Source organism: Cricetulus griseus, chromosome X, assembly GCF_003668045.3.
Source record: "Cricetulus griseus strain 17A/GY chromosome X, alternate assembly CriGri-PICRH-1.0, whole genome shotgun sequence".
Lineage (NCBI taxonomy): Eukaryota > Metazoa > Chordata > Mammalia > Rodentia > Cricetidae > Cricetulus > Cricetulus griseus.
In genome coordinates, this window is record NC_048604.1 from 28,250,738 (window position 1) to 28,394,916 (window position 144,179).

The 144,179-nt window shown below is 40.6% G+C and overlaps 1 pseudogene; it reads right to left on the minus strand.

The window, feature by feature from the left end:
* Window positions 1-47,501: 47,501 nt before the first annotated feature.
* LOC113837814 lies at window positions 47,502-107,371 on the minus strand (annotated as a pseudogene).
* Between the last annotated feature and the right edge of the window lie 36,808 nt (window positions 107,372-144,179).

Consider the following 144,179-nt stretch of genomic DNA (forward strand, 5'->3'; position numbering starts at 1 on the left):
GCTAGGTTTTGGGCATATAATATATAGAATCAGTTACTGGTTTGTTCTTTCTTTGTTTTTACTTTTAAAATAGAATGCCTATCCTTTGCCTTCCTCATTATTCATTTGTGAAATATGTATCTTTGATTTCATAGGCTCACAACCAGAGGGGAATTGCTCCAGAAAGTATGGAGTCTTAAATCTTACACAGATTAAAATTAGATTTGTTTTGCACTTTGGCTGGCTGCTGAATCCAGCTTAAGTTTTGGAGGTACATTAATGGAATAAATGAATTTTATATGTGAGGAGGAAATGGGTTTGGAAAATCTAGGATCTGTATGTTATGGGTCTTTTTGCATTTATTTGTTATGTTGTGAAATGGGTTTTGCCACAGTGTTATGAAGATCAAAGGACAATTTTCAGGAGTCGGCTTTCTCTGTGTAGGTTCTGTGGTGCAATCTTTGGTAAGGAGAAATGAATCCACCTATCTATCATGTAAGAGATGGAAGTCAAAGGGGCAATTATAGTCATATTAAGCACTGGAAACATTTTTGCTGAACTATTTTTCATACAGCATCATAACAATCATGTTAAATAAAACAAAGACTATTTCATCACTAGATTTTGTTCAGAAGATTCATTCCTACCAATCATATCACCCTATATTGACTTCCTTGGAAATGAGTGAGTTTCCTTCTGTCTATGAAGGAAACAAGCCTTTCTTAGGATCAATATGCTTCGGTAATGCTTACAGAAGAGAATTTGTGTTGAATCCTTTCCCCTGGCTCTGCCTTGGATGGTACCCATTAACGTCTGATATGATTATATAGGGTGAAAAGATATAATGTTTACATCATGGAGGAAACAGAAACTGAAATTGTGAGACCGTATCATCCAATGATTGCTTTGAGTAAATGAAGACAACTCTTGTACCTATTCTGAAGTGGATTTTTTATTAAAGTGCAGAAAAACAGTGATTAGCTTTAAGGTCAGTAATAGTAAACTGTAGTCCCAGGCTACAAAAGTTGCTGAAATAGTGTCATAACTTGTAGAGTTTATGAGCACACCAGATTATCCTAAGGGCTTGCAACTTTCCTGGAAAAGCAATCACTGTTTTACTGTTCATAGGATTTCCCCCATCCCTTCTCTTTCAACATGAAATGATGGAATTTTGCTATCAGTATCTTAACTCCTACTTGCTGGGAATAGGCAGAAGACACAGAAATCCAGGGATGGAGCCACCTAGAGTTGTCCATATTAACTGATCTTACTGAGTGAACAATGATATATATGCTATATAATCTGTGTATCCTTTACCAAATACTGTCACAGTCTATGAGGAGAACTTAGAGTTAAATGGCAATGATTAAGGAGAGCTCAGATGTTGCCTCAATAAATTTGCTTGCAAATCATATTGTTTTTAAATGACAAATGAATTTTGAGGTTTCACTCTCAATGGATTGCCTACTTTTCCAGTTGATTTTTCTCTTGGGTATCATATCTAAACTTGGAGTCAGACCACATGCTTCAATTTCTGGCTTTCCTATTAACAACTTGTGATATTTTAGACAAGTTATGTTACCTTCCAGAGCCTTGGGTTCTCTAGTGATAAAATGAGCACCATGATAACATCTACCTTTAGCAGTATGTGATGTTTAGATGCAATAATATTATAAATATCTATAAGACTTTGGCCCATTATAGCCATTTACTGTGTGTAAATTTAAAAAGTAATGATTTTTTTTCAAGAGAAGGGATTTATCAATATGGATGGATCGCCACTGTTGATAGTATCTAGGAACCCTTGCTTTCTCCATTTCTGAACTCATAGTGAAATATAGAGCTAGAGTGGTGCTCACCTTTATAGATTTCATATTAATATGTAGGTTGTAACAAAATGTGTGGGTCATATTTATTATGTTATCCAATTGTAGGTAATAATTTCAGAAACCTTAAACCAGGGAAAACAAATTGAAAATGCAGCTAATATGAAAGCATCACTTTTCCTCCTCATTTTAGTGGGTTTGGGGTCACTTGTGAAAATACACATTATAGACTGATATGTCTACACATACATATGTCTGTGTCTTAAAATTCAAGATGTCCTATGGGGAAATACTTATATTTATGTACTACTATTTACTAATTTTATCCTGAAAAACATATTCATTATAGCTTTAATGTATAAAAGTATGAGTACTTTGACTTTTTATTATTTTCTAAATTAGATCACCGCTTTTATATTTGCCAATAATTAGAAGATACTTTATCTTAAATTTCTAGAAAATAGATATTTTTATTTCAATTTTGTTTGTGAAATTGTTGCTGAATTAAATTTTCTTTATCTACATATTAAAAGTACATATTAATGGAGTTCAATGTGATATTTAACACATGCATAAAGTGTGAGGGACACAAATCCAGTCTCCATTTTTCTAACCCCCCACTCCTCCAATTCCCTACTCAACATCTAGTAACCACTACTTGGCTTTCATGTTGAATTTCATACCTTCTACATGTGAGAAAGAAGATGCAGTTCTTGTGTTTCTGAGTCTTGCTTGTTTCTGTCAAGTTCTGTACATTTTGGTAAAATAACAAATTTCACTCTTTAATGACTGAATAATAGCCCTTTGTTTATACACACCATATTTTTATTCATTCATTTTTTGTTGTTGTTTTTCAAGACAGGATTTCTCTGTATTGTTTTGGAGCCTGTCCTGGAACTCTCTCTGTAGACCAGGCTGGCTTCGAACTCACAGAGATCTGCCTGCCTGTCTCTGCCTCCCAAGTGCTGGGACTAAAGGCGTGTGCCACCAATGCCCGGCTCTATTCATTCAATTATTGATGGGCACCCTCATAGTTAGCTTTAACTGTCAGCTTGACACAGGAAAAGTCACCAAAAGAGGGAGTCTCCATTGTGAGACTTCCCAGGTCAGATTGGCCTGTGGACATGTCTGTAAGTGGTTGTCTTGACTGTTGATGGAGAAGGGTCCAGTTCACTGTGGGTAGCATCTTCTCTGGGCAAGGGTTCCTGAGCTAATTTAGCATGAGCCTGAGTGATCCTGCATTACCGCTATGGTTTCTACTTCAAATTCCTGATTGAGTGCCTGCCTTAAGTTCCTACGTGGTGGACTGTGACCTAGAAGTATAAGCTAAATAAACCTTTTCCTTTCCTCCTCTAAGATGTTTTGGTCAGAATGTTCTATCACAGCAGCATATAAAACTAGAACAGGCAACTAGGGTAATTCTATATCTTAGCTATTGTGAATAGTTGCACGATAACCAAGATTATGAAGGTATTACTTTGCACTGACTTCCTGTGACTATCAAGTGGGATAGCAAGATTGTATGGTAGATTTATCTCCAGTTTTTCTAGGCACCTCCATATTGTTGCACATGTCTACTCATTTAAATCCTGGGTATAAAAGTTTATTTTTCTCTACATTCTCTTTGGCATTTCTTATTTTATTTCTTTATCAGAGTCATTTCAACAGGGTTGCATGTTAACTTACTGTGGTTTTGATTTTTATTCCCTGATGTCTAATTATATTGCACATTTTTTATTTATTTGTAGGTCATTTATGTTTCTTTTAATAAGTGCCTTTTTAGGTCATTTGTCTACATTTAATTGGATGACTTGATTTTGTCAATTTTTAAAAATTCTATACAGTCAGTTAGATGAATAGAGGGAAAACTTTTATATTTTGGGGGTGTCTCTTCATTTCCATTATTATTTCTTTGGCATTACAGAAGACTTTTACCTTGATTTTAATAACATCTGCCAATTTTTGTTATTGTATCCTGTGCATTGGAGGTCATATCCAAAAAGTAACTTCCTGTCCCTAAACTTTTTTATAGTGGTTTCAGAGTTTCAGATCTTACATTAAGATCTTTGCTCCATTTTGAGTTGGGTTTTAGAAAGGCTGAAACATAGTAATTAACGATAACTATGTTTTAAAGGTTGGAGTAGGAGTGCTGGTACAGATGAAACTGCATGTTTTATCCAGGTACTGTGGTGTATTCCATTATTCCCAGCTACTTAGGAGGCTGAAGCAGGAGAACTACTTGAAACCATAAATTATAGGCTCGCCTAGACAACAAAGCCAAAAAGGATTTTTAAAAGAAGCATGGCAAAGGACACATGGGATCAGCTATATTCTCCAGGGAAGAAGCTGGGTCAATCAGAAGAGCAGTTATCTGAGGAGGTGAATGATACTCTAACTTTAATACCAAAGTAAAGCAGGAAATTGAAAAAAAGTCTCCTCATCAAGGAAACTCCTCTTTGCTACAGATAGAGACCATTACAAAAAAATCACAATCAATCAAAATGCAGAGCTGTGGAGCCCAGTCACAACTGATACATATACAATACAACTCCTGGACCAAAGGCTTTGATCATTTTGGGAAAGGGGGTGAAAAGATCATGAATCAGAAGAATAGAGGTTTGCTATGAGATTGTGTCTCCTGGTAATAACAGAAACTACATCTATAAAGTCTCACCAACATGACTACCTAAACATGAGCTGAACAAGGACAACAACCATAGATCTGCTAACATGGATGGGGTACAGCCCAGGGGGCATCAACCCTACTCATAAAAACATACAAGCAACTCAAGAATGCTGAGAGCTGGAAAAACAGTCTTCTACAGGGAAGAGCACACCAGTCGGTTATCCAATAACAAGTGGTCAGCCTTGCAAACATACATACAAGTAACATACAGACTGAACATATGGTACTTATGCATTTAGGGGTGTGTGTCTGTCTGTCTGTCTGTCTCTCTCTCTCTCTCTCTCTCTCTCTCTCTCTCTGTGTGTGTGTGTGTGTGTGTGTGTGTGCGCGCGCGCGCGCGTGTGCGCGCGTGTGTAACAGTTTAACAAAAATTAATGAAAAGAACAGACCATGAATTTGAAAGGGAGCAAGAAAGGTTGTATGGGAGGTTTTGGAGGGAAGAAAGGGAATGGGATAACAATGGCATTATATTATAATCTCAAAAACTAAAAGAAATAAATTTTCAAAAGCATTTTCAAAAGTCAAGTGAGTCCCACACAGCAAGTAGGACCAACCAAATGAAAATCAAAACCAAGAACTCAGGTTAAGCCTAAAGGGTAAAACAAGACAAGCCATGTGGTGCAGCCATATGGTAGGCTTTCATCAGCTGGCTTTCTGTTCTGGGTGGATCAAGACAAATGTGGCTGAGAAAAATAAGAAAGAACGGGGCTGAGGTGGGTTGGGAAAGGACCAAGAAGACACTCATTTACCATAAACTATGAAAATGCTGAAAGGACTAATTTTAAATAAAAAACTCTTGACAAAATGGCTTTAACATTTTTTAAAGGCAGAAGCAAAAGTGCAGAGTCTATCCAGGAGCAATCAGCTCAGTTTGAGGAGCTCCCTGTTTGTTCCCTGTGAGATGAAGCCCAAACAGCAGGCAAGCCAAAAGGAGCCAGAGCTTAGGACAAATTGGCTCATAAAATTTGCACTCTACTTTCAGTAACAGGGAAAGAGAGAGGGGGAAGGAAGGAAGGAAGGAAGGAAGGAAGGAAGGAAGGAAGGAAGGAAGGAAGGAAGGAAGGAAGGAAGAGAGAAAAAAAGAGGGAGGGAGGGTGTTACGATAAATCTTTCTGCCAAAAGCTGCCCAAGCCCTACCGCCACATGGGTGGTCTCCGCCAGCCACCTGAGTTCTGCACCCCACATGGATGGACAAAATAATACAGAGACTTCTATTATGTACAAATGCTGCTTGACCAATGACTAGGATTTCTCATCTGCTAGCTCAGTCTTAATCATCATACATCTATATATTGTATAAGATTTATCTTATTGGACACCTTCCATTGGTGTCCTCCCTTGCTGGTGGATCACATCGCGCCGCTGGAGGAAAAGAGGAGGGGGAAAGGGGGCCACTTCCTGTTTCTCCTTGCTTAAATATGAGTCTCCTTGTTATGTCACTTCTAAGGGAAATATAGAGGTGGGCAGACAAAAGGTGCCAGGTAACATGGGGAAAGGGAGAAGAGACTCCAGAGAACCATCTCTTTGAAGCACTAGACTTGACAGCAGCAGCTACGAGATGCCATTTTTAAAAGACTCCTGCTGAGACTGTCTGTGAATCACAATACAGTGAAATGCAGAGGAAGCATCATGGGAATATATGCTGAAAATGGGCCAGCAGAGTGCCTCCAGTATGCAGGGAAGAAGATGAATCAGAAACATGCAATATTCAGTCAGATGGAACCTTGATTGGAACCAGAATCCGCTGGGGTACATAGACTCTGGTTGCATCCAAATGGTACATGGGCTATTAGGAAAAATAAGATAGGGCCAGAGCCTGTGACCCAACACCACAAATCATTGCCCTGGGCAGAGTCTGAACATGCACACCCAGATGTGTGAGGAGCATCTGTGACTCATGAAGAATGGCCTCTGCCTGTACCAGCATCTGTAACCCCACCTCCCAAAGGTCACCCTGCAGCAAAGAGCAGCATTTGCAGCTTGACATCAAGGAAGAACTGCCCAAATGGCGGCTAACATCCAAAACCTAACTTCTGCAATTCCCAGCAGCAAATAGGCCAGTTTATATTCATACTCTATACTCACATCCAATTCCCTTCTCTTCATATTTATTCTTCCCTTATTTAATAACCAATGTCAAGTTAGCAGGGCAGCTATGACCTGCTCAGAGATATGTAGTTTGCAAAAAATTGATGCACCTAGAAATAATTATGTTAAGTGGGTTAAGCACATCTCAGGCAACTATATGCTCTCTCATTAATGGCCCCTAGATTTTATTAAAAATGCATAAATTTGTGTGTATACATGACATGATGGAAGAAGGGAAACTGTCTATGGGACCGACAAAGAGCTATTTTAAAAAGGGAAAGGGTGGGAAAAACACACATGGCATGAAGGAGGAATGTTAAGAGGGTGGGGGTGATAAAGGGCTGGGAAGGTAAGTATAGAGAAAAATCTAGTAAAGGGCACTTCAGTCAAGAACACACTAATAATGTTGAATGCATTGTACGCTAGGTTAAACTTTTAAAAAATAAAATAAAATCGTGGGCAAGAATAAAGGAGATAACAAAATACCTGTTTGTTAAAGAGAAACTTCACTCCTCCCATCAATTGGGATAGTAGTAAGGGTGCCCTGAAGGCAAGAGCCCACTGAACAAAGTCTACAATTTGTGACAGTGTAAATTGATTTGAAATAAATAAGCCTGAACTAAGAACACCACAGGAAGTAGAAGGGTTCCCTGCTGGAAAACAAATGCCTAGGAAAGTTAGTTTGCAGATCCAGAGACCAGAGCAGAGACCACTACAGCTGTGGTGTGAGGGGCCCATCTGATGCTAGCAGCAGAACTTCTGAGAGTCGTCCACATGGTTTGACAAGCATGAAAACTACAGGTGTGAGGGTGTCATGGAATCTTGCTCTACATTCTGAGAACTGCTGAAGCAAGGCAATGTGTTACGGTAAGGTTGGAGGACCTGGAAAGTAGCCCTGAGAGGCCACTTTATGAAGTGATGCAGGTGAAGCCTACGTATGTAGGATATGTCGGGACTACAGGACGTCTGTCAGGAAAAGAAGCTGTGGACGCAGTGTGGAACTAGGCCAAGAAAAAGACTCTGTGTGCTTCAGGAAGCGAAGCTAGATGAGGAGGGCTAACAGAACCTTTCAGAACCCACATGATTCCATGATGAGCTTCCAATGCCAGACATGTAGCTGCAAGAGTGGCTGTTTGCTCCCTAAGAGATACACACAGGGTCCCCTGAAGAAAGGGAAAGGGATAAGATCTCCTGAGAAAATTGGGAGCACAGGGTAGGGGGAGTTAGGAGATAGAGAAGGGGAGATGGGGGGAGGACATCAGGGAGCAGGAAGATTGAGTGGGGAGAGATAGAGGAGAGCAAGAAAAGAGATACCATAATAGAGGGAGACTTTATAGGTTTAAAGAGAAATCAGGCACTAGGGAAATGTCCAGAGATCCACAAGGATAACACCAACTCACAATCTAAGCAACAGTGGAGAGGCTACCTTAAATGCCCCTCCTCAATAATGAGACTGATGACTGACTTAATTGCCATCCTAGAGCCTTCATCCAGTAGCTGATAGAAGCAGAAGCAGAGGCCCACAGCTAAACATGAACTGAACTCCTGGAATCCAGTTGTAGAGAGGGAGGAATGATGAGCAAAGGGGTCAAGACCAGGCTGAGGAAACCCACAGAAGCAGCTGACCTGAACAAGGGGGAGCTCATGGACCCCAGACTGATAGCTGGGAAAACAGCATGGGACTGATCCAGACCCCCTGAAGGAGGAAGTCAGTTTGGAGGTCTGGACAATCTATGGCACCACTGGAAGTGGATCAGTATTTACCCCTAGTACACAAATGGACTTTGGGAGCCCTCTCCACACAGATGGGTACTCTCTCAGCCTGGACACATGGATGAGGGCCTAGGCCCTGCTCCAAATGATATGACAGACTTTGGTGATTCCCATGGAAGGCCTCACCTTCCCTGAGGAGCAGAAGGGGATGGGAAAGGGGTTGGTAGGGGATAGTGGAGGGAGATGGAACTGGGATTGATATGTAAAATAAGATTGTTCCTAATTTAAACAAAAAAATATAGAGAAAAAGACAGATTTGCTATTTGCCCTCCTGGGTTTCATTCTTGCATTGACATTATCTTCCCTTGCTATGCCCCCATTTGTACCCATTGGAAAAGTAGTCTTTATTCTGTGACATTGATAATTAGAGTATCTAACCTTTTTTATTATACAGTTAGAGAATGCCTGCGTCCCAAAAGAGACTCTACACCACTATAAAACACATACACAAGACAGGCATCCATTTCAATGGTTGTTCATGAGGCAGATGATGTTATTTCCAAACAAAAAGAGCAAAGCAAAGAATTCATAGCTTCATCTGCTCCAGAGATTCATGACTCTATTCAAAACTCCAGAAATTTGATACCCTGGAGAAGTACATGCACACATGTATGCACACATTCTAAAATCCCAGCACTCAGGAGGTAGAGGCAGGCAGATCTCTATGAGTTCAAGGCCAGTCTGTTCTACAAAGCTACACATAGAAACCCTGTCTCAACACACACACACACACACACACACACACACACACACACACACACACACACACACACAATCAATCAAAATGTAGAGTTGTGTAGCCCAGTCCTAACTGCTACATCTACAAAATATTCCCACACCTAAGGCTCAGGGAACAATGAGGAAGAAGAAGCAGGAAGATTGTAAGAACCAGTAGATTTCTAAGATTGTTTCTCCTAGGAATGTCAGAAGCTACACCCATAAAGTCTCAAGAGTGTGACTTCCCAAACACGAACTGAATGAGGACAACAGCAATAGACATGCCAGAGTAGATGGGGAAAAGCCCACGAGGCTTCAGCACTGCACAAAGAACTACAGGCAATAGAGGAATGCTGGTAGCAAGAGAAATAGTCTTTCCCTGGAAAAAGCAGATCAATGGTTTATCCAATACCAAATGACCAGGCCTGAAAACACACCCACAGGTAACATTAAACAGACTGAGAAACTTAGATATGGAAACAGATGTGTATATACATATATTCATACAATGCTGAACAATGAAAAACGAGACCATGAATTTGAAAGTGAGCAAGGAGGGGTATAGGGGAAGGTTTGAAGGGAGAAAAGGGAAGTGAAAAATGTTAATAAGTAAATTTTTTAAATTGGAAAAAGTGTATTTAAAAATTAACATTTAAAAGCTTTAATTAAAATTTTAAACATTTAAAAATTTTTAAAACACTTTTTTTAATCTATTAAAGATTAGAAAGACTTTTTATCTTGGACCTAATATATTTTGCATTATGAAATACCCATGAGCCAATAGGGACAAGGGGTGGCAATAAAGACTTAAAAGGATGTCTTTGGATGTTAAGTTGATATGGGATAGAATTCTGGTGATTAAAATTGACTGTCAGTTTGACAGGATTTAGAATCACCATGGAAATAAACCTTTTGGCATTCTTGTGAGATATTTTCTCGATTGGATTAATTGGGGTTGGAAAATTCACCCTAAATATGGGTGACACCATTCTGTAGGTTGTAATTCAAGATCACAGGCTCCAAAAGAGAAATGTGGACATCACTATAGCCACATACAGTCTGTCCTGCCTACAAAATATGCTATGGCAATGACAGCACAGAACTTGTGGGAGTAGCCAACCAATGTCTGGTTTGACTTAAGGCTTACTCTGCAAGAGGGAACCCACACCCAACACTACTTGGGTAACAAGGAAACAGAGACTCTAGTGTCTAACTATAGCCCAGAGACCAATAGTAAAACTGAACACAACTAGTCAAAAAAATCAATGAAATGATTCCTAATGATATTTTGCTATACTCATAGATCAGTACCTTACTTAGTCATCATCAGAGAGTCTTCCTCCAGGAGCAGATGGGAATAGATGCAGAGAACCACAGCCAGACATTAAACAGAGAAAGAGTCTATGTGTTGGAGGTCTCCATCAAATCCCTCCCCTCAGAGCTCAGGAAATATCTCAGAAGAGGAGGTGGAAAGAGCATAAGAGCCAGAGGAGACACCAAGAGAACAAAGCCCTCTGAATTCATTGAGCAAGGTGTATATGAGCTCAAAGAGACAGAAGCAGCAAGCACAGGGCTTACATGGTTCTATGTATATATTATAGCTATTAGCTTAGCATTTTTATAGGATTCCTGACTATGAGAACAAGTGAGTCTCTGACACTTTTGCCTGCCCTTGGGAATCTTTTCCTCGTGTTTGGTTGCTGTGTCCAACTTATTATATTCCATTTTGTCAAAAAATAGAAAAATATGAAAAATAACAAAACTGATGTCCAATAGAGTATACTTTCTGAAATTAAATGATTTTCAACAAAATAAAATTTGAATACTTGTGTACTCAGTACACAATCTATAATGAGCACATAGTAAATACTGGAAGTTCTTGTTCTCACAATACAGTTTTAATTTATTTTAGTTTGAGCATCTTTCCATATGTTTATAAGTCATAAATCTACATGTTTGAAAATAATTTGCATTTATGACTTATCTCTTCATGGTTTTTGTGCATTTCTCTATTGGCCTAAGTTTACTGATTTGTATGTGTGAAACATTATTTTTGCAACTCTCTTTGGCTTCTTTGTTTTATCAACCTGTTGTTCAAAAAATATGCATTATTTTTATAAAGAAAAAGAATGTAAATACAGATGTTTCTTAGAAAAATGTTTGTGGTGGCTTAATAGATGTTCTCTTTACCCTACTTATTCTTTGTGTGTGTGGACATGGGGATGTAATACAGAGGTTTGTCCATGCTAAGGTCTACCACTGAGCTACAGCCCCAGCTCTTATTTATGTTTTTAAATGCACCACGTCCTCTTCTAAACCTGCTACCATGTCAATGGTTGTTCAGGAAGCAGATGATGTATTTATCAAGAAAAAGAGAAAAGCAAATCATTCATAGCTTCATCTGGTTCAGAGATTCATGACTCTATCCAAAATTCCAGAGATTTGGTACCCTAGAGAGGTATATGCACACATGTACCCAACCACAAAGATGCACAGACACATCAACCACTTCCATGTTGTTTTCTTTACCTGCAGCTACATGATACCTTTCTTTAATGCCAGATATACTGCTAGAAATACTCTGGAGCAGGTTTCTAGCTACCAAGCTACCACCTTTGCAGTCCTTGCCACAGTAACTGATCAGTATCTCTCCTGAGCTTCCTCAACACTCTATATTCATTCTCTTTTAAAGCACTGACCAGAATTTGGGTATCATCCAAACCAGAATTTCTTACATTAGGGGGAGGATCTACAAGTTATGGACGTGTGTGTGTGTGTGTGTGTGTGTGTGTGTGTGTGTGTGTGTGTGTGTGTGTGCCTGTGTGTGCCTGTGTGTAAACGCAGGTCTTAATTGGTCCTTTGTGACATGGCCACATAGACTCCTGGTTGGGATCTTTTAGGCAAAGCTTAAGTTGTTTCCTCCTGGGATAGGGCTCCTCAATTTTCCTACTGAGCTTCAGTAGACACCACCAAGGATCCACTCTTCTCATTGGTTATCTTGTCCCCTCTTATCAAGCACCATTGCTGAGCTATTCGCTGCCAGGAGCCATGGCACAGGTAACCTTAGAACTGTAAAGAGACCTGGGCTGCTTCAGAGAATCTCTTGTATGAGTAACTCATTATATTGAGAGAATAGCTAACTTCAGTCCCAATCTACCTCTCCCCTTCCCCAAATGAATAGAGAGAGCCTGGGCAAACAGGAATAGCTGATAGCAAACATCCCACAGTCAGGCTTCTTCCTCCTGCAACCTCTTCATCTTACTAACAACCTGCTGTGTTTGCACCCCTCTGATTCCACCCCCCTGTTATCCTGCCTTATCTGCACCTGCACCCCCTGCTTGCCCTTCCTGACATCCTGTCTACCTTCAAGGACTCACTACCAGATCAAAGGCTTCTCTCTGAGGAAATCTCACACACCAGGCAAATAACCTCTCCCCGCCCCACCAAGTCCTTCCCGCTTCACCTGCTATATAAGATCTCTTAAATTTTTACAGCTTGATCAGAAATCCTGTCTTGCTATGGTCCTTGTGTCTCTTGTCCCTATTCATTCCACATCCTTTGGGATTCAGGTTCATGTTGCAGCCCTGCTGGCTGGGGCAATTCTCCAGACATCTAACTCAACCCAATTGCACCCTGGTGGAGAGATTTATTGTCATATCTTCTACAAATGAACAAAACCAGACCCACGATCTTGTAACTCAAAATAAATAAATATCATGATTCAAATGATTTTTCTGGAAAGAAATGGGGCAAGCTTTGCCAGCTATGTTGTCTACACCATTAGTCAGTCATGTGTGGCTACTGAGGATTTAAAATATTGCTAGTCTGGATGTAGAGCTTAGCACCATCTTCCTTTGAATTCCTGTGCCATAAGAGTGAAGCGAGTGCAGAGGCTGGAGCACTACAGAGGAAAGATGGTGCAGAGGTCCAAGTAAACTAGTTTGTACACCCATGGAGGCTGCTGAAGCAGAAATAAGAAATGTGTAATACTGGGACACTGGTAGAGGTTCTTGGACTGTATGTTACAGTCAATAATTCATCTCAGTGATCTGGAGCTTCACCACCATCTGATTGCCAAGACCTCCCTCTGAGGAAACTGCCTCTCATGCAACCAAAACAGTCCCTGTTGGCCCTCTGCCTTGGACCTGTGGTATTCTGGACTAGTTCTGTTCTCAGTTGTGGCCAAGTGTAACCCATGCACAATAAATCATCTCTTTTGCTGCCTCAGCTGATGAATGGAACATAAATAAACAAGTAAATATTGCCAATTGGATTTGAGTAAATGTGTCAAGATGATGTAGCATAACACACTGTCAATTTAATACTGTAAACATAATAAGATCCTAAGTAGAATAAAACACAGTATTAGAACTTTGCCAATAGTTCTTTTATTCCTTAGGATACCAGAAGGAAGAATTACATTTCTACATATGAATTGAATTAGATAACTACTGTACAGTCTTCCTCTAGTAAATAGTTTTGAAGGAAATTTTATAGGTGGTCCAGCCTTTCCGGTAGCTACATGATGTTACTAAGAACATGTGGAGATTTTGACTTGGTCCTATAAATAGCATTATCACATTTCCTGGGATTTCTTAGCTTCTACACAAGACATACTGAATCAGCCACTCTTGCAATAGGATTAAATTTAGGGTTAGGATTATGGAAGGGCAAATCACTTTTCTCTGGGGAGGTAGCCACTGATACCCATGATGCCCATCTAAAGTTATTATACTCATTTGCATATGGTCAATACTAAGTGGCTTCAGCAGGTTATTAATAATAGCAATTTACAAGAAACATAAAATTAGGAGGTAGGCTGGGTCCTAAAAGGGGTTAAAGTGAGGTGGTAAGTAGTGGATAATATCAAAGTTCATTGTATACATGTGTGAAATTTACAAAGAATTAAGAAAATATTATTTTTAGAAAAATAGAACTTTGTTAACTGCAGAGTAAAGTAAGCCAAGATAGTTTATGGAACCTCTAACAGGGGAGCCAGTCTTTAACCCTAGAGCACAAATGGACTTTGGGAGCCCATTTCCTATGGAGGGATACTATTGCAGCCCAGATACAGCAAGGAGGGCCTGGGCCCTCCCCGAAACAATATGACAGACTTTAAAGGTCCTTGGTGGAGGGCCTCACTATCCCTGGGGAGGAGTTTGGAGATGGGTTGGGGGGTTGGTGGGGAACATGGGAGGATGGGAGGGTGAGGGAATGGAGGGGATGGATATGTAAATATGAGTAGGAATTAAATAATTTAAATAAAAAATATAAAAAAGAATTAATGGAGAATTTTCAGAGTTAGATTCAGCCAATAGAGGATCACTGTGGAAAGAAAGAGACAGGAGGGGAAGAACCTGATTGATGAGGATTGTCTTCATAGAGAACATCTATTTAAATGAACTGTGCACTGTGGGAATAAAAAGAGAACAAACTCCAGTCAAATGAAAATCTGCCTTTTAGTCTCATTCCCCACCCTGCAGCAGACCACTTGCAGGAGTCTGCCTTCCCTCTCTGCCTCCATTTCCTGGGAACTTGTTCCTTTTCATGCCTATTTGTATTCTAATAAGGAAGAGAAAGAAGGGGTGTGGATTTGAGTTTCTGGGAAAGCAGGGAGGCCTGGAGAGGAATTGGGGGTAGAAACCATGATCAGAATATACTGTATGAAAACAATCTGTTTTCAATTTTAAAAAGGAAGTAGTACTGGCAAACAAAAGAAACGCTGGCATTACTGAAATGCAAATCCAAGCAATCACAAAATAATGGACATTTCATAGAGAAACTGGGAAGTCCTTCATGTGTTTGGCTACATATTACATGAGCAGCAGTAGCAGGAGCCATTGGTTTTCTGAGCCATTCTACTAAGAATATGAAGGTGTAATTAAATCTTCAAGGCTGCATTTCTAGGACAGTAGGCCCACATTAACAGAGGTCACTATTATTTTTTCTTTCTAGGAAAAATGGACTCTCTATATAGCATATATTATACATACACGTATATGCATACAACAGCTCTCCCTTACCAAATGCTGGCCTTGAGGGTGGAATGAGGGGGCGGGCATGGGTAAGAAGACTTCACTGACTTCTAGTCAACCTGGGTGAAACTTCAGGGACGATTGCACTTTGGAAAACAAGCCACTTGAGGAGCAGGCTGCAGTCTGGGAGTTGTTGGTAGAGGTGGTGACACCAAAGAAAAAGACTACAGCAGGATGGGAAGGGAGGGGTCACAATGTGCTCGACGACTGCCCCTCCCCTCAGAGTGAACAGCACTCCCATACTGGCTGGCTTCTTCCTTTTATCCATTTTTAACCTTCCTGCTTCCTTGATGTTGCAAGTAGGTGTGGCAATGGAGAGATAGGGGCTCCCTATCCTAGTGACGGTGGGAGGTTGCAGCTCTAGGAATGAGAGTGGGTGAGCATGGTTTCCGTCACTGAGACCTCCATGGGGCAAAAAGTTCACTTCTTGGTTTTTGTGTTACAGTTTGCTAGTGAAATCAATGTTCAAATACTGCCTTTTAAATTATATCTGTCACATAGCACTACATTGTACCTGTGCAAGTGTAAAAACACATTACATGGGACATTGGAGAGATGGCTTGGCAATTAAGAGCGCTGGCTGTTCTTCTAGGGAACTAGGTTCAATTCCTAGAACCCACATGGAGGTTTGAAACAGTCTATTACTATAACTGCAGTTCCTTGGGAATCTGACATCCCCTCTGGCCTCCAGAGGTTCTGCACACATGTGGGGCACAGACATATATACAATCAAAGCACCCATATAATAAAATAATAAAATATAAATTTAAAAATAAAAATACACTGTATGAAATTATCAAACAATAAAAAACAATTAAAAATTATTCTGGGCCGAAGAGATGGTCCAGTGGTTAAGAGCACTGGCTGCTCTTCCACAGGTCCTGAGCTCAATTCCCAGCAACCATATAGTGGCTCACAACCATCCATAATGAGATCTGATGCCCTCTTCTGGTCTATAGGCAGACATACAGGCAGAACACTGTATACATAACAAATCTTTAAAAAATGAATTCTAGCCGGGCATTGGTGGCTCACACCTTTAGTCCCAACACTCGGGAGGCAGAGGCAGGTGGATCTCTGTAAGTTCGAGACCAGCCTGGTCTACAAAAGCTAGTTCCAGGACAGGCTCCAAAGCCACAGAGAAACCCTGTCTCGGAAACCACCACCCCCCAAAAAATGAATTCTAACAGCTGACCCGAAGAAGGGGAAGCTCATGGACCCCAGACTAATGGCTGAGAAGCCAGTATGTGACTGATCCAGACCCCCTAAACATGGGTGTCAATGAGGAGGCCTCTGCAATCTATGGGGTCTCAGGTAGTAGATCAGTATTTATCCCTGGCGTACGAGTGGACTTTGGGAGCCCATTCCACATAGAGGGATATTCTCTCAGCCTAGATACACGGGGGAGGGCCTAGGCCCTGCTCCAAATGATATGACAGACTTTGAAGATCGCCCATGGAAGGCCTCACTCTCCCTGGGGAGATATCTCCCTGGGGATAGGGGGTTGGAGGGATTGGGGGATGGGGAGGAGGGGAGGTAGAGGGAGCTGGGATTGGCATGTGAAGCAAGCTTGTTTCTAAATTAAATTTTAAAAAGGAAAAAATGAATTTTAAAGATTTTCTTGCCCTCATTTCTAAAGTCTTCCAAATTTCCCTCACAAAACACTTTCAAGGAAGAGGATAACATGAAGAAATGACCCCACTTCTCAGACAGAAATTTATGATAGTCAGACTTTTGTCTCTATGAAAAACACTCTAAAAGAAACCATATAAATATGGAAAGAATATATTCTCCATTGTGGTTTTAAGGGGCTCAATCTAGGAGACATGGCTTCATGTTTCTGGGTTCATTGTAACACAGGTCACAGTGATGGTAACAGCAAGGGACATAAGTTTGACTCTTGGGACACAGGAGGCAGACAGAAAAACAAGAGAGTCACCAGGGGCAAGACACCTACTGGAACCCATTGGCTTCCTTTCCTCCAGCATGGTCCCATATCAGAAAAATTCCACACTCTTCTAAAATAACACCTCTAGCTGAGGACAAGTGTATAAAATGTGGGCCTATGAGATACATTTCATATTCAAATCATAACATTGTTTTGATGATCTATTTTAGTCAGAAAGCTTATAAAGTAGAGACTGATGAGGGAAAAGGGAGAAGAGCCAGTCTATGTGAAGTTTTCTGCCCTACATCTGGAGCCAGAGCAGAAGCAACTGAAGACTAATACTTGTTCTAATTAGTAAGCTCGCTATGTGATGACAGATACAACTCTTACCATCTGCAGAACATTGAGTTTTGATGGACTCCTAGATGCTTAAATAGCTAGATATGTACAATTGAAGGCACATTTACATGGACAACTATCTAAGGTCATGATGGTACTGGGGCAAAAGTCAAACACTGAGGGACTAACTATTCAGAGACTGGCACTAAGCCCAGGAAATATTCTGCCTAGTATGGAAGTACTCACTGTACCCATGCTTCCAATAAGTTGACGGGAGGCATGTGCAAAGACAGACCAATTGCAATAGTCATGTTTTCTGTTGCTATGAAAGGTACACAAGAGAAACAATTTCAAGGGAGAAGAGATTTAGTTTGGCTCACAGTTTCAGGGTTTTCAGTGCACAGTCGGCCGGCTGAGGGAGAACATCATAACCATAAAGAGCATATGTAGGTGAGTTGCTCAACTCATTACATCTGGGAAGATGAGGTGGATAACAGGGAAGAGGCCTGGGTAAAGATGGACCTTCAAAAGCCTAACTTCTGTATCCCACTCACTCCAGTATGGTTCTACTTTCCACAGCTCCATCACCTCCCAAACGGCCATTCACTTTTACTACCATCACTAAATGAAACTGTTGAGTAGGTATGAGACCTCATGGTTTAATTGTCTCTGAAATGACCTACAGTGTTACAAACAGAGGTGTACCGTGGGAAGTAGATGAAGTCCCAAGTCAATGTGGATTGTTAACATGAGCATGGTCATGTCAAGGATCCCAATGCCTCAAATTCATGAGAATGCCAAGGCCTTCCTTGGATCGGGCTCAGGAAAATAGCAAGGCCTTCACCTGGGAGAGCATGGGTGTTGACAGGACATGTGGAAAGTATCAACCACAGCTTCCTCCTGCATGACTACTGCCTGATGCTTTTCCCTACAGAGATTAGATATAACCTATCTCCTCTTTCAGCTGCATATAATAAACACACCGAGTTTCGTGCATCTCCAAAACACCCAGTCTACGCAAGGCTGACTTGTCTCTATGTGTGTCTGTCCTTTCTTCATTCCCCAGTCAGATAAAATCCCAAAGCCATGCAGGTTGTGGCAGCATTACTTACTAATCTCTTAAGCATTGCTCCATTCATTTCAGCTGACAGTTAACAGAACCTCTACAGTTCTGTATAAGAGTTCTCTGTGATATTAGCAGCCAAAATTTAATTCACTGGGAGGGGCTTGTCATCAATGATATGTTGGAGGTCAGTGTGTAGTATGCTGATTAGCTGGCTGGTTTTTGCAAGACTTGAAACATCAACAATGTGTGAACCATTTCACTAGGCTCATCATACCTAAAAGATCATCCTTAGGCCAAAACATGTAGAACTTGCTATTAGAAATATTCATTTAGTCAATAGAATTAACAATTTCTCAGCCACTCCAAGGAATTTGAGGTTTTTTATTTTTTGAATTTATTCATTTAGTGTGTATATGTGTGCATATGTGCATTGCTCTATGGGAAGGATATTTGTGTACCATCAGCACAGCTGTGGAGGTAAGAGGGGAAATTGCTGTTCTCTCCTTCAGTCATGTGGGTTTCAGGCCATGATTTCTTTTTTCATTTTAAAAGTACATTGTCTGAAGAGAAATACCTTATGAGTCTAAAATTTTGACTCTGTATTATAGCCCTACAAGGAACACAAAATGGAGGTAATGGATATATATAAATAGACAAGACCTACGCATATACCATTGAAATACCATTTCTGTAAACTTATTTCAGGTCCATGTGGTTCTGTTAAGATTTCTCAAACACTTCCCTGGAGACACAGTGATAAATGTCTCAAATTAGAGAATGGGCTGGATATTCCCTATAAGGACTCTAGGCTTTCAAAGGAGCTAAATGAGGTCTATATATATAACTGTAATTCAGGAGAACCAGAGGCAAGGTTGGTAGTATGGAACAGACATAGGAAAAAAGGCTTTCTTGGAGATGTGTTTTGAACTACGCTGTAAAGCAGAGCTTTGGGCACATTGTCTATCAGCCTGCCCTGCCATCACTGGCATTAAGTAGAAATCCCTTATAATACTGTAGCCTTAGGATCTTCCCTTTTCCTACACTGTTACTCATCATAGATTTGCAAATAAACAAGTACTAACTAGACCACTACTACCGAACACATTTCCCTGACAAAATCTCAGTGTCACTATTTCCTAACTTGAAAAAATCAAGAGTTTTGAATAAAATAAAGAACCATCATGGTCTGCCGGCCTGATCCCTACCAAGGTGAGTGTACCCTCAGCTCCTGTCCTATACCTACCCAACTTTCCATTCACCCAGGATCTCTCTGGGCCTGCGCCTGCTTAGAGTGGTCCAGCCCAGACAGGGAGGAGCTCCCTGAGTCTGGAAACACCTCACTCTTCCTTACCCCTCCTCCGCCGCTGGCCTGAACCCACAGCTATTTCTGTGGGTTTCTCCAGCCTGGTCTTTACCCCTTTGTTCATCACTCCTCCCTCTCTGCAACTGGATTCCAGGAGTTCAGTTCAGTGCTTAGCTGTGAGTATCTGCTTCTGCTTCCATCATCTACTGGATGAAGGCTCTAGGATGGCATATAAGTCAGTCATCAATCTCATTATAAGGGGTGTGTGCATTTAAGGCAGCCTCTCCTCTGTTGCTTAGATTGTTAGTTGGTGTCATCATTGTAGATCTAAAGACATTTCCCTAGCACCCGATTTCTTTTTAAACCTATAATGGCTCTCTGTATTATGGTATCTCTTATCTTGCTCTCCTCTATTCTACCCCCAACTCAAACTTCCTGCTCCCTGATGTCCTCCTCACCCCTTCTCTTCTCCCCTTCTCATTCTCCTAGCTCCCTCTCCCCTCCCCCATGCTCCCAATTTGCTCAGGAGATCTTGTCCCTTTCCCATTCTCTAGGGGATCATGTATGTCTCTCTTAGGGTCTTCCTTGTTTCCTAGATTCTCTGGCAGTGTGGATTGTAGGCTGATAATCCTTTTCTCTATGTCTAAAATCCATATATGAGTGAGTACATACCATGTTTGTCTTTTTGTGACTGGGTTACCTCACTCAGGATGGTTTCTTCTACTGCTATCCAATTGCCTGCAAATTGCAAGATTCCATTGGTTTTTCCCACTGAGTAGTACTCCATTGTGTAAATGTACCACATTTTCTCTATCCATTCTTCAGTTAAGGGGCATCTAGGTTGCTTCCAGGTTCTGGCTATTACAAATAATGCTGCTATGAACATAGTTAAACAGATGTCCTTGTTATATGAATATGCATCTTTGGGTATATGCTTAAGAGTGGGATTGCTCGCCGGGCATTGGTGGTGCACGCCTTTAATCCCAGCACTCGGGAGGCAGAGGCAGACGGATCTCTGTGAGTTCGAGACCAGCCTGGTCTACAAGAGCTAGTTCCAGGACAGCCTCCAAAGCTACAGAGAAACCCTGTCTCGAAAAACCAAAAAAAAAAAAAAAAAAAAGAAAAAGAAAAAAGAAAAAAGAGTGGGATTGCTGGATCTTGTGGTAGACTGATTCCCAGTTTCCTGAGGAATCTCCATACTGATTTCTAAAGTGGCTGTACAAGTTGGTACTCCCACCAATAGTGGAGGAGTGTTTCCCTTTCTCCACATCCTCTCCAGCATAAACTGTCGTTGGTGTTTTTTATTTTAGCCATTCTGGCAGGAGTAAGATGGTATCTCAGAGTTGTTTTGATTTGCATTTCCCTGATGGCTAAGGATGTTGAATACTTTCTTAAGTGTCTATCAGCCAAGGCAACAAAATTATTATATCAAAGAGACACCTGAACCCTGAAGTTAACTGAAGTACCATTTGCAAAAGTCCAATTACAGCATCAGCCAAAGTGTTTATCAAAGGATGAATTGGAAAAATGTAAATGTACAAAATATAATACTGTGCAGCCTTTAAAATGAAAGAAAAATCTTGTGACAACAGCATGGGTGGATGTAGAGAACCAAGGGCTAATTGAAACAATCCAGGAATTAAAGACATGATCTCTGGGTTCTAACTTGTATATGGAATCTAGAGAAAGTGATCTCTAAAACAGAAGGTACATTTTTTCAGCCATTATATAAATCAGTTTTCCAACTCCTTAGGAAAATGGGAATCAATGTACTTCAAGACCCAGCTATCCCATGCTTGGGCATATACCCAAAGAATGCTTCATCCTACCACAGATACACTTGCTCAACCGAGTCCATTGATGCTCTGTTCATAACAGTCAGAAATTGAAAACATCATAGATGTCCCTCAACAGAAGAATGGGTAAAGAAAATGTACTATTTTTACACAATAGAATATTACTCAGCCATTAAAAATGGCATTACGAAATGTGCAGGCAATTGGATGGCACTAGAAAAAACTCATCCTGAGTGAGGTACCTCGGGACACCTAGAAAGACGAATGTAGTATATATTCACTTATATATGGATGTCAGCTGGTAATTCATGCACAAGCAAGCTATAATCTATATAACTACAGGTGTTAGGTAGGGAGTAAGGGACTAGGAGGGAGGGATCTCTCAGAAGGGGAAATAAAATAGGTAGATATGGATAGATGGGGAGCTGGAACAGGAGGATCAAGTGAGAAAGGAGAAGGGAGGGAGAAGTCAGAGAGGAAATATGGGGAGAGAACATTAAAAGTAAGGGCTATTTGAGGGTATAGAAACCTAATATAAAAAATAAAAAAGAATAAAAAGAAACCTAATATAGTATAATCTTCCTAAAATATACACATATATAAAGGTGATCTAAATGAAATTGCCAAATAATGGGGAAGATAAAGCCCCACCTGGCCATCTCTTAGTTGAGCTGGTGCCTACATAGACTTCTCCCCTACATGCCAGCATCTTAGATACAGGAAGGTACTCTGCACACCACCAGAAGAGAAATGGAAACACCAACCCAACCACAAACCCTTGGATCTACAATGGTGTCCTGCCTGCAAGATATGCTAGGGAATAGTGGCACAAAACTTGTTGGAGTAACCAAACAATATCTGATTTGCCTTAAGGCTCAATCCATGAAATGAAACCCATATCCAACACTGCTTAGGTGATCAAGAACCACCAGAGATTAGATAGCTCAGGGACCTAGGGGGAAATCAAATACTGCTGATATTTTATAAAAGTAGCAGTAAAATGACTTCTAATGATATTAGGTTATACTCATAGACCAGTGCCTTGTTCAGCCATCATCAGAGAAGCTTCCTCCTGCAGCAGATGGGAACAGTACAGAGACCCACAGCCAGACATTATACAGAGAGTTGAAAGACCTTGAAACACAGCTCTAAATGGAATATCTCCATCAAATCCCTCCTCAGAGCTGAAGGAACCCTTGGAGAATAGGAGGCAAAAACAGTGTAAGAACCAGCATAGATGGAGGACACCAAGAGAACAAGACCTTCTAAATCAACATATTCAAAGCTCATATGAACTCCTGAAGACTGAGGCAGCGTGCACAGGACCTGTATTGGTCTGCACCAGGTCTTCTGCATGTATTTTACGGCTTTAAGTTTAGTGTTTTTATGAGATTCCTTTTTATAATTATTATTATTGCCTTTTGGTATTTGAGTGTGTAGAAGAGATGGTCTCTAATTCTTGTGCCTTGAACTCTTTTTCTTCCACTTTTTGTTTTGTTTTGTTCAATTCCAATGTGATAGTTTTTGTTTTGTCTTGTATTGTATGGCATTGCATTGCATTTCATTGTGTTGTGTTGTATTATTATCCCTTAGAAGCCTGTTTGTTTTATAATGAGAAACAGAAAGGGAGCTGATCCAGATAGAAGGGGAGATAGGGAAGACCTAAGAGAAATAGAGAAACTGTAATCAGGATATATTATGTGAGAAAAAAAATCTATTCTCGGCCCAGCACAGGAAGATTTGGTGGACTTTGTGGAGCCCCTGTTGGGGACCCTACCCTGCCTGGGGAATGGTGGGTGGATGGGGTGGGGGGTAGGTTGGAGGTGGGGGAGGAGGGATGGGGGTGAGGGGAGGGAGAGGGAGAAGGGACTTACATGTGAAACAAGCCTTTCTCTAACTTGAATTAATAATAAAAAAATCTATTCTCAATAAAAGGGGGTAAGCAGAGGGTACATTTTTGTGTTTCTGGGGTTAAGGATGCCAGAAAATGGGAAGATTAAGGATGCCAGAAAATGGGAAGATGCTAGTCAAAGCCTATAAAAACTCCCTCACAGGTAGCATGAATTAGATCTTCAGGTGAACTGCATCGTTGTCACTGCAACTAGTAAAGGAATAAGGAACACTGCAGTGTCTGTCACTAAGAATCAATTTCAGATGTCTTTGTCACCAGAAATTAAATGTTTAAGAAAAGGAATATTTGGCCTTATTCATTCATTCAGTACTGTATCTAAAAATTATACCGTCACGTTGTAATACACAAATGCATACTACAGTTTGCAAATATTCAATTGCAGTCATACATACATGGTTTCAATGCAACAAACATCTGAATGAATGCAGAAGGGAAAATGGTGCTAAGAGACTGCAGATACTGCCCAACTCCCACCGTCCTCTCTCTTTTGCTGAAAGTCACCTTAACAAGAAAAGGAAATGTTCATTCCTTCCTCCGTCACAGTGCAAACAAGTGAAGGCTTTCATCTTCCCTCACAACCTGTGTTCATCATCCTAAACAAACACACAGCCCAGGTAGTTGCTTTACAGTGCAGCTGCAATACACTGTGTCAACATTACCCACACCCCAGAGATTTCTCCCATAAAGAGCTCTGGGGATCATTCTTCTCCCTCTCTTCAGAAACTTCCCTTTCTTATCTGGTGCTAAAATAATGCAGAGATGCTTCCCAAGGAAGAACAAAGACCATGATTGCAAGGAAGATTCGAGAATCCTAATAATCATGAATCTTACCTCAGGTATTGATTGAATAAATAACCCCAAGTGTAAAGGCTTCCTCGCCATTTATGCTTCCTCGGAGGCTTCAGGGGATGATGGTGATTTCTGTATTGATCAGTTAAACCACTAGTTCCCAGATCCTGCTTCACATTACAGTCCACCAGCGGACTTAAAATGCTTGGCTCCCACCCTTAGCCATTCGAATGGAATTGGCACAGGTCCACAGCAAATATTAGGAATTTAAAAAAAATTAGCTGTGATTCTATTATGCAACAAATTTTGGGAATTCCTGACATAAATGCTCCAAGTTATGTCTCTGTGTATATTTCCTTAATCATTCCTGCATTGTTCTAGACAGCCATATGCAGTTTGTGTGTGTGAAAATGTGCATGCATGTGTTTTTCTGGAAGATGTGTAGCTTCCTTTGATTTATGCTTAGCCTTACATCAACTTTCTATTCATTTGCATTTATTTTGTTATCAATTTTAATTATTATCCTACACATAACAAATCATAGCTAAACATGTCCTTGAGCAATTATCCATCCCAAGACATCTTTGCAAGACACAATTGCTCCCCTATGCCTGTGAAGTCCAATTTTAATTTTGTTTTCAGTGTTGTGCTCCTCTTTGAGGATGCAATTTTTTAGGCTTATTTATTTTATTTTAGGTTTTGTTACATGTATATATTTGTAACACATGCATGTCTGGTATCTGAGGAGACCAGAAGAAAATGTTAGATCTCCAGTAACTGGAGTTACCAATGGCTTATAATCCATTATTTGGGTGCTGAGAACTGAACTCTGAACTGTCCCCTGAAAATGCAACAAACCCTTTTTAGTTGCTAAACCATCTCTCCAGCCCTAAGGATATACTTTTTACAGACTACTTCAGGGGTATAAATACTACAGTGAAACCCTCTTTGTGTGAATTTTTCTAAGTCCCCACACATCTCAGAACATTTGTCTGCAGTCATGCAATATTATCATGAGCATGTCTTCCATACATCTGGCTTAGAGCAATGCTACTACTTTATGTAGGGTTATGGATGGGTATGTATCTTTTATCATTTTTTATTTGAATTACAAACAAGATTGAATTACATGACAATCCCAGTCCCCTTCTCCCTCCCTTCCTCCCCTACCACCCCCCCAACTAAAACCCTACCTATCACATATCCTTTCTTCTAATCTACACCTGAATCAACCTTTCTGCTCCCTCATGACCTCTGCATCCTTCCTCTTCTTCCCTTCTCATTCTCGTAGGGATGGATATATGTTTATGCAGTACAATGACTTTGTACTGATTTGTGTGAAGCCCTGGAATTGTGAAGGAAAGGGGATTCCAGAACTCATTTACTCTAGTCTATTGCTCCCTTTTGAGATGAGAAAGCCAAGGCCCAGAGAGATAAATTAGTTCAAGTACTAAGGTAATCAATAAGTTTCTGAAGTACTCAAATGAGAATGCATTCAAGTATGCTTGCCCCAGAACAACATTGTAATGGCTGCTGTTCTACTATTCTCAAGCACTGCTCAGAACAGCAGCATAGTGAAATGTCTAAGAATGTGGCCTTAAGAGGACTAATATTTTTCCTAACAGAGAGCAAGTCATCCTAGTGCCTTGGAATCTCTAAACATTTAAGTGAGGCTGTGTCTGTTGTTGTATACAGTATAGATAGGGTAGGAGAGTTCAACAGAAGGTTGTTTTTAAGGAATTCTAGTGGGGAAACCTCATCTTAAGATGAATCCAGGAAAAATGAGCTCTAGTTAGTAAGCATACCCTAAGTCACTAGAGGAACAACATGTGAAATCATCATTATCTCTTGTGTGTATATACATTCATCCTAGTAAAAACATAAAAGAATTGTATGGAAGAGCATGATGTTAGCAAGATCATAAAGCAAAACTTTCTAGAACTTGCTCCCTTTCAGGAACACCAGCTTAGACAGCCTTCTTAGAAAAAAAATACCTCTGCAATATCTTTTTTAAAAGTCAAGGTTAATGCTTTAAAAACCTGACTAGAGACGGAAATAATAGCAGTCACACTGAAGAAGTTGGGACAGATAACTCTGCAATGCATGTCACCCCTGTCTGAGTAATTATCTCACAGAAGGGATAGATAGCTCAACATATGGGAAAGACAGCAAAGTCTGCAGATAATTTAGCTGTAGATCCCAGCACCAGCCCTGCCCTGGCGAACTCCAAGGTAAAGTCTACTTCCATGGCCTTATGAACTAAGGCTTCACATCCACATAGCACTAAGTTCTCTACATGAACCTATGCTCAAGCTAGCTTCTTTGAATATAATTATTAGACACACCACCTACATACCCAGTTGATAGACCCACTTCAGTGGTACCCAATACCAGACTACCACAACTAAGTCAAATACCAGACACCTGTGGACTCAGGGAACCATTTGATCCATCTGATGACCAGGGGCCAAACCAGCCTGTGAGAGATTGATGCTGCCAGATAGTACATCCAGAATCTCTGGGCATGCTGCCTAAACCCATCTGTAAATACTGTTAGAGGTGGCCATGTCAAATAATCAGGAAATGATGAGCACACCAAAGGAACAAAATGAAGCACTGGTCCCTGACACTAACAAAGAAAAATATATAAAATGAAAAATTCAATATAATCTTCTTCATGAAGCCAGGAAGCTGCTGGAGAACACAGAAGGATAAAGAAGCAAAGTCAGCAAACAATCCATGCACAAAAAGTTCAAAATTGAAGGAGAAACCATAAAAAGAGAATGAGACAGAAACTCTAAAACTGAAGGACAAAGTGTCTGAAATGGAAAATGTCCTAAAGATTGTCAACACGAGAGTTAACTGAACAGTCATTCCTCATGAATACTGGCCATTTGAAATTATTCACAGGAACAAAAGGGGAGAAAGAATGAAAACTATTTCAGAAAGCACAGAATGAAAAAAGCATCACGCCAAGTAATATGCATCCTACAGGAATTACGAAATGAGCATTAAAGGAAAAGGAGACAGAAGACTAATTGAAAGAAATGGCAGAAAGAATTTCCAGAAAAATAGCCACCTCCACTCTAGACAAAGACCACCAAAAATAACTAATCTAAAACTATTGTTACTGATATATAATATCTAAGTAATTTTTAGGGATTTAATCAAATTTATTTTATGTGTATATATGTTTTGTTTGTATGTATGTATGTGAGCAACATTCACACAGTGCCCACAGAATCCAGAAGAGAGTGAGAATCGAGCCCAGGTCCTCTGAAAGAGCAATCACTGTTCTTAACAGCCAAGCCACTTCTACAGCCCTAAATTATTTTTTCAATGTTAAAAGACAAGAGTATTTTAAAATATCAATACAAACAATTTTTCTCCATTTTTAAATTTAAATTAGAAACAAGACTGTTTTACATGTCAATCCCAGTTCCCTCTCCCTCCCCTCCTCCCCTGCCCCCCCAACTAACACCCTACCTATCCCATACTCTTTTTGATCCCCAAGGAGGGTGAGGCCTTCCACAGGGGGTCTTCAGAGTCTGTCATATCCTTTGGGATAGGGCCTAGGCTGTCATATCCTTTGGGATAGGGCCTAGGCCTTCCCCCATGTGTCTAGGCTCAGGGAGTATCCCTCCATGTGGGATGGGCTCCAAAGTCTATTCCTATGCTAGGGATAAGTACTGATCTACTACCAGAGGCCCCATAGATTTCCAAGGCCTCCTCACTGACACCCATGTTCATGGGGTCTGGATCAGTCCCATGCTGGTTTCCCAGCTATCAGTCTGGGGACCAAAAGTTCCCCCTTGTTCGGGTCAGCTGTTTCTGTGGGTTTCACCAGCCTGGTCTGGACCACTTTTCTCATCACTCCTCCTTCTCTGCAACTGGATTCCAGTTCAGTTCAGTGTTTATCTGTGGGTGTCTGCATCTACTTCTATCAGCTGCTGGATAAAGGCTCTAGGATAGCATATAAGTTAGTCAGCAATCTCATTATCAGGGGAGAGCATTTAAGTAAGGTAGCCTCTCCTCTGTTGCTTACATTGTTAGTTGGTGTTATCCTTGTAGATCTCCGTACATTTCCCTAGTGCCTGATTTCTCTTTAAACCTATAATTTTAAGTGTATCCAACATCCATAAAAGCTATAAATTTTGAGCCAGGACTCGTGGTGCACACCTGCAATGCCAGCACTTGGGACATAGAGACAGGGAGATCAGGAGATCCAGGGCCAGTCTTCACTAAGGGTTGAGTGAGGGTAGCCTGGGCTAGATGAGGACCTACTATGAAAACAAGAAAGGTATAAACTCTGACATCAGTAGTGCAAAATTCAGAGAAAAAAGAAAAAAGAACATTAAAGTGTCTAATTATTATATGTGGTTAATATGTTATCATTTGTTTTAAATAAATTGTGATGAGACTATGGGCTTTTATACTCTCATGATAACCATATTAAAATTTTCTTGGTACACAGAAAATAAGGGGAATAGGCTACAACAGTAAACAATAATGGAACTTAGGAACTACAATCAGAAGACAATGAACAAATGGCAGCAAGTCCTTGTCTATAAATAATTACTTAAATGTAAATTGATTAAATCCCCAATCAGAAGATATAGAGGAGGACCAGCCAGCCAACTGAGTATGTAAAGGTGCTTGCTCCAAACCCAATAACCTCAGTTTTTTCCCCAGGAACCTACATGGTAGGAGTAGAAAACTGACTCCTCCAAATTGTAGTCTGAGCTCTGCATGCATGCATGCCCATACACATAAACACACACACACACACACACACACACACACACACACACACACACGTAATAAAGAAGAGCTTTAAGGTGTATAGAAACAGCAGTTTAAAAACAAATATTCACATATATGCTGTATATACAATAGCCTCACTTTAGCTTTAAGGATTGTTGAAGTTTTTCAAGGAAGGTTACATGTGAAGCATCTTCATATTTTTAAGTTTAAAATAGCAGGTTCCATTATGGTATTTTGATACATGTATATGTCACCGTACTTTGCTCATATTGCTCCCAATCGTGATATATATATATATATATATATATATATATATATATATATATGTCATTATATTTTGTTCTTGTCATACCCCCCATAGCCACTGCCACCACTCTCTATTCCCCTGTTCTCCTCTATGCTTTTGAAGTTCAAGGACCATTTTATTAGAGTTTGAGAAAACAACAGGCAGGCAAGCCATAAATCTTGGCAGTGACTGGAAGAAGGGAGATACAAAAGAAGGAAAAAAGAAACCCATGCCTTTTGAGTTAGGTCAGCAATGGAACTTGGCAAGCAACGATAGGATGGGGGGGCAGTTATATTCAGACAAAGCAGTGAGAAATTCAGTGCCTGAATTTATTGAGCTGGCTCCCTTTCTCCACGAAAAAAGTAACCCCCTTCTCCATTTACACCATGTCATTCACTACTCTCTCTCTTTTTATACTTTTTTCATTTAATTTGTTTGTTTATTTTTATTTTGAGACAAGATATATATATATATATATATATATATATATATATTATATATATATATCCCTAACAGGTCTAGAACTCACAGCAATCCTCCTGCCTTAGCCTCCCTAATGCCAGCACTACAAGCATAAGCTACTATTACTGTCTATGAATATATTATGAATATATTTGATGATGTCATACATCTACAGTCATCAATGAGAATTGCCACTGCAGTTCTCAACAGAAAATTTCCTGGCTGCTAAGTAGCTAGAAGTACCACTGCTGCAGATTTCAACATAAAAGCTGAAGACACACAAGAGACGGGCAGATGAGTAAAGACTGCTATGAACAGGGTACACAGAACAAGAGGGAAATCTCACATGCATGCCACTAAATCTGATTTAGTAACTAATGGTTCTATATTAGCATTTTTCTCCCATTTCAAAATGACATGCTTTAATTCTGGAGAACGTATCTGACTGATCTCTGCCTAGGGGCTTCTGCCATACAGTGTTCAAACAGTGAGTTTACAAATAATGGAGATGAAAACGTCATGGAGAAAATATTTAGCAAAACGCTAGGGGAAATACTTCTCTCAGAGCCTCACAAGGTAGAAATGAGGGAATTACCATACAGGCATTATCTTTGCAAGCAGAATGTCATCTATACATCCACCAGGTAAATATTTACTTTAAACCTCCTCTCTGCCAGTCACTGTGGCATAAAAGGATGGTAAGCCCTTACCCAAAAGGGTTGTGAAGCAGATACAAGTCAGATGACATTGAGTGCAGCATAATGAATGATCTGCTTGCTAACAAGGAAACTTGGGGTGCTATGCTCTAAAGAGAAGCTCCAAGAAGATTAGGGAGCCTGGATAGGGTTTTTAGAGGAGATTCGTGGACTACTTTGCTGAGTGCTAGAGATACACAAATACCTGAGACACTTGCTTCTATTCTGGGAACTCCAGGAGCTCACAGAAGACAAAAGAAAATGAGGCAATATACCCATCCAATAACTCAAGGTAGTAGAAAAAGCTGATCAAAGTGCATCGTGGGAGAATGAAGAAAGTAGCTGCAAATTCTGAATATTGCCCAGCCCCACTACTATGACTATGACAGAGTGAGTAGCTTCTCACGGCAATGTTCTACTGTGCCCAGGATAAAGACTATTGTCAAAGCTGGGGGCACATGCTTCTAATCCCAGCACGGGAGGCAGAGGCAAACAGATCTCTATGAGTTTGAGGCCTGCCTAGTCTACATAGTGAGTTCCGGGACAGCCAGAGCTATGTAAAGAGAACCTGCCTCAAAAAAAGTCTCTTTTTCAAGTCTTCATAGAGGCAAAGCTACTCATTACCAAAGAGAAACCACATTGACTTCTGAACACCTATTCATTTCAGTGTGAGCACTCTGATAAACGCTATTGGACCCCAAATACTTCTTCCCTTCCCTCCAAAGCTGAGCTATTTGCTTTTTATTTTAGAAGCTAAGTTTATAGTTAAGGGCTTGAAATAATTGATTAGTTCTGCTGGTATCTTACAGCTCACAGAAGAAAACAACTAAAAATGACTTACTATTTGTGTGAATAGGTTATAGCTCAGATATAGAGTACTTACCTAACTTGCATTGGGGTTCAGTTCCCAGCACTGCACAAACAGCAGCGAGTATCTACTGAGTGAGTCCTGAGAGAAAGCCAATTAGTGATGCCCTCCATTGCTCACAATTAAGAAGACTCGTGAATTTAGAATAAGCAAGCCACACATCCAGAGAGCATGAAAGAGTCTTTGAGATATCTAATGTATGTCAACTACTTAACTTGAGATATACTCAAATTAAGGAAAATGCTGAAGACCCAACAAGTGGTTGAGAGGAGTATTGGAACTGCAATCTGGGTTTCTAAGCTAGGCTAGGCAAATATAGAAATAGCAGTTCTCCCTGTAAGACTTATGAGAGCTTGTAAGATAAGACAAATTTCGAGTTGTAAGATCCAGCTGACCCACCTCCCCAACCACTGGAAATCCCCACTCCAATAGCAGCCCTGGAAAAAACACATCAGAGATCATTAAAGTAACTCCCTCACTACCCTCCACAGATGCATTAAAAACTACCACCACCTCTGACTTGGAGGGAAAGCAAAACAACAGAATTGGCTTGCTCTCTTTTTGAATCATCTTGTTTAGTTAAACAGAAATAAAATAAGTAAAGAATAAGACAGAACAAAAATTAAGAGAAGCAGCTCTACTCTAAGGTATGTACCTTATGAATGGGTCACACACCAGCAAATATACACTGATGGCATGATTTCTTTCTTATAGGATATAAATTAACAAGTGTTATTCTGAAGTGTCTCTCTGTATCTTTCTGTTTCTCTTGCTTTTCAAAAAACATAGGCTTTGTACACTGCTCAAGGTGGCCTTGAACTCATGCTCCCCTACCTCAGCTTCCCTGGTGCTGAGATTACAGGTGTGTGCCACCACACCTAGCTGCCAAGTGTTTCTTGTCTTTCAGAGGGCACAGAGCACACCATGGTATGGAAGTGGAAAGGCTGGTTCATCCTGGGTGGTGAGGAAGCCCTGTGGGGAGCAGACAGCATTGGGAGGGAATAAATGAAAGAGTGCAGAGATGAAATGTGACCTGATCCTCCTCCTGTGACCCTCAGCCAACCTTGGGGGGGTTGCCAAAAAGTGAAGACAATGAATGAGAAGAGAATTTCTGACATGAAAACTGAAGGCACAAGGCCATTGCGTACCAGTACATCTTCACTACGTCTTTGTAGTCCCTGAAACAAGAGGTCCCTGGATCTAAACACTTAATACTACCTTTCTAATGCAGGGGATGAGTAGTACCAAATTGAAATGATAAAGCTCTCAAAGAGACCTGAACAAATAGATTGTTTCAAACATGGCTTCAAAACCAACAATTATTACTAGTCAAACTGAAAGGGGGGAAAAGCCTTTTAAGCATTCTATTTCTGAACTGCTCTTATCTCAAAACCTGCTCATTCAAACAGAAGGGAATTACATGCCTCTTATTGATACCCTTGTCCTACTTCAAATTCAGCCAGGATCCAATAAGGAGAAAGATGAGAGAGTGGGGAGCAATGAGAAAATAATTTATCTCCACAAAACAAAAGCCTTACAGGGCCCTTTAAGAGCCAATTTACACAGATGCTTCCGGATTCCTTTTTACCGAGATCAGAGAAAGAGCAGTTTTGAAAGTGCTCAGTTAAATTGATTTGCAGCACACTAACCCAGACCCCAGAGACGCCAATTACCCATCACATCATAGCCTGGCCCTGTGGAAACCACACATCCACTTGAGATTAGTAGATGGTTTTCAGTCAAGTGTAATGATTAAGTCGAGGTCCTTCCTTCAAGAGAGATGGAGGATACCACGCTTCTCTCATTCTCTATGCATACTTCAGAAAGACAACTCTATTAGAAATGTGATACAGCAGCCTATGATAGTGAAAGTGAATGAAATTTTAGAGAAAGTCAATAAGTTGAAAGAATTCTTTTTTTCCCCTGGCTTACCTTATCCCAGTAAGGTAATCAAGCTAAAAATGGGAGACCACGCCATCTCTTCTACAGGCTAGAAGTTAATTGCTTTGGAGCACCGAGATAGGCCTCAGATAGACCGAGTACTTACGCCAGGAAAACATAAATTTTTAGAAACTATGAAAACTTCAAGCACTTTCAAGTGGTTTCAAGCACATTAGTCCTGCTTTACACAAAGCATAATAAATCCGGTGGATGGTAAAAATAATAATGTTGTTCATCCAAACAGCCGGAATGTGAATCATCCACTCTAGCAATCCAGATTGATTTAATGCCCTTTGGACAGTATGACTCAGTTCTTTCCTGGAGGACTAATGGATAATCAGCATCTCATTTAGGCCCCATTCACACTCCTCTTTGATTCTGCAAGAAGAAAACAAGCCGATGGTTTCTTGTGATCCAGTCTGCAATTATGACCTTAAGTGTGCATCCATGGAAAGACATTAACCATTACAGAAAACCCAGGGCTGGAAGCCCCTTCTTCCTTATGTTTATCAAATCTCTTTGGTAATTGATATTATCTAGAGGCAATAACAAAGAGGTCAGTGTGTGCCAGAGAAAATCAGAATGTTGGCATAGCTTGAGGAAAACAGTGTTATTGCTGCTTTTAAATAAAAACAACTCAGCATTTGAACATTCATCATATACTTAAGAATTTGGATTGGAAATCTACCTTATGTAATACAATATTTACCCTTAATGCAGATTTATTATTTTTTCAATAAATAAAAATCTATTTACATTCATATTTTAAAAACTCAAACTATATTCAAAATGCTGTTTAAAATGTTATCTCAGAATCGCACTGAAACAATTGGGAATCATTTGCAACTGACAAATCATTTAAAATTGAGGGTAAGTATTATATTTTAGAATAGTTTAAAGACTAGACAAATAAATAATTTTATATAAAACTAATAATTAAACTTTGAATGGATAAAAACCTTACTACTATAATAATAAGTGTTAAAACTGGCTGATTAGGTACATGGAGGTTCATTATACTTTTCTCTATTACCGTGAAAATTTGAACAGTTTCCATAAAAAATTTATTTTTAAGACTTTGCATAACAAAGGTATCTTTCTGGTCATCCCTGTAAATTATTACTTATTTGAAATTATCGTTATTATTATTAGAGCTTTGACTCTATTACAATTTTAGTATTAAAGCTCCTAGACCCCTGAACTTCTCAAACTCAGCCTACCTATATACCAGCTAGGGGCAAGGGTAATTGGGATCCTATGGAGCCAAAATTTGTTCTTCTACTAGTAAAAACACCAAGAGAGGGGGAGAGGAGAGACTATTGGAGCAGGAGACCAAGGGCTAGCTTTGAAAGCCAAAGCTGTTTTGATGGTGATACCTGCTGTTAGTTTCCCATTTCTAGACGGACCCATTATGGAAAGTGTCCTACATTCTCTCTCTTATTTCAGTTCTTTCAACCTGTGTCATAAGTAGGACACTACCTCCTGGCCAGCTAGATGGAGAATCCATGAGGAACTGTGGCTTTGGTCCACTATTTTACCATAATGAGGCTTTCAAATACCTTTCATAATTCTGGATTCCAAGTGTCTTGTATACTGGAGCAATTCTTAGTCAATCATGTTTCTCATTTGCCTTTGCAATCCACAGAACATCTTGGAGGACCTTGGAGTGGCTGGAGTTTAGCTACTCTTGTATCTGATTTTTTTTTTTTAAATAAGAGACTACTTTCAGGCAAGAAGTAAAGACCCCTGAAGAAGTAAACAACACTTCTTATGGTAAAGTATACCAAATTCAAGAATAAAAATGTTCTACAAGTGAATTCCACTTAAGTCATGTGGTACATTGGAGAAATTTTTTAGACATTTCTGAAATGTTTGCAAAATTGATTACATGAAATTAAAATGCTTCTGAAGAGCAAAGAAAGCATTCACCACTGGTTTTCAGTGATTTATCAGACAAAGGGTTAATATGCAACATAGAGAGAACTTTAAAATTAAACATAAATGCAAACCTTCCAATCAATAAATAGGATAATGAAGTAAATAGATCTCAAAAGAGGAAATAGAAACGGCTTTAAAAATCTGTCTTAATTGTTCAACATGCTTTTTTTCTCCATTTTTTATTTAAATTAGAAACAAAATTATTTTACATGTCAATCCTAGTTCCCTCTGCCTCCCCTCCTCCACTGCCCCCCCAACCAACACCCTACCTATCCCATACCCTTTCTGCTCCCCAGGGAGGGTGAGGCCTTCCATAGGGGGTCTTCAGAGTCTGTCATATCCTTTGGGATAGGGCCTAGGCCCACCCCCTTGTGTCTAGGCTCAGGGAGTATCCCTCTATGTGAAATGGGCTCCCAAAGTCTATTCCTATGCTAGGGATAAGCACTGATCTACTACAAAAGGCCCCATAGATTTCCAAGGTCTCACTGACACCAACGTTCATGGGGTCTGGATCAGTCCCATGCTGGTTTCCCAGCTATCAGTCTGGGAACCAAGAGCTCTCCCTTGATCAGGTCATCTATTTCTGTGGGTTTCACCTGCCTAGTCTGGACCCCTTTGCTCATCACTCCTCCTTCTCTGCAACTGGATTCCAGTTCAGTTCAGTGTTTGGCTGTGGGTGTCTGCTTCCTCTTCCACCAGCTGCTGGGTGAAGGCTATTGGGTGGCATATAAGTCAGTTATCAATCTCATTATCAGGGGATGGCATTTAAGGTAGCTTATCCTCTGTTGCTTAGATTGTTAGTTAGTGTCATCATTGTAGATCTCCAGACATTTCCCTAGTGCCAGATTTCTCTTTAAACCTATAATGGCTCCTTCTACTCTGGTGTCTCTTATCTTGCTCTCCTCTATTCTTCCCCTGACTCAACCTTCCTGCTCCCTCATGTCCTCCTCACCCCTCCTCTTCTCCCCTTCTCATTCTCCTAGCTCCCTCTCCCCTCCCCTCATGCTCAATAACCTTGGTACCCAAGCCACACAAAGACACAACTAAGAAAGAGAACTACAGACCAATATCACTCATGAACATTGATGCAAAAATACTCAATAATCAAATCCAAGAACACATCAGAGAAATCATCCACCATGATCAAGTAGGATTCATTCCAGGGATGCATGGATGGTTCAACATATGAAAATCCATCAATGTAATCCACCATATAAACAGACTGAGAAAGAAAAACCACATGATCATCTCACTAGATGCTAAAAAAGCCTTTGACAAAATTCAACATCCTTAAACATCAGAGAAATAGAAATAAAAATTGCTTTGATATTTAAACCCACCCCCACTGCCTCAGTCAGAACGGGTAACATCAAAAAAGCAGGTGTGAATATGGGAAAACAGGAACTCATAATACCACTGGTATGAGTGTGAACTGGTGTAACCATTACCCAAATCAGTGTAGATGTTCCTTAAAAAAACTAAAAATATACCATATGAGTCAGTCATGCCACTCATGAGTATATATACTCAAAAGTCTTTATATCAGCATACCACAAAGATACCTATATATCTACATTCAAACAGTTAGAAATGGAACCAGTCTAAATGTTCATCCACAGATAAATAAAAGAAATGGAGTGCAAATACACAAGGGAATTTCACTGAGTCACAAAGAAAAGGGAAATCATAACATTTACAGGACAATGAATGTAACTGGAGATCATTATGTTAAGCAGATAGCAAATAACAGAGTATGCTCTGTTTTCTCCCATATGTGGAATCAAGACTGTGGGGGGGGGAGGTAGGTAGGTAGGTAGGTAGGTAGATAGGTAGGTAGGTAGGTAGGTAGGTTGGTGATGAAACCAGAAAGGGCATCATGAGAAGGGAATAAAAGATTTTAAATGGGGAGGGAAATAGAATGTATGTGACACGAAAGCAGAAAGGGGTCTATTCAGCAGGAGGAAAGGGACCAACAAGAGGGAGACAAAGATAAAGGCAATGAATAGGAACAAAGTATATATAGAAATATTATAATGAACCCCACCACATGTTATGTTAACTTTAAAAATTAATTCAAAAACAAAAGGAAAGGAAAAAAGTTCAATCAACTGTTGTAGTTAACACTTGGAGCAACTAGATGATTCACAAATCTACTTTTATACTCATGGAGACAGTTAGACCTACAACTACCTAAACATTAGACTATAGGTTAGCTCATACAGATAAGTGTCAGAACATGCAGGGGGAAACTACAGGTACAAAGAAAAACATGAGCAACCATCTCAGGCAAGAGTTCTACCTTGACACCTTAGGATAGTTATGGTCTTGTCTTGTTTCATTTTTATTCTTATTCCCATTGAATGAATTTTCTTCCTTTTAAGCAAAGAGTAATCTAAAGGTGAAAGATGAATGGAACTGACTTTAAAGTTCATCAGGAAAATTGTATCAAAGGAAACCATAGGTATGAATTAGAACAAATTACTTCCAAGTCCATTTGTCAAGCATTTTTATTTTTAGATAATCAATACACTGCTGATTCAAAAACCTTACCGTTTGGCAGATGCTGTGGTAGACAGTGGGAAAATGATACTCTACAATTTTATAAAACACAGTAAGGAAGAATGATTACCTACACAAGACTCACTCTCACACACACACACACACACACACACACACACACGCACGCACGCACGCACGCACGCACGCACGCACGCACACACACACGCACGCACGCACGCACGCACGCACGCACGCACGCACGCACACACACACACACACACACACACACACAAAGAAAGAAAGGAACTAATGGTACTGTACAAGTGAGATGAGGATTAGAGAAGGTAATAGGGAGTGATTATGTTCACAATCCATTGTATATTTGTATGATGGTGCAAAGATTACATTTAAGGACTTTTTAAAATAAATTTAAACAAAGATTTAAAAAAATAAGATCACATGGCAACATAGTAGTAGATCCAGAATTTGAACTCCATTCTCCTGAAACCAGATCCAATTTTATTTTTAATTATACAGTACCCTAACATTCCAAGGCCAGGCATGGTGAGCCACCACATGGTTATGTTCTAGGATGAATTAAGTCAGGTGATTTTCATGGTCCCAAACAGTTTGCAGTTTATAAAACCTTATGAAGCTATATTATTATAATATATAAACTCTCCTCTATGTGTAGATAGTATACATCATTAAAGTTTTGTATTAACTATTCTTTTATTGATATCTAGAAAATATATTTTTCCACATGGACTGAATTCAGATCTTGTAGGCACCATATAATCTGTCTCTGTGTTCTGATATCAAAAAGACATGTTTAATAAGCAGAGACTTTAAAATAAATCCTTATGATTTTCTGAGTTTCATTGTTATATGTTGTAATGTCTCCCTTTTGTTTCTAATTTTATTAAATTTGGGTCTTCTATTTGCTTCTTTTGATTAATGTGGTAAAGTTTGTCAATCTTGTTTATCATTTCAAAGAACTAGGGAGGATCAGGAAGGAGTTGGGAGATAAGAAAGAGTATGTTCAAACTCTACTGTGTATCAAGTAACATACAGACTAAACAGATTATATTTAGGAATATGTATGGAAATACATATATGCATGCAATAACCATTAGTGAAAAAAGAGGCCATGAATCTGAAGGAGAATAGAGCATAGTATATGGGAGGGTTTGGAGAGAAGGAAGGGAAGGGAGAAATATTATAAGTATATTATATTATAATCTCAAGAAGTATTAGTAAAAATATATTGTATGAAAAATTGCGAAGAAAATAAAGAACTAGCACTTTGCATCATTCCTTCTTTGTATTGTTTTCATCTATATTTTATTAATATCATTCCAGATTTTAATTCTCTCTTCCTATCTACTATTTTTAGATGTTAGTTTGTTCTTATTTTTTCCAAGGTACATCGCTAAATTATTAATTTGAGATCTATCAATTTTTTATGCAGGCACTTTGTACCATAAAAGTACCTTTTAGAGCTGTCTTCATTGTGTCACACAGATTTTGGTATTTACTGTTTTCATTTTCATTGAATTCTAGGATTTTTTAATATTTCTTTCTTGATTTCTTCCTTAACCCAATTATCACTCTGAGATGTGTTGTTTAGTTTTCTTGAATTTGTGTATTTTCTGTGTTTTCCACTACTGTTGGTATCCACCTTTATTTCACTGTGGTCAAATAAAAATGCAGGATTATTTCAGTTTTCCTTTTATTGTTGATATTGTAAATTGAATAATTCAACCACACTCCAGGAGTTGCAGCTAATTTTAATTACCATCTAGTTGTCAATGTCAATCATTATAACTGATTTTTATTATTATTCCAAAATCAGCATTTTAACAGCCCATGTGGCCTTCCAAATCAAAAAAGGAAAAAGAATTCTCATAGCCCTTGATTCATGGGGAGAAAACACTGTGCAATAGTTTGATTAAACTGCAATTTGTAGAGGACATAGTCAAGCAGGACAATTGAAGTTATCTTTCCTGTTTGGCTGAGAAAAAGACACATCCAAAGAGGCTCATTAATTCAGTGATGAGCTCTAATATGATATCTGTCCTACTATATAGGCACAAAAGATGCATTCTGCCATTATCTACCCTATACACATAACAGTTACTCTTTCCAACTGAGCTTAGACACAAATTGATGCTCTTGAACACCAAATCAGGAATAATGAATATCAAGCAACCAGACGTGACATAACATTAAAATTCATTTTACTACCCCTGTTTTAGACTTTTCTTCATCTATATAATCTCCTCCATGTTCTAAATACTTCTCTTTGGAGCAACGAAAAGAAAATGCACATCACTGTCTCTTTTCTATATATTGGTAAAACTAGACCCAAAGAATGGATTGAATTTATCAAAAGCACTTGGTTGAAATTTGGTGCCATTCTGTCATTGATACAACAATAAAAAGTTGTTCTTGAACCAGAAAAAAGGGAACCAATTGTTTGTCTGAAAGGAGCCATCAGATAACTTATATCTGTTTCAGTTTTCTTTACCCTTCTACCGGCTAGAACAGCTGATCTGAGAAAGCACAAGAATGAAGACGAGCCATAGGTTTCTTCTTAGTAACTTCTAGTGCTTGTCTTAGGGTTTCTATGGCTGTGAAGATACACCATGATCATGGCAACTCGTATAAAGGAAAATCATTTAATTGGCTTACAGTTTCAGATGTTTAGTTCCATAATCATCATGGTATGACATGGTGACATGCAGGCAGGTTTGGTGCTGGAGCTGAGAGTCCTACTTCCTGATAGGCAGGCAACAGGAAGTGGACTGAGATGCTGGGCATGACTTGAGCATATATAAACCCTCAAAGCCTGCATTCACAGTGACACACTTCATCCAACAAGATCACACCTACTCCAACAAAGCCACAGCTCCTAATAGTGCCACTCTCTTTGGGGGCCATTTTTCTTTCAAAGTACCACAGTGCTCAATAGTTTTTCTTTTTTAAAATTTTTCCTATCTTTTATTTAAATTAGAAACAAGCTTCTTTTACATGTCAATCCCAGTTCCCTCTCCCTCTCCTCCTCCCCTGCCCCCCACCAACCCCCTATCCTTTCTGCTCCCCAGGGAGGGTGAGACCTTCCATGGGGATCTTAAAAGTCTGTCAGATCATTTGGAGCAGGGCCTACGCCCTCTCTCAATAGCTTTTCTACACCAAGAAGAATAGAGGTTGAATATGGAGGTAGCAATGAAATGTTACAAGCAGATTATTATATAAATATGAAAGAAAAATGATTAAAAAAATCCCTAAAATCTGACCCGCCAATACTCAAACCCCTGAACACTTATACTGCTTTATTTTTTTAAAAAAATGTTTTCCATGTTTGTCTTTTTGTGACTGAGTTACATCACTCAGGATGGTTTCTTCCATTTGCCTGCGAATTTCAAGATTCCATTGTTTTTTCCCGCTGAGTAGTACTCCATTGTATAAATGTACCACATTTTCTCTATCCATTCTTCAGTTGAGGGGCATCTAGGTTGCTTCCAGGTTCTGGCTATTACAAATAATGCTGCTATGAACATCTTTGAACAGTTGTTCTTATTGTATAAATGTGCATTCTTTGGGTATATACCCAAGAGAGGAATTGCTGAATCTTGAGGTAGACTGATTCCCATTTTCCTGAGAAACCGCCATACTTATTTCCAAAGTAGTTGTACAAGTTTGCACTCCCACCAGCAATGAAAGAGTGTTCCTCTTTCTCCACATCCACTCCAGCATAGACTGTCATTGGTGTTATTGATTTTAGCCATTGTGATAGGAGTAAGATGGTATCTCAGAGTTGTTTGAGTAGCATTTCCCTGATAGCTAAGGATGCTGAGCACTTTCTTTTGTGTCTTTCAGCCATTTTAGATTCCTCTGTTGAGAATTCTCTATTTAGTTCTGCACTCCACTTTTTAATTGCATTGTTTGGTGTTTTGGTGGCTAGCTTCTTGAGTTCACTGTGTATTTTGGTAATCAGCCCTCTATCAAATGTGGGGTTGGTGAAGATCTTTTCCCATTCTATGGGCTGGCATTTTGGATTACCAGTCTACAATCCACACTGCCAGAGGAGCTAGGAAACAAGGAAGACCCCAAGAGAAGATTGCATAGTTCCTCGAAGAAGGGGAGGGAGACAAGAACCCCTGACCAAAGTGGGAGCACGAAGAGTGGGGGGGAAGGAGGTGGAAAGAGAAGAAGGAGAGGGGAGAGAAGAACAAGGAGATTGAGACAGGGGAGAAATAGAGGAGGGCAAGAAAGGAGATGCCTTGATAGAGGGAGATTGTACAGGTTTGGCGAGAGGTCTGGCACAGAAGAAATGTTAGGGGATCCACAGGGATGATCGCAACTAAGAATCTAGGCAGTGGTGGATGCCCTTTGATGCCCTTCCCCTATAATGAGATTGGTGTCTACCTTGGTTACCATTCCTAGAGCCTTCATCCAGTAGCTGTTCAAAGCAGAAACAGGCACCCACAGCTAAGCACTGAACCATACTTCTGGAATCCAGTTGCAGAGAGGGGGAGGGATGAGCAAAGGAGCCAAGATGGTGCTGCAGAAACCCACAGAAACAGTTGATCTGACCTATTGAGAGTGTGGAGACCCTAGTCATAAAGCTGGGGGAACAGCATTGGACCAAACCAAGCTCTCTGAATGCTGGTGGAGCTAGGAAGCCAAGACAGTCTATGAGACCTCTAACAGTGGAGTCAGTGTTTATCCCTAGAGCACAAATGGACTTTGGGAGCTCATTCCCTATGGAGGGATACTATTGCAGCCCAGATACAGCAAGGAAGGCCTAAGCCCTCCCCCAAATGATATGACAGACTTTGAACATCCCTGGTAGAGGGCCTGACTATTCCTGGGGAGGAGTTGGGGAATGGTTTGGGAGGTGGTGGTGAACATGAGAGGATGGAATCAAGGGAATGGGAGGGTGGATGTGTAAATATGAGTTCTTCTAAAATAAAAATAAAAATAATAATAAAAAAGAGGAAAAAATGTTTTCTCAGCTACGTAGCCTGGTAGATGAATAGCATTCAAATTATGGCATAAATCATAGATACAGAAAAAGCCAAATATTAAATGCTAATTATTACACTAGAGGTGAGAATACTTGACCCCTACCTGGTTTAAAAGACTGTCTGAACTAAAGAAAATATTTACTAAAAGAGCCAGGACCAGCCCTATGCCACCTGACTCCCATTCTAGTACTCTTTCCACTTTAATTGAATCACTGCTTAATTGTATGCCTGGTTATCATACATATATAGCTCAAGTAACAAATCCATGAAGAAGTAACCTATTTAATAACATATGTAGCTCCTAAGTTATACCTCTAGGTTGAGGTTTAGATCTAAAACCTTCCGAGAAGTTTTAAGGCAGGCATGGTGGCACACACCTATATTCTCAGAACTTAGGATCTGAGGCATGAGGATCATGAATTTGAGGATACCCTGAACTATTTAGTGAGATCATTTCCCACAAAACATAAAGGGGAAGTAGTAAAATGGAAGCTAGACGTGGTGATATGAGCCTACAATTCCAGCACGAGTTGGTGGAGTAAGATACTCAAAAGTTCACGGTGAGTCTCGGCTGCATAGTGAATTTGAGGTCAGATTGGGCTACATGACATCTGATCTCAAAAAAAGGATGAAAAAGGAAGAGAGGAAGAAAGGGGGACAGATAGGAATAAGGGAGGAGAGAGAGAAAGAAAATAAAATTACAAGAAGACTCTAAGAAAGAAATAAGTCATTAAGAGTCCTAAAATCTTGGTTTCCACAAATTATATCATCTATATGTCTCAGTTTCTCTTTGTGAAGATTTCTGACAATATACAATAGTAACACAGCTTTTTGGTATCTCTAAGTACTTGAAATCATAAGGATACATTGACTCTTAATTCCCACTTTCCACACATTTACTTGGTTACTATGTTCTCTGAACTGGACTCATGGTGAACTAAGTACTTCTTACCACTTACTTGCCTATACTATTTTATCAAGCCCATGAACAACTGTCCCTACTACTAATCCCTCCTGACTCAAAATATTCTCAATACTGCCACCAGGGTAACATTTCAAAACCAACTTGGCTATGTCATGCTTGCTTCTGCTAAATCTATTTCCTATGTAATAAAGTTCAAACACTGTAAGATTCATAAAATTATCTACCTCTGGCTCTTGTGGCCTTCTTCATGCACAACTTAATCTCAGCCTACCCCTCTATGTACATGGTCCTCCAATATCTTATACATCTTGCCATCCTATAAACACACTACATTGTGTAATATTTCATTTTATGCATCCCCTTCCATCAACTTAATACCTTAAGATCCCTTAAAAATTAATTCAAATGTTACCTTCTCCATGATGTTTTCTATGCTTTCCATGAAAAGACTCATTTATACTTCTGCAACATCCTCATCATACAATTATCACAGTGCTTATGTTACTTGCGATGAAATAAACAGCATTGTCAGATTGTTTTTATACTGGGTTTCTTCAAAGATAGGTTGTATCTTTTCTATATTAGTATTCTAAACATACTGATCCACAAATGTTTGCTGAGAGGATGGCAAGATGGACCAATAGATAAAGGCAGTGCCTCCAGCCACACACACACACACACTGAATAAATAAATAATAAAAATTAAATATTTGATGACATTTGATAATAAATGAATGACTATACATGATCTCTGTGTAACATAATATATATGATCAACAAGTAGGTCCTGTACAGGCTTCTTTGATTCTCCTATTCTTCATTGGAAGCATTTATCTAAAGATTTAGAGAATTAGCCATCTGGAAGAAAAACATTGCTTTAACTGTAGCTTTCTTTGAGAGACGTCAACCACTTTGTGGATATGAGAAAAGAAAATTGATCATCAAAATCTACTTTTGAGTCTTTTCATAGCAATGAATCATTGCACCACTTCACTTCAGATTTTTATTTAAATTCCATGAACATATAACACATTTCCTAAAAGTTAGTTTATTTCCCTTTTATCTTATGTCCTATACAAACTTTATCCCCACACAAAAGGGATGATTTCCACTGCTCACATTTAAATAAACTGCTAAACCATTATGCAATGTACGCCAGAAGGCTGACAACAAAGTTAGACCTCCTTCAAGGTCATTCCCATACTCGCCAATATCTGGGAAAGTGCTGAGAGAAAAATAGGTAGATAACTCAATCTGTCATGTGGATCTACGGAGATTGTACAAATACCTCATTTCCATAACAACATTGTACTTGGTGTCCCAACATAATAAATGAATATGCTGTGACTGAAGACTAAACAGAGGCTAATGGTAAATGCATTAATTAGCGACCTGTTTACACTTCTCCTGGGAAGGACAGCCATTTGTTACAGCTTCTGTCATGCAAGAGTACTGACTGCAGTTGAGTTTTCACTCTGGGAATGCATATAAATTTCTAAGAGTCTCCCACATTATCATTTGCTGACAGGCATTAATGACACTAATGAAGGCAGAAAAGCTTGATTCAAACACACAAATGATTAGAGATGATAATAGATATGTGAACAGAGCCTTCATTAATGAATTTATTAATGATGCAGATATGAAAGCTAAAAGGGGGTGTCTAGACATGTATTTATAGCACATCCACCTCCTTCAATCAAAGATAATTCTTCTAGCTCTTTAATTTATACAGCCTTTAGTTACATATCTAAGAAAGCAGGATATCTATGTTCTAATAAATGAAATCCAGAGAAAAGAATAGTTCCAATCCTTTTAGGTTAATGACAATTATGAACAAGAATGGTATTGGAATCAAAAGATCAGCAGCTCTTCTCTTAGGAAATGTGTGATGATGAATGCAAATTAAAGAGTTTATTCATAACAGAAGGAGCATTTACTAATCATGTCCAAGTCTAGCTGAAATCTTCATATTTAGAAAAAATGAATGTATGATTATCAATTTGCTCCCTATATCATTGATGTACTAGGTTACCTCATTCTTGGCAAGTAGTCAGATTTTAGTATAGAAAATAGTATGGTTTGACAACACACTTTCATTCCCTTCTTTTGTTCTGATTAAATGTCCAAACCATTTTATTTCTGATCAAGAGAGGACAACAGAATGGCAGTGTTATATAGGATCATGCCTTATTTATCCACGTGTTCACACTCCCTAAAAAACTAGTTTGACCAACTTGTAGACGAGTTTTACTAAGGACCTAAATACAGAGTTCCAAAACAACTGGTTGCAGGAAACAATTTCAAAAAAGCAAATTAGTATGTTCAGTATAAGAAGCAACAAAAAAATTCAATACATGATTAATTCAGTCTTTACTGACTACTGAAAAAAGATTACTTCAAGCAAAATGCTCAGATAAGAGGGTCGTGAATGGGTAAAAACATAACTGTGAACAGCATATTAGTTCTGCTAGGTTACATTATTAAACTGTGGCTTCTTGTGATTAAATTATACATGTAACTATGTATCTTGAAGGCTAAAATAAACAAGGAGATCTCCACCATCTTTTCAACATTGTTTTAAAACTGTATAATGCCATTTATGAGCCCCAAAGTAAAGGCATAAAGATGGTATTTTAAGATAATGGTTGTTCATCTAGACCTCTCATGAATTCAGGATCTGTTTTAATAAGATTGTGGTTTGAATTATGGAAGAGGGAAAAATAACACTAAACACCTTTCAAATCATCATATTGAAATCTACCTACTACTTTAGAATATATATATATATATATATATATAATGAAGTTACCTTATAATGAGGTTGCAATGTCCCTACAAGATACCACAGGCGAACAAAAAAAAAAAATCCAGTAGCTTTTCACTTCGGAGGATATTGGCCAGGGAGGTACTGCAGACCCTCAAACATTACAGGCTACTGCCCATGCTATTGGTTGCCCTCCAGAACCCTGTTGCTGAAGACACCAAATACTTGAATCACAGAACATGGAATATCAAGCCGGTACTGACCTGGAAGCTTCATCCCTACTGGCTAGCTTTCATAGTACTACAGGTACCACATATACTACTAGAGGAGAAAAGTAATCATCAGTCTTACCCTGCTACAAATCCTGTAAGTTATGATAATTACTGACCTCGAAAGACATGACAACTGGTGCAATAATGGCATGAATGTAATAGAAGTAATGAACCACTTCCTTACTGGACTTAAGACTTATCGCTATAACCATAGATTAACACATTTCTCAATCTTCATCAGAGAAGCTTCTTGATAGTGGGTAACACAGAGACAACTGGTCAAAATACAGAGAAGAGGGGACTTTGGAATACACACTCTTAAATAGGACATGTATATCATCACATTCCCTCCTCCTAAAGTTCAAGGAAGATGAAGCAGAATGAGTATAAAAGACAGAAGTGGTAGATAACTGTTAAGGACATAACAAGGCAGCAATATGAACTCACAGTAGTTGTGATAGCATACTCAAGACCTGTGCAAGATCAAACCAGGCCAAATTCTAACATGGAGAATGGAAGTGGGCAAGAAGCCCCACCCCTATCCAAGGAGCTGTTGGCAATGGACAACTACTGGGAGATGGAGAGTCAGTTTCCTTTTTTGTCTTTAGATATTTTTATTTCTTCACTTTTTATTATTAAGAGTGATTGAAATAAAAATATAATTGAGTGCCATCATTATTGCCATTATGGAAATGGCTTTAAGAGAAAACAGATGAATATCATTGCTTCCCACTTTTCAAGTGGTAAATAGTTGCCATTGATAAAACAGACAAGCCCAGAGAGTCTTTCCAGAATGTTCAAGATATGGTGTATTATACAACATGCCTGCTCTTGGGGAAACACTTAAGACATAATTATGTGTACTTCTTGATCTTGTCATACAAGACAAGCACAAAGGCATCACCCATGCCCCTGAGAACATTGGACCATGCACTCTTAAAAAAAAGCCTTGCTTCCTTCATCATGGGCAATCTTCCTCCAGCAGTCAGTTGTGCCTGCATACATGATACCAATTCTTTGCATTCAGACTGCGTCATCATATGATGGCAAACTTTGTCAAGGGGATAGGAAGTCAGGCCAGCAACATCAGTGACAGACTGTGCAGTCATCCAGCTGATGAAGATATGGGTATTCTTGGGATCTGGAAGCATTCCCTTTGCGGTGTCATAGATACCAAAGTACATAGCTCAGTAGATGATAATGCCCTGTACTGACACATTAAAGCCTTGGTACAGGCCCCTAATCCCATCAGATTTGTAGATCTTAGCCAGGTAGTCACCAAGGTCTTTGAATTACCTTTCAGCTCCAGCTTTGCCCACATCAGCTGCCAGACAGGTACGGGCAAAATCAAGAGGGTACACAAAGCACAAGGATGTGGCCCCAGCGGCACCACCTGATGCCAGGTTCCCTGCAACGTAGCGCCAAAACTGGGTCCTCTTGTCCACACCACCCAAAAAGATCTTCTTGTATTTATCTTTGAAGGCAAAGTTGAGAGCAGTTTTCTTTAAGAGTTTGGCCCCTGATAAGTTCACCACACTCCAGGGGAAGGCTACACATCCAAGAGCATATGGGAAGCACAAATCAGACTCAGTGGATATTAATATAAGAAGACACAAAGTTGGATGAGTGGGAAGGGGAAGTTGATCTAAGAGGAGTTGTGAGAAGAATGAATATGATTAAAATACATCTGTTGTAGAATATTAATTTAAAATGTATTATGTTTGTTTATGCTGTGGTATATTTGTTTAATGATACAAAGATGTATTGCATTCTTTTATGATGTATATGTTTTAACTCTGTAAAGTTGAGTTACTTTGCCTGTCTAAAACACCTGATTTGTCTAAGAAAGAGCTGAACATCCAATAGCAAGACAGGAGAAAGTATAAGCAGGGCTAGCAGGCAGACAGAATAAATAGGAGAAATCTGGGAAGAAGAGATGTGGTATTGAGAAAGGAAGAGACAGCCACACAGCCAGACACAGAATAAGAAAGAAAGAAAGAGAGAAAGAAAGAAAGAAAGAAAGAAAGAAAGAAAGAAAGAAAGAAAGAAAGAAAGAAAAGATATACAGAAACAGAGAAAGGTAAGAGCTCAGAGGCAAAAGGTAGACTGGATAATTTAAGAAAAGCTGGCAAGAAAGAAGCCAAACTAAGGCCAGCATTCATAAGTAAAGTTAAGCCTCCATGTATTTATTTGGGAGTTGCATGGTGCCCCCCCCCAAAGAGTAAGAGCCAAAAAAAAGCCAACAACATGTACCATGTGAAATTCTCAAAGAACTAATAAAAATAAATGTTTAAAAGGGTAAAACACACAAAAGGCCTAACACAAGTTCTGAGCTGATCTCATGACTAAAATCCAGATGGTTTCTGCTGTACTTTGAATAGGAAATGTCCACCATATGCTCATGCCCTTGAACATTTGGTCTCTAGCTGTTGGCATTGTTGGGAAGGTTATAGAGTCTTCAGAAGGTGAAGCCTTGACGAAAGAAATACATAACTGAGGAAGTGTCTTCGGGTTTTATAACCTGGTCCCACTCATTATTCTCTTTCTCACTGCTTCCTGGGAGCAGATGCTAGCTTCTGGCTCATACTACCATGCATTCCCTGACTGTGCCCATGTCTTCCCCACTACTGTGGTTTGAATGAAAAACGTTCTTATAGACTCATGTATTTGAACATTTGATCCCAGTTGGTGAACTTTTCAGGGGAAGCTATGGAAATTTTAGGAAGCAGAGACTGAGTGTAAAAAGTACATCACTGGCAGATGAGTTTACAGCCTTATGCTCCCACAGGCATGCCTTCCCTGTCATTGTGGAATCTATCCCTCTGTAAAGTAAAATAAACCCTTTTTCTTCAAATTGCTTTTTGTTGTGGTATTCTATCACAGTAACAAAAAAGTAACTAATACACTTTCCATAACTGACTCTATCCCTCTGAAACTGTAAACTAAAATAAACCCTCCATTAAATTTTGGGGGATAAGAGTATTTATCACAACAACCAAAAGACAACCTAATACAGTTTCCTCCTGTTTCTCAGAAGATCTTTTAAATATATGATTTCATTCTACCATAATGTTGAATGCTTTATGATCACAAGCAGAGCATGGATAATTCTTAGACAGTTCTTATTGCCTTTGTGTTATAGATACTGAATTTCAATTTGTAGAATTTATATAATCTAAATTTGGGTTCTTTTTACTCATAGTCTTGTTATAGTTAGATCCAAACAGTCACAAGTTACCAGATGGCATCTAGAGTTCAGCTACAGTGGATCTTGGGCACAGAACCAAGAAATCTACTGCAGCAGACCACCAAGGCTACAGACTAAAGCAGATGACATACACAAAGGATAGTTAGGCACAACTCTGATTGCCCAGACTTTTGGCATCACATAGAAACAATCTGGTCCTATTTTCAAAATAATTCCCTGTAACTATGTAGCTAGTTGTTAATAAGACACTTCAATCCACACAGGCACACTAGAAATGTATCATTTATCAACATATACACTTCTTTATTAATATAAGATGCATTTATTAGATATCTATTATATATCAAGCATTATAATGGGTGTGAGGCATATCACAGTGAAAAGACAGGCATAGTTCCTCACATTGTAGGGTTTATTTTGTATCATGTAGGGTTAATACAGTGTAGATTTTGAGGAGTCTGCATTCCAATTAGCTAGTATAGAAATCCTGGTTCTTCTATTACTAGGTTTATAGCTATGGCAAATCACTTACCTTCTTTGAGTGTCTTAATTTCCTCATCTGAAAAGCTGAACTAAAACTAATTGACTCATTGAGTTAGCCCAAGAATTAAATGGGTTAATGAACATAATGAACTTAGAGCAATATCTTTTACACAGTAAGTACCATATAGTGAATGTTCTTGTTATCTATAGTCTATAGCATCTACTGACCATTCTGGAAATAACAGCCCGAAATCCATGAACTACTTTTTAAAAGATGCATCATGGCTTTTCTTATCATTCACAATGGGGATTCTCCCACCTCTGAGGTAAAGAGGCCATTGTAAATTTAAGATCTTCTGTCATTAAAATTCTAAAACAAATCTCTGCCATCAGTTGCCTCATCTGTAGATGCCATCTTACAACTAGTTAATCTGGTAGTACTGGTTAAAAGTACTAGATGTACTGGACATGTTGGTGCATGTTTATTAACCCACCAATGAGGCAGAGGCAGGAAAAGGATTGTAAGTTTAAGGCCAGCACATACTACATAGCAAGACCTTGTCAAAACAAAATAACCAAAGTTTAAATACTGGTTTAACCACATAATAGTTATGTGGAACAAGTTAATCAATGAAGAGTTTTATTTTAAAAACAATACAATTCACTGTGTGTCTTAAAGCACATTTATTTTTATTTATTCTACTCAAGATTTATGCTTTCTTAATATAAAAGTTTATATCACTCATCAACTTTATAAAGTTCTGTTATTATCTGTTACTTTATATCTAAAAGGGAGTTTATTTTTATAATATTTAAAGAGCTCACATAACTGTATTAAGTACTAAAATATAAATTAATGCCAAGGAACCTAATTAACAATGTCTAAAACAGGTTTCCTAAGAAGTTAAAACTAAGCCAATAAGTCATGAAGAAATGTTTAACATTACTAATTATTACAAAAATGCAAATCAAACCCACGGTGATATATAACCTCACTCACACTTAGGAGCTCACAGAAATTGAACCCACAACCAAGCCTTCAGGAGACCGACCTAGGCGCTCTGAATATATGTAACAGTTGTACAGCTTGGTCTTCTTGTCAAACTCCTAACAGGGGAACAAGAGGCTATCTCTGATTCTTTTGCCTATAGCTCGGTGGTAGACTCTTTGCCTAGCATGTATAAGAGTCCTGAGACAACTGTCATCTTCTCTGGCCCCTCCTTTCAGAATTAATTTTAACTTATGTTGAACCTTTTTTCTGATCCATGTCTCCTAAATTATCTTCCAGTTTCTTGAGCAGTGGCTGAAGCAAGATTTAGTATCAAGATTTAGGCTTTTTCCTGGCTCCGAGGGATATGACAGACTTTGAAGATCCCCCATGGAAGGTCTCACCCTCCCTGGGGAGCAGAAAGGGGATAGGTAGGGGGCCAGTGGGGGCCAGGGGAGGAGGGGAGGGAGAGGGAACGGGGATTGACATGTAAAACAAGCTTGTTTCTAATTTAAACAAAAAAATTTTAAAAGATTTAGGCTTTCAGTAACATTATTTACAAAAGCCAAGTCAATTGATATAAGCAAACAGACAATTTAGTCGAATAGTTTGCCTACTTTTAAAACTTGACTAGCCATATGACTATATACTGTCTTGATGTCCTAAAGGTGACCACAAAGAATAATATCCAGACAAGCATTTCCAAAGTTACCCTCGGGCCAAAGGCTGTACTTCATTTTGAAAAATGGCATGAAATTGCAAGTAAAACAGAGAGAGGTGCTTTTGGTAAGGATTACATGTCTCCCAAATTAGAAGTTAGAAATTATATGCTAAAACACTTAGAATTTCTGTCTTGTTGGCTCTCTATACAATGATATTATTTACAGTTAACTATTTGCTTTAAAAATATTTTGTAACTGTCAAATTTAATCCAAAGCCTTCATTTTAGCCCATACAAATATGCTGTCCTCCCAAAATGTGCCTCATTCTCCACACAATTTTGAAGCTATTCTAGAAATCAAGCACATAGCCATACAGTATTCCTAGTCTCCTTGGAAAATTGCAAGCTAATGGTGGGAAATAGGAAAGGACAAAGAGGAAAATACTTCTACCTAGCATCCAGTGCACGTTAGGCATGTTAACCTTTACTACATTCCTGCAAAAGGTGTTATTTATTTGTTCATCCATTCTCTAAAATGGTGTGGGTATATCCAAGGTCTTACCACTATCAAAAGAACAATTTCAGAATCATGTCTAAGTTCTAGAGCCTTTTCCACTAGATAGCACATTGCCAAATATTTAATTAAATCATGCAGATGAAGAGTAAATAAAGCACACTGACAAGAAACGCAGTATAGCATATGGTTGAATTTATGGAATTTATACTCAGACTGACCTGAGTTCAAACACCATCTGGGTGACTTTAGACAAGCTACTTAACTTTTCAGAGCCCCTTTCCTTATTTAACAATAGTTAAATAAAAAAAATGTACCTAAAGGACTTCACATAATGCTTTCTATAGTAAACAATAAATAGCAAGAATTATTATAACACTGATTTTCAAAGTTACTTTTTAAACCTAAAGCTATTCTTTTCCATTTTGGCATTCTAACGGGGAACATGTTTCCATCACAAAGACTGATGGCAAAATAAAAGGAAAATTCATTTCATGGCCTCTGCCAATTATTTTATACTACAAAAGTAAGAGACGTTGGAAAAGATAGACTAGTAAACATAAAAGATACTCTGGATGCAGAAAAGGAGGCCCTGGGCACTAAGGTAGAAAGCCAAATTATTCTCAATGACATGGCAAAACAAATGTTCATCAAGCCTGAGTTGGCATCTGGATAACATAAATAAGATTGTAGAAGTTCAAAGATGGAAAGGTAACATGGAAGGTCATCTGGGTTCCATCACTCTATTGATCACTGAGTGTCCTTCAGCTAATTTGGCTGCACAAGAGAAACTTCCTTCTGTTTGCACTGTCCCGTGGACATTGCTTTCAAACCATGCCAAATGATTGAGGCTCGTATTTCCTACCATCAAGGAGCAGGAAAAATCTGGGACTTCCTGCCAGAACTTCAATGCAAGCTATTCAGAAGGAGGTAGAACATCAAAGAGGGTTGTGTGGAGGAAATGTATTTGGGGTGTACTGGCTTCAATGTGCCCAGAGAACTGAGAAAGACAGATTTCTGTGAGTCTCCAAGCAAAGTCTTCCTTGGACAAAATGGGGGTGCTAGCTCCTGAATACAAGCATCAAGGTAGGCCCCAGTGTTCTTTGACTTCCACACAGAGAAAAATATCTAATGACCAAAGAGCTCTGCTTGAGTTGGTGAAAGCGTGTGAAGGTAGAACTGAGAAAAAAGGGTGTGTCTCAGTACAAATATAAACGTGACAAATTCATCTGCGTTGTGATGTTCATGTCTTGCTGGTGTAGGGTCCCTAGACTCTGGTGGTGTCATATTGGTTTTTCTGTTGCTGAATGTGTTTTTATATTGTCTTCTTTCTTTCGCTTCTTCCGGTGGGTGTAGAAGGAATCTCTTCCTCTCCTGGTAGATACGGGACCAAGGTTCCCTTCTGGTAGGTGCAAACAGATCCAATACTCAAATGTCTCTCCTCTTCCTAGTCCCGTGGATGGAGGTGGGACTGGTATGGGGCTTTGGCAGTCTCTGGGTGGGCTGGATCCAACCAAATGGGATCCACCACCATGAGCAGTCCTCTGGCCTCAGGTGTCCCCAATCAGGGCAGAGGAACCACCAGGATTCTGAGTCTTAAAGGCTAAGAATACTTAATCTCCCAACTGTAAACTGTTCAACTTAATAAATTAGTCAGAATCAAGTTTGGCTTCACATAGCAACAGCATTGTCTTAATAAGTAAGACTTCAGTTACACATTACAATCTTAAGACAGAATACCTTCTCAATGAACCCTCATTTCCCGCTCTTCAAGCTTTCCACTGGTCAGATTAGACCTACCTGCCCACATTATATAGGATAATCTGCTTTATATACATTCAGCTGATTGCAGTGCTTATTCACATTAATAAAATACCCTAACAGCAATAAATACCAAACTGTCATTTGATCAAAACATCCCATACTGTCTTACATGATTTTATATTAGCACATAAAATTGACCATCACAGGTACTGACACTTATAAAATAGGTGATGTGTCAAGTGAACTATTAGCTATGTGTCTCTTAAAAAGTGAACCACTTTTCCCCAGTCCCAAATGCCTATGCAGCCCTACCCTTAAACTGCTGGATAACCTCCGGGCCACTTACCTAAGTTTATAATTGTTATTGGAGATCATGGGATGCTCACAAGAAGAGCTTTGTCTAAAACCACACAAGGTAAAGGGCCCATGGGATGCTCACAAGAAGAGCTTTGTCTAAAACCACACAAGGTAAAGGGCCACAAACCTGACCAGATCTGCAGCTTCAAAGCTCCCTCCCAGTCCTTTCCCTCCTCTACAAGACTGCTCTAACCCTGCATCTTCAAATGGCAAGAAACCATAGCCCTCAATATGTCCCTTTATTCTCTACTAGGTTTCTTGAGGAACCAAAAATGGCCTTAAAGCTTGCTTACATTTATATCCATGATCAGTTAGTCTGTGTAAAGTTATATTCATTTAGAGAAAGTATCTGCTTTATTCTGCTCAGAAACTAGAAAATGAATTTTTTCTCAAGTTTATGAAAAAGAAATTTAACAATGCTTTCCTCTAATGAAATCATATCCTCAACCCTCCTAGGTTTAACATATAAATGCAAAGCTTCTGTGATTTTAAAGGTTCCCCCCAACCTATCTTGTCTCCTTATTCATCATACCCCCTTGGGGGCTCTTATGACAGCCTCTTAGAGTCCTTAGGGTTGTTCCAGAGTACAGTGCTAAAATCAAAATGCAGTGAAAAGAATTCTGCCTATCTAGCCAGCCAGGCATGGTCACACAGAAGAGAAGCAATATTGCATTTAGGTACAGGTTTAATTCTGAAAACTCTTAATCCTTTTATCTATGATCTCAAATGATAATACCTTTCTCAAATAATTATTGATGGGATTATATGTAATTCCATGTATTTAAGGTTCTATGGAAGATAGATACTGTTTACCACGAAAAGACTTCAGAAATCTAGGTTTATCTGAATGTAATACCATGTCCTTCGAGCTGGCCCCAATGACTAAGATTCTGTAACCACAGCATTTAAATTCCTAAACTGCTTAAGAGAGGAAGCTGTCCAGCTCAGCCACTTCCTCCTGATTTGTATGTCTGAAACAAAACTACATTAAGCTCAATAAGCTTGTCTGGGTTAGTTGATTTTCTGACGCATTCTTTTCCATCTGAAGAAACTGATCAGCCGAAAGAGGCTAAATAAATTGTGGAAAATGGATTACACAAACTTAAAGAGATGACTCCATGGTAGGACTTATCAGAACTATTACATAAAGAATGACTCTCCAAAAGGGCTTGGTGACATACAGCATCACAAACTCACTTAGCAACAGAACACTCTTTTAGTAGAGCCTCACTTTGTGGAACAGATGCAGAGCACAATTTGGCAAGTGTTGCTTCACAGAAATGCATAATACAGAGGAATTTTATTATTAACATTTATTAGAATGTTCTATAATTTCTGCCTCACTTATCCTTAATCCTAAAAGAGCCAGAAAGCTCTGCGGAATGCTTCACAGGGTACCATTAGAGAATTTCACAATGTCACATGACCTTCTGCTGAATTTTAATCAGCTGTAACCATACTAGACACATTTAAAACTGATGGGTTTTGATTAAAAATAGTGCATACAACTAGGCATGCTGGCACACATCACAGCATCCAGTAGGCTTCAGGCAGGAGGATTGTAAGTTTGAGTCCATCCTAAACTGCACAGTGTGAAATTGTCCAGAAAAGAGCATGTGATTGCAAAATATATTAGTCAAGAAGCAGGAAGATGGCACAGTGGGTGAAGTGCTTGCCATGGGATAATGGAGACCTAAGTCAGAGCCATGTGTGTTTATAGCCCCAGTTCTGGAGAGGCAGAGACAGGAGGATGCCTGGAGCTTGCTACCCTGCCAGTCTAGCTATATTGATGAGTTCCAGGTTCAGGGAAAGATCTCTTCTCAAAAATAATAAGGTAGAAAGTGATATGCAAAGCTATCTACATTGTCCTCTGTTCTCCATACACGGGGAGGGGAGAGGGGAGGCAGCTAAGAGCTTCTTGGCAAAGAATACAATGATGTCCTGATGTTTCTCATAAACTGTAATACCCAAGTGTGAAATGGATATAGCCATGGAGCTTCATTGGAAACAATGCCTGTATCTACATAAGTCACCTAAATGTCTAAATAATGTTTTGTGTCAACCAAAATCTAGGTATTTTCAACCTGGCCACATTAGAGATGTATAGAACTACACCTCATTTGCTCTTTTTTGAGACAGAGTCTCATTGTTATCCAGTTCAAGCTGCCTTCAGGGCCCTTGGATAAACCAATTGAGACCCACAACTATTCTTTCATTGGTTAATTTACCAAATATTTACCAAGACCCAACAATGTGTTGTATGTATTACTAAACATTAGTAATTGCCTTCATGGAACTTACATTTTAATGTGGAGAGCACATAAGCAACAAAATAACAGCATATAGAAAGAACTTGAAAGGCTGAGGCAGGCTAATTGTGGGTTTGAGACAAGCCTTGACAACCTAGGAAACTCAAAGCCACCATGAACTATATAGAATAATCTGTCTCAGAAACATAGACTTAAAAGCAACAGAGTACAGTGAGAACATATAAAAGGGGCACCTAACCCAGATTTGAAAGTAAGAGTAGATATTTCATTCTGAAAATGAATAAGGCTAAGGGAACAACAGAAGGAATGGTATTTTTAAGGCATTAAATAATTTGAGTATGACTTGAATATAGCCTCTTGTGATGGGGTGGAGGGTACAATAGACAATGGGAAAGGGTAGAAAGTGGCAATACTACAAAAATATTTGTTTTCTCAACTCAATCTGTTTCCATATGAGCTTTATTGAAAACATAAAGCCTCTCCTCTCCCTTCTTTTGGTAAACTATCCTTCCCCTTTTCTCAGATCTAAATGTGCTCCAAATAAATTATGCCTGCCGTCCTTTTTACATGATTCTACATACCAGCCAAAGTAATAGGTGAAGTGAATATAAGGATAGGGCCCACACTACTAGCCTGATACTTGTCACATGACTCAAGACAAATCAATCTAACCTCTTCTCCAAGTCTTCTTAAACTGGAGCTGCCCAAGAGGAACACCCTCCTTCCTGGGTAAGAGCATGTTAAGTACAGACCTAACAGGAGCCATGCTCACCACTCCAAAGAGAATCTTCCTCCGTATGAGAATGAAGCAGAGACAAAAAAGGCAGAGAAGATTAGGTAAGAGAAAGTTCTAACAAGTTTTAAGCCACCAGCTTTTAGTCTTGAAGGCAATATGAACACTGCCTGGATTCTTGTTCTTTCAAAGACCAGGTCATTTAATTCTTTCTCCAAGCCTGTGAGCTACCAGGTAGCCTTCCTACAAAGTCTCTTTAACGTGAGATAATTTTAAATGGACATTCACTAAATTCTTGCGTGTTTTTTACTTATCTCCTAGGAACTGCTTTTCTCAAAGAGCACATGAAACAGCCATTAATGTGGAGCTTATTTCAAACTTGCTCAAGACAGTTTCTCCAATTCATTTCTATAGATCTTTGCTCATTTGATGTCTTCTGAAGACTTTGAAATCAGTATCCAGAACAGAATCAGATTCCCATAGGATGAACCAAGCCTCTGAACATTGTGTCCCTCATTTATTCTCCTGGCAATAACTATTGAAGCATGGAAGCAATTAGCTATGTAAGGATGAAAAAATATAAAGTGGCCCTTTTAAGAAATTTTTCATGAGCTTACATCTCTTAAATTACCCTAGGCACTAAGTTAGTGTACAAGTTTGTAGCAGGAAGGTCACAGTGCAAAGGGCAGGAGAAATCCAGTAGGAGTCAACTATTGATTCACTCAACTTGCTAAAAACAGAACTCATTTTCTCTCCTAAAGTAACTCCCAGTCCTGAATCCTTTCCATTTTTCTTGTCATTCTGCCAGTCATCTAAACTTAAAATTGCAGGATTTGACACTAATTCCCTCTTAACTCTTATTGCCAGTAAAATCTGCTTCCTTCCCAGTTTTTCCCCTTGGATACTTTGTTTTCCATTTATTTTGTTCCATTATCACCACCTAAACTCATATGCAGGATCCACCATTTCCTCCAAAACAAATCTCTTTTATTTTAAAATATTTAATTGAAAAATATGTTAATATTATACAATGTGATTATTTGATAGGCATGTGAATTATATAATGATTATCACAACTGTCACTGCCTACACTATCTGGGAGTATGTTAGAGTCCCAGCAATTACTCATATAATAACTAAGTTTATACCCTTTGGTTTAACATCTCTCTGTCCTACCCACATCCCTGCCCCTATCACTACTGTTCTGTGGATTTTATGATTACTACTTTTTCAGACTCTACATGTAATGAAAATTATATAGTATCTGTCATTCTGTACTTGGCTTATTTCATTTATTATTTCATAATGTCCTCTAGTGTTCTCAAATGGCACGGTTTTCTTCTTTTTTTGGGGGGGGGGTTCTGAACAGCAGTGTATTTTATATAGATAACACATTTCTTTGTCCATCCATCCATGGAGGCTGTAAGATAATCACTAATGAGAAGACTGCACTAATGAGACCCATGCTGAGAGACAGTCCTTCAGATAATATCACAAGGGAAGATCTCAGCTATATGGGAAGTTGCTACTGTCAGCAGCATTTCCATACCACTGCTCTTGCTCTAGCAAATAGCACTACAATCAAACCAGAGGTGAAGATGTCCTCTTTGATATACTTATTTCCTTTGCCCTGTGCAATTGTTTTTTAAAAATTTTATTTATTTATTATGTATACAAAATTCTGCTTCCATGTATATCTGCACACCAGAAGAGAGCACCAGATCTCATAATGGATGGTTGTGAGCCACCATGTGGTTGCTGGGAATTGAACTCAGGACCTCTGGAAGAGCAGACAATGCTCTTAACCTCTGAGCCATCTCTCCTGCCCGCCCTGTGCAATTGTTAATGAGAACAAATCACCTGATAATTTTATTTTCAATTTTGATGGGCCTTTATACTGCTTTTCATAATGGCTTCGCCAATTAAAATTCCCTATCAACAATGTCATCTTGACTAACATTTATTGTGTTATTTTCTTCTTACACTTACCATCATAAAACATATAAGGTAGTATCTAAATATACAAAGAACACAAGAAGCTAGTCACCAAAACAACAAATAATCCAATTAAAAAGTAGGGTACAGAACTAAATAGACAATTCTCATTAGAGGAATCTAAAATGGCTGAAAGGTACTTAAGAAAGTGTTCAACATCCTTAGCCATCAGGGAAATGCAAATCAAAACAACTCTGAGATATCATCTTACACTGGCCAGAATGACTAAAATCAAAAACATCAATGACAGTCTGTGCTGGAGAGGATGTAGAGAAAGGGGAAGACTCCTCCACTGCTGGTGGGAGTACAAATTTGTACAACCATTTTGGAAATCAGTATGGCGATTCCTTAAGAAAAGGGGAATCAGTCTACAACAAGATCCAGCAATTCCACTCTTAGGCATATACCCAAAAGATTCACATTCATGCAACAAGGACATCTGTTCAACCATGTTCACAGCAGCATTATTTGTAATAGCCAGAACCTGGAAGCAACCTAGATGCCCCTCAACTGAAGAATGGATAGAAAAAAATGTGGTACATTGACACAATGGAGTACTACTCAGCGAGAAAAAAACAATGGAATCTTGAAATTCACAGGCAAACGGATGGAACTAGAAGAAACCATCCTGAGTGAGCTAACCTAGTCATAAAAAGACAAACATGGTATGTACTCACTCATATATGGATTTTAGACATAGAGCAAAGGATTATCAGCCTATAATCCACACCACCAGAGAAGCTAGGAAACCAGGAGGACCCTAAGAGAGACATGCATGGTCCCCAGGAAAAGGGGAAAGGGACAAGATCTGCTGACCTAATTGGGAGTCATAGGGGGGAGGAGAGAGGAAGTTAGGAGAAAGAGAAGGGGAGAGGAGGAATGTGGGAGCAGGAAGATTGAGTCGGGGGAAGAATCAAGGAGAGCAAGAAAAGAGATACCATGGGGAATGAAGAAACCAGCTCCCCATTTCGGCAGCCATAACAGCTGAACACGTGCTTGTCTGACCTTGCCTTAGTCAATAGGAGGTTAGACACCTGCCTCGTGGCAAGGAACCAATCAGAAGTTAGCTGCTGGTGCTATGCTTTACCGCTCTGGGTGTGCTTTACGGACAAGTGCACAGCAATGACACACAGAGCATAGCAACCACCCTGGGAGGGCCTATGGGCCATAACCACCAGTTGACCAATCAACACAGGGTAAACCCTCCAAGCCTGGGGCCACACCAATCCTGAGCCTCTATGTACTCCTAGGCACTCCCCTTACGCTGCCCTATAAGATCTCTATGCAGACGCTTCGAGCTGTCTTTCCTAGCCATCCGCCTTGGCAGGTGAATGAAAGACCCGAGCTAACTCGGGGTTAGCTCGTTAAACAACTATAATAAAGCCTCGTGCAGTTTGCATCAAAAAAAAAGAAAGAAAAGAGATACCATAATAGAGGGAGCCATTATAGGTTTAAAGAGAAATCTGGCACTAGGGAAACGTCCAGAGATCTACAAGGATGACACCAACTAACAATCTAAGCAATAGTGGAGAGACTACCTTAAATACCCTTCCCCAATAATGAGATTGAGGACTACCTTATATGCCAATCTAGAGCCTTCATCCAGTACCTGATGGAAGCAGAAGCAGATACCCACTGCTAAGCACTGAGCTAAACTCCTGGGATCCAGTTGGAGAGATGGAGGAGTGATGAGCAAAGGGGTCAAGAACAGGCTGGAGAAACCCACAGAAACAGCTGACCTGAACAAGGAGGAGCTCATGGACCCCAGACTGATAACTGGGAAACCAGCATAGGAGTGATCTAGACCCCCTGAACATGCCCATTCCACCTAGCAAGATATTCTTTCAGCCTAGACACAATGGGGAGGGTCTAGGCCCTGCTCTAAATGATGTGACAAACTCTGAAGATCCCCCACGGAAGGCCTCACCCTCTCTGGGGAGCAGAAAGGGGCTGGGATAGAGGGCCGTGGGGGGCAGGGGAGGAAGGCAGGGAGAGGGAACTGGGATTGACATGTAAAACAAGCTTGTTTCTTATTTACATGAAAAAAGGAAAAAACACATAAGGCTGTATCTCATATAGTTTTGATTTGCATTTTCATGGTGATTAGTGCCACTAATCAACTTTTCATTATTGATTGATCATTTGTTTGCATTAATCTTGTGTGATATCTCTACTATTGTCTCCTACCACTACCCCAGCCATGCTTCAAAGGACTAATCATAGGATCCTGATCTAAGGGTCCCCTAGGTCCAGTACAATGATCTAAAACAGCATCATGATCCAGGATGATCAAGTCCTCTCCTAGGAATTTTGCCTAAAATGAAAGGGGAAGAAGGGATGGAATGAATGTGCAAATAAAAGAAGATAGAGAATAAAAGAGAGGAGTGGAAGGGAAAAGAAGAAAGAAGGAAGAGGGAAAAAGACAAAGAAGAGGCATTGATGCTGAATGGACACCTACCTGTGCAGAAGGCATGAGAAGGAGTCAAAAGAGTAAGGAATGAGTGATGAAAGAGTCTGACAAAGACTTATAAGTAATGAGTAAAGTGGAAGTGAGGGACCAGAGGAAAGACAAACTGAGTAGACAGAGAAAGTAAGCCAGTTGAAAGTGATGAGAAATGGAGCTGCTGTGTTAATGGTAAAACACTGAAGGGTGAAATCTCAAAATCCTGCTGCCGAAGTCTCTAAAGGTGCCATGGAGCCAACTGCTTTTCCACAGTGCCTCAGTATACTCTGCTTTCTGACTTTTGATTCTTGATTCCTCAGTAACCTCTTTCTACATTATCACCCTATTGGGGAAGGTATAAAATAAATCTTCATTATTTTCTTCAAATTATACAAACACATTTTGGGTAAGGTTTTCTAACAGTACAAAAATATTTTGGAAAGTATAAAATTCACCATAATCCATTCCTTGGAGGTAACTAGTATAGAAGTTTGGTGTGTATTCTTCCAGAAACTTTTACGTGCATGCATAGTTTATTACATAAGTACATTTATATGTTACATAAATACAGAGACTTCTTTTTTCATTCTTTTCTGCCACCCCTTTACTTGAGATAATTTTAAAAGCCCTATCATTTGCAAAGAAGAGTCTAAGAAAATCTGTTCAATCTTGTCTGTATCCTGAGATGATCATTCTGTGGCTCTAGTATGCTGGTCCAGGTTTTGGACCTATAATCCCTCAAAAAGAATATCCTACTTCCTTGAGCTTTTGCTTGGATACTTGGTGGAGGCCATTCTCTGAAGAGTGAATAATGGTCACTGGGTAAAAAAAAAGAGGCTTGCTTGTGAAGCTGTTTAAGGGGACAATGAGGGGACCCATGGGACACTTGTGCTTCTGGTCTGAATTTTTCTCTCTCCAGAATCGACTTGCCTCCGGCTTTCAAACGAAGCAGGTGTCCGGCTTCCTACACATGTGTGAGGCAGGTTTTATGTCTCAGCTGCTCTAGAACCACATTGCAAGGATGATTCAGTCACAGATTCTGTGCAAGGAGAGTGCAGTATTTGGAAAGAAGGAAGGTGTGGGGTAGCAGTGATGGTTGTCCTGCTCCCAGACTCCTGGAAGACCTCAGATACTGACACATGAGCAGAGTTGGCCACTCCAAATGCCTTACAACACCTAACAGGAGGAGACATATGGAGAGAACTCTTTCTCAGTGCTTTCTACATTTTTATGATAAAAGCATTTTTCAAGGGTCTCTAGAAGACAGACTGATGGCAAGAATACAGTTCAGTGATAAATAAATAAATAAATAAAAACCAGCTCCCAATAAATAAACAAATCTGGCAGAGATGGCAGGCAATACTCTTGTCCTATCTCCAAGACTGTTGGCAGTGACTAATAAAATTTCCTTTAAAATAAATAAGTGGGGCCAGGGAGATGACTCGGTGCATAAAGGTATTTGTGGACAAGTCCAACCATGTGAGCTCAATACCTGAAGCACAGACCTTAGAATAAAAGAACTGACACAGTTGTCCTCTGACCTACACTTTACATGTCTATATATGTATATATATATATATATATATATTATATATATATAATATATATATATGTGTAGTTGAGATAACTTGCTGTTAGCGTTTACTAACACTGCTGCTTTTATGAGCTGGTTTGTAACTGTGAGCCTTGCTCAGGGGAATTATAAATTGTAACTGGTTTTTGGTAGAGTTTTTGTTATTTCTACATATAAGATCTTCAAACACTGTTCTCTTTCTATTATGGCTGCCTATGACTTTTTTGTGTATGATTGCTGTGGGTAGGACTTCCACAGTTTCAATAAACAGAGAAAGTGGACATCCTTTGTTATAGGATGTCCTTGACTTACAAAACAAAAGAATGCCCTTCTTCAGAGATACTGACATTGCTGAGTGATAACTGGCCCCTCCAACCTCAGTCAGTAAAGGCTCCATAGATTTTTCTGGTTCTTCTGCCTCAATGCAATTGCCTCGTTTTACCTGAGTACTTTCTAGTCATCCTTTAAGCCCCTATAGCCTCTAGAAAAGTGGTTCTCAATCTGTGGGTTGCAACCCTTTAGGGGTTACATATCAGATATTTACATTACAATTCATAACAGTAGCAAAGTTATGAAGTAGCAGCAAAATAATCTTATGGCTGGGGGTCAACACATCCTGAGGAACTGTGTTAAAGGGTGTCAGCATTAGGAAGGTTGCAAACCCTGCTTTAGAAAGACTTGCCTTTCCTGGCTGCCCCACATGACTTCTCCTTCCTTCTCCTCTCACCTTCATAATTTAAATCATTTAATCTATCATCCCATTTTATGATGGCCTATTTTTTCTTTATTTATGCTAGCTTTCTTGACTCCCCCATTCATGAGGAGCAGGAACAGGTTTCATCTCATTTTCAGGTAACTCCCTTGATTCACAAACCTGGAGGATAAGTATTTGTTGTTTGAATGGTATCTACATGGGACATTTATATTCCAGGAGGCATATCATAGAACAGATATAAGCTGGGGAAATGCCAATACTTTTCCCCATCCATCCTGGTAGCATAAGATCTTACATAGCCTCCTTGTCCATGGACAGTTACATTTTCAGGTTAAGCTTAAGTCCCTTTTAAGAAAGGCCACCATGCAATATAGGGTTTTGGATATCTGCTGAATGATCCAAAAACCAAGAACTTTCCTTTAGTTAGAATATTTTCATGCAAGAAGAAATCTGGCTCTTACTAGTGTCATTTCCAAAACTGATAAGGGACCCATACATCAGCGGTGCTATTTTGACACTCCATTATGAGTCATAAGATTTCTATTCAACACCTACTCCCTGAGCCCAGGGTATTATTTATTCCAAGGGTTTGGTAAGAGGTCTCAACTAAGTGCAGGATAATCTGCTTCTGAAAACCATAGTTAAGAAAAGGGCAAGTTTCTTGTCATCTTCAGAAACTGATATGCAAAAAATAAATCTGACTAAGAACATGTAGGTGGGAAGGTACATGGTAAAGAGATTTTAAGAAAAACTTCTCCCATATTACCCACTCAGAAGTAATTGCTATGTGGTGCCTTTATTTTTTGGTTTCCTGTTTTCGCTTACAGCAGATAAAAACTCGGTGGCAATGATTTTAATCTTCTTTGTCAGCCTTCCAAGCTCATGGTGGGGAGGGAAGGTTAAGAATCGCTCCTGTCTTCAGGCAGGAAACCAAAGTTCAAGGAAATGGGTTCCAGCAGCAGATGAAAAATGTAGATGATCCCCCATGGGCTGCTATATAGATATTTGGAACACTTCCAGATCTTGGACAGGGACAGCATTATAGTAAGGGATGTAGTTAGCTGTCAGGCATGCTCCCTGACACTGTGAATCTGGAAGATGGAGAGTTAAGATGTGAGCAGAGTTGGAAGTGGGGGTAGGGGCACCTAGTTAGCCCAGGGTTTGAAATCCCAAGGTTTGATTATTCTTTCCGAAATTTGTTGCTTTATCGCTACAGTCTTTCCAAAAAGGCAGATAGCCACAGGAAGCATGAAATACAGTCAGTAACATTTTAGTAAGATCTTAATGTGAAATAATCTGTTAAATTTTTTCACTGAGAGTCATAGATAAAAAGCTTTCTTACCTCCTAAAATGGATTCACAATCATCTCTGTCAAGTTATGAATATCAAAATAGATGTCAGAGACTGACAACCTCATTTCCAGTCTTTGTCTTTTTAAAAATTTTTCAATTTTTTTGAATAGTAGAGCTGTATTATTTTTACTATAAGAAGATAAAAATACCTATGTACTTTTTAAATTTAATTTTCTCTAATCAAGGATCCTAAGAGGTATTGGGTCTTTATATATTTAGAAAGCTATATACAGAAGGAAGTCCAACTGAGAGCCCACATTGGGCAACCTCCTCTTTGTCTCTGAAATTCATCACCATCTTCCTTTACAAAGGTTTTCTGAGTCATTTGTCTTTATTTCTGTTTTCTCAGCCTGTTAACTGCCTAAGTACTAGCTATTCTCTCAAATAAGAAGAGTATCTCCATCCTCGTGTTTGTAAAATTTGCATAGGCCTTTCTCAATAAAGGGCTCCCACATGTAGTATGTGTCTGCCCTAGCGCATTGCCAACTTGCAGTCTTCATAACACTCGGGAGCACCTGGTTTCATCTGATTATTCTTGTGTGTTTACTTTTTTAAATTATTTCCTTCCTCACTGAATGAACCTTCAAGGAGAATTGCACCAGGACACAAACCATATGTGTTTTGTTCACAGATGGGTCTAGAACAGTCTCTGACTTATAAAATCACTCAATACATATTTTATGAATAAATAAATCACTAAATGAGTCTGTCCTCCCGCTCTACCTTCTCTAACTCAAACTGGATACTCTGTGAGCATCTTTAAAACACTTCTCAAGGGCTAAGGATACTTCTCAGTGGTGGGGAAATGGTCTAACATGAGCCATGACATAGGTTTAATCTCCACCGCCACCTGTCCTTGCGCCGTTTCTGTTGCTGTGATAAAACAATCTTACCAAAAGCAAGTTGGCAGAGTAAAGGGCTTATTTCCACTTACAATTCTATATCACAGTCTATCATGAAAGGAAGTCAAAGCAAGATGTCAAGTCAGGAACTTGAAAACAGGACTATTCCATACACCATTACATCTGACCAAGGAACTCGCTTCACAGCCAAAAATTGAAAGCAGAAACCATAGGAAATGCTGCTTTCTGTCTCACTTGCAGACTCATGCTTACATAGCTTTTGTTATACAGCCCAGTACCCCCCAGTAGTATGTATCCTTCTGTATTAACAAGAAATTAAGATAAAACCCCATCTCCACAGGCCAACCTGACCTAGGCAATTCTTCCACTGAGTTTCTCCTCTCAGATGACAGTTAAAGCTAACCAGGACACTATCTAAATAACTACTTGAAAATTTTAAACTATATTGCTTAAAAAGGCCATCAGTATTGAGACTTAGCACAAAACCATTGGTTTACAGTAGAAGGAACAAGCACTCTGATGACCCTTCCCACTGAGAACTTCCCAGTAATGTTGACCCTTGTACAACCTCCAAAGGAGCATAGCTGCAGTAAATTCTACTGCCTTTCTGGAGCACCAAGTGCAGTGTTCAGCAGAAAAAAGAAACACATGAAATGGTACCAGAGGCAGAATGGACTGCATATGACTAGGCAATAGAGACAGAATGGGCCCTGGAGAGAAACCAGCTAGTAACCCCAGTGACCTCACCCACATATAATTAGAGCACACAGACAAAGGCTTTAAGAGCAGCAAATTTCTTTCTTTTCATTTTTTTATTTTTGATTTCATTTTACATTCCAACCACAGTTCTCCAGCCCACTCCTCCTCCCACCCTCCCTCACCTCCCCACTGGATCAGCCTCAGTCCATTCCTTCAGCACAGTTCTTAGCAGACTGGTAAACACTGTTCTGGATCATAGAAATGAGTAGAAGCCCCTAAGGAGCTATTGGGAGGTAATCACAGTTGCCTACCTACCTCTCCTTGGAGATGACTGTCGTGAGCCAGTTCTTATCAACTCTTGAGTTCTGACAAGCTATGAGGTTTCTGCTATATCCTTTCAGGAAAATAAAACTGTTTTATGTATGATCTATAACATATAGATTTAAATTTAAATTTACAAAGCATAAATAAAATGCATAAATATAAACTTACATAAATACATACTCTGCAGAACATAAAACTGCTAAGCAGCAGCTTAGAATGAGCTACTTAGCAACGTGGCATCCCACAACTCATATTACAGAGATCTAGTCTCTTTTGTTTCCCTGTCATCCCTTTTAGTGTGTAGACAAGGACCACACGGAACTGGCACGTTAGGCTCATTCTTCTTTTGGCTGCCTGTGTAAGTGATACACTGTTGAAATCTAGAAATGACTCACTGGATCTTTACTAGTTGAATCAGTCTGACCTTGGCCTTGTGTTTATATGTGAGATTGATGGGCCTCAGACAGCAAGAAAGCAACCTTCTCATTTATACCACAATATGTTGTAAAGAATTCCCTGCTGGAGAGTTTAAATTAAAATGCTAAGACATGAGAGCTGAAATGTAGCTCTGTAGAACATTTGCCTAGAATACATGAAGGCCTGAGTTTCATCCCTAGCACCACAAAAAAAAAGGATAACGTGTATTTAATTCTTCTAACAAATACTCCAACACAGTCAAAATGCTCTGCTGCAACCTAACCTAGCCTTGCTGACACAGGAAAAATTGAAACCAATGACCATTTGTTTCAGAACATCCTAAAGTGCTGCCTCTTGTGGTCTCAGTCACTGTCTATATAAAATCATCTGAGTTCATTTTGACCATGTTTTTATTTTAGGCAAGTGTCCACTGACCTCAGTCTAATGAGGATATGGCCTATTTGCAAAGATTTCTAAAAATGATCCACCATATCTTCTATTTACCAGAGTGTTCTTAAGTCCTCTGACTTTTATACTGACCACCAAAGTCTCTCTGTGGGATTTAGTAAATAATAGACTAAAGCAAAGAGCCCAGTGCTGAGTATCTGCAGAGTGATTAGTAGATAGTAACACATTCTGTGACCTCCAAGAAATTATATTACAAGAAGAAAGTCAAACTGAAACACAAAAATAAGCACTTGACTGTAAAATATGTGGAGCTATATAATAAAGTGTTCCAATCCAAAGGTTACATAAATGAAAGAATACTGTGGGTATTAGGATGTCATTATGGCAAATGTGGCATTTGAAGTAGAAAATCGGGGTCACAAGGTCAGTAATGCAAGAAGGGAGCATAAATGAACAAATGAGAATAAACAAATAAAATAAAGATATATCAGACTATAAATAATTCTAGGAAGAAATGAGATTTTTAGTTCATTTTTTCTCTAGAACTGTTTTAAGATGACCTTTGCATCCATAATATATGAGAAGGATAAAGCGAGCCAAAAAAGAAAAAGAAAACCCGTTAGAACTCATGGTGCGATTAACAAAACAAGAAAGAATGGTTACTAAGTACATATAAATGAGGAAATGTAAGGATAATGCCATCATTAGAAATGCAGGAGTTAAAGGGAAAAGAGTGAAAAAGTAGACATGCAGGCAGTTAGAATAACAGTAACAATAATATTAGCAGCAGCAGCTACAGACTGCTTGGATTCTTTGGGGTACGAGTTTAGTAGTTCTCAACCTATGGATCATGAGCCCTTTGGCAAACCCCTATCTCAAAAAGTATTTACATTATGAATCATAATTGCAGCAAAATTACAGTTATGATGTAGCAACAAAAATAATTGTGCAGTTGAGGGTCACCACATCATAAGGAACTGTATTAAAGGGTCCCAGCATTAGGAAGGGTGAGAGCCACTGTCTAGACCATCAACATGAGGAGCTGTATTAAAGGGTCACAGCATTAGGAAGGGTGAGAACCACTGTGTAGACCATCAACATGAGGAACTGTATTAAAGGGTCACAGCATTAGGAAGGGTGAGAACCACTGTCTAGACCATCAACATGAGGAACTGTATTAAAGGGTCACAGCATTAGGAAGGGTGAGAACCACTGTCTAGACCATCAACATGAGGAACTGTATTAAAGGGTCACAGCATTAGGAAGGGTGAGAACCACTGTCTAGACCATCAACACGAGGAACTGTGTTAAAGGGTCACAGCATTAGGAAGGGTGAGAACCACTGTCTAGACCATCAACATGAGGAACTGTATTAAAGGGTCACAGCATTAGGAAGAGTGAGAACCACTGTCTAGACCATCAACATGAGGAACTGTATTAAAGGGGCAGAGCATTAGGAAGGGTGAGAACCACTGTCTAGACCATCAACATGAGGAACTGTATTAAAGGGTCACAGCATTAGGAAGGGTGAGAACCACTGTCTAGACCATCAACATGAGGAACTGTATTAAAGGGTCACAGCATTAGGAAGGGTGAGAACCACTGTCTAGACCATCAACATGAGGAACTGTATTAAAGGGTCACAGCATTAGGAAGGCTGAGAACCACTGTCTAGACCATCAACATGAGGAACTGTATTAAAGGGTCACAGCTTTAGGAAGGGTGAGAACCACTGTCTAGACCATCAACATGAGGAACTGTATTAAAGGGTCACAGCATTAGGAAGGTTGAGAACCACTGTCTAGACCATCAACATGAGGAACTGTATTAAAGGGTCACAGCATTAGGAAGGGTGAGAACCACTGTCTAGACCATCAACATGAGGAACTGTATTAAAGGGTCACAGCTTTAGGAAGAGTGAGAACCACTGTCTAGACCATCAACATGAGGAACTGTATTAAAGGGTCACAGCATTAGGAAGGGTGAGAACCACTGTCTAGACCATCAACATGAGGAACTGTATTAAAGGGTCACAGCATTAGGAAGGGTGAGAACCACTGTCTAGACCATCAACATGAGGAACTGTATTAAAGGGTCACAGCATTAGGAAGGGTGAGAACCACTGTCTAGACCATCAACATGAGGAACTGTATTAAAGGGTCACAGCATTGGGAAGGGTGAGAACCACTGTCTAGACCATCCACATGAGGAACTGTATTAAAGGGTCACAGCATTGGGAAGGGTGAGAACCACTGTCTAGACCATCAACATGAGGAACTGTATTAAAGGGTCACAGCATTAGGAAGGCTGAGAACCACTGTGCTAGTTGCTTTACATACATTACCTCATTCAGTTCTTTCAGCCCTCACAAAAGACAGCAATGTAGGGACAGCACAAGATATATTACACAGTAACTAAAACAAATAGTGATGCATTGTATATTCCAAAATATTTTAGAGTAGATTTTAAATGTTAACAGAAAGAAAGAGAAGCAGGTGAAGTGATAGATTTAATTGTTAGCATGATGAAATCAGTCCACAACATGACCACATACAGAAATATCACATTGTACTCTCTAATCTACGATACATGGTTAGTATTTGTGAATTTAAAATAAAATAGCAAAATTTTTAGGAAGAAACAGTCTCAGAAAAATAAAAGAACTTGACCCCATGTCAGACAAGACACACATAGCTAAAGTATGTCAAATTTCAAAACCACTGGCCTTAATTATGCCTTGCAGAAAAAGAGAGGAAGCTACAAGGAGAGAAAATTGAAAGTGTTGGGCTGAAAGCTGCTGTGTACGAGAACAGGCACTTCCAGAGTTAAGAAGAGTAAGTGCTCAAGAATCAGTTGAAATCAAAATAAGGAAATATTAGCCTTTGGGAGAATGAGGGACCTTACTTCCCCAAGACTGTGAACACTGCAGAGGAAAAGCCTACGGGTTGAGGCAGAGTGAACAAATAGCAGACACGCACCAGATCCAAGAGGACCTTGAAACGGGTGCCAAGTCTGCCTCCAAGAGCAAGCTGCTTATGTTTGATGACTCATTCCCCAGGATAAAGCCAGCTCTTGGCCAGAAGCCAGAAAGGATGCAGCAGCAGGGCACTACTCCACACTGCTAAGTGCTGTCACATCCGGACTACCTCTACCAGACTCCAGGAAGCATGACCAAATTCTCAAGCCACTTTGACTGTTTGTCATTAAACCATTTATTCCATTTGGGCAAGGGCAAAAGGGATGAGCGCAAACCACAAAATGCTCTCTAAATGCCCTGAAGGTTAATACTGACTGTCGACATGATGTGAGCTAGACTCATCTAGCCTCCTGGGCTGCTGGTGAGGATAGTCTTGATTAAGTTTATTGAGGTGAGAAGACATGCTCGAAAAGTGGATGGTGCAGTCTCTGGTTGGGTTCCTGCACTGCTGAAAAGGCTAGCTGCCATAAGCTTCCACCACTCTCTGCTTCCTTACCGAGAACATAATGTGATGAGCTGCTGTAAACTCCTAATACCATGATTTTCCAGCCATGATAAACTGTACCCCAGAACTGAAGCCCAAAATAGACCCTTTCTTCAAGTCGCTTTTGTCAGTTATTTTGTCCTATGAACAATGCAAATGACCACACACAAAAAAAAAAAACTGACTACCTTAAAAACCGTTCAAGAGTGGCTTCCCTGCAAGTCTGATCCCAAAAGCCTGAAGGATGTAGCAAGCTTTCCAAAGAACCAAGTTGATGCTGTCCACAAACGTAGTCCGAATGTGCCACAGCCTTCCTCCCTGATCCAGGATGATAAGAAATAAACGTAACAGAAAGGCATCTTCCCCAGGAAAGCGTGAGCTGCTCTGAGTTCAGCAGATACAGCTGGAAACCAGTTGCATGGCCTCTGGAAGCTTCCCAGTGAGAGGGTAAAATGAAAGAGGATGCTTGCTTGGCACAGCTACAAGGTGAACATTTTCTTTCCATTTTTAGAAAATGGAGATTTCATCTAAAAATCTGAGTACTGTTCTTTAGCAAAAAAGAAACAAATAAAGACCTTTTTTTCCAGAACTCATGGAACCTGGGCCCAAAATTGCAGTATTCCCTTGTTAGCCTTGATTAATGTTACACAAAGGGTACGGCAGGAAGGCTGATCTGGAAAGAGAAAAGCATCTTTGGGAAGAACAAGAATGTGGCCTTCAGGGAGCTAAGCACATGTTTAATTTTGTGTTTTAAAGTCCTCAGCAGACTGCAGATCTATAAAGGGAATCACTGAAAGTGAAGATAACGGCGACTTACCCAGAGCATCAGGCTGTTTTTTACAAGATGGGGTAAGAAGTGAGAAAGCAAAATCTTAGCTTCCCTCATACAAACTCTCCCTCCTTTGCAGAGAAACTTGTGAGCTGAAATGGAGCCAGACGCTAATGCAGAGCCTCTGTGAGCAGCTCTGGACTTGTCAAATACTGACATCTACTGGTTTACTCAGAAATGTAGCTTCATTCTGAAACGATCCATTTGCAGTGCTTTTTCTTATGGGAGATTTTTCTTCTTTGGCCTTTTGAAAAATACCAACCCAATACTATGTTTTATTTTTGTAAAAGGTATAGTTACTTAATTTGTGTTTTTTAAAGTTGTGAGGTTATTAAATAAGTTGAGGGAAACGCACAATGTCTCTACTCGAAATTTGTTGGGTAAAATACTCATCTCATATCCATAAGGCAATAGTCAATCTCCAAATCATGACCAGTTACATTATCTCATTATATATTCGACAGCCCTTGGAGATGAAAGTTCAGAACTATTCTATCTTATAAGAAAAATCACAAAATTCTGGTTCATAAATCCAAGGTCGTTGAGCAAGCGAGAGGTGATGCTGATAACAGAGCAGTTTTCCAATTTACTGGCTAGGACTTTTATCATTAAGGTACATTTTTCTTTGTGGAAAGAAATAAATTACTCTCATCTGGCGAGTGTAGAGGAGAAGGCAAATGGGGACACACAAACACACATCCCCTTTCCTTTGCTCTGTAACGTTAAAGCTCTGGCATTAACTAATGAGCAGAGGGAGAAGGCCGTTGTGGGTGATAGCAGCACTCCATTTTAGTGCATCAAGAAAGACTGGGCTAAAGCTAATGAACCCCTAAGCATTATTATCCTTTCCCTGCAGCATACCAGTATCAGCCACCACAATGAAGTATCGGGTTGATCTTTTAAGACACTCTGGACTGTCATTCAGAGAAACTGAGGACCTGATATCCTTCTTGCCTCCAACCCGAGCAGAGTTGCATGCTGGGGATGCTAACAAGCCTCCTGATTGTCATCGGGGTTAGAGGTACATATGGAAACTTGAGTGAAGGAAGGGACACCTAAGAATAAGATGCATGGATTGTCGACTCACTCAATTTCTCTATTTTGTGTGCAATTTACCAAAGGTGTCAGAATTTTAAATTAGAACCTTTCTTTCCCCCAGAAATGCCTGTGAATATAAAAACATGTATCAGACTGTGGAAGCCGGGGGATAAATGATTGCTTCACAGATGACCACTGCAGTGAAGATGTTGCCAAGAGATTCCCACATGGGGCATGAGGCATCTGTCTTAGCAAATTATGCCCACAAGGACAGCTGACCTGAACAAGGGGTTGCTCACGGACCCCAGAGTGATAGCTGGGAAACCAGCATAGGACTATTCCAAACACCCATGAACAAGGATGTCAGTTTGCAGTTCTGGGCAATTTATGGGGCCTCTTGCAGTGGGTCAGAATTTACTCCTAGTATACAAATGGACTTTGGGAGCCCATTCCACATAGCGGGATACTCTCTCAGCCTAGACACATGGGAGAGGGCCTAGGCCCTGCTCCAAATGATATGACAGACTTTGAAGATCCCCCATGGAAGGCCTTGCCCTCCCTCGGGAGCAGAAAGGGGATGGGATAGGGGGTTGGCAGAGGAGGAGGGGAGGGAGAGGAACCTGGGATTGACATGTAAAACAAACTCGTTTCTAATTTAAATTTTAAAAAGAAAAAAATTAAGCTAAAAAAAGAAAATTATACCCAAACATGAACTGTCACCACTTTCCTAGGAGAGGGGAGAAAATTCAAGCATTTTGCAGACCGAGGTGATGAGAAGCCAGGACAGATCTGGCAAGCATATACAAGGAAGTGCAAACCATATCCCAGGAGCTGGGTACCCGAAGCATGTCTACCTCCAAAATGCCAAGGCACTTTCTTTTGGTATGTACTCAAAAGACTCAAAGTCAGCTTTCTATAGACCACACCCATATTTATGGCTGCACTATCCACAATAGCTAAGTTACAGAATTAGCCAAGCTTGCCATTGACAGAGTAATTAATAAATAAAATATTATACACACTCATAATGTATAATAAAATTATGCAGCCATAAAGAAGAATAAAATTAATTATGGCATTTGCAGAAGAGTGGATGGAGCTAGAGACACTTATCTTAGAAAGACAAACATTGCATGTTTTCTCTCGTATGTGGAATCTAGGGAGAAGCAAAAAGTAATGAGAGTCAAAAGGAGCCTATGAGCCAGGCGTTAGTGGCACACACCTCTAATCCCATCACCCGGGAGGCACAGGCAGGAGGGTCTCTGAGAGTTCAAGGCCAACCTGGTCTACAGAGTGAGTTCCAGGACAACCAGAGCTACACAGAGAAACCCTGTCTCCAAAAAAAGGAACCTGTTAGAACAATGGAAGAGAGAAAGAAGAAGGAATAAGACAGTTAATAAAGAAGGTAAGTATGTTCAAAGTACATTATATACAGGTATGGAAATGTTAAAATTAAACTTATCACTTTGTATACTAGTATATACTAATGAAACAAAGCAAAACAAAATAACAGATTATAAATTTCAAGATCACTACAAGACAGGATTATGGAAGTTCTCATAACCAAAAAATTGATAAATGTTTATGGTGATGGGAATGCTAATGGCCTTGATTGGATCATTACACAATGACTAAGTGTATCAAAACATCAGTGCATCACATTATACCCCACTAATGTGTCCAGTTATAAGTTGTTAAATAAAACTAAAAACAGGATACGAAAGAAGAAAACCAAGGTATCAAATTCTACCATGAATGTTCCTTTTCAATGATGATATAGACAGACATATTAATGCATCGTCCCACTCCTCGGAGAAGATAGGAATCAGATTCCCTTCAGGACAGTTCTCTAAACAACAGTACTAGCAATAACACAGCAGGCACTATTCAAAGCATAGTCATACATATTAATGCACATATCCATATGCTCTTCTATACTAACTAATTAATCTCCAGAACAACTCTAGCACATTGTTACTGTTATCCTTGCTTTACAAATTCAGAAATGGAAGCACAAGGAGTTGTCATTGAAATGTGATTACACATGTTTTTAATGATGGGGCTAGAATTTAAATTCAAATGGACCCATTTGTGGTTCCCACTCCCTCTTCTATAGAGCAATGGTTCTCAAATGACTGTGCCTGGGCCAGCACCTTAAGCATCATCTAGGACAACCATGCTCCTAACAGACCTGAAACAAAAACTGGGGAGTTGAATTTTTATTGGAGATTTTTTAACTTGGCTTTTACAAACCACAAGTGGTTCTGCTGTATACTACCAATTCAGAATTTGTGCTGTATTTTATATCACCTGGCTCTAAAAGGTAATTAGAGGTATAGGACTTTCAGCCAACCTAGCCTCATCATTTAACTCAAGATTCAGTGAAAGATGTTAGCTCCTTATATTTAGGGATATATATGTATATATGCATATATGCATGTAATATCGATTCAAGAAGAAGGGTCATGAATATAAAGGAGAGCAGGGAGGGTTCAGAAGGAGAAGACATTGAAATTAAAATATACTCTCTAAAATAAACAAAAATCCTACCTCAAAAAATGGAAAATGGGTGCCATTTTCCTAAAGGAATAAAAATTTCTAACTTTATTCCAAATACTTGTTTTGTTTTGTTTTTTGAGACAGGGTTTCTCTGTGTAGCCCTAGCTGTCCTGGAACTTGCTCTGTAGACCACATTGACCTGATCCACCTATGTATGCCTCCCAAGTGCTGGGATTGCCCAGCTAAATACTTAAATCTTTATACTCATAGATAGGTATGTTTCTTATTCCTCATCAAAGAAGTGTCTTTTGCAACTGATAAAGTGTAGTACAGAGATCTACATCTGATAAAGTCTAGTACAGAGATCCACAACTGATTAAAATGTAGAGAATAAGGGACTGCAGTGTCCAAAGCCAATTTATATGTCTGAGACACAACCCCTACACCTAAGGCTCAGGGAAAATCATGGAAGAGACAGAAAAATTATAAGAACCAGAGATCCAAAACACCTCATGCTAGATAGTATTCCCTGAGCATGACAGGGGAAAATGCACCCATGAAATCTCAACAAGATGGTTGCCTGAACAAGATTAGCATTATGACAACAGCAATTGGCACACCAACATGGCCATGGAAAATTCCACATGACCCCACCCTAAAATAACAAACTATAGGTGCTCAATGGATGCTAAAAGAGGGAGAAACAGTCTCCTCCAGAGACAATCTCTGGCAAGGATGTAAAGTCTCAGGTGATTAACCCTGAACACATGTACACATGAGTAATGCTAAATGAAGTCAGTAGGCAGCACATGTGTACATATATGTATATACTTGTAACAACAGTAATTAGAGTATCATTTGGGAGGGGGGACATGAGAGGAGTTTGAGATGGGGAGAGAGGTGTGGGTGAGTGTAGGGGAAGCTGTAGCCACGCCTACTTAGGGTCTGACTACAGGTGTGCCTGACCACGCTTGCAAGTGAGTGGTCAGGGTGACGTAGAGTGACTGCGTTTTCTCTTTCGGTTTCACTTTGGTACTTGCTGGACAGACTGCTGCCACGCCGGCTGTCTAGGTCGCTCTGTAAGTAAGGCTTTTCCCTATTAAATACCCTTATATTTCTACCTGACTCCGTATTGGTAATTTCCCACTATAGGTGAGTGATATAGATATAGTACTGTGTCTGAAGTAAAAAATAACCAATATATACATATATATATATGACGTGCAGAAGCAATTAAAGACAACATTCATTGTTAATCTTTGTCCTACATTCACAGATATATGCACACACATGCATATACACACACCAAGAAAGCTCTATAAATGACCCATTGAGAAATCCTACAGTAAAGAAATGATTACCTTGCAAAATTCAGAGACTTCCAAACTTACTTGATCAGAAGCTATGCTTTATATAACGTTAATAACTTCTTGGAACAGATGGTCTTAGAGACACATTTGCAAAACCTGGTTTGGCCTAAGACCACTATGCTGACCTGCCTCTAAGCCACTGTGAGAAAAAAATGGAATAAGAGGAAAATGTGTGTCTTAGAACACTGCTTAAATACAATATAAGGGTTACATATGTGCTTTGTCTTTGCTGCGGATAGTGGGAGGGCCATTCTTGACCACCTAATGTCTTTACTGCCTCTTTAGCTAACAAGGAAGCTCCAGAAAGACAATTAGTTCATCATGACAAAAACAAGCTTATTTGTTCTTAGAATAGACTGGTGTAATTTGTATCATTGACTTCAAAAGTATCCTGCCACCAATTCATCCTTTGCACAGGCAAGCCTATAAGAGAAAAGCTAAGAAAGCTATCAAATTGTTAGCAATGCCGAGTATATTGTTAAGACCAGTCAACTTTTCCACCCTGAACCACATGCCCTAGAAAGCCTAAAGTATGTATTATCTTCACCAAATTCATCCTGGCTCTTTTAGAATATTCTCTAAACAGTTAGTGGAGTTTTGTTACAGTATTCAGTAACATGCCTTCAAATATCTGTACATCCAGGAATGCTAGTTAATGGCAGACACTACTGAACTTGTGGAGGAAATAGAGACTGAAAAGAAGGCAGGCTTCTGTCTCAAAGAATTGGTACCTCTCTTAATGGCATGAGGAGCTAGAAGGACCTTAGACTGTAGGGTAAACTGTGAGGAATACAGCTGTGTTGTTGGGATGCTAACCTAATCCGCACCAGGCTACAAGAAAAGGCAGGAGCACTTCCGTGCTTTTCATCCAAAGCTATCATTATAGTATCTCTTGGGCTTCCCTTTATTTCTCATAATCCCACGGCCTTTGTCAAGTCTATTCATAAAGAAGCCTCCTTTGGCTTTGTAGATCTCATAGGCCTCTGTTACCTATAGAAATGAAATTACAGGTACCCGCCTCATCACTTCTGTCAGTGCTTCCCATGATAAATGGGGGCACTTGTGCTTATATTGAATATATACTTCCTCCTGCTCCCCAAGCCTCCAGAGCCACATCAAGCCATTTATGCTGGCTGGTGCTGTACATGAACCTAAGTGGCACCAGGTGCTAATGCTCTGTCAGTTCCTGGGGCTGAATAGCATTTGCAGCTCTGTGCATCATATTTGGCACTGATGCTGTGCTAAGGCCTCCCAAGTGCCGAAGCTGATTTACGCTCCTTGGAAACTCCATGTGCCAAAAGTGGCTTGGCTCTGACATAATTCTCAGTTAGGTAGGCTTACACAGGGTTGCCTTATCTCCTCTATAATACTTCACTGGGAGCTTTGTAGAAACTGTTGTTTTCTCTGCTTATATTGTGATGCTACTTTTAGTATCTTCTCTATCTGAGATTAATACCAAAATAACCAAGGAACTAGACCAATGGGTAAGTCTAAATGGTGTATAAGACAATGTTAATATTTGTCCAGATACTATAATAAACAATACTCTATTTTTTGGACCACCTTGTGTACATGGGTCTTTCTCAAAAGGCTCAGGAGATGGGGCACTAGGATGGGGGGGAGCCACTTCCAGCATTCCCCAAACTATCTGCATACTCGTGGAAGATCAAGATTGGGCTCTTTCTAGTATCTCTTGTTATTCCAGGAAAATCAGTCTTAGAAACTAACCCAAAAGGCTGTAGGAAGATTCACTGTGCTAGGCAGAAAACAACAACCAGAATTCAAATTCCACTTTGATCATTTATCAGCCAAGTGAGTCATTGGCAGGCTTTTTAACCTGCATCTATTGAGATAATCGTAATGTCCCTGCCTGAGCCTAGGTTTGTCCATTGAAGAAATGCATATTGAACTTCCTTCCAGAAGACAGATGAAAGGCTTGGTGTGTTGAAGAGACAGAATAGTTAAGCGATTTCACTAGCTAACAAAACACAAGCAGCAATATTTTAAAGAAAATGTTATTTGGGGTCTTACCAATTGTCCTGTTTCTTTATGTTAGTTTGTTCCTCATAATAACCCTAAAAGATGAGCATGATTAAAACCATCTTGCAAATGAGGGGGAAACATTCATTCAAATCATATATCTAGGAAATTATGGATTTAGAATTGAAATACAGATGTGTCTGGTGCCAGATTGTATGATTTTTGGACCAGACCATACTTTCTCATGTATATAAGTTGTTGCAATGCAAGATAGAAAATTATTCATTTCCTAAGACTTAAATGGAGAGCCATAGAATCAAATGAAATGCATATGGAAATGTTTTAGAAACAGTCAAACTGACAAAATTGTAAGGTGCCTCTTAATTGTCATCATGGTAAGTGGTCTGTAAAGTCTATTGTTTGTAAAATCTTATCTGTAAAGTGGAGTTAACCAGGCCTGAGTAGAATAATAGTAAAAATAATGACAACAATAATAGAAGAGTTTCTAATTTTAACTTCAATAGATCATTGAAAAGCAACCAGTGCCACAAACTCAAACAGTATTCTAAATAGTCGAGTATCTGGTCATGAGTGTGGGTAACTTGTGTGAAAAGAGAGAGTCCCCAAGTGTCAATATCCTGCATGAGTGGAATGAAAAAAGAGTTCAACATAGTACAACATGCTTGATGAGCCTCCTGATAGGACATGTTGGAATGGGTTAGTAGCATTACTTGGGGTGGCAGAGGAGATGACTCAGCGAGTGGGTAAAGAGCCTAATGCAGAAATGTGAGGACCTGAGTTCACATCCTCAGCACCCACATAAAAAGCCTGGCATGGTTGTGCATGTCTGTCACCCTAGAATCTGACTGAAAGAGGTGAAGAGTTAGATCCTCAGAGTTTGCTGGCCACCAACCTAGCTAATCTAGATTCAGTGACAGACCCTGCCTCTAAAGAGAGGGTAGCAAATGATAGAAGACATCTGACATTAGCTTCTGGCTTCCATATGCACAAACACTACATGCACACACACACACACACACACACACACACACACACACACACACACACACACGCACGCACGCACGCACATGCATGCACACACAGAGCCATGCACCACTCTGTGAAGCAAGCTCTTGTTCATAATGTTTGAATCAATGTGACTACTATGAAAAAAAAAACACATGTACCCAAGTGGGATGTAAAGAACTGGCTCTTATTCCTCAGCAAGTTGGGAATCAATCTACCTCAGGACCCAGCTAAACCACTCTTGGACATACACCCAAAGGATGTTCCATGCTACCACGAGGACACTTGTTCAACCATGTTCATAGCATCTGTATTCTTAATAATCAGAAACTGAAAACAACCGAGACACCCCCCCCCAAAAAAAACAATGACATTATGAGATTTGCAGACATATGGATGAAACTAGACAAAAATCATCCTGAGTGAGGTAATCCCAACCCAGAAAGAGAAGCATGGTATGTGCTCACTTATAAGTGGATATTAGTTGTAAAGTAAGGGATACTCATGCTACAATCCACAGACCCGAAGAGGCTAAATAACAAGAAGGGTTCGGAGGTGGGGGAGACATTCAGACCTCCCTGGAAGGGGAAATAGAATAGATTTTGCTGGTGGGCTGGGGGCAGGTGGGGATGGGACCAGGATGGATTAGGTAGGAGTGGAGGGAGAGAGTACTGGGAGAACTACAGGAAGTGGGGGAGGGGCATTTGGGGGTAAAGTAGAAACCTAATGCAATGGAAACTCCCAGGAATCCATGAGGATGCATGACCCTGGTGAGGACTCCTAATAATGGGGAATACAGAGCCTGAATCAGCCATCTTCTGTAACCAGACAAAGCATCCAGTACAGGAACTGAGACACCAACCCAGCCACAAAACCTTCAACCTACAGTTGGTCCTGACTGCAAGATGTCCTGGGGTAAAGGTGGCACAGAGCTTGTGGGACTGACTAACCAATGACTGGTCCAAATTGAGACCCCTCCACGAGAGGGATCCCACCCTGACACTGCCTGGAATGCTGGACCAAGGATAAAACCAAATGAGGTTGGCAAAAAAAGTCAATGAAATGATTGATTCCTAATGATAATCTGCTATACTTGTAGACCCGAGTCTAGTATAATTGTCATCAGAGAGGCTTCATCTGGCAACTGACGGGAGCAGATGCAGAGACCCACAGCAGAAGATTGTGAGGAGCGATTATGGGAGCCATAGGAGTCAAGACACCATAAGAATATGGTCCACAGCTGATAGCTGGGAAACCAGCATAGGACTGAACCAGGCCCCCTGAACATGGATGTCAGTGAGGAGGCCTGGGCAATCTATGGGGCCTCTGGCAGTGGATCAGTATTTATCCCTAGTGTACAAATCGACTTTAGGAGCCCACTCCACATAGAGGGATACTCTCTCAGCCTAGATACACTGGGGAGGGTCTAGGCCCTGCTCCAAATGATATGGCAGACTTGAAGATTCCCCCATGGAAGGCCTCACCCTCCCTGGGGAGCAGAAAGGGGATGGGATAGGTGGTCAGTGGGGATCAGGGGAGGAGGGGAGGGAGAGGGAACTGGGATTGACTTGTAAAACAAGTTTGTTTCTGATTTAAATTTTAAAAATTATTGGGAAAAAAGAAGTGATAGTCATATACTCTAGTGCATTTTGTTCTATTCTATTCTTTCAAAAACAGTCATTAGGTTGAGCTTACATTTATAGAGGATTACATGGGGCATGAACAGTATATGGAGTTCACTTGGGACTACCTAAAAAGTAATAAATGTAATAACCAAATTTTCTTGAGGATATGCGTTTGTTCTGATTTCAATAGTACATACTGTAAATGTGCATCAAAATATCACCGAGTAACCCATAAATGTGCTTTTTTATGTGTTGAGCTAAATATTTTATTATCTAATGGGCCTTAGAACATAAAATAAAACATATAGCTATAGATTCATAAAATTGTATACACAAATGACATGAAAATGAAGGGTAAATATTCTAGGGAAACAAAATGGTCTAAGGAGAGAAGGAAGGGCTGGAAAGAGAGGAGGAGCCAGGTCCGAGGGAAAGTATACTCAACTAATAGTGCATCTTGCATAGAAATGACATCATGTATAGGAGGCCTCACCATCTCTGTGGAGCAATGGGACGAGGAGGAGGAAGAAAGGGAGGGGGAACTGGGATTGAATGTAAAAAATAAATTAAGAAAAAATGACCTCATATGACCCAGTATTATACAACTTTTTAAATCTGAAAAAGACAAGTATAAGATATTAGAAATACCAATAGTAAATAATAATATTCCTTTGTGTTTGGGAGGCTTTGGTTGTCTGGTAACAGTTTAGCTTTCTTATGCCAATTTTCTATATGTGGTCATAATTATTTTACAGATAAGAAATTATGGCTCAGAGAGGTTAAATACGGTGCTCAAGGTGCCTACAAGCAAAGTAGCATTCAAATCCAATATGCCCAGCTGTTAAACTTCTGGTTTTTCTTTAATAGCATACATATAATTCTATAATAGCATGCATGTACATACATGCACTCACCATTTCACAAATTAGTGTGAGTTTTCCAGTTAGTTTGTGTTTTAGTGTTTTCTTTTTTCTTTTCCTTTGCTTTTTATTTTATGTGTATGAGTGTTTTAAAGCCTGCATGCATGCCTGTATGTTGCATGCATGCTGTGCCCACAGATGCCAGAAGAGAGCAACAGATCCCTCAGTACTGAAGTTTCAGACTAATGTCAGCCACCATGTGGATGCTGGGAATTGAACCTGGATCCTCTAGAAGAGCAGCCAGTGCTCTTAACCTCTGAGCCATCTTTCCATGGCTTAGGTTCCATGTTTTAGATTTTTTTCAGCACCTTATATTTGACTAAGCACAGATATTACTGTCTTTACCATTCTCACCCCTAATCCTTACTATAACCCCCATCTCTTCTAAAACTGGTAATAGTAATTTAGTTTATTCTATGCATATGAGTGTTTGCCTACATGTGTGTCTGCATGCCACCTGAATGCTAGTATCTGTAGAGACCAGAAAGGGGCATCAAACCCCTAGAACTGGAATTACAGGTGAGCCATCATATGGGTCCTGGGAACTGAACCTGAGTTCTCTGCAAGACCAGCGAGTGATCTTCATTGATGAGCCATCTCTTTAGCCCCAACTGTCTAAAAATCTAGCACCAATTATTCCCAACTGATAGGAAAACCCATCCCCTTTGTTCTTCAGTAAGTATGTTTTCTGTTAGTCTTTAGGGGCTAAGTCTAATTTTAGGTAAATACTACCCAGGCTTTCTTTTGTAGACCATATTTGACTGCACCAGTAATCTCTGTCAGTATTCAAAAAGCTAGGTTTTCAGCATGACTTAAAGTTTGTATATATTTAGAGTTCTTCAGAATAGAGGGCAACAGGAACAATAAATGGGAGAGACATAAGAATCACCTTCATTCCATTACAAAAATATCTCCTAAATCAAACAAAACAGAAAATTGGAGGGCACCTGTATAATTGCCAACAAGCATCCAATGCACACACAAGAAAAATGAAGCCCATGAGATACTAAGTGGGATACATTTTAAGAGACATAAGAGAGCTGTGCATTCAGGAAGCAATGCCATATAGCATACACCCAAGTGAGCATAAGCCTTTCCAAGCAGACACTGCCAGATGGAATCACTTCCGATCCAGATTAACTGTTTGACACTACAGAATGAATTCTGTACTACATCAGGTTTTCATGGGCATATAAAAATCATATCCATCCTGTCCTCATCTGTGGTTTGGCTGGTAGGCTTTTTGGGATCTTGGAGGTACATTATTTGCCAAGGCAGGATTTGTGAGTTTGACTGGAAACATCAGCATGTATGCTATACTTCGGCCTATATTTTAAGTGTGTATATTTTAAAGGTGAACATATATGTAACAGTATATGCTCAGACTATTTTTGGAAATATGTGTGAAAAAACAGTAGTTACTCTTTAGGGAGGGGAACTGGGATGCTGGGATAAGTGGGAGAGAGAAACTCATTTTTCATTCTGCAACCTCAGGTAAAATTTTAGTGCACTGGGTTTATGTAATTCATTTTCACTTAAAATACTTCTTAACTATTCAAAAAACAAATACAGAGTTCTTAACTGTGTATACACCTCACGGCTTCACTGTTTCTGTCAAAATACACATGGGGGCAGCTTAAATGAATAGCTGTGGCTCTGGAGTCAGAATCCATGGGCTTTGGAATTTCTAAGAAGTAAACCAAATTTTTGAGCTTTCTAAGCCACAGTCTTCTCCTCTGAAAATAATGGGTCTACTCTGAAGCTTGCATAGCTAAGCTTTGGGATAAAAAGGGAAGCCTTTCTAGGGACTAGTATTTGCTGAGACTTGAGTCAACTGGCGATGAACAGGAAAAGATGAGTCTATCCACAATCGCACATTTCCAGACACATAAGCGAAGAGTGCGTATGGTCTGAAATTAACAAGGGCATGAAATGTCACTTGTTTCCCCGAGGCCTCAGTTGCTCTCACCAGCAGCCTCCACTTTGTTTCAAAATTGGTCCCATTTATAACTCAAAGAGCAAAAGTTGCCTTTTAGGCAACTTTTAGGCCTTACTAGAAATTTGATGGTAATGACCTACTGTGGTATGCCTTTCACTGTTGGAAATGAAAAAGGACTATTTACCTTCCTGATATGAAAGCAGAACAAGACAATGCAATGTGCTGTGACAGTTGGCCAGCAAAGTCCTAAGTGCTGAGTTGACATTTCTGCCCATCTCTTAACTTATTCTCCAAGTACAAGGCACTAAAAGTAAGCCATGTGTCTCCCCATTCTACCTGTCTTTCACTCCCTTTATCAATCTATCAAGCATATCTAAATACTTGCCTCTTAGCATAAAGGGGAGAAAACCCAGTTAAGAGGAAGCAGTAATTGGGTGTTTCCAGAATAAAAGAAAATAGTCTATCCTACCAATAAAAAGCAAGCTCGTTAAGGGAACTATTTTCCAACTTGGTCCAAGAACTTAGCTGCTATTGGTATGCAAATGGACATGCATCTTAATCTAGAATAGAAACAGACTGGCCTCAGACTCACAGGGATCTGTCTGCTTCTTCCATGCACCACAAACTTGCTTCTTTTATAGGATGGTTTCCATGATGGAAATATAAACCTCAGCTAAATCCAAGCAAGATTCAAACTCATATTCCTCCCTGCTGTACTTAGCCTATTTGTTCAATGACCTATAGAACACACAATGAGACTGCTTAAAAAAGTAGAAACAATAGGGAACAAAAGAGAAAACTGGATGTGGGGAAGGATTCAGAAGTCTAATAAAGGAAGTGGTTAGAGGAAAAAGAAGAGATCATGGGAAATATAAAAAGACAAATGCTGCCTATATGCTCTCTCATATGTGCATCTGTGTGTGTGTGTGTGTGTGTGTGTGAGAGAGAGAGAGAGAGAGAGAGCAGAATGAAGATGATTTTGAGAAAAGAAGGGAACCAGTGGGAGAAAAAGGAGGAAACAAAGGAGAGTGAGTGGTGGTGATGGAGGGGCAAATATGAGCAAAATCAAACAGGAAAAAAATACCCTTTTCAGTGTGTAAATCATTCAATAGGAAAATGGCAGAGATCCCAAGCCTGCCTTTTGAAGGCACAGTGTCCTTCTTGGTCTTAAATATAGCAATCCATGTCAACTTCCATAACCAGCCAAATTCTAGGAACCACAATAGCAAGTACTTGTTGAATACCATATTCCAGGCACCACAGCACATATTTGAAATTTGTTCACTTCATCATCAATCTAACCTCATAAAGTAAGTATTAGTGTTATTAGCCTCTATTTTGTGACTGAAAACACTGAGGCGCAAAAAGGTAGAGTGACTTGTAAGAAATCACTGTGCTCCTTCCTAACCAACAAAACTGAGGCAAGTTCAGGATTGCTAAATTTGTCTAAAGGGGATGGTAATGGAGTATGTATCATGAAAGCAGAACAGGGAGACTATTTGGGGATAGGAGAGCAGGACAGGCCAGAGGAACAGGGAGGGCTGTGGGGCCTTGATGAGAACAAAGTTATAAAAATGTCATAATGAGATCTATTTCCTTATATGCAAACTAAAAACTTTTTTAAAAAAAGAAATAACCCCCAAAATATTCGTCCAGCCCAAAGAAGTGCAAAGCCTTTCTGACACCCATAATCAAGTTGCTATGAGAAGCTTTTGTCAGTACATGCTGTTGTTTTCAGGGGAGAATGCAAAAGCCAAAAATCTGTCTCCTTGGAGCTCATAGCCATGTTCACAAGGAGGAGGCACAGATGTGTCCTCCCCGAAACGAAAGAGACAAGAACGGCTTGGCAGAGCAGAAGCACCATCTCTCAGGCTATTAGCACCTATCCTTCAGGTGGCTGCACTACCAGAGGTGGGAAGGGAGGTAGGAGGCAAACTCCATATGAAGGAGTCAACTTTCCCAATAGTCAGACACTGGAGAATTTATAACCAGCCAGGTATTTAAGTACCATCTCCATCTTGGTCTGTCACTTTGCAACTTATTTCTCACCTCTTCGGTATCTTTGAAAGACACAAGGACATGTATGTCCTAAACATGCATATACAGGTATAGACACACACCGTCTCTACCTGGCTCACTCTGCCAATATGACTTCAATATGCCAATATGCCACTGTCAACATGCCAGTGCAGCTACCAAAAAATACAGGTGTGGGCTTATGTTTGAGTTCTGAATCAGCTGTGTTCATCTATAAATACCTGCACGTGCATGCACACATATGTACACACCCATCCTATAAGCACATACTTCACTTCTCACCTAAATGTGCTCATGGAAAATCAATGAATATCAAAAATGAGTACCAAAATTAGATGAAGCCAATTTAAACTCAAGTTCAGATGACTTAAACTGAATTACTAGTATAAATAATTTTTATAGTGGGCAAAAAAGCACACAAAAAATGTAATCATTAGTCAGTGACCTAATGAGAATGATAATGGGTATGATTTAAAGGGCTCTACTGCAAACCATTTTTATAGCTTGATTAATTCTTCCTTGGTAGGAACATTTATACAAATGGACTATATAATGGACATTTGGTATTAACTTTTCTTACATTAGAATAGAGCTAGTTATATGAGATTGAGACTGTGCTTCATTTCTATTATATCCAGATTAGATTATAAATTCTTAAAGCAACATGGTGTGTGGTATTATAAGTCAGAGCACTTAATGACAAAGGGTTTTAATTCTTCATCTGTACAAAATGGCTGCTTTTCAGTGCTCCAACTTCCTCGCATATTCTTAACAAGTAGGTTATAACACCTTCTTGTCTATTTAATACAGTTGTTGAAAAGACGAAATGAAATCAAATATGTGAAGATAAAGTTCTACAAAGTATAAGACAATGCAGTAGGCAGAGTTCTATGATGGTGTCCAGCCCAATTGGGAATTTTAATTGCACCTGCAAGTTCCCTTTATAGAAGCACTTAGCTTTGTGTTGAATTGATCAGCTTGAGGAAGGTGCATGAGTCTTAGTTGGTAAAAATAATCCTTGGTAGAAATATGCCACTTATATTAGCTATATATTGCTGAAGAGCCAAATTGCCACAAACTCAGCAACATAAAACACTGCATATTTCAAAGAACCACGAACTTATCAGTATTTTATGATGTTAACTTTCTGGTAATTTGGTTATTCAGCAGTTCTCAACTATTTGCCAACCATAGATACAAACATGGTGAATTAAGAGTTAGAAGATGGAGGATGAAATCTTGTACTTTGTTATCTACTCTGTAACTGTGTACACTGCATCTCTCCGATCCTTGATTCTGCTCATTTGTAGTACAAGGATAACAATCCATATGGCTCTGGGTTGCTGTGGGATTGAGGCAACATGAAAATATGCTAGCCATAAAATCAAGAACACCAATGACAGTTCATGCTGGAGAGGATGTGGAGAAAGGGGAACACTTCTCCACTGCTGGTGGGAGTACAAACTCGTACAGACACTTTGGAAATCAGTATGGCGACTCCTCAAGAAAATGGCAATCAGTCTACCACAAGATCCAGCAATTCCACTCCTAGGCATGTACCCAAAAGAAGCATATTCATACAACAAAGACATCTGTTCAACCATGTTCATAGCAGCATTATTTGTAATAGCCAGAAACTGTAAGCAGCCTAGATGCCCATCAACTGAAGAATGGATGGAGAAAATGTAGCACATTTACACAACGGAGTACTACTCAGCAGAAAAAAAAAATGGAATGGAATTCAATGGAATCTTGAAATTTGCAGGAAAATGGATGGAACTAGAAGAAACCCAATCAAAAAAAGACAAACATGATATGTACTCACTCATATGTGGATTTTAGACATAGAGTAAAGAATTACCAGCCTACAATCCACACTGCCAGAGAAACTAGTAAACAAGGAGGACCCTAAAAGAGATAAACATTGTCCCCTGGAGAAGGGGAAAGGGTCAAGATCCCCTGAGCAAATTGAAAGCACAGGAAGAGAGGGGAAGGAACTACGAGAATGAGAATGGAAGAAGAGAAGGGATGCAGAGGTCATGAGGGATCAGAAAGGTTGAGCCAGGTGAAGAATAGAAGAAAGGGTATGTGAGAGGTAGGGTTTTAGTTGGGGGTTGGTAGGGGAGGACCGAAGGGAGAAGGGAACTGGAATTGTCATGTAAATCAATCTTGTTTCTACTTCAAATAAAAAATGATTTAAAAAAGAAAGAAAATGTGTTAGCCATAGTTGTGGACTTTGGGAGCCCAATCCACACAAAGGGATACTCCCTGAGCCAAGACCCACAGGGGTGGGCCTAGGCCCTATCCCAAAGATATTATAGACTCAGATGACCAAAAACAAACAAGAATCAACAATCAATGGACATTAATATCCCTCAATGTCAATGGTCTTAACCTGCCCATAAAAAATACAGCCTAACAGAATGGATACGAAGACAGAATCCATCCTTCTGCTGTATACAAGAAACATACCTTAACTTCAAAGACAAGCGTTACCTCAGAGTAAAGGGTTGGGAAAAGATTTTCCAATCAAATGGGCCCAAGAAACAAGCTGGTGTAGCAATCCTAATATCTAACAAATTAGACTTCAAACTAAAATCAATCAAAAGAGATGAAGAAGGGCATTTCATACTCATCACAGGAAAAGTCCATCAAGATGAAGTCTCACTCCTGAACATCTATGCCCCAAATACGAAGGCACCCACATTTGTAAAAGAAACATTACTAAAGCTCAAACCACACATAAAACCACACACACTTATAGTAGGAGACTTCAACATCCCATTCTCACCACTAGACAGGACCACCAGACAGAAACTTAACAAAGAAACAAAGGACCTAACAGAAGTTATGACCCAACTGGGTTTAACAGACATCTATAGAACATTCCATCCAAACACAAAAGAATATACCTTCTTCTCAGCGCCACATGCAACCTTCTCTATAACTGACCAAATAGTTGGCAACAAAGCAAACCTCCACTGATACAAAAGAATTGAAATAACCCCCTGTGTCTTATCAGATCACCATGCTTTAAAGTTAGAATTCAACAGCAATACAAATTGCAGAAAACCTCCAAACTCATGGAAATTGAATAACACCCAATTCACTATTCCTGGGTTGAGGAAGAAATAAAAAATTATTATTATAAATAATATTATAAAAAGGATTAATGGGTAAATCAGAAATTTCTATACAGAGCTGTGGTCATTGTGGTAGAAAGCCACAGATGATATTCTGGAAACAAAGAAGAAAACAATTTACTCAAACTGGGGTTTAAGGAATATTTGTCAGTTCAGTTCAGTAGTGATGCTTCACTTGCAGTTTAAGGTGCTAGTTCTCAAACTTGGGTACACAATCAAATCACCTATAGAGATTTCAAAAATACCAATTGCTGGGCTGAGTTATGGCTCAGAAGGTAAGAGAACATACTGTTTGATCTTGCAGAGGACCAAAGCTGGTTCTCAGTATCCACACTGTGATTCAACAACCTGCAATTCTAACTCCAAGGGATACAGGATCCTTTTCTTGATTCTGTGGGCATCTGTACTCACTTGTGCACACAAAGAGAAACACACATATACACATAACTTTAAAATAAATCTTAAAAATAAGTACATAAATAAAATTCCAATCACTCTACACTCAGCAAAGAGAGTAGGATTTAATTCATCTGCATTGTGGCTTGGTCAAGGAATGTCCTGTGGAAAAAAAAAAAACAGTGCATGAAAAAATCCCAAGGTATTTTATAGGAGAGCGGTTTCCTGGCTTCTTTTTAAGTTCTTTGTAGGCTCTTTGGGTGACCTAGGAATTCAACTAATACAATGTGTGATTAGTAAGGGACAAGTTTTAAATTATTTGTAATTATACATGTGATGTAGAGATTATCATGAGAGGCAAATCCAAAGAAATGACCTAGTATGATGTGTTTGCACTTCTTAGACACAGAACAATAAATCTACAAGGCAACAGCATGCCACTTTGATATACAGACTAAGGCAGTAAATTCTGAGGATGCCACTAAAGAAATATGGTGGGATAACAGACATTAGTGGAAGATAAAGGTCACTTCAAGGGATTTGTTTATTCAAATTCACTGCAGTTTTAAGGATCAGTGTCTGGTGACAAGACTATCCCTCACAAAAGAATCATTATGGCTTGATGCATGTAAGAAAACACAGACTAAATGGTCCTTTCTGAAGTTATTCTTCCTGATTTGATTTCATCTTGAAATAACCAATATGCTAATTTGGCATTTCTTTAACTCTAAAACTGCATCCATCAGAAAACTACAAAGTTCCTCCCATACAACAGCTGAGAAGAGGGTGTGTACAGAAAGACGTGGTACACAGTTTGAAAGAGAAGTCAGATCATCTTGGATCCTGCAAGACAAGAGTTTGGGATGAGAGAAGAGATGGAAGGAGGGGTAGGGAAGGAGGGAAGATAGGTCTGGGAATGAGAGCGATTTGTTTGTAAATATATTAAAACAGTAAAACCAAAGAGATTTAGTAATTAACAAAGTCAAAGTTAGAAGAGAGACTCATAAGTAGAAGTGTAGTGGTGTCCATATTGATCCTAGACTAAACTAGGGTATAGATATATCTGGGTATATCTAATAAACTAGTGCAGCCAATCATCAGTCTCCTGGGGACTTATGTTTAAAAAAAAATGTGACTTACAGATTTTGAAATGAACTTCAAGTCACCGGCCAGTGAGGAAACTATTATCCTTGAAAGGTCAAGTGTTCATCCCCAGCTCACTAAGGAGAAACAGATCTAACACTTATTAATAAAGGGAAATTAGCTGCTCTAGAAGAAATCTTAGTGCCTTAATAATAAGTGGCTTACCAGTTTATTTCTCATTCACATCACAGTCTAGCATGAACTTTGGAGTGCAATAGGGAGGAGTGCTCTGCTCCAATCCAACATTCAGATGTCCAGGCTCTTTCTGCTATGTGACTTTGTCATCTTTTAGGGCTTCTGAGTCCCCAACACCACAGTACCATATAAATCTCTTCACCCAGCACGCATGGAAGTTTATGAGTGATGCTTGATACATCAGGCCTAGAAGTGTCACTCACCATTTCAGCTCAAAATACATTGACAAGAATAGTGAGACAGTCCCATCTAGGATAATAAGAGGGCAAGTGTGTAATCCTATGGTGTGCTCAGAAGTAGAGAACTCAGACCTTAGTGAACCCCCATTATCACAACTGGAGAGGGGTACTGAGGAAGGACCAAACTAGGAGGTAATGGCTACTGCCCTTTATCATTTACAAAAGGTTTTTAACAATGCCTTTTACTAAGCCAACATTTAATAAGTCAAAATGGCAGTAACAAGAAATTTCATAAAGTATATTTTTATACACACTTTGCCAAAATGAGTAATCAATACTGTAAAGAATACCAAAAAAGGGAAATTCCTTACTTTAAAAGTTTCCCAAATTGGTCTACAGAGCTAGTTCCAGAACAGCCAGGGAGACACAGATAAACTTTGTCTCCAAAAAAAAAATGGTGCCCAAGGTTATCTGGTTGCACAGCCTTTAATCCCAGTGTTCGGAATTTGAGGTCAGTCTGGCGTACAGAGAGAGTTCCAGGACAGCCTGGCCTACACATCGAAACCCTGTCTCAAAAACCAAGACACGCTAGTGTATCGATGGCACAAAGCTTGTGGGAGTAACCAACCAATGAATAACTGATCTGTCTTAAGGCCCACTCCACAAGATGTAACCCATACTGACACTGCTCCGAAGACCACAAAGCTGACAGTAAATAGTCCAGGCACCTAGTGTAAAGCCCAATACTACTGTCACAAAAAAAAAATCGCAATAAAATGATTCCTGATGACATTTTGTTATACTCAGATCAGTGCTGAGCAAAGGCTCAGCCATCATCAGAGAAACTTTCTCCTGCAGCATATGAGAATAAATAGAGACCCACAACCAGACATTGGACAGAAAGTGAGAGGCCTTGGAACAGTCAGCCCTAAATAGGCTCAGGAACCCTTGGGAGAAGAGACAGAAACATAAGGAGTCAGGGGGATGCAGGACCCCAAAAACCAAGGCCCTTTAAATCAGGATTGGCAAAGTTCATACAAACTCTCAGAGACTGAGGCAGCATGCACAGGGCCTGCACTGTTCTGCACAGATCCTCTGTGAATATATTACTACTTCCAGTTCAATGATTTTATGGGACTTTCTGAGTGTGCTATTGAGTGGTTCTCTGATTCCTGTGCCTTTGTGGAGTGGGGGCGGTTCTTTTCCTCCCGTTTGTTTGTTTGTTTGTTTGTTTGTTTGTTTGTTTTGTCCAATTCCCATGTATTAGTTTTGTTTTATCTTATGCTTTATTTTATTCCTCCCCCTCAGAAGCCTTTTATTTTCTAATGAAAGACAGAAAGGGGATGGGGAGCAGCTGGGAGGAGTAGAGGGAGAGGAAACCATAATCAGGAGATATTAACTAAGGAAAAAATTATCAACTAAGATCCATCAATGAGAGAGAATATGTGCTTCTTGTCTTTCTCAAACTGGAGTTCCTCACTTAGCATATTTTTCGGTTCTATCCATTTTCTTGCAAGTTTCATAATGTATTTTTCTTTATAGCTGAAAAAATCCCTCTGTGTGTGTGTGTGTGTGTGTGTGTGTGTGTGTGTGTGTGTGTGTGTGTGTGTGTGTGTGTAAATAAAATCACACATTCACTTTCCATTTATCTGCTGATGGAAATCTAAAGCAATCCAATTTCCTTGCTGTTGTGAAAAGAGCAGTAACAAACATGGATGTGCAAGCGTGTCTTTAGCAGAGTATAAAGTCCTCTTGATAAGTCCTTGTTTGCACAACTTCATTTTCTAAAATATAGTTGGTTTTCTTAGCTTCAGTGTACTCCAACATTATTTATTAGCTATGTGGTCTTCCACAAGTTGCTTGAGTTACGTGAGGCAAAATAATTCATCTGCAAAAATGAGAATGATAAATGTGCAGGCTGGTTATGTAAATTAAATGTGATAAGACATGTAACATAGTTAAGATAACACCTTTTACATACCATTGGCCAATAGATAGTAAATGCTTCTGTTGTTCAAACAATAGAATAGAATAAACTATCCTCGTTTGCAACTCAATCTGTACAACCTTGAGAAAGTCACCTGCACTTCCGGGGCTCCAGTTTCCTTGTCTATATAATAAGGATAACGATGTCTATTTCATAGAGTGGTTGTAAAGATAAAATTAGATGTGTGTGAAGAATGACTTGGAAATTGGAAAGGGCTTTAACATTACTCACAAATCCCCATATATAACTTATACTGCTTATTTGGTTAAGAAATCTTCCTCCAAGATAGCCGTGATGTGAACTCCATTGTTATTTAGGTCAAATAAATATGGATTCTGAATGAATAAAGCTAACGCACAAAGATTCTGAATAAACAAAAGTTAACAATTCAGATGGATGGAGGTAAATAATTTTTAGAGAAGTGAATAGGGACATTTTTGTATTGCAGTCTGTAACAAAGTTCTTCTTTTTACCTATTAAAAATAACATCTCAGTACAGGCTTGGTGGCATGTATCTTTCATCCCAGCACTTAGGAAGCATAAATAGGCAGATCTCTGTGAGTTTGAGACTAGTCTGTTCTACACAGCAAGTTCCTAGACAGCCAGAGCTATTTAGTGAGACCTGTCTTAAAACAAAGCAAAAAAAAAAGAAAGAAAGAAATAAACAAATATACCAAAACAAAAAAAGAGGAAATACACAATCCCTCCAACCCCCTTCTCAATTGTGGCAAAAAATATTCAAATAAATAAGAAAGACTGGCCATGATCTTAAATTTGTCAGGTTTGTGCTGATTGGACAATGGATTTTTTTCCCTCTCATTTGTAGAAAACTAGCCTCTTGTTCCATAAGGACTTGGCTTATGATTATTTCTATAAAATACCATTTAACATGATGATGACCTTCATTGTGCCCTTTCAGACAGCACCTAGAAGCCTGAGAGTACAAATTCTCCTGAATTTTCCATAGCATTTTGGGGTTCAGAGCTTCTTCTAGGAAATGAATGAAAATCTTCAAGAGCATGAGTGGCTAACAGAAATCATCATTCAGAAGTTAAACATTAGACAACTCATGTCTAAGATTATGTCTAAGCAAACTGTGGTCATGTCACCATTTCTTCATTTTAAAGCTGGTATGGAAGGACGCTTTACACTGAAATAACTAAAGAATGCATAACCATTGGCTGACTATGACACTTGTGTCTGTGAAAATTCAACTGCTAAAACTAATTTTCAAATTAGAATCCGGGAGAGCCAAATAAAGCGAATGTCATTTATCAGTAGCCTTATTCAAAGGAATTTACTTTTATTTTATGTGTATGAGTGTTGCCTGGAGGAATATATATGCACCATTTTGCATGCAGTGCCTATGAAAGGACTGAAGAGGGCGTCAAAATACCTGGAACTATAGTTCCAGAGGGTTGTGAGCTGCCATGCGGAGTCATCTCTCCAGCTCCTTCCTAGTGTCTTAACTTGTAAAATTATGGTGACCATATTTATCCTCCCTTATTTCAGAAGACTTACATTTAAAAAATAATAATAATAACAAATGGGGAAAAGGTAATAATTACATGTCTTTGTTATTTTCATATTTTTCTGGAAATGATGTATTTTAACTGAAAGTGGAATTTGATTAACAAGAAAGTTTTCTACTATAGGTAGGATTTGTAGATTCTTTCACTTTGGAAGTTGGGGTTACATTTACATGCAAGCAAGGGATTTAATATAATGTGCGTGTGTGCAGGTGTGCATTTCTATCTGTAGTCCCAAAAGAAGAAGCCTTGTAGAAAAGACCAGGTATGTATTCCTTTGGTTTGCTGGTGGTTGTTTTGTTACTTCTTGGCTAGATTTTAAAATGGAGTAAAGAAAGCATGGATTCAAGAATGTTCCATACCTTCAGGTTCTGGCATGCTGTGAAATTCCAAACTTCCTGGCTCATCTTATCTGGGATGAGCAGTTATTACAGCCTGCAAAGTGATTTTTCTCACACTTTCTTTATTTTTCTTTATTCCTGTCTGAAACCTTCTGGTTTTGGCAAAATTCACTTATTTTTCAGACAGGATATTGCCAAGGCTGGCCCTGAAGATTCAGTCCTCTTGCCTACAATCCCTGAGTACTGGGGTTACAATCACACACGACCGCACTCAGCATTGGGCAACTTTTTTTGCTGCTCTAAAACTTTTGATTAACCATGAGTACAATAACATAAAGAAGAAAAAAATTTAGAGGCCCAGTGTGAGCCTGCACCCACCACAATCATGTGTGACTAAGACAGAAGCCCTTCATTTCCCTGAATCTGTTTTCTTTTTTTTCCTTTTATTGAAAATGTTTTTTTCCTCACATAATATATTCTGAATACAATTTCTCCTCCCTCTACTCCTCCTACCCCCTCCCCACCTTCCCTCCAATCTGGATTCACCCCATCTCTCATCAGAAAAGAATAGGCTTCTAAAGGGTAACAACCAAACATAACAAAATAAATATAACAAGATAAAACAAAAGCTAACACATGCCGGGCATTGGTGGGGCACACCTTTAATCCCAGCACTCGGGAGGCAGAGGCAGGCGGATCTCTGTGAGTTCAAGGCCAGCCTGGTCTACAGAGAGAGTGTCAGGATAGACTCCAAAGCTACACAGAGAAACTCTGTCTCGAAAAAAAAAAAACTAACATATTAGAACAGGACTAAACAAGCAAATGAGGAAAAGAGACTAAGAGGAGATACCAGAAACAGGAACCCACTCATTCACACACTCAGGAGTCCCATAAAAACACTAAACTGGAAGCCATAATATTAACACAGAAGACTGGTGCAAGCAGTGTAGACCTGGTGCATGCTGTCTCGGTCTCTGTGAGGTCATATGAGCTTTGCTCAGTTGATTCAGAGGCCTTGTTCTCCTGGTGTCCTCTGGGATTCCCCTCTGGCTCTTACACTCTTTCTGCTTCCTCTTTTGAGGGAGTCCCTGAGCTCTGAGGGGAGGGATTTGATTCAGGGAGATATTTGATTTAGGGCTGGGTATTCTAAGGTCTCTCACTCTCAACATCATATCTGGCCATGGGTCCCTGTATTTCTTCCTTTCTGCTGCAGGAAGACTAGCTTCTAGTTTTATGTATGTGTATCTTTGTAGAGGTGAGTATGTGGAGAAGTCGGGGTACTAGAAAGGGACATTGAGCGTTTAAAGCACAGATAGGGAAGACAATGGAACACACATGACTTGATAGTAGGAGAGGAAGGGTCCCCAGCGGCGGAGGAAAGGGGTTGGGGACAATCCACTGAAACCAAGTATGGGTGAGAATGCCACAAAAAAACCTGTATGTTAATGACATAAAAAAGCATTTTTTACATTTGAGAGCATTATAGTTAGAATGTTGCTGACATTCAAAGTAACCATGAGTGACAAATAAGTTTTAATCAACTATTCAGATTTCTCTATTATAGATATTGGTATGTTTTTAAAAAAGATGGGAAATATATCCAAAAGTGTGTGTTGGTGGTGGTGGTGGTGGTGGTGGTGTTGCTGTTGTTTGAGACAGTCTCTCTAGACAGCCCTGGCTGTCCTGAAACTCACTGTGTACACCAGAGATTTGCCCGTCTCTGCCTCTTAAATGCTGGAATTAAAGGTGTGTGCCACCATGCCCAGCCTCCAAGTGTATATTTTGAGAACAATGTAGTTGCAATTGATTTGGTTTTGCTTCTCTTTATGACTTTGATTTTGAAATTTCAAACTGCACAGACAAGATAGTGTGAGCTTTTGTATGGATCAGGAGGCAGCAGAAGTTCTTATTGCTACAGCTGATCCTCTTCTCCAATATTTATACACATGGTGTGGGGGGACAGAGAGACAGACAGAGGTAGAGAGGGAAAGACAGAGAGACAGAGAGACAGAGAGAAACAGAGACAGAGAGACAGAGAGACAGAGAGAGACCTGGGCTTAAATTTTTCCACTAGAGGCCAGTAAGATGGCTCAGCAAGTAAAAGGAAGCATAAGGACCTGCGTTTAAAAATTGTCTGTAGAGGCTTCCACTGGTAGCTGATGGAGAGAGGTCATGTCCCTCCCCTTGGAGCTTGGGGAACCCCACTGAAGAGGGAGGAGGAAGAATTATAGGCCCTCTGTGCATATGTTCTAGCTGTGTAGCTTGGTGTTCTTGTGGAAACAGGAGCTGTCTCCCACTCTGTTGCCTGCTCCTGGGACTTGATATGCCATGGCTAGCTGATATCCATGGGAGACCTGCCCTTTTCTAAAGAGAACCAGAAGAGGAGGAGTGGATAGGGGAGTGGAAAGAGAGGAGGGAAGGACTGGGAGGAGAGGGAGGAGGAGCTGGGAAAAGAGGAGGGAGGGAATGGGGTCGAAGACAGAGGGACTGGGAAGAGAGGAGGGAGGGGATGGGGGAGAAGAGGAAGGGATTGGGAGGAGAAGAAACTGAAGTCTGGATGGAAAGAAAGAAACAGGAAGGAGGGAAGGAAACAAGGAAGGAAAGGAAGAAATGAAGGAAGGAAATAATTGCAGGACCAAAGTGGTTGAGGACACCGGAAGAACATGGCCCATAGATATCAACTAAGAGGACTCATAGAGGCTCACAGAAACACTGTATGCTAGGTCATCTCCATACATGTTAGAGTTGTTAGTTTGGTGTTCCTAACAGTGGAAGTGGGGGTGCTTCTGACTCCTTCCCCTACTTTTGGAACCCTTTTCTTCCTACCGGGTTTCCTCGTGCAGCGTTGCTATGAGGGTTTGTACCTAGTCTCATTGTATATTGTTACGTCATGTTTGGTCGATATTTCTGGGAGTCCTGCTCTTTTCTGAATGGAAACAGAAGAGAAATGGATCTGGAGAGGGGAAGGTTCAGGGACTGGGATGAGTGGAGGGAGGGGGAACTGTGGTTAGCATGTATTGAGAGTAAATATAAAAATAACAACAACAAACAAGACACACCTATTTGATATAAAAATGAATTATATAAATTACTTCACCATTTTAAAAAGTGGAGGCCTGAGCAGTCTATGGGGCCCCTGGTAATTCAACAGCATTTATACCTAGTGTAGAATGAACATTGGGAGCCCACTCCCTATGGAGGGATACTCTCTCAGCCTAGACACACAGTGGGAGGGCCTAGGCCCTGCTCCAAATGATGTGACAGGCTTTGACGCTTCCCCATAGAAGGCCTCGCCCTTTCTATAGAACAAAAGGGGGATGGGATGGGGAGATGGTGGGGGACATGGGAGGAGAAGGAACTGGGATTGACATATAAAATGTTTCTAATTAAAATAAAAAGAGGAGAAATTTACAAATGCAATGTATACAACTAAAAAAGTGTCTGTAATCTTTGGCCTCACAGTAGGAGATAATGGGTGGAGACAAGAACCTGACTTATGCTGGAGCAAAACAACCAAGAGACACTGTCTCAAACAAAATGGAGGTTGATTTCTGGCCTCCACACAGGCGAAATGAAACACATGCTCCCGCATTCACCCTCATTCACCCGCATTCACATGCACAAGCACTATCTTACTCAAGCCAACAGAATTATTATCTATGCTTATGGGGTGATAGACACAGCTAGGCAATAGTGTAAAGCCTATGACATGTCCACCAGTCTCAGCACCAGAAAAACAACAATGACTCTTATTCAGGAGGTGTGACCTGTAGAAGTCGGACCTAGCTTGACTCACTCAAGCAACTGCTATTAACACTGTGGCTGGAACCCGAGAATACGATGCCCTTGAGTCTCGTTTTAAACAACGGCCTAAGATAAGGTAGCATGAAGGCCATGTCTGCCAACATACAAAGGAAACAAAACTGGTAGGAAAGTGACAGAAACAGGTCATCTGCAACCCCGTGAAGAAATGACAAGTACAATCCCTTGAGTGTTACTTTGGACCTCGGTGCTAAGGCTGGGCCTCAGTCTAGTATCTGTCCCAACAGGGAACTGCCTGCCATTCACCCTTATACAACGTGGCAGCAAAGTAGTCCCTGCATCAAAAACTCCCAAACCTGAGCCAGACTTCAGACACGAAATCCTCAAGGCTGCCTGAGTTGCCTGTTGGAAACATGGGAGGAGGGAAGAGAGCAGCAGTGGTCCCAGAGATGTGCGGCTTAGATCCCAGTTCAAAGAACAACTTCCACCCGGCTAGGGCACAACATGGAGTTTTCAGTTCATTTAGGGTCTGCCCCAGTTGCAAAGAGCTGCCTCAACTGAGCTCATGCCCCTCCTAGGGTGGCCGGAATCCAGTGACTGAACAAAGAAGAGGTGTGAAGGCCCAGCCATTTCCCACTTACCCTAGACAGTTCTGATGAGCAGGCCTTGCTTCACAGCCTTTTTACTAAGGTGGCCAAGCTTCTTTCGCCGCTCGATCCCCCTTCCACTCCTTCTGGTTCTCTGGGTACCTAATGAATGATTAGATAGCAAATGCTGCCTCAGCACCTGCTTCTAGAGAAGCTCACATGTAGGGGCAGACAATGCCTGTTCCACGACAGAGCTAAATATGCTGGGAACAGAAAACGGCACGTGATTTCAGCTTGGACGGTCCCCAAGTGGCAAAAGGTTGATTTTCTCTGGCTATAATGCTCTGACACTAAGAACAACATAGCATTGTTCAGTAGCCTGATACTGCCTGAGAGAAAACCTGATAGCAAGAGGTGAAAGCAGCGAGGGAGATCGTGTCCTTAAGAAGTAGCCATCAATGTAGCGGACTAGGTAAATGAATTACAATGTGCCGCTGTATTGCAAAAAAAATCCACAACTTTTAACAAGAAAGAGATAAAAGTGCATTTGCTGCGTGAGAGACAAAATACATTGCCTGGATTTTATAAAAGAAACTTAGGGCTGGATTTTGTCTGACATGACCCCATTTTTTAAGTTAACACAGTATAATAACATCTTAAATAAATTTGAATTCTAATAATATGAAATATTATGATATTTTCAACCTAGCTTATGTATAGCAGTTAAACACTGTAAGTTTCCCCAAATTAAAATATCACCATATAACTTGAAAGCTCGAAGGACAAGTGAACTGTAAACGGAGTTTATGCTGTTGCCACATGGTGGCGCCACTTTAGCTGATAAACGAGAGAATTCTAACCTTCCTTTGTCAAGACTGGTCTGGACCTGTGCAAATTTCTAACTATGTGGAGCCCTCGGGAATACACTTCTCACATGAAACGCAGCTGCCATGAATACTGACAAGCAGACTATCTGAAAAAAAAGTATATACCAAAGTTAACTGTGGTTATTTCTGGAGAGTGCAGAGAAAGGTGCCTATAACCTGCTATGTTTCATACTCACAATTTATAATTTTACTGTTTTTATAATCAGTAAGAAAAGATGCACAAAAAGAAGTCACTTCTGATTTCACACACACACACACACACACACACACACACACACACACACACACACCTTCTTTGAATTCTTGATAAAACCCCAAGTGTGCTTCAAATGCCAAAGAGATGACAGACAGCACACACCAGGTGGGGTAAGGGCATGACATCCTTTAGCTGTGCACCTGGCAGTGCTCCAAACATAAAGGAGTCAAAGCCAAAAGAATGTGAATGTCACAGCACTGTGGCCCTAACAAAGGCTCTGCCGCATCCAGGGTTTTTGTTTTCTCTAGGCTCCCTGCACACAATGTTTTTCAAGCTCAGCAGGAAACTGCAGAACAGCACAACTTCATCCTTACTCGTCTTCTGAAACTTGATCATTCATCAGTCTCAGAGTAGGCAAAACTTTGGAGAGGAACAGTAGTGTCAGAATTGACGAGAAGCCCCAGTGGACCCCTGAAGCTCCAGCCATGTCACATTGGCCCTCACATACATAAGGCTGGTCAAAGTGCCATTGCTTGTTTTACAATGCCGTAACAGGACTAAGCACAAAAGCATAATGAAAAGGAATTAATTAGGTAGGTTAATAAGGGTTTGGAGGCTCAGTGGCAGAGCACCATCACACACAAGCAAGATGCTAGGGTAGATGCCATCTTCAGCACACACAAAACCAGAAAAGAAAAAGAAAAGAATTACACTTAAGAAATCATATCTCATTCCACACTTTATTTCCTATAATCCTGGATTTGCAGGAAGTGGGCAACATCTTCTGCTCATAAATAACTACTCATCAACTGCCACAGCAAACCCTAGAGGATGCTCGTCTTAGAAGGACTGATTGAATGCATGACTACTGATTTCAAATACATATGTTGTAGCTTCCAGTCTGTTGTTGCTCTGGTTCCACATGTAGTTAAACTATCAAGAAAGAATGCTTTGGAATGCTTTAAAGACAGAATTTTTGTGGAGATGATGGTATCTCCTTTGCTCCATGTCACTGTAAACTGTTTTCATATCCAGATTTCTAAATGTCAGTTTAAATTATCAATCCAATGGAGGGGCTATGGGTGTGTGTGTATGTGTCTGCATGTGTGTACATTCGTGCACGAGAGTGTGTGTGTGTGTGTGTGTGTGTGTGTGTGTGTGTGTGTGTGTGTACATATGGACTGAGGTGCCTGTGTGTGGCAGGCATATGGAAAACAGAGGATAATCTCAAGTGTCAGTCCTTAAGAGCCATCCACCTTTTGTTTGCAATGGGGTATCTCACTAACCTGTAATTTTGCCAAGTATGTCAGGCCCGCTGGCCCACAGATTTCCATGGCTCTCCACCTGACTCTGTCTCCCATATCACCATCCCTGGGGTCACAGGCTTGCATTGCTATGCCCAGCTCTCTGCATGGACTCTGGGGGTGTGCATTCAGTTCCCCCCACTTGCAAGGCTGCAGGGCAAACACATTCCTGCCTACGCCATCTTGCCAACCCTGATTCAGTTTTGTTCACTCTGATTTGATTTTTGTTTTGTTTTGTTTTTGTTTAAGACAGTTTCACCCTGTAACTCAGGACAGCCTAGAAACCAACATGTAGTCCAGGCTGGCCTCAAACTCATGATGATTCCCTTGCCATCACCTCATTACATTGGTAGTACAGGCAGGTCCCACTATACCTGGTTTCAGTTATACTTTGGTTTTTTATTTCTGCATCATCTTTTTCCTCTGAGTCCATTCTGAATGCACATGTCTTCTCAGCATTTGTCCTTTTATGAACTGTATCAAGTCAAACTTTTGTGCAGAAACATTGTAACTGGGTGTTCCAGTTAACTGTCAGAAAATACTTTTTAATCAAGCCCTTCCTGTACAATGATAGACTATGTAATCTAAGTACATATCCTTTTGACCTTAGAAATGTGCTGTTCCCACATACATTCTTGAATTTGTAAAATTTCTATTTGCACTATTGACACTTGTAAACCCATAGTCTGAATTTTGGATTTTGTGATCAATTCCACCATCACCATCTGCTAGAATATTCTTGCATTTTTCTTCCTCTGTCAATTTCTCCTCTTAGTGGAAAATTGAAACTTCATTTTCAAGTATAATAAGCAAAATAATTCCAACAATACTTTCTCAGATTTTCCTAAAGGAAAAGATATACTTTGGGCAACATGCTTGAAAAATAATGCAATCATGATAACTTTGTTTCCAAAATTGCTCTGTAATTCTGGGTTGTCATGGGTTTCTTTTGTTATCTTACAGTTTTAGACTATATAGTACAGGTTTTAATAACTGAGGAGGCAATTAAAATAAAAATTTTCAAGATATAAGAAAACTAAGCATAGTAAGATTCCATAATGTATCTTAACTTTATAAAAGAGTTTCAGTGGAAATGGGAATCAGTCTACCACAAGATCCAGCAATTCTACTCCTAGGCATATACCCAAAAGAAGCACATTTATGCAACAAGGACATCTGTTCAACGATGTTCATAGCAGCACTATTTGTAATAGCCAGAAACTGGAAGCAGCCTAGATGCCCCTCAACTGAAGAATGGATAGAGAAAATGTGGTACATTTACACAATGGAGTACTACTCAGCAGAAAAAAAAAAACAATGGAATCTTGAAATTTGCAGGCAAATGGATGGAACTAGAAGAAACCATTCTGAGCAAGGTAACCCAATTACAAAAAGACAAACATGATATGTACTCACTCATATGTGGATTTTAGACATAGAGTAAAGGGCTACCAGCCTACAATCCACACTGCCAGAGAGGCTAGTAAACAAGGAGGACCCTAAGAGAGACATATATGGTCCTCTGGAAAAGGGAAAAGAGTCACCATCCCCTGAGCAAATTGGGAGCATGGGAAGAGGGGGGAGGGAGCTAGGAGAATGAGAAGGGGAGAAGAGGAGGGGTGCAGAGGACATGAGGGAGCAGAAAGGTTGAGTCAGGGGAAGAATAGAAGATAACAAGAATGAAGATACCATAATAGAGGGAAACATTTTAGGTTTACAGAGAAATCAGACACTAGGGAAATATCTGGAGATCTACAAAGATGACACCAGCTCACAATCTAAGCAACAGAGGAGAGGCTACCTTAAATTTCCTCCCCTGATAATGAGATTGATGACTGACTTATATGCCACCTGATAGCCCTAATCCAGCAGCTAGTGGAAGTAGAAGCAGACACCCACAACTAATCACTGAACTGAACTGGAATCCAGTTGCAGAGAAGGACGAGTGAAGAACAAAGGGGTCCAGACCAGGCTGGTGAAACCCACAGAAACAGCTGACCTGAACATCGGGGAACTCTTGTTTCCCAGACTGATAGCTGGAATACCAGCATGGGACTGATCCAAACCCCAGGGACATGGGTTTCAGTGAGGAGACCTCGTGAATCTACAGGACCTCCTGTAGTAGTTCAGTGCTTATCCCTAGCACAGGTGTGGACTTTGGGAGTCCATTCCACAAACAGGAATACTCCCTGAGCCAAGACACATGGGGGTGGGCCTAGGCCCTATCCCAAAGGATATGATAGACTCTAATGACAGCCTATGGAAGGCCTCACCCTCCCTGGGGAGCAGAAAGGATATGTGATAGGTAGGGTTTTAGTTGGGGCTGGGGTGGTAGGAGAGGATGGGAGGGAGAAGGGAACTGGGTTTGTCATGCAAAACAATCTTGTTTCTAATTCAAATAAAAAAAAGGCTGCAAAAAATGCCTATGGAAGCAAGGTCAGGAGTGTGGTTCTGGGAAAGAAAGGCTATCCTGGAACTAGCTCTTGTAGACCAGGCTGGTGTCAAACTCACAGAGATCTTCCTGCCTCTGCCTCCCAAGTGCTGGGACTAAAGGTGTGCGCCACCACTGTCCGACTCAAAATGCATCTTTATTTTTTGGTTTATTTTTTGTTGTTTTGTTTTGCTTTTCGAGACAGGGTTTCTCTGTGTAGCTTTGGAGCCTATCTTGGCACTCGCTCTGGAGACCAGGCTGGCCTCGAACTCACAGACATCCTCCTGCCTCTGCCCCCCCACCCCCAGTGCTGGGATTAAAGGCGGGCGCCACCAACACCCGGCTCCAAAATGCATCTTTATATGGTGTCATTTATCTCCTTCAATCTATATATGGAGGCCTCATGGAGCATCTGACTCCAAAATACTCTACAGAATAGGCAGTGTCGTGAAATAAGAGTTGCCATGAGTTGATAATCATCGAGAAAAGAGATTGGAAGCAAAGGTCTCAATATGACTTTGGAGAAGGAGTCAGTGAAAGGAAATGGCCCAGGCACACCATGAACAAAATCAGCCTGGGCTAGAAACTACCTGATACAGTTGAATAAGCACCAGGTTAGACAGAAAGGTCCAAGTTCCAGTCCTTCCTCGTATTTAGGACTAGGGCCCTTAAAGGTATAGTAGTGTCAATGGGCCTCCATTTTCTCTGTCAAATGGGGTTAGTTATCCTTGCCTTGCCTACCTCTCAAGATTCTGTGAACATTTAATTAAATTATGAACATTCTGGCAACTATATCCTATAAATTAGACATAAATAATAGTTCTTTTGTTACTAGCAAATACATATTCCACAACCCAGTCTGATTTCTTTGTTTTATTGTCCACATTTTTTCTAATACCCTTATCACCTTAGATACATGTAGGGAATGAGAGAGGTTAGTCATCTCATTCAAGGTTGATGAGTCTGTGCTGGTGTAATACAGAGAAAGGAGGAGCAGGGGACACACATGAACCCCTTTCACCTGAAGTCTTGTCTCCGAGAAGAACATTTACAATGATCTTACTTCCTGAGTGCTAACTGTGCCAGGCCTGCTCTGTCTGTTTCACTTAATGCATTTAACCTCCATCTTTATAAAGTAGGTACTATTACTGGCTGCATTTTAAAGACAAAGAAACAAAGAAACAAAATGTTTAGGTGAGCATCCCAGAGTTACACAGCTAAGTGACAGAGGTGGTAATTGACAACAGGCTCTCTCCAGGGTCAGCATGCTTAATCTTCACCCTAAATAATACTGAAACTGACTCATCTCTTGTCTACTCTCACTCCATATCCCATCTAAATGTATGTCCGGTTCTGGATCCCTGTAATCACCCCCTGATCCCAAAGGAGTCTTGCCCCCCATCTGAAGTCTGAGCCCCACTTAGGTTCTAGGCCTCATACTATTCAGTGACAGAATAGCTAAGAGAGTCATATAAAATACCCAGGGCTTCACCACCACATCCTTTCAGTTAAACTAAAAGCTTGAGTCTGAATTCTTCTTTACCTCTGTCTTAATGCAAATCTCCACCTGCTCCCTAATCCTGGAAAGGAGTTTCTGCATGTGAAGCCTACCCCTCCCAAGTTTGAGACTCTCCAATAATAACAACAGTTTAAAAGCCAAATGAAGAAATGTCATACTGCTGCCTTTCCACCCACGGTGCTTTCCCAATTGTCAGAATGGAGTCTCCAAAGCCTGCAAGGTCTCCCATATTCTACCTCTCTGATCTCAGCACCCACATTGGCTTTGTTTCGGCTTCTTTCATTTCCACATACTTTGTCCCACGTCCCAGCTATATACCTGATAAAGAGCCTTTTTTCAAAAAAAAAAATATTAAAAACAGAGAAGTCTTTGCTTCCATGTTCCTCAAATTAAGCAGACTGTGTTGGTTTCTTTGAGGGCATCAGTCAAAGAGGTCAAATCCCACGTCCTCGTGTGATTTCTCTAACTCTTCCTTGACCTCAGCCTTGGCAGGAGGAGCCGCAGTGGTGATGGCAGCCCCAAGGGCAACAGCCACAAATACAAACAGATCGGCCAAGAAGGCCTTGATCTTTTCCGAAAGTGGGAAGGTATAATCAGTCTCCACAGACAAAGGCAGGAAATCACTTGTACCCATTGATAACAGCGTGGGATCAAGGAACTGTCTTGTAACCAGTCTGCAAACACTGGCAACATTTCAAACACCCTCCAGTAAGCCAGCCTGCAGAGTCAGCACCATACACAGCCTTTTTGTTACTACTGTGCCTTTGCCTGGGAAACTTTACCCACAGATTGATTTATCACATTCAGTGAAGACATTATAAACCTACAGTGAGGGGAGCAACTGAAAAACACATCCAGATGATCAAAATTAGCATTACCGAGAAGGACCAGGTGGATAGTATTGTACATCTGTGATGTCCTGAGCTGTACACGTCACTCTGATTTTTTTTTTTTAGAGTAAGTGAAATCTAAACAATGAGGAAACAGACAAAGCAAAATGAGAATGGTTTCATTTAAGACAAAAAAGTCTTAGTCTCCAAATACGCTGCCAATTAAAAGGGGTTAAAACCCACATGACTACCAAATTCAATGACTGAGCCTGGATTGAGTTCTGTATTAAAAGTATAAGTAATATTGTGAAGAATATTATTTAGCCAATTTGTCAAATGATATAATCTGTGGATTAGATTAAATACTGTCTTGTTAAATTTACTAACATTGCTAACTATGCTGTTGTTATATTATAAATACACTTATTCATAGAAAATACAGACTAAACTGTTAAGAATCCCTCATACTATATGACATATATCACTTTGATATGGCCTAGGTATATATAGAGAGAAGGGGGCCAGAAAGGTGGAAGGAGACAGAGTGATTAAGGGAAGAGCCTATGGTTATTATCTAGTCTTATAAGTTTTCTGTTTTTTTAATTATTTCCAAGTCCAAGGTTAAAGTGAATGAAAGTAAAAGAAATCATTTCCATGCTCCATTTTTGTGACAGGCATCTTCACTTTACATTAGATCTCTCTAATTGCTCTTTTCCCAGTGTTAATGTTAAGTTCCACAAGGGTGGGAATTACACTGGTGGTGTTCAGTGCCTCAACCCTATGGTTTATACCAGTTCCGGGTACATATTAGGTACTCATAATATATTTTTCAAGCAGATGAATAAACGAAGAGTGAATGACAAAAATACTATCTAACCTTTATAATCTTGTTTTAGACACTTTAGATACTTCATTTCATTCCATCTTCAGAACAACCATATGGCGTGGATGTTGTTGTCACTTCTGTTCACAGATGAGAAAATTGAGGTGTCACGAGTCAAGTCAATTAATTTGGTTACACGGCTAGTAAGCAGAGATAACATGTTTATAGCACAACAGGAACCTTAAAGTAAGGGTTTAAAACCCAGGACAGGCTGGACAAGGAACTAATTTTCTTTCTTTGCTTTCTGTCACACCTCACAGGCTACCTATAGCTCTGGTTGAAATACTGGCTCTGGTTGGCCTTCCATGTCCTCTGGCTATTTCTCCCCTTGCTCCAAATCAATTCCAGAACCCTATCATCTCAGGAATACGGTAGTCTCAGTGAGATTTGATAGTCCAGTAGTTGCCAAGGTGTTATCACTGATCATGTCAGCAGAAGCTGGGGATAATTTCAAATTCTCAAACTCTACTTTTTAAATAAGAAACTGTGAGGGATGGACCCAACTTCTATTATTCCAGTGCATATGAAAGTTTGAAAATCACTGCTATAGCCCAACATTCCCATTTTAGATATTGATATGCAAGTGTCCACATTCAAAATATTGGTCCTTGATAGAACCTGTGTTTTATCCTTCAATCCAATACTCTTTGCAATGTACAACACTGCTCCAGAAAAAAAAAATAATGCTTGCTAACTACCTATTGAAGTGATATCAAATCCTTTCTTCTACTAAGAAAGAGCTTAAAATGCTAGCACTTCAAATCAAAATGACTCTGACATACCATCTTACACCTGTCAGATTGGCTAAGATCAAAAACACTAATGACAGTTTATATTGGAGAGGATGTGGAGAAAGGGGAACACACGCCCTCTGCTGGTGGGAGTGCCAACTTGCACAGCCACTTTGGAAATCAATATGGTGGTTTCTCAGAAAACTGGGAATCAATCTATCTCAAGATCCAGCAATTCCACTCTTAGGCATATACCCAAAGGATGCACAATCATACTTGCTCAACTATGCTCATAACAACATTATTTGTAATAGCCAGAATCTGGAAACAACCTAGGTGCCCCTCAACCAAAGAATGGATTAAGAAATTGTGGTGCATTTACACAATGAAGTATTACTCAGCTGTTTCAAAACAATGACATCATGAAATTGGCAGGCAAATGGATGGAACTAGAAAAATCCATCCTGAGTGAGGTAACCCAGACCTAGAAAGACAAACACAATATGTACCCACTCATAAGTGGATATTAACTGTGAAGTAAAGGATAACCAGACTACAATCCACAGCCTCAGAGAGGCTAGGTAACAAGGAAGGCCCAAAGAAGGACGCATGGATTTCCCTGGGAATGGGAAATAGAAGAGATCTCTTGGGTAAACCAGGGGCTGGAGGTGAGTTGGACCATGAGGGATCCAGTTGGGTGGGTTGGGGGCTGGATGGAGGGGGAGAGTAATAAAAGAGATGTCTTGATGTGGGGTAGGCATTTCGGGGTTAGGGAGAAAACTGGTGCCAGGGAAACTCCCAGGAATCCACACGGATGACCCCAGCTAAGACTCTTAGCAATAGTGGAGAGGGTGTCTGAACTAGCCTTCCCCTGTAATCAGATTGGTGACTGCCCTAATTATCATCAGAGAGCCTTCATCCAGTAACTCATGGAAGCAGACGGCAGAGATCCACAGCCAAGCACTGGGCCAAACTCCAGGAGTCCTGTTGATGTGAGGGAGGTCAGATTGTATGAGCCAGGGGGGTCAAGGTCATGACAAGAGAAATCACAGAGACAGCTGACCTGAGTTTGTGGGAGCTCACAGACTCTGAACTAACAGCTAGGGAGTCTATATGGAACCGACCTAGACCCTCTACATATGAGTGACATCAAGTTGTGTAGCTTGATCTATTTGTGGGGCTCCTGGCAGTGGGATCAGGACCTGTCCCTGGCACTTGAACTAGCTTTTGAGAACCTATTCCCCATGCTGAGATGCCTCACCCAGCCTTGATGCAGGGGAGGAGCTTGGTCCTGCCTAAACTTGATATTGTTGACTGCTTTGTTGACTCCCATGGGAGGCCGGCCCACTTCTGCACAGAAACAGAGGAGGAGTGGATGGGGGTCAAAAAGGAGGTGTGGGTGGGAGCTGGCTGAGGCGGGAGGAGATGAGGGAGGGGAAACTATGGTCGATATGTAAAATAAATGAAAAAATAATTTAAAAAACTAAAAAGCAAAGAAAAATGTTAGCATTCCAGTAAACTTGGAGCAACTAGGAAATAGGTAGAATAAATCAAATACACATGTGTTCCAAAGGTCAACAAGAGATTGCTTTTAGCATAAATTTTGCTTCTCTGGACATCAGAGGATAGCAACCAACTCAGACAAATATCTGGTGTTCATTCCTCATGAGCCTCTAAAAGCAGTTGATCAGATGCATCCTATAAAGCACGGATTAGACATGCCCATTCCTTTGAGAAGCAGCATAAAGAAAACCGCTAGAAACTGCTTCTCAGGGGGCTCTGCAAGAAGCAACTAGCAGGGCCAAAGAGATAGTGCCATGATGAAGGTTGCTTGCCACTAAACCTGACAACCCTGAGTTTGATTCCCAGGACCCCCATGGTGGGAGGAGAGAAATGACTCCTTCAAGTTGTCCTCTGACCTCCAGGTGCACACGGTGACACATGCACCCACACACAAAAAAGTAAATAAATATCAATTTAATTTTTTAAAGCCATAAGTTAGTGTGCCTGCCAAGGTAAGGCCAGCCATACCTCTTTACCTGGGACAGCAAGGTAACAGGGCAGATAAATCTTGCAACAAAAACTAATTAGTGAAGCAAGCAATTTGTGACCTACATACACAAACAAGGCAAGGCTGCCTTGGCAGGCACGTCCTTACATCAGGTTGAAACTGGATAGTGGATTATGGAAGTATAAGCATCTAGAAACCACTCACGTGATATCATCAGTACTCCAGAACCAACAGCACCCCCAAAATGCAGAAAAATGGTTTTTGCAATTTTTATTTTAGTTAAAATATAATTATTATATTATTCCTCCCCTTCCCTTTCCCCCTGCCAATCCCTCCCATGTCCTTCTCCATCTCCCCTAAACCCCAATTTCTCTCAAATTCATGGCCTCTTTTTCTGTAATTATTGCTGTTTCACATAAATATATCAATGTGGCCTGCTGAGCCTATGCCGTGCTGTTTATATGTCTCTCCTAGAAATGACAGGGAAGCTATACCCATGATACCTCAACAACATGACAACAGTGGCCACACTAACATGGACATGGAAAATCTGACAGAGCCCCACCCTTAGACAAAGAACTACAGGCAACTTACCACTGCTGAGAGCAGAACTGGTCTTCCTCAGGACCGAGTTCCCTAAAAGCAAGATAGATCTCATAGAGAGAGCACTGCATAGTATCTTAGTAACCATATGGTTCCATCATGACAAAAAAAATTAACCTAGGTCAAATTAGCTGAGAATCTGTAGAAATGTTTTGTCCATAAATCACAATTAAATAAACAAGACTGCTGTCCAAAATTCTGTGATAACATTGGGAAGATGAGGAGTGGAAACTGCTCTTCCCTTGTTATGATTCCTAAAGTTAGGATTCCTAGGATTCTACCAATTTCACTGCACCTTGCCTACCCACCTCTGTGTGTGTGTGTGTGTGTGTGTCTGTGTGTGTGTGTGATAGGTTGGGTTTTCTTGTCTGACACGATCTCATTATGGATCCCAGGATGGCCTTGAAGCCGCCTGGGTTCTGAGATTATAGGTGTGAGTCAACGCTTCCGGATCTTTCTTTCCTTCCTTTAGTCTTTATTCTCTACAAGTCACCTTTTGTTTCTTCTCTTAGACTCGGTGTCACATGCAACTGTCCCTCTGTGTTATACATAGACAAGCAGCCAGATAAGGAACAACTCTTCCCCTTCCTTTTCCTCATTTCCTTTCTCTCCCACTGAAGACTACAGTAAGAGCTGAACTGTGGAAGCCTGCCTGGCTACCTTAGCTAACACAGTATGGCAAACCACTCAATACCATAGGGCACCCTCCTTGGCACTCATTTGGTTTACATTCCAGATTGGTGCATGTGTCTTCCCTATGTGAAGGAAGTCTTAGATCCTGTCCAACTTAGTCCCTGGCCTCTACATGAGACCTGGCAGTTTCTAGCCCTCCTAGTCCCTTCTACTTGACAATGCTCCTCTTAAGGCTGGATTGGGTCGTGTTCTCATTAAATTCCTGAGCAGATCTCTGTCAAAATGAGAACTGCCATTATTTCTGCCTTTCTTTCCCAGAACCACACTCCTGCCCTTGTTTCCATAGGCATTTTTTTGCAGATTTTTTTTATTTGAATTAGAAACAAGATTGTTTTGCATGACAAACCCAGTTCCCTTCTCCCTCCCATCCTCTCCTACCACCCCAGCCCCAACTAAAACCCTACCTATCACATATCCTTTCTGCTCCCCAGGGAGGGTGAGGCCTTCCATAGGCTGTCATTAGAGTCTGTCATATCCTTTAGGATAGGGCCTAGGCCCACCCCCATGTGTCTTGGCTCAGGGAGTATTCCTCTATGTGGAATGGGTTCCCAAAGTCCACACCTATGCTAGGGATAAGTACTGAACTACTACAGGAGGTCCCGTAGATTTCCAAGGTCTCCTCTCTGAAACCCATGTTCCTGGGATCTGGATCAGTCCCATGCTGGCATCCCAGCTATCAGTCTGGGAAACAAGAGCTCCCTGATGTTCAGGTGAGCTGTTTCTGTGGGTTTCATCAGCCTGGTCTGGACCCCTTTGTTCTTCACTCATTCTTCTCTGCAACTAGATTCCAGTTCAGTTCAGTGATTAGTTGTGGGTGTCTGCTTCTACTTCCACCAGCTGCTAGATGAGGGCTATCAGGTGGCATATAAGTCAGTCATCAATTTCATTATCAGGGGAGGGCATTTAAGGTAGCCTCTCCTCTGTTGCTTAGATTGTGAGCTGGTGTCATCTTTGTAGATCTCCAGACATTTCCCTAGTGTCTGATTTCTCTGTAAACCTAAAATGTCTCCCTCTATTATGGTATCTCCATTCTTGTTATCTTCTATTCTTCCCCTGACTCAACCTTTCTGCTCCCTCATGTCCTCTGCATCCCTCCAATTCTCCCCTTCTCATTCTCCTAGCTCCCTCTCCCCCTCTTCCCATGCTCTCAATTTGCTCAGGGGATCGTGTCCCTTTCCCCTTCTCCAGGGGACAAAGTTTGTCTCTTTTAGGGTCCTCCTTGTTTACTAGCCTCTCTGGCAGTGTGGATTTTAGGCTGGTATGTTGGGAGCTGCAGAGTACCGGGCCTAAAAGATGGCACCGGTTTCCGCCTTCCGCCAGCCCAATGGCGAGTGCTCTCTGTGGTAAACAACTCCTAATTTGGTAAAGGCCATGTATCCTCTTAATTCTGCTTGGAGACAACCTATCCTGGCGCGCCACGTAGGGTTAGGAGATTGGTAGTTGTAGGCTATATGAGGCCCCATCTTCCGCTACCCGGGGCCACTCCCAGTAAAGCAAGGTTCCCGAATAAACTGTGAGAAGAAGATTCCTCGGTGTTGCGTCGTTCTTGCTGGTCAAGGGTGGACGTGACACTGGTAATCCTTTACTCTATGTCTAAAATCCACATATGAGTGAGTACATACCATGTTTGTCTTTTTGTGATTGGGTTACCTCACTCAGAATGGTTTCTTCTAGTTCCATCCATTTGCCTGCGAATTTCAAGATTCCATTGTTTTGTTTTGTTTTTTTCCTCTGCTGAGTAGTACTCCATTGTGTAAATGTACCACATTTTCTCTATCCATTCTTCTGTTGAGGGGCATCTAGGCTGCTTCCAGTTTCTGGCTATTACAAATAGTGCTGCTCTGAACATCGTTGAGCAGATGTCCTTGTTGTATGAATGTGCTTCTTTTGGGTGTATGCCTAAGAGTGGAATTGCTGGATCTTGTGGTAGACTCATTCCCATTTTCTTGAGGAGTCACCATACTGATTTCCAAAGTGGCTGTACAAGTTGGCACTCCCACCAGCAGTGGAGGGGTGTTCCCCTTTCTCCACATCCTCTCCAGCATAAACTGTCATTGGTGTTTTTGATTTTAGCCATTCTGACAGGAGTAAGATGGTATCTCAGAGTTGTTTTGATTTGCATTTCCCTGATGGCTAAGGATGTTGAACACTTTCTTATGTGTCTTTCAGCCATTTTAGATTCCTCTATTGAGAATTGTCTATTTAGTTCTGTACCCCACTTTTTAATTGGATTGTTTGGTGTTTTGGAGACTAGCTTCTTGAGTTCTTTGTATATTTTGGAGATCAGCCCTCTGTCAGATGTGGGGCTGAATATCTTTTCCCAGTCTGTGGGCTGCCGTTTTGTCTTACTGTGTCCTTTGCCTTATAGAAGCTTCTCAGTTTCAGGAGGTCCTATTTATCAATTGTTGACCTCAGTGTCTGTGCTACTGGTGTTATGTTCAGGAAGCAGTCTCTGTACCAATTAATTCAAGGGTATTTCCCACTTTGTCTTCTAGGAGGTTCAGTGTAGCTGGACTTATGTTGAGGTCTTTGTTCCATTTTGACTTAAGTTTTGTGCATGGTGACAGACTTGTATCTATCTGCAGTCTTCTACATGCCAGCATCCAGTTATGCCAGCACCATTTGTTGAAGATATTCTCTTTATTCCATCGTATAAATTTAGATTGTCAAAAATCAGGTTTCGTAGGTGTGTGGATTAGTATCAGGGTTTGCAACGCTATTCTATTGGTCTACCTGTCTATTTTTGTACCAATACCAAGCTGTTTTCAGGACTATAGCTCTGTATATAATAGAGCTTGAAGTCAGGGATGGTGATGCCTCCAGAAGATCCTTTATTATACAGGATTGTTTTGGCTATCCTGGGTCTTTTGTTTCTCCATATAAAGTTGAGTATTGTATTTTCAAGGTCTGTGAAGAACTGTGCTGGAATTTTGATGGGGATTACATTGAATCTGTAGATTGCTTTTGGCAAAATTGCCATTTTTACTATGTTGATCCTACCTATCCAAGAGCATGGGAGATCTTTCCATTTTCTGGTATCTTCTTTAATTTCTTTCTTTAAAGAGTAAAAATTCTTACAGTACAGGTCTTTCCCTTGTTTGGTTATCTTTACCCCAAGGTATTTTATGTTGTTTTTGGCAATTGTAAAGGGTGTTATTTCTCTGACTTCTTTCTCCACCAATGTCATCGGTATATAGTAGGGCTACAGATTTTTTTTTTGAGTTAATCTTGTATCCTGCCACTTGGCTGAAGGTGTTTATCAGCTGTAGGAGTTCCCTGGTAGAGTTTTTCGGGTCACTTATGTAGACTATCATATCATCTGCAAATAGTGAGAGTTTGGCTTCTTGCTTTCCGATTTGTATTCCATTGATTTCCTTTTGTTGTCTTATTGCTCTAGCTAGAACTTCAAGGACAACATTGAAGAGGTATGGAAAGAGTAGACAGCCTTGTCTTGTTCCTGATTTTAGAGGAATTGCATTGCGTTTCTGTCCATTTAATTTAATGTTGGCTGTCGGTTTGCTGTGTATTGTTTTTGTTATTCCATAGGCATTTTGATCTTATAATATTGAAAGAAATTAACCTGCTCCCTTCACGTTTGACCCTCTCACCAAGAAGCTAGATTTTACACCATTTCCTCCTCTTATTCTCCCCCAGATCCCTGTCACTTGCCCCCATCATTCTCCTGATGCCCTGTGTACACCCTGAATTATAACTTCTTTAAGTCTCATTTCATTCTCCCCACTTTTTCCAACTCATTATCATACTCAAATCCCTATTCTAAACTTTTTGGCCTCTTCTCCTTCTTCCTTGCCATTTTAAAACTTTCTTTACCCCACCACAATTATGACACATTTAGTACTTCTCATGGATGAGACAGGATAATCATTCTAGGGATGGGATCCAGGGACTTAAGTGTCTAATATGACCTTGGCAGATTTTACACAACCAAGTTTCAAAGAAGATAGATTAATCAAGGTTGGTGGGAGCATGCTGCCCCATCAGAATCTGTAAGGCCAATCTTCTAACTGCAATTTCCCACAGAGGCTGTCAGGTACAGAGACATAAAGTTCTAGTCTTCTTTCCTTCCCTCCAGCCATCAAAGAGCAATTTTCGATAATGTTAGTGAGGATTATATTAACATTGTGCAAAAGAAAGACGTGACCTCATTTTTTCTCAGTCAGTGCTCACAAGGGCTGTGAAGGTACTCCTTCTCACCAGATATCACCCGGCAAGGTTTGTATGGCATGCTAAAGCTCAGTCAGTTGGATAGAAAAGATGGATGCTCACTTTGGACCACCATAATCCATTATCATTGGCTTGCTCATTAGACGGTAAGTTTAGTCTCTTCATATCATTGCTTATGCTTCTTAGAATTCAGTATAAGCCCTCATTTCAGATGTTTGGATGTGGACTTCCTGCTTGAAACCTGAATTTTAAAATGACTCTGGGGATAAAGGAGTAAGGATGGTGCTAACACAAAACTGAAAGGCTACCTAGGGGAAATGACACAAAGTAAGCCACACTCTGGGGTTGTTACCTGCCTTCTTCAATTCTAAAGCATAGAACATGACTGTAGGTGCCCTACCTTTCTCACCAACCATTGCCAGATGCACATCTTCAATAGAATGAATACAGAAGAAAGCATAGATCCTCCAATTATATAAGCACTTTCAAAATCTCTCAACAATTCACGTGTACAATTCACTCATGTTTTCGGTTGTGAGCCTAGCCTTTAACAACTGAGCCATCTCTCCAGCCCAATACAATTCACACTTTTTCAAATTTTATTGATTGATGTAACATAATTCTTTATTGATATTTTAGGGAATTTCACATCATGCACCCTAATCCCACTCACCTCCCAATCCCCCAATATCCTCCCCTCACCCCTGTAGTACTCCCCAAAAGAAATTTTTTTAAAAAATCAAAACAAAACAAAGCAAGCAAACAAAAACAAGAACAAAATAACCCCCCAAAAAACCCTCTACATTTCTCCATCTTTCCCACCTCTCCAACACCCCCTCATTTGTCCTTGTGGTACACAATTCACTCTTTAAAAATTGTTTTCACAGTGTAAGACTTAACAGATCTGCAATGCACATATATGATAATATATTGTCTGTGTGACTTTGTGGTCTTAGATTTAAGTGCCTTCAAATTATACCAAGATCCAATGTCCAGTCAGAAAATCTTGCTAAACCTGAAAAAAGATCACCAGCACCTGCTCAATCTAGCCCTGTCTTTTGCCCAGTCACGAGATAGCTGTACCCATCATATACGATGAATCTGATGGCCACGTCTATGTTTGTTCCTTTTTCCATTGTGTTTCTTTACATGGCCTAGAAGATTTCTGGACTTGGATTAATATAGGTTCTTTTTTTTACGATTAGATTACTGCTATGGGTATAAACTACCCTTCCTACCTCAGTTTACAGTGTTACACTAATTCAGAACAGAACCGACATCAAGGTATTTGGGGTTGATCTATTAAAATCAGCTTTCCTTAGAAAATTATTAGACTAACCAAATTAGCAAGGATGTCAGGCATAGTGGCACATGCCTATAAACCCAACAGTTGGGAAGTGTAAACAGGAGGTTTAGGAGTTCAAGGTCATCCTCAGCCACATAACAACGGCAAGTCTAGCCTGGCCTAAATGAGTACCTGTCTCAAAAGGGAGAAAGGAAAAGGGAGGAGAAAAAAAGAAGGAGAAAGAGAAGGAGGAGAAAGAGAAGTATTACTTTTCCTTAAAATGTTAATATTTTTAGATTATGCTAGATCCTCTGAACAACACAATGAAAGGTTATTGTTTTTAATTTCTTAAAATAGGCCTCACCTTGACACTTTGTATGATTTGATGTTACTAAAGTTGAAGGAAATGACAGTGTACTTAAAAATATTCTGCATTTCAGATTTATAGCTAATTAGACTTGGTTTTCTTGCACCCTATCAACCACAAAAAAGAAAAGCTGAGTGAACCAAATGAAGGAGCTTTAACACTTACAGTAACTTAATCAATTCACTAGGCATTGCTTTCCAGCATTCCACTGGAAGTACCAAATAAAAAGAATCAAGTCAATGTTAGAGCCATTTTTTAAATAATTTTTTAATTAATCTGAATCTCAGATTGTCATCACAGTGTCTAAGTGCCTGGCCCCTTCCCTCTTCGTTTCCATCCCTAAATTTGAACTGTGGCCCCAGATGATTAGTACATCAATGGCAAGGTCTTCTCTAAAGTTTGGGTGGCATAAACACTAAAGTTCTTGATGGGCAGAACACTGGTCCCTGAGGCTGAGATCTGAGCAACAAACAGACTGGACTAGCCATCTCCTGGCTGCACTATCTTAAATGAATTACTTAATTTCTCACAGCCTTGGTATTTTCAACATTAGGGTGGTGCTGAAGGTACCATCTATATCCCTAGGTGATACCAAGATTGAATAAATCATATCTGTAAAACATGTAGCATACAACCTGGCACATCATACACATGTAGTGAAAACTTACTTTCATACTCAGAAATGAAAACAAATACAAAGAAAAGAGAGAAGAAAAATTAGTGAAAAACCGGTTGATCATCTTTCAGTTAACTAGAACGCTGCACTGCCTAGACTCTCCTTGCTCAAAGGGTCCCATTATGTCCATGTACACAGTGTTGATTTTTTCCAGGACAAAGACCATTTTTACACAGTAAGCATATCTACCTCTTGCTGTATTTTACAGGTGTCCAGTAAAGTAAGATCTGTGCTCACACCAGTACAGCTGTGTTGTGGAATATTATTTTAACTGGACAAAGATGTGTTACATTTGTTTATGCTGCAGACTATTGCTTTAACTGTGTAAAATTGCGTTCCATCTGTTTGTACTATATTTGTTTAACTATGTAAAGATGTGTTGCATTTGCGTTGCTTTGCCTGCGTAAGGCACCTGAAGGGTCTAATAAGAATCTGAGCAGTCAATAGCTAGGCAGGAGATGGATAGGTGGGGCTGTCAGACAGAGAGAATAAATAGGAGAAAGCTAGGCTCCAGATAGAAGAAGGAGGAAAGAACCAGGGAGAGAGTCACACACCTGGGGGCAAAAGCCAGGCAGCTAGCAGACAAACATAGAGACAGCGGGAAGGTAAGGCAGACAGAAGGAAACAAAGGTAAAAAGCCCTGAGGCAAAATGTAGATGAAGAGAAACAAGTTAAAAGTGTTAGCTAGAAATGAACCTAAGCTAGGTGAGCATTCATAACTAAGAATAAGTCTCCGTGTCTTGATTTGAGAGCTGGTTGGTGACCCACAAGAAAAAGCCTGGTACACAGCTGTCTTTATGTCTTTCTCTGTCAGAGCAGGAAGAACAGTAGGATAAGAAACCTAGGTCACTACAAAAAATATCTACAAATCCTCAAGTAGTGAGTCAGGGATATGAAATGGCATAAAATAAGAGGCATAAGTTGAGAGTTCAAACCACTATGGGGTGTGTGTGTGTGTGTGTGTGTGTGTGTGTGTGTGTGTGTGTGTGTGTGTGTGTGTGACTCTTGACCCCTGTGTGTGTGTGTGACTCTTTGACCCAAGGTGTGTGTGTGTGTGTGTGTGTGTGTGTGTGTGTGTGTGTGTGTGTGTGTGTGACTCTTGACCCTGTGTGGTGTGTGTGACTCTTGACCCCAAGGTGTGTGTGTGTGTGTGTGTGTGTGTGTGTGTGTGTGTGTGTGTGTGTTGACCCCAAGATGCCACAGCTTCAAAGGTTAGGCACACTTTCAATCTAGTTTTTGTGTCCTTTCATATGTTTGGCACAGAGTCTAAGCTGAGAAACCATCACCCCAGTCCCATAAAGGGAGAGGTTAGAGAGGACAAGAACATCCAGATGGACCAGGATACTCCCCTAAACTTCCAACACAATCTCTCTCCCTCCATCCTTAGCTGTCTAAAGACCATCTTCACCACAGCAATCAAAGATATCCTTTGTAAATCAAACCCCACCATCTGTCTGCTCAAGTCCATCCAAGGTCTATTCATCTCACTCAAAATAAAAGTCCTAGCTTGCCTGTGTACACTCTGCCCTCTGTCCTGTGGCTGATTTCCAAAATATACAACGAACTCAAGAAGCTAGCCACCAAACAATGAAATTAAAAAGTGGGGTGCAGAACTAAATAGAAAATTCTCAACAGAGGAATATTAAATGGCTGAAAGTCAGTTAAGAAAGTGCTCAAAATCCTTGGCCATCAGAGAAATGCAACTCAAAACACCTCTGAGATACCACCTCACACCTGTCAGAATGGCTAAAATCAAAAACACCAATGCCAATCTATGCTGGAGAGGATGTGGAGAAAAAGGAACACTCCTCCATTGGTGGTGGGAGTGCAAACTTGTAAGACCACTTTGGAAATCAGTATGGCAGTTGCTCAGAAAAATGGGAATCAGTCTACCTCAAGATCCAGCCATTCCTCTCTTGGGTATATACCCAAATAATGTACGTTCATACAACAAGGACATATGTTCAACCATGTTCATAGCAGCATTGTTTGTAATAGCCAGAACCTGGAAGCAACCTAGATGCCCCTCAACTGAAGAATGGATAGAGAAAATGTGGTACATTTATACAATGGAGTACTACTCAGCAGAAAAAAGCAATGGAATCTTGAAATTCACAGGCAAATGGATGGAACTAGAAGAAACCATCCTGAGTGAGGTAACCCAGTCACAAAAAAAGACAAACATGGTATGTACTCACTCATATATGAATTTTAGACATAGAGCAAAGTATTACCAGCCTACAATCCTCTTCACCAAAGAAACAAGGAAACAAGAAGGACTCTAAGGGGAAAATGCATGGACCCCAGGAATGGGAAGGGGAAGGAACTCCTGAGCTAATTGGGAGCATGAGGGTAGGGGAGAGGGAGCTGCCAGAATGAGAAGAGAAGAAGAGGAGAGGAGAGGAGCAAATGGAGGATCAGAAATATTGAGTTGGGGCAAGAATAGAGGAGATCAGGATGAGAGATACCATATTAAAAGGAGCCATTATAGGTCCGAGGAGAGATCTGGCACTAGGGAGATTTCCAGAGACCTACAAGGATGACACAAACTGACAATCTAGGCAATGGTGGAGAGGATAACCTAAATGCTCTTCCCCTATAATGAGACTGATGACTGCTTTTCATACCATCCTAGAGCCCTTATCCAGTGGCTGATGGAAGCAGAGGCAGACTCCCACAGCTATGCACTGAACTGAACTCTGGAACTTAGTTATAGAGAGGGAGGAATGAAGATCAAAAGGGTCGGTACCAGGCTAGTGAAATCCACAGAAACAGCTGGCCTGAACAAGGAGGAGCACATGGACCCCAGACTGCTGTCTGGGAGGCCAGTACAGGACTGATCCAGACCCCTGAACATGGATGTCAATTAGGAGCCCTCCACACTCTAGGGGGCCCCTGGTAGTGGATTAGAATTTTCCCTGGTGTAAGAAGGGACTTTGAGAGCCCATCCCACGTGAAGGGATGCACTCTAGGCCTGGACACATGGGGAAGGGCCTAGGCCCAGCCAAGGATGATGTGGTGGACTTTGGGGAACCCCTGTCGAGGGCCCTACCCAGCCTGGGGGGTGGACGGTGGGTGGGGCAGGGGTATATGGGGGGTAGGGGTAGGGGTGGGGAGAGGAGGGAGAGGGAGAAGGGATTGACATGTGAAACAAGCTTGTTCCTAATTTAAACTAATAAAAAGAAATTGCCAAAAAAAAGTCCTAGCTTTTTCACATGCAACAAAGCCTAAGCAATTCTTCCACCTTGACTACTACCACCATGGGCTCTCCAAACTCATCTACCCCTCTTTATTTCACTCACTCACTTCCTGCCACATCAATCTCTGTGTTCTTCTAGAACACATCAAATACATGCTTGACTTGTATTTTTTCCTTGAATACATCATATATAATATATAGCCTTTGCCAAGAATCTTCTCCCTCCAGATGTCTATTCACACCAGCAAGAGGTTTTAACTCTTCTGTGTTATCTAGAGACATTTGCGAAGAGAGAATATCGGTTGAGAAAATGTTCCCCACCAGATTATCCTATGGACAAGCCTGTGGTTCATTTTCCTATTAGTCACTGCTGAGGTAGGTCCCAGGCCATTGTGGGTGCTGCCTCCCCTGGGCTGGTGATCCTGGACACTGAAATAAAACAGGCTAAGCAAGTCATGAAGAGCAAACCAGTAAACAGCACTCCTCTGTGGCCTCTGCATCAGTTCCTGCCTCCAGGGTCCTGCCCTGTCTTCTCTGAATGATGGATTATAAGCTGTAAAGGGAAATAAAAGCTTTCTTCCCCAAGTTGCCTTTGGTCATGGCGTTTCATCACAGCCATCGAAACCCTAATTAAAACATCTTCTTTAATTGCCTGTTTCTCTGTGAAGCTTTCCTTGACCCTGCCAGTTCAAACTGCATCACATTTCCCATCCCTGGAATTCCACACTCCCCTTCCTTACTTTATTTTCCCACCTGTTCTCATCAACATTTAACTTAATGTGTACTTAAATGTCTTACTTATTGTCTGTCTACCACATTAAAATACCAGATTCCATTATGGTAGGGTATTTGTGGTTTTTGTTCGTTGGTATATTCTAAGAGCCTACAGCATCATCTGATCCATGATAAACTTCCGGTATTTGTGGAGTGAGTAGATTTACCTAAGGCAGTCATTTGTAACCATAAGTGTATATTAGGATTCCCCAGAGTGGTGACGTTTAAAATCTATTTACACCAATTAATTTAGACTCTCTGGGGTTTGGAATATGTTGGGCCCAGAAATATGCTTCAAAAAGTATCCAGCTGATTCTAATGTGCAACCAGACTAATTTCTATTGCAGAAATCTGAATAGCTCTTCCCATGTTATAAACAACGGACTTCTGGAATAGTCCCTCTACAAGGAATACTAACTACGTGCACCCCACTAAGCTAAATAGATGCCTGTTATTATTGGGGACTTTATGTTAACTTAGCTTTGAATGAGCAGCAGAGGGAAAAATCACAATCGTCAGCCAATGAAATAGACTGAGGGAAGAGTTATAAGGAATATTAAGAATGCTATAATTAAGAAATAGGACAGGGAGACCAAGCTTATGGTACCTGAGCCTCCCTGGGGTTACCTTGGGTTCAGGAGTTAGTTTTCTAGTTTAAGAGTTAAATAATTGTATTTTGTCAGCCTGCATTGGGGAGGGTGGTGGATTTTCCTGACAAATGAACTCCTATCCACCGAACTCACAAGCAATAACTCTACATAATTATGCAGCTACATGACTAACTCCCTGGTGTGATTAACTTGCTGATGCTGTCATCATGACAGAAGAGGGTAGCTCACAGAGATGCAACACTGGATACACAGAGTTTTATTTAGGGAGAGGAAGGGGTCAGCAGGCAACCTGAACAGAGGCACTACTCACTTCTCAGGCTGACATGCATGTTGTAAACATCTGCAACCACTGTAGGAAGCCTCTGCTTTGCCCAGGTCCTTAGCACTGTTTTTAACAAGTGTTTAACTATGGCAAAATGCCTGCTGGTTGGAGAAAAGGAACGATGCATCAACTAGAGAAATTTAAACTTGCGTTTCCTATTTAAAATAGGAAGCAGAGTGGGACTTCGAGTGAGATGAAAAAGTGGACTTGAGGAGGGGAGTGGTGGGAGTTGACTTACGAAGATCACTGCTGTGGGAAGGATAGGCTTTAAACAAGCAAGGATGGAAGGAGAGGTGTGATGCTTCACACACTATCCCATTCAGTCCTCTTAACGATATGTAAGGAAAAAGTAAGGGCTCAGAGCTATGAAATAGCACGCTCCTGATCACTAAGTCAGTAAGCAGTTAAAGCAGGATTGGAATTATCTGAGGCCCTTGCTTTAACCCAGCTGTCCTCAGACTTTCTTGTACATTAGAGCTGAGTGATGAATTTGTTTGGAATGCTAGAATCTCAGCCACCCTCTGCTCTAAGATCTTGACTTAGAGCACATGATACTGGGCCCAATAACCTGCCTGCTACAAGCCCCACCCCTCAGACTCCGTGGTGCTGAGGGTGCAAATGATGGTTTGCAGAGATTCACAGTTCTTTTTGTGTGACATCCTTGGGCAAAGAAGCTGCCTCCTTCCTCTTCACAGAACACTCAGAGTAGACTTAAAAGAAGCTTCAGCCTTGATTCTCTATGCTCTTTGATCCTCTTCTGCTTGCTAAAGTTGCTTGATAAGTTCAAAAGCGCTTCACAGTGAGGTCAGAGCCGGAGAAACTACACAGACGTCTCTTAGTGAGGCATCCACAGCAGCTGGCTTGCATCTCAAAGGAAGAACAAGAGTTCTCACCCAACAGAGACTCCCACATTAGGCAGAGGTGGCTAGCAGTTCTTTCCCCCAGTAGCTTCACAAAGACAGTCTGTTATGTCTGAAGTAAGCAATGGCGAGGGAGAAGGAAAGGTAACCCCCAGAGGCAAAAAGTGGACATGCCTACTTGCTTGATACAAGACAGAGGCTTCGCCAATTTTCTTTTAGTCATGCCAGCTGTGATGCCTATACCACTTCCATATAAAACATGAACTGGGCCTTTTGTCATCCCGGTAGGACTCAAGGACAGGGGGAAGTGATACAGACAGGCTGAAATTCAGGTTTGGTATGATGTGAGTAATACAATGTGATACAGGAGTCTAGCATTTTCTTCCACGGTGAAAGGTTAGGTTATTAGCTCGTAAGTAGGGTAAAAATCAAATCCCATACCCGACAGACACTCCAAACTTTTCAGAGTCTGTGATGTTTGGTGTAGAGTTTTATACAGTGAATGGATACAGCAGGGAACACAGAAGACAAAAAGCCTCTTTCTCATGGGGTACATGGTAAATGGGGTCAGGTAAGAAGGGCCCAAATAAACAAACCAATCAGAGGTTGTTATCAGCATTATGTAGGAAATCAGCAGGAGTAAATGTCCTCATCTGTACAATGGTGCCACAATTCTTGCCAGCCTTAGGGTTGCTGTGAGTGCCCATCTCATTGGCAGTCTCCAAGGAATATGATCTTTTGTGTTATTCTTCCTCCTTTCTACAATGAAAACAAAGGGGAAAAATGGCTCCCTTGTGTTCTTTGTAAGGGCTGAGGTAGGAAATGGCAGCAAAAGAGGACAGAAGGGGCTCCCCGCAGCTCCATGAGGGTGGGGTTCGCAGCAGCATCCCTTCCTAAGCAGACCTCAGGCAACAGATCCTTGCCACCTTGATTTCAGAGAACTGCCTAGGGATGGAGAGTTGGAGCTATATCAAATGAAATAAAAAGATAACGAATGAGAACTAACTTGGAATCGAAACCAATGTATGACTCCTTAGTGCATCCTCCTACTGGAAAAAGCTTCTGCCACACCCCTGCAGAATGGTTCTGGCCCCACTGAGCCCAGGAACTCCTTTTTCTCTCTCTCTCTGCTGCCCAGCACCTGCCTTGCCACAGCCAGCCAGGAAGAGCAGTTTTCCAGAACTGTGCACACCCTGAGCTTCTTTGGGCCTTGACAAACTACAGACATCTAAAAGACCACACTACCAATCATCCCCCAAATTTTGCTTTCCCTTGCCTTCATCTCTCACCCAGATGTAAAGGTCTAATATGTACCATCAGTGCAGTGATGAAGGATCAGCACAAACCTCTGTACTTCCCTTCCCACTTCTAGCACCACTCCATAGCTGCTTCCTCCTGCTGCGGTGCTCCCCTGCCAGCAGCGACAAAGCCCACCACTCCAAGCTTTCACCATCACCTATGTACACATCCAGTGCACCAACGAGCCCCATTTCAGCCTGAGTGCAGCAGACAGTAACAATCAGAGGTTACCACCATGCAAAGGGCTGCAGTCCTATTTTCTTTTCTGAGCCATCACAGTAGAAACTATTTCAAGGACCCATTTTGTACTGTGAATGCATCTCTCCCCTTCAATAACTCTCCCAGCCATCTCCCTAATAGCTCTATCTCCCTAGCAAACAAGTAGCTGGCCTCCAATTACTGTGACCCATTTGCTGCCACAGCGTGGGTATATTCAAGTGATGGCTAGCCATCAAGCGGCTAATTGACAATAATGATGGGACAGGATGCCTCATGCCTTTGTAACAGACTTTGTTTCCATGTACCATATTTTAGAGGCCTTTCTGAGAGTCTTAAAAGAGACCTTTATTACCAGGGCATATGTCCTTTGTTCTGTTATGTCTGGGACTTGGGTTGTCTGCCTTGGCATAATTTGTTTTTCAGAGAACTGTATACACGCTGTGCTTCTTCAGGCCTTGCCAAACTGCAGATATCTAAAAGGCCACACTACCAGTCATTCCCCCACCCAAATTTTACTTTCCCTTGTGTTTATCTCTCACACAGAACAGAGCCTTTCACAAAAGACCCATTTAATAGCATAAGGGTCCCAGAGGGTGCCCACCTCCTGCCACGGGCTGCAACTGCTGCTTTGGGCTTTTTTCTTTGGTGCTTGTGCTACACAACTGTGTCTACTGGGTACTGCTATCTGCTGCTACAGCAGAGGCACTGAGGCCCCTGAGATAGCAAAACCAAGCAATGTATTGTTCTACATCATTATCCCTTTGTGATGCCCTGTTTTAGAGACACAGGCAAGCAGGTGTGCTCACGTCCTTACTAAGCTGTTTTTGTTTGCCTTTGTTTGAATTTGTTCTAAGGACAGCCCTTTTCTTCCACCTTTATTTTCTCAAAAGACTGAGAAATTATACAAAATTATGGTGTGCTATCTAGCTGGACTAGGAAGAATACATGTCTGCATTCAAAACTTTCCAAGCTCTCTCCGCACTAGCAGTTCCTTCCTTGGTTCAGTTCACTGTGTCTGGCTTATGTAGCTCTCAAAGTGAAACACATTAGATCAAGCCTTAAATTTCTCTGTACTGTTCAACACACCAATATTCCCTATATAAGTCTTTGTCCTTCTCCCTACAAGAGACAAGTTAAAAGAGAAGAGAAACAGGGGGAGAGTGCAAAGGTGGAGACATCCAGGGGACTTCATGTCTAGTTTCTACTAGTAGTAAAAATTCTTCAAAGACTATATACCTATGTCAATATCAAAGAGCAAAGAATGTGTGATGGCAGCTTCTGGTTAGAAGCAAAATGGTTTTCCTTCTCATAAGAGAAGTTCAAGCTGATGCAGGGAGATATCAATGGAAAGACTTTTAGGATTGACTCACAGAGGAAGTTTTATGACATGGCCTTTGTCTTGGTCAGTTCAGACTGGTATACCAGGAATACCAGAGACTGGGGGACTTAAGTAACTTATAGATTTTCTTTGCAGATTTAGGGGCTGGAAATGTCCAGGTCAGGGTTCCTAGTGAGGGTCCATTTCCTGGTTTTCTGTGTCCTCACGTGAGAGAGGGAGAGCTACCTCTTCCTATCTCTTCTAATAAGGCCAGACTGCCTTTACTGTGCCATGAAAGGCTAGGATTGGCCCCTTGTCAACCATCCACTCATGAGAGCTTCACTTTCATGACCTAATCACCTTCTGAAGGCTGTTTTCAAATATCATACCGAGAATGATTACAGTATATGAATTTGAGGGGAGACACATTTGTTCCATAGCCACATCCAAGACCTATTACAATCCGGACAGTGGAGAATCTGTTTTTAACAGTGTGCCCACAAAGCACCAGGGAGATGGGAGATGACTGTTGTCATGCTCAGATGAAGATGCAGTTATTGGTTTATTATTACAGTTTTCATCTCATGAAAGCACTTGATTCTGAGTTTCAATTCATAGGGGCAACATTAATCATCACTTTAGCGAAAGTTTAAGTAAAAATTATGTTCAATTATTGAGACAAAATGTGGTCTTTGAGAGACAAGAAACCAAAAGATCATGAGGTCATGATTTAAAATCTGAGCTTTGAAGACAGATAGATGGACAGACAGACATATCTGACTTCTAGTGCTAGATCTTTCATACATTATCTGGGTGATATTAAGTAGATTCATAGACTCATACATGCTTAATATAGGACTAGACATCCAGATTTTTCCAAGTCTTATGCTCTTCCTCGCTCCCTCTTTCTTCCTTTCCATTTATCTGTGCTAGGGGTGGAACCCAACCCAGGGCCTTGCACATCATAGACCACTAGATTATCTCCCCCCAATGTAAGCTATCAATCCTAAAAGCCAGGAAAGACCCACCTCAAAGCAGTAGTTGTCCTGCCCAAGAAAAAGAGGTCGAGAGTCTCAGTGGCAGCTGATCCAGGGTTGACTTCAGACCACAGGCCTGACTTAATAGGTACACTTTATAACTTGTTGCCCAGATGCCATGAGCCCTAACCATAGGTGGGTAACCCTATGTCAGGGAGCCCTGATCTGGCAATGCTGGTGAATGCTGGCCTCTCCTCATGCCTTGCCTATTCCATGTATGCTTTGACAAGCCAATCTTCAGTGTCTCCAAGTCACTGAACTACACAAGTACTTGAGAAAAGAACCCAGGGGAAGGAAATGCCCCTGTTCCACCTCCATCATTTCTCTATCCCAGAAAAGCACCCACATGTCTGTACCTTTCAACCAGCTCCCAACTGAGGCCCTGAGGCCTCTAAGGGTAGTCTATGTTCTTCCCAGAGTCTTCAGTCCCAAGTGGGCCAAATTGCCCTTATTTTGCCATGAACAACTAGGACAGGTCACCCAGCAAAAAGCCCCTGCAGCCAACTCCAAAGAACAAGCAGGGGAAGGGCAATTTCATTTCCGACAGAAACAGCAAGACATCTTTGGGGATACAAACAGCCCTTCCCTTCTGCTCACTCACCCAAAAGCCCTTTGGCCAATTGCTCATGCTGTTTCCGGTTCTATTTGTCTTTCATTGGAGTCTGCATTGTCTCTCTTATTTACATAGCCTAGCAAGGGCCCTGGTGGTCCCCTGAGATTCCTGTATTTGGATTCTTTGTTTCCTCGTGAATAGGCATGGGACCTCTAAGCAAGCCTCCTTTTTGCTCTTTGTCCTATTGAATATTGCCCTTCTAGTGGCTTCTTTTGAATCCTGCAGCTTCTGTTTATTAGAATAAGTTGACTTGAAGCTGAAAGTTTCCAGAGCCTTGACGGATTTGGGTTGGCTGTTGGAAAAAAAAAAAAAAGGCTTAGAGGAGAATAAAGCAGTAGGGGTTCTCAAGGCATTCAAAAGAAAAAGAGAGAGAAGTGGGGGGGACAAGGCTGCTGAGAAACAGCTGCTCTATCCAACCCCATCTTTCTATACACCATCAGCAGGAGCTCATAAAAAAATAGACAACTCTCTACCCTGACCTCGTGTACACACACACACACACACACACACACACACACACACACACACACTGCTCATTAGGGCTCTACAGGCCTCTCACAGCTTCCAGCGGTGCTACAGAAGATGGACTGACACTCACTGCTAAATGTTTCCTAGGAGCAGAAGGCCTTTTAGGCATTTTGCCTTATTAACCAAGCCTGACAACATGGTGCCTCAAGTGATAATGACCTGGGAATGGGGTTGCCAGATAAACTACAGAAAGCCGTATTTGGAACATAAACATTAAGAAAAAAAAACTATTGTTGATTTGAAATTCAAATTTAACCGGCCACTCTATAGTTTTAGTTGTTAAATCTGGCCAATTAGCAAATATAGCACAAACCTTCCCAGAAGACCACATAACAGCAATGTGACTCTAAAGTGCTTTTGATAATGGGATGAGAAATAGCATTTCTGCAAGCTAGAATGTACTTTTTCACATTGTCAAATGATGGGCAGACTCTCTGGTCCTAACCCCAGTGTTCCAAACCGGCAAGCATGTTCTGATCAGTGCTAATTTGCCCATGTTGCCAACAACCCCCTATCTCCCTGGCTGCAATTCTCATTTTTCCCTAGGTTACCTGTCCTTTTCTTGCACACAAAAGAAACTCTTCCTAAATGGGATCTACCATCTGGAAGTCTTAGAGAAATGTGCAAAAAAATCCCTATGTCTGAAGATGTTCTGTGATCATTTCTCTCGGAATTTACAGAGTTGAGAAGGAAGATAGATGACGACTATTGTCCATCCTCTCCCCTATGACACCTCAGCCCATCCCTTTTGAGCCTAGAAGCTCCCATCCAGGCTCGATCTCTCTGCTCATGCAAGCTAATATTTTGTTCATAAAGACAGTCTGAGAGATCCATTAAAAATAAATGAAATTTAAGAGTTCTTGAATAGTCAGAAAAGCAGCATCTTGCAGAAAGTAAGACATATGTCCATGTCACAAACAGGGACACACAGGGAGAAAGCTTTGAAGAATTCTGGGCTGGTTTATGTTTACTAGCCTCCAGGCAGTAATACACAAACTAGACTGCAAAAGATGGTAGCTGCCACAGCAGCTTGAAGAATGTATGGGATGCCCTCAATTTGAAAGCTGTTCTTCCCAATTATATTGTGGCCCACACAGCACAACAGTACGGCTAGGTAGTGAACATATGGTTTTCACTGTGACTGTCTGCAAAAAGAATTATAGGCCTCAGGAATTTGGCTCTTTAACTGTCAGCTACCCATACTTTGAGTTTCAACAGAAAAAAAAAATCTTGCCTGGCCAAGCCTGGTAGCCTCCACCTGTAATCCTGTTACTTGGGGAGCTGAGACAGAAAGATTGTAAATTTAATGCCAGCTTGGGCTACATAGTCAATTCCAGGACAGCCTGGGCTACAGAATGAGACCTTAACTTAAAATAAAGGGAGGGAAGGAAGGAAGAAGGGAAGAAGAAAGGGAGGGGAGGGAAGAAAATGAATGGAAGGAAAGAAGGAACAAGCAAAGGGAAAAATGAAAAATCTGTTTGGATGCAGAAATACAAATATTGCATGTTTTCTGTCATGCAGAATATAGATTTGAATTTACATTTATATGTGAGGGTGTATAAGTATAGATAGAAGAGGGGATATGAGGAGGGGGCAGTTCTGAAGGGAGGGGAAAGAGAGAATAATGGAACATAGGTCATCAAAGCAGAAGGTGACACAGGGCATCCCAAGGTGGGGGTTGCTGTGCTGAGAGGAGAAATGCTTTACTTCCTGTGAGCATCACAGGAAGTAATCCCTCCTATCAAGTACAGGGAGGACTGTTTTATCCAAATCATACCTCCATTAAGTGGTGAAGCCAGGAATTAGAACCCCAGGCATTCAGTTCCAAAGCCCACATACTCTGCTGTATAATACCCAAATCCAGAACTCAGATGAATATAACAAATTGTAGGTCTCCAGCATGATGCCCTCGCCTTCATGCCTAGAGCCACCAAATCCACCTATAGGTCCCAATTCATGCCAGCTCAGTGTCTTTCTCTGGCCTTAGAACCTTTGCCCAGTTCTGGTCTCTTAGTAATTCCTGTACCCAGTCATGAATCTCTCTGTTGCCTGGATCCCTGGTCATGTCAAACTTCCAAAACTAAGGCTGAACACATAATTATCCTTAAAACTAGAACATTTCTTAAAAACCAGAGCATTTCTTATCCCAGACTTCCAGTCAGTGTCCTCCTCTCCTCAGACCCGTAGGTATTGCACAAGCTTATTTCTCTGCATTTCTTCTCCCTTTTTCTGCATTTTTACCTTATTCTGTTTTCAAAGACATCCTCAGATTATTTTAGTGTCTGCATGTGTCTGGCTGTTATATGGGGACAAGCCATCCTCAGACTAGTCTAATATATTGTCCACCAAAGTTCAAAGTGGAAGCAGGACCCTTCAGGGGTCAAATTTGTAGAGGCAGGAAGGCAAATGGTGTTAGAGGCTTGATAACCTGAGGGATTTTAAAGTAAGAACATGATGGGGGATGAGAGTCTAGAAGCCCTGGTCTTATTCTATGGTAGAGTATGTTATCCAGACTGAAATTCCTTTAAGAGGAATTTGCAAAGAGAAGAAGAGCAACTCTATAAAACACAGAGAGGCCAGGAAAAAAAGACATAATCAGGTGTATGCTATACACCTGAATATGCCTTCCCAGATATTCACTTTGCTTAGACAGAACGCCCACATCTGACATGAGAAGCAAGGGGCCTTCTAAACAAAGAAATAGAACCCACAGGGGACTTACTCCAAGCACAGAGTTCTCAACCAGGCAAAGAAGATATCTTGACTTGGGTCCAGCTTATGTGTGTGTATGTTCACACTAATTTCAGCACATGGCCCAAAGAGAAAATTCATTATTACTACTATTCATTATACACTACCCTACAAAAACACTGAAATTCCTGTAGTTCCTATGATACGGGGACAAAATGAAGAGTTCATATTTAAGACAACTCCCCTGACTTTCCCCTACTTCAGAGGTGAGGGACAGCTGGTGAGCAGATGGAGGAGGCAGCTAGCAGGATTTTCTTATGTTTTAATGTACGCATGATCATCTGAGAGTCTTTTGAAAATGCACACTCTGTTTCAGTAAGTTTGTGGTGGAGTACAGAGTTTTATTGCTAACAAGCTTCCAGGTACTACAAACAGGGAACATACCACAGAGAGCAAGGCTATTCCCATCCTTGTGCATTTTATTGCCTTGACCTGCCTCTATATCACCTAGGAAGGATGGGAGTAAATATGAAAGAATCAGAGTGGAGTTTTATTTGACAAATTTGGGAGCCTAACTAGAATGAATGAACAGAGAGAAATAGAGAGGGATGAGGCAAGAATGTGGTGGCAGGCCATTAACTACAGAAAAGTAAAAGTAAGGAAACAGTTTGAGAGATATCTATAACCATCCCCCAAGGTTTCCCACAGCTGTTTATTGCCCATCAGACACATTAAACACCTTATGGACATTTCACCATCAAAGAACAATTGCTTTGGGATGACATAGGACTTAGGTATTTCATAGATATTAATGTGTATTCACACATCAGTATACCTACTTATCATTTATCATGCAGATTACAGAAGTGTAGACATTTAATGCCATCTCTTCATTTTGCAAGTTAGGAAACTAAGCTAGCCAAAGACATGATTCAACTTGCTCAGTCATGTGGCTACTTAGCAGAACCAGATAAGAACAAGCCAATATGCCCAGTGTTCCTTCTACTGAAAGAATTTCTTCAGACCTATCTGAACAGGGAAAATAATTTGTTGATTGGCCACAAGGGAGCCCCAAATCTTGCCTTGGTGCCCTTGGTGGAAGTTTCTTGAATGGGAATTAACATTGTTTAGGATGAGAGAAGAAATTGTGTAGGATCTTGGTGATTCAGATATACTTTGGGGGGCTGGAGAGATGGCTCAGAAGTTAAGAGCACTGACTGTTCTTCCAGAGATCCTGAGTTCAATTCCCGGCAACCACATGGTGTCTCGAAACCACCTTGAATGAGATCTGGTGCCCTCTGCTGGCATGCAGGCAAAAGACTTTAAATACAATAAATAAATAAAAATCTTAAAAAAAAAAAAAAAACATAAACGTAGGCCGGGCGTTGGTGGCACATGCCTTTAATCCCAGCACTCGGGAGGCAGAGGCAGGCAGGGCAGGTCTCTGTGAGTTCGAGGCCAGCCTGGTCTCCAGAGCAAGTGCGCCAGGATAAGCTCCAAAGCTACACAGAGAAACCCTGTCTCAAAAAAAACAAACAAACAAAAAGTTCAGATATACTTTGGGGCACTATCCATTTGTTTATTCAGCAAGGATTTATAGAGCTTCATGTTACTTAAAAAGAGTAAAACCACAGTCTCTATTCTGTAAGAACATAGATTCCAGTGAGGAAAGACTATTATATAAATTAAACACTTGAGTGTAGGGTCTTGGCAAGATGGTTCAGTGGGTAAAGGCAGTGGACCATGTGACCTGTTGACCTAACCTCACTTCAATCCTCAGACAAACATGGTGGAGTACCACAAGTAGCCCTTTGACTCCCACTCATGCACTGTGACATGTTTGTACTCACTCACATTCAAGCAAAATAAATAGATTAAAATGTTTTCCCATTCACATAATTTTAATAAATGCCTGTGCGCATCCAGACTGGGAAGCAGCTGAGTTATGGAGCACTTTCCTATCATCCTTGAGGTCCTATATTCAATATCTAGTATTTCCTTCCCATCCCCCCATCACCTACACACTCACACACACACAAAAAAAAAAAAAAAAAACAGGGAAAAATCCCTGTACATAGAAGGACAATATAAGATGATGAGAAGCTTCAGAAAGGAAAACAAGCCAAGCTAAGTGCTAAAAACATTAAAAACAGACATGTAAGTGTTGTGTGGTCAGGGTTCACTAAGACGTGGGAGAGAGGGATCTGTGTGAGATACAAAGACAACAGAAGGATCTTTGGTGAGTTAAGTTTAGAACTGAGCCTTAGAGCATTATGAAAATCATAACCAAACTCAGTATAGTGGTGGAGGTCTGTGATTCTACCACTTGGTAAACTGGGGCAAGAGGATCAAGGATCCATTCTAGGGTACATGATAATATCATCTCAAAAATTGAAGGAAGAAGGAGGAGAAGGAGGAAGAGGAGAGGGGAGGAGAGGGAGGGAGGGAGAGAGGGAGGTAGGGAGGAGGGAGGGAGGGAGGAGAGGAGGAGGGAGGGAGGGGAGAGGAGAAGAGGAGGGAGGAGGGGAGGAGAGGGAGGAGAGGGAGGAAAGAGGAGGAGGAGGGAGTTAGGGGGGAGGGAGGGAGGGAGGAGGAGAGAGAGGAGGGAGGGGAGGGAGGGAGGGAGAGGGAGGGAGGGAGGAGGGAGGAGGGAGGAGGAGAGGAGGGAGGGAGGGAGGAGAGAGGAGGAGGGAGGGAGGGAGGAGGTAGGAGGGAGAGGGAGGGAGGGAGGAGGGAGGGAGGAGAGAGGAGGAGGAGGGAGGGAGGAGAGAGGAGGGAGGGGAGGGAGGGGGAGGGAGGAGATAGGGAGGAGGAAGAAGGGAGGAGGAGGAGGAGAGAGGGGAGGGAGGGAGGGAGGAGAGGAGGGAGGAGAGGAGAGGGAGGGAGGAGAGGGAGGAGGAGGAGAGGGAGGGAGGAGGAGGGAGGAGAGGAGGAGAGGGGAGGGGGAGGGAGGTAGAAGGGAGGAGGAGGGAGGAGGGAGGGAGGGAGGAGGGAGGGAGGGAGTGATCCCAATCAGGAATGACACTTCAGATAGGAAACAGCATATACCAGTGTGCAGACACAAGAAAGTCCATTGCAAATTTAGGAACAGCCCTTTGCATGTCATTTTTAACCCTGCTTTTAAAATTATCTTCACCTTTGGTTCTCCAAAACAGTTTAGTCCCACCTTTCTCTGGCCAGCACATACATTTGAATGGTTTCTCATCACTCTCCAACATCATGTTCACTTTCGCTGTACCTCTGGTAGACTACATGTGTGCTTGGGTGTGGGGAACATGGGAAACCTAGCAGTAGCCACATCCTCAAAAAAGCATATTTCCCCCTCCCACAGCGACTGTCTGCTGCCCATAGCTCTTCAATAATGGAGGGGTAGGGCTTGAAAATTATCTATCCCATCTCTGCTAGAATTTGATGGGCTTAATCTTGTACAGGTCTTGTGGAGGTAACCACTGCTTCAGTGAGTTCATGAGGGTCATACCCTTGTGCCATATACAGAAGAAAGGATTTTACACTCTTCTAACCTTTCTACCTTCTCTTCTGCAATAACCTTTTATGATAAATCTTTCTGCCAAAAGCCACCGAGCCCCACCGCCACGTGTGCGCTTTACACCAGCCACCCGCCCAAATGAATACACAGAAACTTGTATTAGGTTCAAATGCTGCTTGGCCAATGACTAGGATTCTCATCTGCTATCTCAGTCTTAATTATCATAAATCTATATATGTTATAAGACTTATCTTTATAGAGGATGCCTTTTGCTGGCACCCTCTCTTTTGCTGGTGGCTCACATCCTGCCACTGGAGGAGGCAAAAGGGGAAAAGGAACACTTCCTGTTTCCTCACTTAGATATGAGTCTCCTTGCTATGTCACTTCCTGTCTGGATTACCACTTCTCTACTACATTTCCCAGAATCCTTTTTGACTCTTAGTCCTGTCTAACTTGCTGTCTCATTGGCCAAACAGTATTTTATAATCAACAAGATAAACATACAAAGAAGTATCCATCAATAACCTCTCAGCCTTGATGGAGCCTGTTACTATAGATGCTCCATTTAGGGATGAGTACTCAGTTTCTTATTTTCAGTACCTTAATGAGTTATGCATCTCTCCATTGACTACCGATGCGAAAAGATGTTTCTTTGACCACAGGTGAGAAAGCAGCCCAGGTCTATTGGGATGAACAAAAATATTTAGAAGGTAGTTTGACAACATAACCATTTAGCCAAATAAACATAGTGGGTGCTACTCTAAGATCTGCATTTTGACCTTAGAGTAGCATTACAGTAGCAGGCATGAAATTCCCTCAAGTCCAATCAAAAAGCAGTTAGATGCCCCCAAACTTTCATACCATTACTGCACCACTGGGCACATCTTGCCTGGAAGGTCATTATTGAAAGATTCAAAGTCCACATTGATATATTTTCTCAATAACAATTTGTATAGCACCTTCTGGTACTATGTAAGCTAGCATGGAGGATGTTTCCCAGTAGGTTTAAGAAAGGTTTCAAAAGGTGAACTTTTCTAGTTTACACAAAAGTGCCTTAGCAATGAGTGAAGCATTAGATGAGCAAAATATCAAACTATAAAACAAATGAGATTATGCTCTCTCTGATTTCTTCCAGTTCCAACTGTTCATAGCTAAAGCCACTAATAGAGCCCCTCCCATAGACTCAGTTCCACTACAGGTAACACTAGTCATCACCGTATTAGGAAAAGGAACAAGAGTCCCACTTACACATTATTGGCCTTGGAATTGTCATTCTCCAAGATCTCAGCAACAGATAACCCAGAGGTGCCATAGTCTGAACACTGCTCTCCCTTGAAGGCGTTTCTTTTTTTTTTTTTTTCATTTTTTATTAGATTTTGAAACAAGATTGTTTTACATGTCAATCCCAGTTCCCTCTCCCTCCCCTCACCCCCTACACACTCACAACTAAAACCCTACCTATCACATACCCTATCTGCTCCCCAGAGAGGGTGAGGCCTTCCATAGGGGGTCTTCAGAGTCTGTCATATCCTTTGGGATAGGGCCTAGGCTCACCCCCATGTGTCTTGGCTCAGGGAGTATTCCTGTATGTGGAATGGGCTCCCAAAGTCCATACCTATGCTAGGGATAAATACTAATCTACTACAGGAGGCCCCATGGATTTCCGAGGTCTCCTCACTGACACCCACATTCCTGGGGTCTGGATCAGTCCCATGCTGGTTTCCCAGCTATCAGCCTGGGGACCAAGAGCTCCCTGTTGGTCAGCTTTTTTCTGTGGGTTTCACCAGCCTGATCTGGACCCCTTTGCTCATCACTCGTCCTTCTCTGCAACTGGATTCCAGTTCAGTTCAGTGTTTAGCTGTGGGTGTCTGCTTCTACTTCCACCAGCTGCTGGATGAAGGCTATAGGATGACATATAAGTCAGTCATCAATCTCGTTATCTCCTGAGCAAATTGGGAGCATGGAGGGAGGGGAGAGGGAGCTAGGAGAATGAGAAGGGGAGAAGAGGAGGGGAGAGAAAGACATGAGGGAATAGGAAGGTTGAGTTGGGGGAAGAATAGAGAAGAGCAAGATAAGAGCCACCATAATAGAGAGAGACATTATAGGTTTACAGAGAAATCAGGCACTAGAGAAATGTCTGGAGATCTACAAAGATGACACCAACTAACAACCTAAGCAACAGAGGAGAGGCTACCTTAAATGCCCTCCCCTGATGATGGCATTTCTTTCTAATTATAAACTGGAGGACCGAGTACCACCAACTCCCTAGTCAGTTGGTTCTCTCTCACAAGAAAACTACGTTTCTACATGACTCATGACCAAGCTTATTCTTTGTTTCTTGTCTGCCCTGGCTATGCAAAGAAGCCTTGGAAATCAAATGGCACTCACTTATCATGCCCAATCTACCATAGCAAGTCGTGCCATACCAACTTCTGTCTACTTTTTCCTTCTTATTTGTCCCACACTACTAAGAGCCACTCTTTCCCACAACCTATCAACCAGGACTTTCAAACACCCAGAATCTCCCTTTGTTTAGAGTTAAAGGGCTAAGACATTATAATATAAAAGATCCAACAGTCCAATGAGGCAAGGAACAATGAAATTTCTCCCCACACAAGGCTCCAGGATATACAAATGACCTACTTCAGGAATGGAGTAATTAGTGAGTTGGAATTCATTACATGTCATTTCTGCTGTCCTGGTGCAAAAGTCTCACCTGCCTAGATAAAGCTATAATATTGACATATGTATGTGTTTAAATAGCAAAAAGAGAAACAAGCCATTCATAAAGGAACATGCACATAAAGTTTAAAGGACTGTACCTAGAAGGAGCATAAGCACAACATGCTTGCTCATATTCCATTCATTACCAGGACATACCAGACTACAAAAGAGACTGGAAAATGCCCCCCATAGCTAAACAAGTTTGTCACAGCTGTGACTGTGCTGTGGAAGATACCATACCTTCTTCCTTATTGGTAAAAGGCAAATGTTTTCTCACAGTTTCCTACTCAAAAGTAGAAATTCAATGGTCAAGTTCAATCAAATCCATCTAAATTGAATCAAATCTTGGTGTATTAATAAATGTATTTAATGTTTAGTGTATACCTTCCCTTTAGGCAGTGAGTGTCAAAAGTAAAGTGCATTAATTCTGGATGATGGAGGGCCACAGATCATCCAAGAAATTTAGTCAGCTGGACGAAAAGCATTATCATGATCATTTATTCATATACTGTCCATGTATTTGAAATGATTGCTAAAAAGCTAGGTAGTATATCTCCGTGGTAGAGCGCTTGCCTAGCATTCATGAAGCCTTGGGTTCAGTCCTCAGTACCACCAAAAGTAAAAAGGAAAGAAAGCAATGGAAAACTAATTATGCTTTTTCACAGCAATTGTCTTGTATACGTAACATCTTTAAGGATTGTATTAGGGTACAATAGGTACCATTCACCTCAGGTAACATTTTTTTGCCATCTGTGTTCATGCTTATGCTAAATTTGCATGGATGTTATAACTATTATACTATTTGTATTTGTATTGTGTACTATTATTTTCCCCTACTTAGTCAACCACTCAAAAGTGGCTCACTGAATTTAAAATAATAACAAAGAAAACTAAAATGCTACAACTCAGCAAACACCGTGGGCATAAATAATGACCATGTCTCCAGGGAAAATACAGAAAATGAATCAGTATATGCTGAGACAAATGTGTGTGTGTGTGTGTGTGTGTGTGTGTGTGTGTGTGTGTGTGTGTATGTATGAAATGCAGTGAAAATGTAAATAAAAAAGAAATATATCAGATGTTTTTATCTGTCTTGTCACCCATCTGCTTTAGTCTCTAACATGGCAATTGTAATAAATTGCATCAAATTGAAGCATGAGGTTATCAAGATTTTCACATAATAATTAAGCAAAGTATAATTACCCCGATTGTAAAACGACTATTTTTTGAGAGCAAGCATGAAACAATTCTTGGCCGTGTGAAAGCAAAGAGTATTGTGAGTCAGGCAGAAATGATCCTGAAGCTAGAAGGGCAACATTCAAATTTATTAGACCTCTTGGCAAAACAAGTGCAAGTCACTTTATTGCCAAGAAGTTTGTAAAACCCAGCACAGCATTAATGACAAAATGACTTAGAGAATGCAGAATAAGCTACTTGCAAAAAAAATCTTATAATAAACATCATTGGGCATCTACAATATCTATGACACATGATGTAGAAAGGCAATTACTATCAGATGTGGACGCTGCCATCGGATATACTTTCTATAGACAGACAGAGCCACTGATGTACAGATTCTTGGCATAAAACTGGTAAGCACACACACACACACACACACACACACACACACACACACACACACACACACACATATTCCCACAGATATTTTTGAGTTTTGATCACTAATGTCCATGCTATAAGAGTAAAAATTGTAAGGCAGATGGCCAATGATGGGGTAAAAGCTCTTGCTATGCAAGCACAAGGACCTGAGTTCACACCCATAGCACCTACATAAAGTCACAAATGGCCATGCAAGCCTGTGGCCCCAGTGTTGGGGAATTGGGATAGAGATGGGAACACTAAAGCTTACTGACTCACTAGCCTAGCCAAAGTACAGTGATTCCAAGGTTCAATGAAAGATCCTGTCTCAAGGGAACAATGCAGAGAATGACCAAATACACAAAGAAAACAATTTTGTAATTTAGGCTTTTCATTTTATTTCTGTGTGTATATGCAGGTGCATGTTCATTGTATACACACACACACACACACACACACACACACACACACACACACACACACACACACACACACACCAGTGCCACAGCACATTTATAGAGGTCAGGGGACAATTGTGGGTGTAGGAAGTTGGCTCTCTTCTGCCACCATATTGGTTACAAGGACTTGAACTTGGATTGTCAGGCTTGGCAGCAAGTGCCCTTACCCACTGAACCATCTCACTAACCTTGCTTGTTTTTTTTTTTTAAGATTTTTTTTTAACTTTTAAAGAGGAAGGCTTTGGTTTGATTGTAGATTTTCATACTGGTATAAGGAATAATACAATAAGAAATCACGAGGAATCAAGGGTGACTCATAGCAATATGGGATCTGAAGCCTGACCTGGCCATCTCCTGTGACCAGGCAAGACTTCCAATGGAGGGATCGGGACCCCAACCCAGCCATTTAACCTTTGACCTACAATTTGCCCTGCCTACAAGATAAGCTGGGGTAAGGCGGCAGAAATTGTGGGAGTGGCCAACCAATGACTGGTCCAGCCTGAGACCCATGCCATGAGAGAGAGTCAACCCCTGACACTACCTGGAGCATCAGGACCCAGAGGCTGGATAGCCCAGAGACATAAGATAGAACCAAGCAAGACTGGCAAAAAAAAATCAATGTACTCATGAGGCCTATACTCATAGATTGGTACCTAGCCCAACTATCACCCAGAAACTGGTGGAAACAGATGCAGAGACCCACAGCCAAACATTAGGCAGAGCTCGCCTATACTCATAGATTGGTACCTAGCCCAACTATCACCCAGAAACTGGTGGAAACAGATGCAGAGACTCACAGCCAAACATTAGGCAGAGCTCAGGGAATCCTGCTGAAGAGGGGGAGGAAGGATTGTAGGAGCCAAAGGGGTCAAGAACATGAGAAGAAAATCCACAGAACCAGCTAACCTGGGCTCACAGAGACTGAACTGACAACCAGGAAGCCTGCATGGGACTGACCTAGGCCCTTTGCATATATGTGACAGTTGTGTAGCTTGGTCTTCTGGTGGGGCTCCTAACAGTGGGAGCAGGGGCTGTCTGTGACTCTGCTGCCTGGTTTGGAGAACCTTCCCTCAAACCATATTGCCTCCTCCCAGACTTAATAGGAGAGGAGATGCCTAGTCTCACTGCCACTTGATATGCCATGGCTGGCTGATATCCATGGGAGCCCTGCCCTTTTCTAAAGAGAAAAGAGGAGGAGGGAATAGAGAGAGGCCAGAGGGGCGGTGGCATGAAGGTACTTGGAGGAGAGGAAGGAGAGGGAACTGTAGTCAGTATATAAAAATAAATAAACTAATAATAACAAAATCATTAAAAATAAAAATATTTTGGGAGTAAAATACATGAAAGCTGAGTCCATCTTTTTAGCATGTGGGGCAATAAAAAGAGCAGAAAATGATAATCTCCACTGTTCCATACTGAGCACACCAGTTGAGATAAACTGCTTTCTCACAAGTTTTTGACACAAGGAATGGAGGACAATAGTTTATAAACAAGATAATGACACTAAAGATCGCTTCTCAGACAAAAAAAAAAAAAAAACTTAGTTTACTGGCGGTGTTAGTGCATATCTTTGTCCCAGCACTCAGGAGGCAGAGGTAGGTAGATCTCTGACTTTGAGGCCATCGTGGTCTACAGAGCACATTCCAGGACAGCCAGGGCTATGTAGAGAAACATTGCCCCCCCAAAAAAGAAATTACTGGGGCAGTGGTAGAACACACCATTAATCCCAGCATTAGGGAGGCAGAGGCAGGTGGATCTCTGTGAGTTCAATGCCAGCCTGGTCTACAGAGCAAGTTCCAGGACAGCCAACACTACACAGAGAAACCCTATCTCGAAAGACAAAAACAAAACAATTTAGATTTACTCATTTTATGTATATGAGTGTTTTGTCTGAGTGTATATATGTACACCACAGGAATGTCTGGTGCCCAAAGAGGTCAGAAGAAGACATGGGATCCTCTGGAATGGGAGTTACAGATGGTTATGAGTCATTATTTGGGTGCTGGAAACTGAATCTGGGTCTTCTGCAAGGCCAGTAAGTGATCTTAACCACAGTGCCACCTCTCCAGTCCCTCACTTCTCAGATTTTAAATGTCTTTTTCATGGAGTATTTTATAGCCATATATTCAGAATCTTTTATTTTATTTTGTTTGTTTCTTTATTCAAGACAGGATCTCACTTTGTGGCCCTGGCTGTCCTGGAACTCACTCACTCTGTAGACCAGGTTGGCATCAAACACACCTGCCTCTGCCTCCCAAGTACATACACTACTGCACCCTGCATACCTAGAATTTTATACAGACTACAAATATTATTTTAGAAGTAAAATATCACTACATCTAATGTCAAAGATTAAAATAATCAGGAATTTTAAGAAAACCAAACTACAATGCACCACTAAGAGTTAGATTCTGGTCTGGAGAGATGGCTCAGCAGTGAAGAACACTGGCTGCTCTTCCAAAGGTCCTCAGTTCAATTTCCAGCACCCACATGGTGGCTCACAACCTTCTATAGTGAGATCTTCTGCCCTCTTCTGGCAGGCAGGAATACATGCAGGCAGAACACTACACATTAGTAAAAATCTTTTTAGAAGAATTGGATTCTGTCTGAAGTTGTACAGATTGTGTGTGTGTGTGTGTGTGTGTGTGTGTGTGTGTGTGTGTGTGTTCATGTTCTGGTGGGATATATGTGTATGGTACATTTACTTCCTCTTGCCAACTACTCTTTTTTCTATCGTGTCTTTTTTTTTTAGGGTTCCTTATAGGATCATGGGTGAAAGGTTATTTATAGGAGCATAGGCAACTTACCAGTGACTACACCACTAAAGAAAATGTCTCTCCCTCCTCCCAGCAACCATGAACAATGCCTATAGATCCTCGGGGAGGGGTGGGACTTGAAAGCCCACTTTAAGATTCTACCACTAAGGACCAAATGCTGTCTAAACCAGAACACACCTCAAATTCACTAACTTGAGAAGGTGGTGGTGGTTCAGTGGTAGAATTCCTAAACACACTAGCTGCATATACATTCTTGTCTCATACTCTGCTGTGGGAGAACCCACCTAAAGCATACACATATATGCATGAAATAGTTCATGAGAAGGGGGCCCTAAATTTAATGGAAAACAGGGATGGCTGTATGGGAAGGTTTGGAAGGAGGAATAAATTTTGTAATTATGTTCCCAAATGTTTAAAACTTAAATAACAATTATCAAAGTTTGCCTCACTTATTTGACCTCTCTTGGAATATTTAAAAGCATGTGAAACATTTATTTTTTCTTACCTTTTTGACTGAGTGGATATAAGAGGAAAAGAAGCCACCTCCATATGGAAACTTCAGTGATCACACTCTGTATCACTACAGCAGGCCTTCCCATCTTGGTGAAATGTTGTCCCTGAATACCATTCCTTTCATGGATATGAACACGAAAACCTCTAGT